The following is a 144,179-nucleotide window of genomic DNA, read 5'->3' on the forward strand; positions in this document are numbered from 1 at the left end:
CATACAGCACATAGTAAATGCAATAAACATCACCTCAGACAGACTCTTAACATATTGATGGCTACATGCTTTTCTTTCTGTTTTCTTTAACCAAAAAACATTTTTTTAAATTAGAAGACACATAATGATAGAAACTTGTGATTTCCTTTTTGTCAGAGCTGCTATTATAAATATAAATCACACCTTTTAGGTTCAGTAATGTCTTATGATGTATGTTAGGAGTATGTTGTATGTTCGTTTGCATTAAATAAATGATTATGATTTAAATGTTTAAACGAGATATTCTGATTCATAAAATGTAAATCTTAAACAGCTACAAAATTGATCAAGATTTAAGTCACTGACTAACAGGGATCAACTGAGTAATATACTGCGTCGTTATTATTTTATAACTAGTGGAATAAACAGTTCCTGGAAATGCTCTTAGAGTTTTGGACTAGACTGTAGTTCTTTGTCATCCGAGTGCTTTAACTAGTCCAGCGACGCCTCATTACAGCTCAGACTTGGACCCCGGGTCTTGCCTTCCGGGAGAGCCACTTCACAACTCTGTAAGTGAAAAAAAAAACACGCACACACACACACACAACAAACACTTCCTAGGGCACTTTAGAGCCCGGAGAATTAACTCACCGCTCTATTTATAGGCCTGCATTACACACCAAGTGCAAATTAGGTTACTCAGTTGTATACACAAAGCAATAGCCCAGGGGTCTTAGCTCCTTCCAAACACACTGAACAAAACTCTTACTGAACTTAATGCATGCTGCTTATCATCAAGGGTGGGATTAGACCAGGATTTGGCCAGCTCTGGATATGTATATATCATAGTTTTATTACTTGTTGCATGCCTGAGAAAATACACAATCAGCCCAAATGCATACCAAGGAAAAAAAAAAAAAAAAAAAACAGCGCTGTCATATTGGGTTGTGAGGCCACAGCAGTATACAGCACTCCCGTCTGAAAAGCCCCAACATCTGAAACCATTTAATTAGCTCTCCCCGAATCATGCCCTCCGCTCCAAAGAGGCATTAAATAGCTCAAATGAGGAGTTTGTTGTGGTGCGTCTGGAACAGGTTTGGTTTGCCTCTCCTCATCAGCTGTTTGCGGCCTTAACCCAAAACGCTGCCCGAAAAGCAGGAACTCTCCAAATAGGATTTGAAGCCTTTTAGAAATAATTGTATAAACAACCAGTCACCAGGTTAGAGGGATTATGGCATCTGAGACGTACTATAGGGTTTCTTCGGGAAAAGGTAACATTCTATAAAGTGAACCTGAAAGCCAAGAAACACTGGCTGACTGAAAACCATACTGAGCGGGAAACAGAATTTTTAAAAAATAAGCACATTTGCGCATTACGAATTGGTTCCAATTTGCCAAGAGGACTAAACTGTGCAGATAGTTTTAATAGGCCTTTACCTCAGACATGTCATATTTCTCCTAATTCCATCACTCAGAGTGGCACCACACATTGATCGTGACAGATTTGGATACACGTCAACTTGTATGTTTCCTTAACCTACATACCAACCGAACATGCTCTCGTGCAATTGTGGCTACGACAAATCAACGCAGACACGCTAGCCCAGCGCTCTTTATGTACACTAAGCAAAAACTGGGCTTTAATAGTACTGTAACGCAATACACTGGCTTGTTTTTCTTTCCCCTCCAGATAATGCACGTGTTGCGTTGGGTTCGTTTCGCACACCGCCAGCGCAGGCGATGTGAATATGTATCCACGTCTAGACTGAAAATAGACTTTCCAAATCGAACCCAGGTTCGCAATCCGTGAGTGTGTTTTCATAAAGGAACGAAAAAAAACACGCAAAGCCGACTTAAACAGCAGATTATCATCGGGTAGTGAAAGATCCCTGGTATTTTGTCGCTGATTTTGGTATTAAAACCTCGGCTTCAAAGTGCCTCATTACGCTAAGTCCCGATTTCATGGTCACAGCTGTGTTGTATTACCAATCACAGCGTCGCTGCGCACAAAGGCAGCTGTGGATCCTCAGGAAGGACCGCGAGGGATGTAGAGGTTTATCTTCCACATATCCATGTCAATGCAGCGTCGCACAAATGTGCCATGCTCTGCAAAGGCGCCAAGGCTCCAGGCCTGCCGTTTGTAGGCACAGCTCCATAAAGGGAGAAAAAAAAAGATAAGAGTTTTTTTTTTTTGTCTTTCTTTTTCATTTTCACTGTTGGGAAAAAACACTACAAAGCGCAGGATGGAAATAAAGGAGTTTCAGTTGTTTCCAATAGATGTCGAGGTCAGGCTCAGTCTCGTGGCGAGAATATGATACACCAGAGGCCGAAACGTAAAATTATCAATTCCTAATTCAAACAGACACTCAAATTGCTGGGGCTTAAAACCTGAAATGCAAAATTATTTGATTCTATCCCTCTTTTAATAATGCCTGTCTGATGGCCCAATCAAGCTCCCCATTTCGGCTTGAGTTACTCACCAGTAAGTATATAATAAGACGACGAAATAATTGCCTTTTTGAAGACAAAAATGTCTAATCACCCATTGTGGTCAAAGTGGAAGGCTGTACAGGGGGTTTGGATTACGATATATTTTTATCTAATCAGAGTGGTTGGGTTTTCTCTGTTACATCTCCGAGTCGAGCACGGGGACATGGCTAAACACAAACGCAGTGGAATGAAACCGATCATGCATCACTGATGGTGCAAATTTCTATAAGGAAAAAAATCATTTCTGTGCTGAGGACGTTCCGACAGGCACCGAGGGTCAAATCCCTGGGCATGAATCTCCACTAACTATCCAAAGCATTCGAAAGAGAGGCTTCACTACTGATGCCATTCCCTAAGATTATATATATATTTGTTTTTTTACTTCCCTCTTTGAAAGAAAGAAAGATTCAGTTATAGACACTAGTCTAAGAAAACTAGTCTTTTTGCACTATTAAACAAATCCTTGATTATTTAATGATTTTATTTAGCTTTAATAAGTAGATTAAGTCTTTTTTTCTATTCTTCTACTTTCCAGAGAAATGTAATGATTTTAGTGATTTTGCTAACTAGGCTGACTAGTTTTTCTTTCTTTTTTTCTGGGGTGAAAATAATCAGCCTAAAGTTAAAATGTAAGATGCTGCATGAAACCTTTATCATACCTGATATTTATTTTTACAGTTTGACCAGCAAACCAATCCCTATTAATAATTCAATAGCATTTTCCATGGATAGCTTAGTTGCTAGTTCAACCTAAAGATGGTCAGCAAGTTTTGGTGGGATTTTAAAAGCTTTTTGTTACTGGATTTAATCTCAGAATGTGAAGAGGTAGAAAGTGGTTTTACACGAGGGTGATCTGTGGTCGTTAAATGTTCATCTCCAGTCACTTTTCATGTTAATACTTTCATCAAACTCATCGCACTCATCATCTCAGATTGCAAAGCATCCAATGCAGATTCTCTTATTCATTTACCTTAAAAAGTTCTTGGTTTTTAATTTTTTAGGAGATAACAGTATAACATTATTTCTCTTTTACGTTTAAGATCATTTCACCAGAAATATTTCACTATAAAAGATATTTAATGTGTTTCAGGGTAAAGGTTTTGGTTACGGTTCCAGTATATAACCACACTCTGATGATAAAGAAAAATAAATCCACATTTTTCTCATCTTCCTCTAGTTACGTCTGGAGCACATGGACCACCATATCGAGTGAGAGCACTTAATTTTTCTTCTTTTATCAATGAGGAAAAATGTTCCGGTGTCTATTGTTAAAACCATTAATGTCATTCAATCCAAAAATGCATTTTTGTGAGATACCAGTTCTTTTTTTTTTTTTTTAACAAGAGCCATGTGCAAGCATTTATTTCTCAAGGACATGCTGTGAGCTTGTGTATGTGAGAATGGGAGATAGTGTCGTGGGACACAAAGGTGTGAGAACAGCTACAAGACACTTACAAGCCGTCTGGGTGGACCTGTCCATCCGAGGAGGTTCACAGGGACATGAACACTGGACAGAAGCGCTGGGGTTATGACCGCAGGATCGGGCCGTGGCTGCGCAACATCACCTCTCGACAAACTCAGTGTTTCTGCTTATGCTCTGGGGCCCAAACATACTAGAGTAATTACCTTCAGATGATAAGGAATGTTCTCTGTATTACTACTACTGGCCTCGGAGCTGGTGTTCAGTATTAACCTTCGACAATTCACGCAGAACTAATGACACCTGTTGTAACGTTTATTTTTTTATTTTGATATTTTTAATATATTAAGAACAGCTGAATTGTGTAAAATCTTAATTTGAAAATCAAGCACACTTTTATAATCTATATATTTTTTAATCTCAAACATCTCAATCAGAGAAAAATCCTGTAATTTAGCCAGTTCCTTACCTGTGCAGTGGTGGTCAAAAGTATTGAACAGATAAAATAATGACATTCAAGATAATAAGAATAATTTGTTATTTAATGCAATGAAATTGCTATACAGCAATCTGTATTTAGTATGAAGTCCTTTATTCTTCAAAACATGCTGAATCCGACTGGGCATAGAATCAAAAATACATCTGCAGTACTCTGGTGTCACTCGCTCAGTCCGTGTCTGCCCGCTCGCTTCCTGTCACAGACGTTTGCAGTTCACTTGAGAATTCCCTTTTAGCCCGTTTGTGTGCAAAGATGGACACACCGGCTTCAGAAAAGGAAAAAGTCCCACCACATCCATTATCTAAATCAGCTGGTTCTAATTAGCACAACTCTTCAGCCAGATCGGCTGAACTAATTAGTGACATCACCTGTTTTTTGCACAGAGAGAGCGAGCTATAATACATGGCACATGCAGTGTAAATACTTTTGGCCACCGCTGTACTTCCAGGTTGACACTGCTCAATCTGAAATGTATCAAGTTGGTATTTCTTCCTATTCAGTGTTGTAAAAACAGCAGAAATAATTTAAACGATTCAATATATGTTCATAAAAAATGAATTCAAATAAACAGATTCCTTGTTTTCCCATTTTTATTTGCGGCACCATTGTTGTCGCTGATTTTCCTAGAAATGCAAGCGATTCTCATTTCAAGATGGCCGGCTTGACTGTTTTCAGCTCTGATGTTTTGTCCATAAAATAAATAAATAAATAAAATTGATGAGAAACCACAAGAAAAACAATAATAATAATTTTAGGATGATGTTTTATTTTGACTTATCTGAAGGCTATAAGCTTCCCCTTTCATCTTAGCTAGATTAACCTCATGGCGACAGAAAACAAAAACTTTAAACACCAAGCATGGCCTGGTTGTTTGACTACATTCGACGTGAACTGTTTTTTTCTTCTTCTTCTTCTTCTTCAATTTGTTCTTGTCATTCAAGCATGTCCAGCATAGGGCTGGTGTTATTTCTTACATTTTCAGCAAAGCAAAACAAGAACGAAAGCATTTACGTATGAGAGAAAATGGTTTTGCAAAACATAAAACCCATTTGAAGCAAATGAGGAAGACATGACTGTTCGACTAGGCCGGTCTCATTATCTGCGCCTGAAAACAGTGGGAGCTATTTAGTGCCACCACTCAAGACTAAACCAATGTTATTGCAAATGGAAATAAGCACAGGGACCCAAAACGATTCTTTTAATTATTTCTGCATCTCCGCGCCGCGAGCCGACCCGCTGTTTGGCGAAGCCCCCTGCCCAAACCTCATTTCAATATTCCTGTATTTGCCGGAGCGCTTCATAAGCGTGGGGGAACAGGAGACGGGGAGAGCTCAAGACTATCAGTGATGGCAAATCAAACGTACTCGAGAGCTCATTGAAAGGCCTGAACGCAGGTAATTACCACCAGATAAGACCTCCTGCCTCATTCTCATTACTAATAACCGCACACACTGAGGGGTTGACTCTTTAGGGATTTGACACATGAAAATATTCATATTCCATTTCTGCATCCTTTAATAATCACAAAATAAAGGATTATATCTACATCCACGTTCATTACTGGTATAATGCTTGAATGTATTACCGTAGAAATCCAACGACCCTCAGCGATGCGTGATTAAAACTGTAGCAAACGCAACACTACACAATACACAAACACAATGTGTTGCGCGTCAGCCCCCCCAAAAAATGTATCCCAGCCTGGAACACTACACAAACAGAGCTCGGGGGATGCTTGTGCTCTTGCCCTCTCAAATCCCTCAGTGCATAATGAGATGAATCTATTAGCATAAGCCAATTGCTCCTTAATGGAGTGGTAAAGAAGGCAATAGCACATTAGGCAGTTAACAACCGACTTCCTAATTGTACAAGTGAAAAGATAGTAGGATTAAGTGTGTGTTTATCCCCAGCGATCCATTAACACTTTCTCCCGAGAGAATTGAACCCCAGTGTGGCTGACCTTTCACATTTAAAGCAGGCCCCAGGCTTAAAGCAGCTCCGACTACACACATTACAATGAGCGGACGTGTATTTGCTGGATGCTGTTAAAACACCTCGGTACAATGTTTCACTAACGCATGCATAATCTGCATTCTCCTACTGAGCAGCTCAGCTGTTAAAACTTCTTCATTAGAGAATGTTAAAGAAAGATGCGAGTTGACATCTGTTGTTAAACCTGAAATGCTCTGGGACTGGATTATAAATGGATCGTAAGTGGATAAAAGCGTCTGGTAAAATTGATCAACGACAAGGTGGCAACTCTACTCGTCTAACTACTGCTTAGTCTCCTACATCGCAAGACAAACCAGGGACACAAATTAAAAATAAAAAAAAGAGAGAAAGAGGGAAAAAAAGAAAGATTAATTTTGACTTTAGACTTTTAACTTACAAAATGTAGAACTTGTACTAACTTTTAACTAAAAATCGTAGAAAGCAACCACAAAGAAGTACAGAAACACATACAGGTTTCCTCTTATTAAATTACTCAGGGGGTATTATTTAATAAACTTTCATATGTTCTGATTTTATCATAAAGTCCAAAGATTAAAACTGACATATAAATCAGAACTTTAAGTAAATAAAGTTAAGTAACTACACCTAATAGATAAAAAACTAACTTTAAGTATGTTGAAGTACATTTAAGCAAATAAGTACATTTAACTATTTAAGTGATTTAAAATAAATATATTTGCTTAAACTTACTTAAGTTTCAATAAATACCTTTTAGTAAGTTAATATATCTATATTTAAGTAAATGAATTAGTTTATGTAACAACAAAAGTAAGTTTAGGTCATTTTATGTTAAGTTTAAGTAAGTATAAATAAGATTCAGCTAAGTGAAATGAGGTAAATTTAAGTATATTACATTTATAATATACTTTTTTTAGTAAATAGATTTAAGTAAGCATAAGTATTTTGGGGCAATTTTAAGTTAGTACATGTAAGTAAGTAGGTTCATGGAAGTATAAATGACCTATTAAGTTATTTGTACTTTTTTTTTTTTAACAGAAATAAATACATTATTAAGCAAATAAATTACAGAGTTTAATAAGTAAATAGTTTTAGGTAAGCAAAAGTAAGTTTAAGTTTAGGTAATATAATCTTTTTAGGTAACTATAAGCAAGCCTATGTTAGCCACATTTATGTAAGTATTTTAAAGTAAATATGTATATTTAAGTAATTTACCTTAAACAAAAAAAACTTTAAATACAATTTTTTTAGGAATATAATTTGTTGAGCAATCATTATAGAATCATTATAAATAAGACAATTGTTTCTATAAATCTGAAAGCTGGAAACGTCCTAACATCACACCTGGCCATTCCACCACGCATCTCTTTTAGAGAGCGAAGTTTCTAAAAAGCTTTGCCTCTACCCACCTGAAGTGTCTTGTTTACACTTGTTCTTTTTTTGTTTTTGCTGTTTATCTTAATGAATAAGGCTGATAGATTTAGTTATCTAATGGCACATCAAGTCCTCATAATAATTTTCAACTTCTATTAATTTTTAAGGAAAGACCATTTAAATACACTCATTGTTCAGTTAAAGCAATTTGTTCAGACTTGTATATTTAATTATACTTATATTAATTAAGGTTGTTTAGTATTGGCACTCTCAGCCATTCAGACATAACAGGCTTATACAGAGAAAAAAAAGGGAAAAAAATTGCACACACTAAGATTTCATTCATTCACCTTTATCTTTCATTATGATTCTGAAAAATTATTTCTGGTCATTCAGTCCATTCAGGTCGTCAGCTGATTTCATTTTATTGCCACATAGCGTTGATCTAGCGTTGCTAGACCTGAGCAACTGATCAACCCCAGATCATAACACTGTCACACAGAGGCTTGTGGACACTATGCATGATGGGTGCACCGTTTCATGTGTTTCCCTTCTTACCCTGACACGTCCATCATTTTGGAATAGGATCAATCTGGGCTCATTAGACCACATGACCTTTTATAATCGCTCCAAAGTCCAATCTTTATGCTTAATAACAATTTCTGATGAGTCTCACCAACAGGTGATTTTCTTATGGACACACAGATGTTTAGTCCCAATCCTTAGAGTTCTCATTACATTGTGTGTGTGTTTGGAAACACTCTTACTTTCTTACATATAATATTATTAGATACAAATGTATAAAGCTATAGTGTTTACTGTTGATTTGCAATTTCACCAAGTGTGATCTTATGATGATGTTTTTTCGACCACATTTCTTTCACAAAGGTGACAGTTCAGCTCTATCTTTCCAGGCTTTGGTAATCTGTTAAAGGGTTCTTAATCCAGTTCCGGTCATTTTAAATCTGGTTAGTTGTGTTTTTTTTTTGTTTTTTTTTTTGCTTGATGCAGCCCAGTAATTCAATCATTCTGAAATGGTGACTGTTTTTATTTGGGCAGACGGTGTATTTCATGATATTTCTGGTGTGCTACTGCCACACTTTGTCAAACAGGCAAGGGTAAAATCCAGTGTGCTAGTGCTTCCCAAACTTTAATGACGTTTTAATAAGTAAATAATGCAGCATTTCTGGAGAACGACAACTGAGTTTAATGGGAACGGGGGAAAAAAATTATATATATATATATACTCACTTGACAGGCAAAAAAAATGAGAATTGTCAGTGCTCTGGGCACTAAACTAATCGAGCAAAGCTGCAACGATGACCGCAGAAGCCACACTGCCTCAGGAGAATGTGTTTTGCAAAGAACCACAACCCTGAAGGGGGGTGAAAAAAGAAAAAAGAAAAAAGCCTGACTGATAGACTGGCAGCAGGTCTGATTGCTGATTCAGACGTGTACATGCTATGGAAGCGCGCACGCGCGATCGCTATCTTCCCCTACGTGCAGAGGTTATTCCCCGGCCTGCCCTTAAACACAGGGTGCACGGAGCTGGATCCAATTACGCATGAGGAAGCCCAGACACACTCCACACAGCTTGAAGGCCCATCAGTAAGCCTGAGCATTAATAACCCATTCCTGATCTGGCCATTGTAATGGGCTGCCTGCGACACAGCGTAATCCTCCTGCGAAGGGGGAAAAAAGGAGAGAAACAAATGAGGAGAAGAGCGACAGCAAAGAAACAAAATGCCTGCGCTAGGCATCATTTCGGTCGTCGGCTAACCTCGAAGAAAACAAGATGCCGCGGAGGTCGACGAGGGCGATTTGCGCGAGCGCTGATTGAGATGTGGTTTATTCAGAGGTAGAGGTCAGGGAAAGGGAGGAGAGGGGGGAAGAAAAAGAGGTTTTGGCAAAGCGATGCAAGTGGAAAACAACGAGCCCCTGCTGCATATTTATTTGTCATCTCTTTGTTTTTACAGCGCAAAGGATAAATGGCTCAAATGACGCGGGGCGAGCCTGCACATTGTCAACACAGGTAATAAGTCACTGCTGCCCTCCCATTCCCACACTTGAGGCCGGAGCAGCGTGCCGGCCTCCGTTTGGCGTTCCATATATATTTTTATCATATACACACACACTTTCCTCTCAGCAGCCTGATATTTCCTCATGCGCCCTCCTCACCCTACCCAAAGATTATCTAAGGATCTAAGTGGACTCGTCCCAGATGAGCTTCCCTCTTTCCCCGAACACTCCATCAATACGTTCGTGTTATTTTTAAGACATGATTTGTAAAAGAACTTTACTTCGCTCTGGAACCCGAACGCACAGCTCTTCCTCCCGTACTCTTCTGTAAAACACATCTTCAACACGTCTGTCAGCACTCCACCCTTCTCTCGCAAATCACCGCAGTGCCACATATTAACCTGCGCACACACCCCTGCGCCGACCTCCTGATCCATCACGGGGAAACGACAGATTTCTAACATTGCTGCCTAAATTTGAAAAGTAAATCACAAGCCAAAACCAGCAGTTTTCTCAAACGGTAAATTTTACATAATGACCATTTTTAAGGTTGCATCAATCAGTAGCTTTTTTTTTTTTTTTTTTTTTAATTCCCCCGCTCTTGTGTTAGCGCCAGAGTGCTTGCACAGCTGACATGAGGTCATTTCTCACCTCACGAGTCTGTGCACGCCGCCCTCGTCTTCCACCTCTTGGCAAAAAGCCGGGCAGAGCCACACAGAGTGCGCATGCACCAAATTGGATACACACAAAACCGTAAAACTGCCTTCCGAGTGCGAGGGTAAGAGTACAAACACACAGCTTGTATGCACTGCTATACAAAGCTGTGTGAAAATGCGATTAAAAACATGGTTTGTGGTTGCTGAGAGAGTTTAAACTGTAGGACCCGGAGCGCTCGTTAAAAGCGTACGAGCTAGCGTTCTGCCTCGGTTAGAAAAACATTGAGGTCATCGATGTACGCTCACTCGCCCACCCAAAAGCTCCCTTAAAACCTGACCTTTGACCCCGAGCCACCATGACGCGGGCCATTACGATCTCTTGTACAATAAATTTGATATCAAACTGCAATACGTCAGTTCTTGGTGATATATTATAACATACAATCATGTTTTATTGAATATGAAAGATGATTGCGTATTTAGACCACGCCAAGCATAGTGTGGCGCAACAATTTTCCAAAGTATCAACAGGGAAGGCTTTGGGGTCAACAAGATAACAAAAACAAACAAAAAAAAAAAAAAAACACCTTCCTCCGTGAGAACAAACTGTTGCAAGTTTTATTTCCATCCAACCACGAACACAAGTGCCTAGGAGTTACTAGAAATTAGACTAAAACTGGGATCTTTAATCAGATGAGCTTTTCAGGAACAAGTACTTCAAGTGGTTTGGAGAGAGATATTGGGGGGGAGGGGGGGGGTTGGTTATTAATCAAATCCCTGCTGTTTGGGATCGTTCAGATTCTGTGTAAATCCCTTGGAAGCTTGACCATGACATACAAGGAAAATCATTTTCTCCTTCATTCATCATCAGGATTGCAGTGAGTCTGAGAAACACACCCTGGATGGCACACCACTACATCACACTCACTCAATCACCCTCTCACTCACTCACTCTCACTTAGGGGTAATTTGGTCGATGGAGGAAATTGGAGGACTCAGAGGAAACCCATACAAACATCAGAACATAGCAACCTGGTATGAGGATCAATCTGTACATGGAAGTCCTGACAAGGGGTTCGAATGAGTCATGGTTGGTTCCTCTAGTCACCTTGTAATGATACAAAAATAGTTAAGAGAGAAAGTTTTATGTCAGGCTTATCACAGTCACCTGGCTGAACACCTGAGGAGGTGAACTCGCAAGAGAACACGTTGTTCAGGAACGTCTGCATTATGGAGTCGTCTGAGATTCCTCGCACTCATGAAGCTCATTATGCAACTGATTGACAGGGGGTAGACATTTAACCATAATGTATTTCAGTAAGGGTGCCAATAATTTTAGAGTTGATTTAAAGATGCACAAAACAAACGTACAAAAGAAAAAATCCAGGATTTAACCAGTGTTTTTCAAATACAATAAAACTTTTTTTTTTTAATAGAAACAAACAAGAGCCGAGAAATGGACGACCATACCATAACTTTATTGTAGATACATTTAACTACAATTATTTGGGGAGGGGGGAACAGGTAAAATAAAGAGTATTAAAGGTGTTTGTGATCCATAAGGTGCAGATCGTAAACCACTGCAGCACTTTTACAGTATGAATAAGAATTCGTTCATGTCCCTCGAAACAGCGCTGCAGCTGCGCGATGGCCCTCGGGAACTCCTCGAGATGAAAACGCTGCCCGTCTCGAGCGCTGCGTTCCCACCAGTAACCCCGTTCCCGGGGAGGAAAAAAATTCACATAAAAATTCTGGAACCAGCTCGATGCTGATACGAGTGCATTTGATTATTAGTTTTTTGTTTTTCGGTCAGAACACAACTAAGGGGAACAAAAAAAAAAAAAAAAAGAGCAAAATGTTAAAATACTGAAAATGTACACAACTGCTTGATCAAGCCCTTTACAAAAAAAAAAAAAAAAGTATGAATTTCGGGGCTGCAAAATGATTACATAACAGGTATATAAACCAAATAAAGGGGGGGGGGGCGCTCTTTACTGACATGCACTAACTTCAACTGGAACTACGATATGTTAAATATAATCTAACTAATGAGGGGGAGGGGCTAAACATAATTAACACAAGACATGCCTGTCTGAGAAACCCATCGATTTACAATTGAATATTGACAATATCAACATTAAGGCAGGACATGAAGGTATACACAGGACATACATTTTGCCCCAGATTGTAGAGATCAACAATTGTTTTTTTTTTTTTTTCTACAGTGTAATTCTCTGATGACGTCCTGCAGGCACGGTGTATGTTGTATCTTTCTGATCATTTATTATTACTCTTTTTTTTAAATACAATTGTAAAATACCAACATTGGAACAGCAGCAAAGGCCAAAACCACAATTCTTTTTTTTTTTTTATGTAACGGTATAATCATATATACATTTTTTTCTTTCTGACATGAGGTAAAATATGGCGCCCAAGTGCAATGCTCATTTGTGCTACATGTACGAAGAAAAAAGAAAAAGAAACAAACAAAAAAAAAGAACAAACCTTTGAGCCAGGAAGAGAAACAAAAAAACGCATTCTGCAATACGACGGAGGACTACCTGACGCCGAAACCCCCTTCCAATAGCGAAGGAAGTAAAGCGGTTGTTTTACACGGCGGTGACGTTGTTCTCTAAGCTTTAGCTCGAGTGCTTAATCGTTTGATGACGTAGATGAAAAAGAGTGGGTGTGGCACCGTATAAACCATTTCACATTGTGTACAGAAGAGCTTCACGAACATCTGATATTTAGATAGAAGAAATATGTTGAAAAGCTGGATGCAAAAGAAAAGTTAGATACACAGCAGAATAGTTTGGTGTAAAAAAATAAATAAAAATTGCTTCCTGTCTACTCTGAAAAAGAAAATAGATGGGGTCAAGTAGCCAAGATAAATGTAGTGCGCTGAAGTTACGAGTTTCTGTTTTATGCATGTAGCTAATGCACAGCAAATACCTGCCTCAAACCACGCCCACTTCATCTGACTGGCTGATGAGTTTCGATCGACTATAAGCGAAAACGTTAAAGCTGTACCGTGTCTTCCTGAAGGATCTGACTTTTTTTTTTAACCGACTGTGAATATTACTTTCTCAAATCAACACGTCATACTTTTTTCAGTTAAAGAGTTATATTAAATCCTGTGGAATGTTTGATAAATTACTTAGCACCGGTCATCTCTTAAGTTATAGCTGCTTGAGACGTTTTCCTCAGCTGCCTCTCATTGCCTCATTCATGAAGATACTGAGAAGACATTACACAAGAGGAAAAAAAAACAAAAAACAACCTTAGATATAATTACCAATTCCTTCCACAGTAACCACCTTACGATTAGACTTTTTATTATTATTATCCATACATATGTGGGCGGTTATAATAGGGACGGGAATCACCAGGTACCTCACGAAACAATCTCACGATACCGAGGTGGCGATTCGGTTTGTATCGCGATTGGCACAATAAAAAACAAAAAAAGTGTCTGTGATTTGATATCACATTTTTCCTCCCTTCAGATTTTGTCACAATTCTAAACAAACATACCAACCACACGGGACGCTGTACTGTGCGAATAGTTTGGAGTGCACCACCTACAGGATGTTAGTGGAACTACTTCATTTCATCACTTCACACACAAACGTATATAAATGTAAAATTTTATATATTTTTTTTAATCAGTGTGCCAATACATGAATTGTCGCACAAAGCAATCATAAATGATTTAGTTTATAAATCAAAAAATTTGTTTTTAATCTTTCAGGACAATGTTCAGCCAATGTGAACTAAAATTCGACAGCGCTGCACTAAATTTTACTCCTAAGACACCACATGCATCTTGGCTGCTTGATTTTCCATTTGTCAGGAAAATGGCCTCAGTTTTTTTTTTATATAATTTATTTATTTTTTTACCCAAACTATTTCTTCCTTCCGGGCCGGCCACTCAATCCAGATCGAACGCAGAAGATCGAACCGAGGCGAGGCGTGCAGGGTCGCTGAACTCTTGCTCAGATTGCACTCGGAGGAGTGTTAGTCAGGGTGAGGCCAGGCAGTGATGCTGATATGCGCGTCTGCTGGGGGTAAAAACACGCTGATAACACATGGCACCTGTTCGCTACAATTAGCCGAAGATATCGTGATATATAATACAGATGGTACTTGGGTATGTTATAAAGACAAAAGGCACCATTTTGGGGCATTGTATCAGGGGGGGAAAAAAAGGAAAAAAATCAATAATTTGAATGGGAATGGAGTCTAGTGCAAATTGTAGTGTGTGTGTGTGTGTGTGTGTGTGTGTGTACAAGAATCCCCGTGTGTAAGGTGCACAAAAGAGTACATAAGCAAATAGAACCACCTTGCTTCCTACGTCTGAAAGATTACAGCTTTTAAAAAAAAAAAAAAAATTAAACAAATAACATTGCTATCATTTTTAAAACTAAATCACACAGGGTGTTTGTGAGGTAGCGTCACCTGCGAGATTTCACTTCAGGAACGATTCCAGCCGTGCTGCAAAAAAAAAAAAGAAAAGGAAAAAGAAAAAAAAAGAAAAGAAAAACAGCAGAGCGGGAGGTACCAACCAGGAATCACAGCGATCCTCTTCACTCAGTCAGGTAGTTAAGACATGTCTTCATGCGACATGAAAATGAACCCAAAAAAAAAAAAAACACAATGCAAGGACTGATTAAAGCCTAATCAGCTCAATTTCTGGCGTTTGCATGATCACCACCACTGAGATAATCCCTCTAATCATGTTTTAAAAATGCGCAAATGAAAGTTGACATGGCGGTAAGAAAAAAAAAAAAACAGGAAGGAGAAAAGGAAGAGAAACATGGCTTGTACGTGTTAAGCAAACGGAGTGCAATCTGTTGATTTCCACAAGTGTTAAGCAAACCCTTTCGAATGGTTTTGATTAAAAAGGTGCTCCACACAGAGGCACTGAGCTGAAGCTTATGTAGAGAGAGGGGGAAAAAAAACATCTCTCGTGTTTGTTTTTTTTTCTCATTTTGTGGTAAATTAATGAGAGAAAATAAAAGCTGAAGGGTTTTTTTTTTTTGTGCGGAGAACGTCCCAGCTTTTCTGCCCCAAAATTTCAAGTGGAAATGATGATGATGGTGATGTAGCTGACCTCTAGAACTTGACTGCTGGCAAAAACAGGATGAGCAAACCCACGATTTAGGGCAAATAAAGAGGTATTATAGTTACAGTGCAAAAAAAGATGAGAAATTCAAGCTTGATAATAATAATAACAACAACAACAATAATAAAAATAAAACAGCACCAAAAAAAAAAAAGGAAAAAAAAAAAGAAAAAGAAAATGCATGCAATTAACTGAGGTATTCGAGTAAAAATGCCTATTAATATGAAGACAAAACACGTGAGACGACGAGCATTTAACTAAAGGCTGGGGTTTGTGTTTTTCCCCCCCCCACGTCTCGAGGTGAGTGAAATCACGGAGTTCACTTCCGACACAGCGTTGCATCACTACTGACTTTGGTGAGGTGAATGAATATGATCACAACATCGGTATGTAAAAGGTGCTGTGTGTCTTACAGAAGTATCCGATCTGTTTTTTTTAATAATTTTTTTTAAACTTTCTTTTTAATACAAAATCTGCAGCATATTTTTTCCCGAGTGATATGTCGTTTTTTTTTTTGTGTGTGTGTCCTAATATTAAAATTAAAAAGCAGTCGATGTACAGAAGTTTAAATCCTCGCCACAATCATCTAACTTGACCACAAAAAAAATCAAAAAGTTCCTGGTATCAAAGAGAGAGGTTCCTGAAACCCCGAAACCGGACACAGTAATAAACACTTGTTATTGTTCTCTGTATATAATGGTTTATATAACGGTGGCTCTGTGTAATAGAACCCTTCTACACTGCTGTGAGAAAAACGTGCGCTGTGATCGTGACGAAAAAGGTCAGACACGCCGATGCTGCAAAGTGTATAGATTACTAATTAGCGATCTGAACATGCAAGCTTGTTTGCTTCTAACGTGTTTGTTTAAAAAAAAAAAAAAAAAAAGAAAGGAAAAAAAAAAGGCTGATTTCCTGTAAGTGGGAATGTTAAAGGTGGGTCTATTCTTTCTAAAACGGTTCGATCCGTGAACTCTGTGCTGATCCGAAGAAATGTTCGCGACGGAAGGAAATAAGTGCAAGAGCAAGGGACACGCCACTCTCTCTCCATCTTTCGTGTGTGCTCTCCATCATTTTACAGAAACTGGCGCTAGTGCACAGACTGAGGAGTTTAGCGTTTTTTTCTCTTCTTCGTTCTTTTCATTAAAAATGTACAGCTTTCGTTTGAATTATAAACAGTCGAACACTACTCCGAAGCGTGAGCTGATGTGCGCGCTACAGACAAGGCAGGGAATTAAAGATGATAATTATAACAACACAAAATAAAGAGAAAAGAGCAGACACCTGACCTTTAACACTTGCAGAGTAAAAAGCAGTCCTGTGATCGAACAGCTTAAAGGAAAATTAAACGGTAAAGATTGTGTTTGCGCAAAAGGGAAGAGGGAAAAAAAAAAAAAAAAAAAAGGAACCGATGAATTCAGTCTAAAGCCTCTGAGTACGTCGATGGTTATTTGTCTCAGTCGAGGACACAGAATGAAGACGACCCGTGGAGAGGCTTCGGTGTGTCGCAGAGGGCCGGGGGTGTGTGTACGGTTGTCTGTGTGTGTATATATATCTATATGTGTGTAAGCTCAGCTGTTCTGGACCTGAGGTTGATTGGCTTTGAGGCTGCGCAGGGCGCGCCGTGCCGCTGCCGATTTAGCGATGCGATAGCTCCGACCGACTCCTTTGAACTTTCCTTTTCCCACCACCTCCACGGTCACACGAACCTTCCCGTCATACGTCCTCTCGGCGGGACTGAAAGAGAGAGGAAAAAAAAAAAAAAAAAAAAAGAGGGCGCGCACACACACAGACACACACACACAGGGATAAGTCACCTATTGCGATATGCCACTCTACCCACCATGAGCAGACATCCCATCCCTGTACACACTACAACTAACTTAACACCCCCACAATACTGTGCAAAAATCTCGACCAGTCTAATTTTCTCATTTCGTTTAAAGAGCTGAATTTTCTCGTTTTCTCACTCTTTTTTTATTACAGTTTCTGTACCGAAGCATTTTAGACACTCTATTGAGTCTCAACACTTCTTCCTATTGCAATCTTAGGGTTTTTTTTTTTTTTTTTTTATTTATACATATTTTTTACACCCATTTTCCTAATTTTTAGTGGGGGCAAAGCTACTTTGCGATAATGACCAGTGTTAAAAATGCTTATACGAACTGAACTGTTTTGTTAAGCCACACTGACCCGTGAATCTTGCAAGCATTAAAATTCAGCAGATACATATTAAACTTTCAACGGAATTTTTATGAACCATTATAATATAAAGTTATAGATAGAATGTAAGGGATTTAAAAGGCAGTAAAATAAATTAAACAAATGAAAAAAATAAATAAATAAATAAGTAAATAAAGAACAAGATTTGGCCAGAAGAACAAAAACAACAAGATTTTGCATGTTTGCTAGAATTTGTAAAAGTTTTTCTGGTTTCATCTTGCTGAACAAGTTCTTTAAAGTTTGTTCTGGTAGAAATCGTTAGTGCTACACTGCTGACATTTTGAAACTTCTGAGTGGTTGAAAGAGACGAGAGGGGAAATGAGGCCGCTGCTGAGGTTGTTACATAAACAAGTCATTTGTCAATTGTACCTTTAGGTATTTTGCAGCTTGTTGTTAAAAAAAAACAACAACAAAAAAAAAAACATTGGTTCTATTTAATCTAAATCATTAATTTTTTATATGAAGAAATGAGGAGGGGGTTAAGACTTTTGCACAGTACTGTATACCCTAACATTTAACTGCCGCATTAAACTAAATTCTACAACTGACCTCAACACCTTACACACGACCTACCCCAAACAACCGACCCCCTATCACATTAAACCCCAAACAACCGACACATCCCTAAATCAAACCTCACGCTGCAACCCCAAACAAAACACCACACACACACACACTACTACTACTAATATTACTGAACACAAAAACATAATCTAATACACTTTATCAGAGCCACACCTGAACTTGGCCGTCTCGGGTTCCATCTCCAGTAACTCTCGCACGGGTGAGCGAGGGACGTTGGCGGAGAATTTCTCTGTAAAAAAATAAATAAATAAAATTCAGACCCAAACAAAAGCCCAACATTTCAATATAACATCTCATCACACGGACAAATCAGTACATTTGCAAGATAACTATGTTTAAAGCCCTCGCCACATGAGCTGACGAACAATCAAGCTGTACAGAATGCAGACGTGATTCGACGACTGTACGCGTCTCGTCCTCACCTATCAGCGGCCTCATCATTGGATAATACACTTGCCAAACGGTCTCGAGTGACATCTTGCTATCCATGTAAATTGCCCCGGCTAGTGATTCGAAGATGTCCCCCATTGCTTTAGGGACCTCAATATCCTCCTCTTTCTCCTCGTCTTCCTCGGATCGGCGAAGCTGAAAGAGAGAAAAGTGATTTTTTTTCCCCCCATTTCATGGCAGCGTTTTTCCCTCACAGGAGCAGAACCACATACACCCGTACATCAGACCCATTTTAAATTAACTGAACCCAACAAATAGATGGAAACATTATACGTAGTGAAATAGCTTGTATATTTCTAGAAGGTACGGTCCGTTTTTGTTTTTTTACATTTTCTACTCAATAAATAAGCACTCGGGTCCAAAATTGGTCATACACATCAGAAGGGCAAAACACGATCTGTCCTCAATTACGTTTAACATCGGACTTGACAAAAGCCTCATCTGTCGTGCACCGGAGCCGAATGGGAGACGATGCGACTCGGGAACGTAATTAAAGGCGACATCACTTATTTTAACGAATTCGCTTCTCCTCGTACTGTATTCAGCGCTGTCCCTCGGGCATAAAACGCTTTCCGGCGAAGCAGGGCTATGATCAGGGCCAAGATAACCATTTCCAAGTAAATTCAAACCAAGTGCATTTTCCGCAAAAAAAACTAAAAAAAGTAATAAATAAATAGTAATAAAAAAGAAAAACAAATAAAGTTTATCATGCAGGCTCTCGAAGGAAAATAATTTATTAATAGCTGCTGTGTGGAAATAATGTATACACTGTGCGCTTAAGGAAAAACGTTAAATAAATATTTTTTTAAAATAATAATAAAAGTAAAACACCTCAGGAGTAGCACATAGTATTTTATATAGTTTAAGAAACAATGTTTAAGACACGGGCATGCTAATTAGTGCTCTACTCTAAACACTTGGGTGATGTTCTTTAAAACATACAAAAAAAAAAACCCAAATATTAATAGTAATAATACACACACATACACACTATATATAATTAGTTGATACCTCATTGACGCCTTTATTTAATTTCAAAATCACCTTCTTTGCAAAAAATAAAAGTTGGATTACTTTCATTATATACTAAAGACCAAAATGTTTGAACAGAACACCGCTAAATATAACTAAATAATGACTCACTTACAAGAAGACTAAAATCTTTTTACTTTGTTATATACATTTAAAAAATAAATTAATTAATTAATTAAACTAACGTGACCAACCGGACGATGGATTTAGGGCTGCAACAACTAATCGATAATTATCGATAATGAAATTCTTTGTCAACGAATGCCATTATCGATTAGTTGGGCTGCTTACGCCACTAAGGAGCGCGACCACAAGATGCACAAATACACAAAGATACACACAGATACACAGCCGCTCGCGCAATGGAGGTTACACAGAAGCGTCTGCCGGAAAAACCGTGATTATATATACATAAATTATATATATATATATATATATATATATATATCAAAATTAAAGATCATTAAACTCTATATGTGGCTTTTGCATTTTTAAAAGTTTATTTTTATATTATTATATAAACAATACCCTGATTTATGTTTTTTTAAATAATTATAAGCAAAACATCAAATTGAAAGTTTTATCCGATTAATCGAAAAAATAATCGCCCAACTAATCGATTATCAAAATAATCCTTAGTTGCAGCCCTAGATGGATTTGACTCCCAGAAGGAGGCTCGGGTTTTTGCTCTCAGTAAGCACAAGGTGAATTACTTTACGGCACGTAGAGGAAACTACAAGTGATACAACATTAACGTCTAAGGAGAGAAGGTGCGCGAGATTTGCACAAGCAATGGTTATATTATTGTAACATCCACACACTCAAAATCTTTACTAACCTCGGAGTCCATTCCTTGCATTTCGTTCTTCTCCAGCTGAAATTGCACAAAATCGTCGATGACGTGGAACAGCTCGGGCGAGACGGCTTTAAAGTACTTGTGGTAGTCGTATTTGACGGCGAGTGAAGCGAATATGGTGTTGTTGACGAGCGCGGAGCGCAGGTCAGTCAGGACGCCGGGAGAGTGCTGCCGCGGGTCTTCGTAAAGGTGCTTCGTTATGAGGTAGTCTAGAATCGCGTCACCTAGGAACTCCAGCCGCTGGTAACAATCTGCGGAGTGAATGACGAAACCGGAGAGCGTGACTTCACATGAAGAGTTGAGAATAATAGTTAGAGATATGTTATATAGTAATGTATGTTAAAAATGATTAATATGATAATATTCCTTCCAGACCCAAATCAAATTCTTTAAAGCAAAATGAAAAAAGGTTAATCAGTTGGATTTTTTCTTGTTTATTATTAATTTTTCTTCCACTCGCCTGTGATGGTGTTATAATGATACGAGGCGTGAGTGAAGGCCTGCAGGAGGTAGGCCTTGTTTTTGAACACGTAGTTGATTTTCTTCTCAAAGTTCTCAAAACCCGAGATCAAATGGTCAAGAGTGCGCTGGGCGTCCGGGTGCTCGAACATGCAGCGTGCCGGTATCTGTAACCACCCGTACTCGTCTTCTGCATCGCTTTCGCCGCCCTTGTTGTCCCCGCCGCTGCCGCAGTCTCCGCCATCCACCTTCCTCTTGCTCTTCTTCTTCACAGGCAGCACCTTGAGGCCGAGCGAGCAGAGGAACATCTGAGCTGCTCTCTCGCCGCAGCTGGTCAGGTAGCAGCCGAGCAGGGCCTCCACGCAGTCGGCGATGCTCTTGTCTGCGATGCACTGCTCCGTGTGCAGGTCGTACGAGATGCACTGCTTGGCCGTTTGAGCGCCGCAGCTCTCCTCGGCCGGGTTCCAGAAGCCGACTACGAACTCGTCCTCTTCGGCCGCCTTGCTCGGGTCGAGGTAGCACATGGCGTCCCAGGAACTGTAGTCGAAGTCGTCGTGGCCGCCGTCCGACGCGAACATGGCCTTCTTGGGCGCTTTCCAGTCGCAGCTGGGTTCGGGAGGAAAGACGCCGAGGGGGAACTTCTTCCCGAAGGCGCCAGAGCCGATTAGCATGGTGTCGATGAACTTGATGTGCTCGTGGTAGTACTCCAAGTCGTCCTCGACGTTCACCTCGTCCTTGGGCTCCTTCCACATCAGGTCCTCGTCGTCGTCTACGTCGTCCTCGTCGTCGTCAAAGTCGTCCTTGGTGGCCTTTCCGTTGGCCATGTCGTCTTTTGCCTAAAAATGGATTTTAAGGAAAAACAAACAAGAATTAAAAGGGTGGGGGGTTGGGGGTGATTTCTGGAAGAAAGTCTCCGTGTGGAATATCCCTTCTGAACGGGCCAACGAGTCTGAAAACGAGCACTCGACAACAACATTCACAGAGAGAGGGATTTGCGATGATTACAGTTAGCGTTTTTTTGGGGTTTAAAAACGCCGTATTAAAATGAACCCAGGAGGGCTTTAAACGTACAGGCAGAGAGCCTCGCTGTCCCAAATCCATGAGTCATTGGCTCGAACGCAATCCAATAGCTGACACGCATCCTGAATATCATCTTTACAGCATTAGTACACCATAAAAGTTGACCATGTGGGAAAGATTCTGATGAATATTCATTAAAATGTTAACAGCCCTGACATCTAATATTGTAATAATACGGAGAGTTGACGCTGAGAATGAGTCAGCTTCAGGCGAAACCAGCATAATCTTAGCCGACACATGAACAGCCTAAACCACACGGAGCGACCCAAAACACACAAGCCGGCTCCAAAACGCCCACTCGAAAGCGTGGGTGAATGTTTGACATTTTCCTACTGATTTCTGATGAATGCGTTTTTCTTCCTTTTCAGTCTTTTTTTTTTTTTTCCTCTTCAAGGCATGCTGATTAATAACACATGTTCAAAACCCAACTATAGCATGAAATACATGCTTAAAACTAACAGCTTCATCATGATTTGATCACGTTCTTTTAAAACAATAATAAATCATTCATTAATTCCAGGTCTTCCTATTTAAATCCGGCCACATTATGTACTTACAAAGAAATTTATCGAGCGCTCGGCTCGACTTCCGCTCATGCACCAGACCGCCAGGCGTCTTTAACTGGCTCTAATAAAGATACGTGTTAAATTGTGTGTTAAACGTCTCAGTAAGGCTGCCTGATCTACGGCGCGGAGGAGGAGGAGGAAATAAAATCCGCTCCTCTGGAACGTGCCGGACAGGATGGACGCGGCGCCCCCTGGCGGTGGACTTGGGGAGCTCCGCTTCGGTAAACAAAGCCAAGATGTTCTCAATAGCCTAAAGCCGGACCCATGAAACCAGCTGGGTAATTGCGCATGAAGATGCATGTTGATACGGAGTCAAGCGAAGCTCGCAGCGTAAAATAAACATCGGTGAGAGCTGTGGGAGACCGACCTCATCCGAGTCCCACTTGTCAGTGGTGCTCTTGTCCTGGTTCACTACGTAGCCCGGGGGGAGCCAGTTCACCGGCGGATCGAAGATAGACACCACCATGCGACTGGGCAGACCCTTCTTCTTCCCCAGGCGGTACAGGTTACAGTTACTGACCTGTGGGAAGGGAAAAAAAATAAACATGTTTATACTGTATATAAAACTAGAAAGCAAAAAAGGACTTTTTCGAAATTAAACACGCTGCTTTGTAATTTAGTCACAGCTGGAGCTACATCAGCATTCTACAGAACTTATTTAAAATAATAATAATTAAATAAATTTAAAAAATTATATAGTGATCAGTGTTTCCCACACAGAGTATATTTGTTTTTTTACTTCAGTGCTCCACCACATATTTTCTATAATAAACATCTTTTTATCTGCACATTAAAAGGATGCTAACTAACTTATCCTTTAAACCTCAACTTTTGCATCTTGGAGAAAGTTGGATGTCAAGATGATTTCATTTCCATGAAAAACTCTTTGCTAATATTTTAAACTTTTTAGTAAATAACAAATCGCAAATTTCCAAAAGTTATCTTATCCTTGAATCAAAAATCAGGTTTCCCATTTAACATTAAACTGTTTAAAAATAACTAAATAAATAAATTAATAAATAATAAAGAAATTATACAAAGCTGAGCCGATTAAACCACTTGGACGTCAAACGATCATGACCAGGATCCTACCTTCTTGCTCCTCATGTAGGAAAGCCGCCCCTCGTGGGCGTCGGGATAAGTGCAGAACAGGTAGGTGGTGATGGCGTGTTTAAGGAAGGAGTCGCCCAGCATCTCCAAACGCTCTAGATTAAACCCGTCACTGGCGTTGGAGAGGGTTAGGGCCTGCAGGATGAGACCTGGGTTCGGGCCGAGAGCTTTCACACAGTCCCCGGGTAGAGCTACGGTCTCGGGTGCTGAAGACGGCGGCGATGATGACGACGACGGCGGTGGTGGTGCTGTTGAAGGTGCTTCGGTGCTGGTTGGCGTTCCACAGGCGAGCCAACGCTCTGAGGTAGGTTGCTTCACACGTCCATCGTGAAAATCTGATTTCTCGTCTAGGTTACATTCATGGCCGTCCTGGGGCTCGCCGCTCGGAACTGAGGTAGTGGTTTGTGTCGATACGTCACTCGCTGGCTGGCAGTTTAGGCAAACGTTGCTGAGGTTCCTGGAGCGTTCATACGCGCTCCTGGGTTCTTCAGAGAGCTGGGCTCGGTGTGCGCACGTCTCTAGCTTTATATCTGGTGCATTGCAGTTCTCCTGCGAGACGGTGCCCTGTCTGGGTGAGCCGAGGTCCTCCTGGGCAGTGTGATCAGCGGGCTTACAGTGATCTTCATCACCATCGTCCTCGTCTTCGTCATCGTCCTCATCTTCTGTGCAGGTGCTGGGACAGGAAATAAACGACTTGCTGTCGATGGATTTCTTCCATCCAAAGTCTAAGTTGGAATACCTGAGAAACACGAGCGAAATTATTCATAATCAATTTACTCATCCCACCTTCAGCTTATATCTACACCAGATTAATCACATCGTTGATATTAGAAAATATATTAAATTCACAGGTTAAATAGAAAAAAGAAATAAATAACATTAGTAGAGAGTCCCATAAGCTTTATTATTATTTCTACATAATGAATTAATCTTTTCTTTTACTTATAACATTATAATTTTGTCTCGTTGTTTTGTGATTAACGTTTGTGTTAATAGCAGATGTTAGGGAAGTAACAAGTAACATTTTAAGTACATTTTGCTAAAATGAACGAAATGACTAAAAAAAAAAAAAAAAAAAGGATTTATTAATTTTGCTGATTAAAAATGAACGAAGATCCGAGTCGATAAAATGGTCTGAACGTCTCATCATTAGTTCTCACAGACAGATGCGTCTTCTGCAAGTTGGCAACAAGTTATCGATTTAGTTATTTTTTAATTTATTGATTAAAAAATTATTTTAGGATCAGGTGGTCCACTTGCCGAATATACACAGGAATGACTGCAGTGGGCTTCGAACCTCCTCGGCCGGGATCGTCATTCACAGGCGGATTCACAAACCCACTTTGACACATTCATTCACCAGAAGTTTCATCACAAGTCCCAGTTTGACTTGAACACTCCTCGTAGTTTTCCCATCATTACCAATGATGCGTGCTTTAATTTAACCAGACACAGGACTGGAACGAATTCTCTCCCGCACTTACACATGACAGTAGTGAGAACCTCAACCATTTCTTTGAACATAAAAAAATCTGCAAATATTCTAAGTGAGTTTGTAGCTGCTTGCGAAAACTTTTACACACAATTGATTCTAGTGCAAAGAAGAGTGGAAGTGGATTATCAACTCATGTTGGTAATACCAGAGTGGTTCTGATCTCGACAGACGTCGGACTGACCTGAATCCAGGCGGCAGACTCTGAGCCCCGACTCCGGCGTCGATGGCCGTCTGAGCCCGAAGTTCCTCGGCTGTCAGGAGGCAGTGCAGCCTGTAAAGGATGCTGGGAAGGCACACGGCTTTTCTCCACAGAGAAGCAGGAATTGGGTGAATGGCACATAGTTCAGGAACTAAAATCTAAAAAAAAAAAAAAAAAAAAGTTAACAGGTAAAGTGTGTGTTACTCATTAACAGTACTGACATGTATAAACAAGCAGCTCCAACCATGTTCGAATTAATACCTGTTTGTTTTGCAGACTCTCCCACTTGGCCTTCCTCTTCTCGGCACTGCTCAGAGGAAGCGCTTTGCCTTTTTGATTTAGGTGCCGAGGGGTTAAAAGGTTCAGCCTGAGAAACACAAAGAGCAGCACAAACCCTCTTTAAAAGGGTTCCACAACGATAAAAGAAAAATAAATCTTCCCCTGGGTGTGATGTCTCACCTGGACGATGTGTGGTCCACGTCTAAAAGTGGCTGGTTGACGTTGGACAGGTCCAGGTTGTACTTGGTTTTGTAGTACTCGGCAAACGTCTCGTATTCTGGGGAGGGGAATTTACTGAGCGGTGTGAGGTCCGTGTATACGTCAGCTACGTAGAAACGATGCGGCTGGTCGAAATTACGATACCTAAGAAAGAAATTTTTTTTTAGGGGGTAGAAAATATATATACAGTGAAACCTTAGATTGCAAGTAACGTGGTTTGCGAGCGTTCCTCAAGACGAGCAAAGATTTTTAATAAATTTTGACTTAAACAAACAAGTCTTGGTTTATGAGTACCGAGTAGCATGCATCACGCATCGTGATCACAACTAACTCAACGGTTTTTCTTTCTCTTGTGCTGCAGAATTGTGGGTAATCGCCCCCCTGCTTGGTCTTTCACTGGTATAATCAACATCTGTGCATGCATGTACTGTTTACTATGACACTGTGACAACAATTTTATTTTGTATCTGTTTGCGTGTGTACAGCGCACGTGTAAAGCAAAAGCAAGCCTAATTAGAGAGGTTAAAGATCCATTTTCTTTCTCTGTATCAGCCTCCTTTGTGTCTGTGTTCTCAATAGCCTAAAGCCGGACCCATGAATGCGAGCGCGTCATTGGACACCATCCAATATAATATAATATTAAAAGCAATTAAAAGATTCAGTTTTAACAAGTACGATACGGCTAAACCGATTTATTTTTTCCTAACAATTAAGGAGGTTTGGCCCCATCAGTCTCAGAAAAGGAGGCGTGGTTTGTTCAACATGCGTCAGTGCAATAGGTATGGCCAGTGTGTCGGCTACTCTCAGAAAAAGAGGTGTGCCCTTTGTCTAGCATATCTAATTTAAATAAATAAATGAATAAACCGCCTACTGGTGTTTTTAGTGTTTTCTTTTCCCACAAAAGTGTATTACGTTTCATCATCTTTTTGTCTACCTTGGAATGATGACAGCGTCCTGGTAATCCTCCAGTCTGAAAGTAAATGGGTTCTGCTTCGTGTACTGGGTATTCGGAATGCCAATTCGAGCTTCGGATTTCTCAATATCCTCCATGAACTTGAAGTCCATATCCAAAGCGCTGGAATCCCCAACTGGAAAAAAGGGTTTTAATTCAGACAAAGAAGAAGTAAGAAAAAAAAATCCTGGATTAATAACCACTTATCAAATCCTCCCTTACTCCCAAGTTCACATTCCTAACGTTAAAAAAAAGAGGGGGAAAAAAAGGCAATTATTATTATTTTTTTTTTAATGGTGTGGAGAGGAAGTGCACTCACCCACGTTGAGAGGTAGAACGCAATAGGCTGAGTCGGCCTCGGTGGGCCTGAACTCGAGTGCAGGTTTCTCCAGGCGGAGGATGTGAGAGAAGATGTACTGGTGCAGGCGAGTGATGAGCTCCAGCTGGGATGAGCTCAGTGTGAAGCCAGACTTCAGCAGTTCTATGGAGATGGTCACTTCACCGGAGCGGGTATACACAGGGAAATGTGGTATCTGGAGTGTACGGGAAATTAATAAAAAGTTAGAAAGTGTTAATCTGTGGAATGAGAGAAGCTAGACAATCACTTCACAAAAAATAAGTTGACTTGGGGTTTAACATCTGTACGAGTGTATTACACTCTACTGTGCGTTTACATACATTTGGAGCTACAGTATGTTTGCACCTTACGAACAATGGACCTTTGGATATATATTTGCATATTAACAAAATTCACTGTTTACATTCATTCAGATGCTTATATATAATATATTTACATGGTTTATGTATTTATTACAAGCATAATAAATACTATTACAAATACTAATATATACTAATATATAAATATTACCTGTTTTATATTGCATGGACTGCTTTATTACTATTATTTTTTTACACAAACTTTCCATATGGCATTGATGATGTAAACACATGATGAGAGAGAAGAGAAACGATATTTCAATTTCTTTGTATGTCTGCACATATGGTGTTGTTAAACAAAAAACCTTAAACCTTGAGTGTTTTACTGGAACTGCACCACTATAGCAACGATCCTGGGCATTTCATTTTATTTACATCTCTAAACTTCGAAACTCAAGATGACCAGTTATTTTGAGGAAACAAAAAAAAAAAAGTGGACATACGCGAGGTATTGGTTTTGCTGTGAGGATGCCGAAGCATCTGGTGGTGTCCTCAGGAGGGTACAGCTTTCTCCGGCGGAAGTTGAGCTCATCGGGAAGAGGAGTTGTGAGAACCATGCCGATCACGTATAGGTAGTAAGACTGCTCTGGCACAGGGTAACTGCCTCGCAGGCATTCTGGGATCTAAACACACAAAACTAAATACTTAAACGCATTTCTGGGCTTTAAAGACATCCTTTCTAAGCCCAAATTCGAAAAGGTAACATAAAGCAGGCACTTGGATCATGGGTTTTAGAAAACTAAAAAAAAAAAAAAAAAGAAAAAAAATCATCTAGAAGAAGAGAAAATTTTTAACATCAATTTCACGTTTTTTTTGTCTACTCACGGCTTTGGGGTAGCACTGCCTTCTCTTAGTGGAGCCCGGCCTGCCTGGAACACTGGTTTCCTCTTCATCATGCAAGTCCAGCTCCTCTTCATATTTCACCGTCTCCTTCCCCACCGGCATTAAGTGATCATCCAGCTCGCCTGAAGCCAGACAGAGAGAGAGAGACAGAGGATCAGCAAACAAAGCCTCTAACTCACCAGCTGAAGAAAGATGGTAGAAATATGTGCGTACCTATTTTGTGAAGTTTCTCGCAACACATAAGTGCAACAGCTTTCTCTGCAAGCCTCGCGCAGGGCATCGGGGGTCCCTACAACAAAACAGATAAATCATGAGCACTCGGAGTTTCATTTAGCTGATATTGCTATTTAAAATCAAATAAACTGCAGCGTCAAATATTTTTAGGGCCCAAGCACTGTAACATCAGCCTTATGTCGTCCTAGTGTGTGACGGGCTTCAAACACTATGACATCAACATCTTTGATGTGCCGAAACAGGGTTAATAACTGTGTATGTGCGACATTATATTGAGCTACATCATAGAGTGATGCTTTTTTCCAGCATTTGCGGCTTTTTGGAGGTCTAGACATAAAATTAACCCTATTCTAAAATTATGACTTAATTATATTGCTATGTTCCCTCTAAATGCATGTGCTTACTGTGCCTATTGTCTTTCTGGCGTGCTCGGGTGGCAATGGCGCAGGGTGCTTGGGTCCGCTCATCGCTACTCGCAACTATATTTAAAATTTGGAGCCGGTTCTCACAGCCACCACTGCAGCTCAAAACTAATGACCACATATGAATCATTTAACCTTTCACCCAGGTGGTACGTGACATTTTACCAAAATATCCCAGCTATTTCTTGAACATAAAAACAAGAAGAGAAAAACCCAATGAACATGAGTTCATTGTTCGCAACATGTATAAAAAAAATTAATAAAAAAAAACAGAGCTAAATAAAAATGACTCATTATAATTCTACATTAAATAATAGTTGACAAATAATTAAAAACAACCAATACTTACAGTAATAGGCTCTCTGAGGGGTGAGTTTATCGGTAGAAAGAGTGTGGACTGGTACACACCCGTTTTCACCTCTGCAGTCTTACACTTGGGTGCCAGGTGTGTGAAAGGGTCACTAGGAAGCCTTGCACAGTATCTGCACCAAAAAAAAAAAAAAAACTTTTATCCAAGTGCGTTCAAATGTATGCGTTATAATTTAGTTCTGTAGATTTTGTGTATGGTGTAGGCACTTTAGGATCAACATCCCGGGTGGGAACGTTTCCGCCGTACTGACCGGTTGACGTGGCCGATCGCTGTGTTGATGGTGACTCTTGGGCCTCCGTCATCAGAACGCAACGAGTACGGAGGGAGAATATTGTCATCGTCCATTATGGACTCCACCTCGTACTCGTTACACTCGGCCGACTTGGAACACTTGTTCCTGAGAATCTGAAGACCAAACAAAAATACATCAATCACTAAAATCTTTTTAAAACACACAAAGTAATGCATCTTGTCTAAACTGCTGACCTTCTCGATGGCCTTGTAGGTTTTGAGGTCCTCTTCGAACGCTTTGGTGCGCTCGCTGTCGGCCAACATGATGTAATTGGAGACAGGAGCTCGCGCCCGGCCTTTGGATTGCACGTAAGACCGATACTCCGTGGGCAAGTCGAACCGGACCACCAGGTTGCACTTTGGGATGTCCACGCCTTCCTCTACGATGCTGGTGGCGATTAGCAAGTTGGTCTCGTGTGCCCGAAATTTCCTCAAGACCTAAATGAAAGCAGGAGGAGATCCCTAAGTTCGGCTGACTAAGCAAAGAAATCAAAGTAATACGAGGTTTAAGGCTCACTCACTTCCTCTTGTTTTCTGAATTCCACTTCCATCTGCTTGTTGCGCGGCTGGTTCTTGCCGATGCTGTGGCCAGTAATGAAGTTGCTGCTAATGTAGGCCAGCTCTAGATCCTGTTTCCCTGCCTCTTTTATGAGCCTGTGTTTCATAATAAAATCCATTAAAGAAAATATGGTACAGTCTGTCCAGACTTACGAACAGTTCAGTTCGGGTAGCATGCTCGTAAGTCGGATTTGTTCTCAAGTCTGACAAAGTGAGTCTTATACACTTTTGACACAAATATACGATGTAAAGCATACCAATATGCTTTATGTGTAAACTGTATATATAAATAAGCATATTGGTATGCTTTACATCATATATTCGTGTCAAAAGTGTATATAAAATATATTTTTTATTATTATTATTTTTTTAAATCATACAAACACATACCTATTTAAAACGACCGCCGTGTAACGCCTTTCAACGAAGATGATTCCGCAGAGAATGTTGGTGAATGGCGAGGGGAAGTTGGCCTCTGGCTTTTCCTTCACCTCGACCTCCTCGTCCTCGTCTTCGTCCTCGGAGTCGCTCCATGACACGTAGTTGTCCTGATTGCGGTTGTTGTACCACTCGACACTCTCGAACTGCTGCCTCTCGAAGGGTTTGTATTCGTGCAGGATCTCCAGCAGCTTGATCACTTTGGGAGTAACAAACTTGAGGTCGAGTGACGCCGGGGAGAAGTGCTCCTCGCAGAGAGCGTGCAGTTTTCTCAGGATAGTGTCGGCAAAGAGCAGGAACTTGCGGTTCAGCTCCGCCTGCTCGTGCTTGATGTACTTCTGCAGCTCGCGCACCATGATGCCGGCTGCTTTGTCTGCACACCAGGGCCCGAGGACGGTCAAAACAGCCCTGCAGTCGGTTAAAACCTACAGGAGCAAAGGAGAACAGGAAGTCAAGAGATGCCAAAGAACAGGAGTCAAGAGATGCTGTCTGGAGCAAACAAGTTTTAAACTACAAAAATCTGAAAATTAATGGAAAAACAATGTTGGGTTTTAATATTACCATAAAATGTAGAAACATTAATAAATATTACAGATACAATAAAACTTTTTTTGTTACCTTATCTTAATTTTTGAGCATAATTCTTTCCGGAAGCGAGCTCTTCATCTAAAGCACTCGTATATTAAAGCGAATTAAAAGAATCACTGCCATCTGTTGGCTCACTGAAATTTGTTTTCTTTTTGTGTGACTTTAACAGAAACGTCTCTAATGCTCACACTTGCTTATGCCTAATTTTGAGGATTTCGCGGAAATGTGACGTTGCGTTGTCGCTAAACGGATTCATCTCCCACACGGCAACGACCTTTTTAACCTTTTTTTTTTCTACGGAGGCCGTTGTTGAAGTACTCCCAGACCAAGTCACTCACAATCCAATGTTTTACTGATAATTTGAACCAATCTGGCCAAAAATATTATTTTTGATAACGTCATTCAACCAATCAAAGGCAAAAGAGAGGGTAGGATAATCTAAAACGAGAAAGAGAACCTGTTTGGAGATGTAGGTGGGGTCTCGGTCCTCGCGATGTGCAGATAAGTTGTAGTCGTTGAGGAAAAGAAGAGCGTCGTCCAGCTCATTTATGAGCCTCTCAGACAGGCCACTGTTGTCCTGGTAAGGGCCGCAGTCCAGCACGACCTCTCTGGGCTGGGTCGCGTACCTGAGAGATCAACAATAAGGCAAAGACATCAAAAGACTTATCAAACAGGGCTGCTTTTATTTGTTATACACTGAAACAACTTTAAATGCATGTTCTATCTACCAGATTATCAATGTACATCAGGATGATAGAACGGAAAAAGCCACGCGAGAAAAATCGCACCTGTCTAGGACGACGAGATCGGTGGCGGTTTCGGCGTTGCTCTTGAGGATCTTCTCCAAGTTCTGGATCTTCTCCTCCAGATCAGACGGGTCGCATTTGCCATTCAGAATGGAAGCAGTCAAACCTAGGATACGTGGGCAGCCTGGACTGTCCTCACATTTCTAAAAAAAAAAAAAAAAAAAAAAAAGTGTGCAAAGAAAATCAGTGGAAAACTCATCAGCAGTCAAGTGAAGACATTATCATATTATAATAATACATAAACTCAATACTACATTCAAAATTCATACACTTTTATACTCCTGCCAATCAACTACAACCAATTCATTCTTATCGAACCATCTCTCCAGCACAAGATCTTATTACACATTCACTCATTTCTCTCTGTGTATGACAGGGAAACTTAAAACCACGCAATTTTACCTTCATTATGTCCCGGTAGGGATGGTCCGTGATTGCGAGGTGGCACTCGTCGAAAATGACCAGGTTGATCTGTGATAGTGGCAAGACCCCGTACTTCAGCACGTGCAGGAAGATGTTGCACGTCATAACGAGCACCTGCGATAGAACCAAGAGATGTAAATGATGGTGTGCGTGAAAAAAAAATTACAATGTGACAAACGGTGGACGGATCAGGTCCGCTTACGGATTCAAGAAACTCATTAAATGTTTTAAAGTGGCTGAAAACTTTTCCTCAGGTCAAGTCGAGCTGGCTAAGCTTAAATTTAGAAAAAAAAAAAGAAAAAAACCCTCATTAAATAACCGTAGCACTCGCAGAGTGGTCTCCGCATCAGACGTCTTCGGTTGGATTGTTAACGAACTTTATCTTTCTGCAGTCTTGTAAATGAAATGAGTTCATGATTTGTCACCAAAAAAACAATTAGAAATAGTGCTTTTCTTCAATTTGTACATAACTAGAGCAAACAGTAAGATTTATCTTATATTTTTTTGTTTGTCAAATCGCCTGGAGCTACATCACACTAGGTAAAGGAATAACAATGACCCAAACTCGTCCCACCTGATTTTCCTTTATCTCTTCGCTCCAGGTGTCCTCTGTCCATGATGCAGAGTTTTCTATGTATTCCCCGACCCGAAGATCCGAATGGGTTCTCACAGTGGAGGCTTGCTGAACCACAGATGAAGCTAGAAAGAGAGAAGAGAAAGGGAAAAAAAAAATTCAGAAATTAATTTTATGACAGAGCATGGACAGCATCCAAATACTCATTTAAAGGACATTTTCACATTAGGCACGAGTTATTGGTACCGTGCCGAAAAACGATTGCCCCGCCCCACAGGGGCATTGTAGGTCAGAGATAGAAGATTGGAGATTTCAGAGGTGACATACTGCATTGATGATGTCGCGTCTAAACAGTGATCTAAAAAGATTTATAATTTCTTACATTTCCAATTTAATCCAGGCCCGAGCGTGCAAGCCCGAGACCACCTCTTCAAGACTTGGGCACGGGTTACCGAGGCTGAAACGTTTGTGTTCTCAATGATCAAAACAAACCAGGCTTTTGGGGTCAGGTGTACTAGGAAATGATCCCAGGCCCTAATGTGAAAACACCCAAAACTGTTCTCTAGTGCGCATATGTCAGTGTACATGGGGAGTAGAGTCGTGAATCAGAGCTAGACTGTAAATTTAATTTGATTCAATTTTGCGGTGTTGCTATTTCGATTCGATTCAATTTAAGAGCTTTAATGTTTACTGTCTGATTTGTCACAATCTTATCCTATTTTTGTTTAGTCAAGTTTTAGTCGACTAAAAGTCTGGACCATTTTAGTCTAGTTTTAGTCAATGAAAGCTTAACATTTTAGCAATAAGATTGTTATTAATTAATCCTACAGCCAATCTAGTCTAGCCAAAATCATTTCTTAAGGTTTTCAACAAAATAATCATCTTAACACGTAAAATGCATCTTTTCATCTGATGTTTTCGGCCAATTAGATTTATTTTTAACCATCACCACAACGGCTGCCTGTCCATATTTTTTTAAACTACAAAACAATAGGAGCAGTATGGACAATACTGTGTTTTGAAACCTATATAATTTACACACTGTTGTAGGGATACTGTAGCTCCTATGGGTCACAATTATTTGCAAACCTATTAGCTTAATGTGTTTGAGAATGGTTTAACTATAAAATAAAATGCATCACAACATAGTTATGTTAACATGTGGTAACATAATTACCACAAAGAGGCTGTAAAACTGGGTCATTTTTATGGTATGCCTTGAGGTATGCACTTCAGGTTTGTGGTATTTTTCCCAGCGATGTTGTGCCCCACTGTTTCCCTCTGATATTACTACACATCTGCGGTCCATTATGAAGCAAATGGGCCCAAATATTGACTCTTCTCTTTCGCCAGAGTAATACTGCTAAGTCATGACGAAGAGTTAAAGATGACTGAGCTTGTGACATCCCCTCACCTGGGAAACGCAGCAGCTCGCGCCATAATGAATGAACATCGTATCGAATAGGATTATAAATAGGGATGCACCGAAATGAAAATTCTGGGCCGAAAACGAAACCGAAATTTTTGGATGCACTTGGCCGAAAACCGATACCGAAACCGAAAATGGCTTCATTAAAAAACATGTTTAAAACAAAAATTTTCTTTTTGTTTGTATTAAAAAAATGTTGCATATTGCAACTTTGCTGTCCTCATCTGAAGCTTTGAAGTGCTTCCAAACCGCCGACATACTCCGTGTTTGATGCGTAATGACAGCGCGAACGAGACGAGAGGATGGGAGAGGCGTGGCGACAATTTCGGCTTTTATTTTCGGCGCTTTCTTACGTTTCGGCCGAAACCGATAATGCAAAATTTCGGTGCATCCCTAATTATAAATAAAGACAGATGTTTTATTAGTTTAAATTTTTTTAAACCATATTTTAGTCTCATCTTTTCTCAAACAATATTGCATGCTGATTTCGTTACTGTCGCTGTTCATTGATACCCGTGCCCTCTCATCATCATCTTGTCTTAGTCACAGGAAAAAAGGTCGTCAATGATTATATTTTCCGTCATTATTTTTACTGACGAAATCGACACTAAAACTAAAGAAAAGTATAATCTTGCAAAATGACAATTCTGAGTGGAACATGGAAGCTGTTTGTATTTTTTTTAAAAGCCTTGGTATATTTTATGGTAAATTTAGAACATTTTTAGGGCTGCAACAACTAATCAATAAAATCGATAATTATCGATAATGAAATTCGTTGTCAACGAATGCCGTTATCGATTAGTTGGGCTGCTCACGTCACTGAGGCGCGCGACCACAAGATGCACAAATACACACAGATACACAGCCGCTCGCGCAATGGAGGTTACAGGAGCGTCTGCAGGAAAAAGCGCGCGCCCCGAGTCCTCCAAAGTTTGATAGCAGTTCACATTAAACGCCTCTAAGAAGACGGTAACCTGCACGCTATGTAAGATCGAGCTTTCATGGCATGTCATGGACGAGCACTTAAAAAGAAAGCATGTTTTTGTTACGGATGGCGAAACGTCAGCAGGGTCGGTAAAAACAGTATCTTTATCGTGTAAAAGTTGTATAGTTTAAGTGCTTTCGTTTAAACTGTTTGCTAACTTCGGGACAGTCGCGCTAGATCTGTTCATGTGCTACTCGCTAGCATCACATTGCGCAATCACCTCATGATCAATAGTGATTAGTTAAATGGCGCTACTTTAGATTAGCTTAAATTACACGGTGCGAATAACAGTAGAATATTACATTTAGTGATTGTTGTGGTTTTCAGCGAACGCAAATAACAGTATATTTATGACTATTAGCTTTTTGCATTTCTAAAGTTTTTTTTTAGTCCACTACAATGTTAACTTGTAATTAACTGTGGTTTTACTTATGCATACATCATTTTATTATACAAAATTACATTATTTCAGCTGTTTATATCTTAACAACTGAATATATCAGTGTATTTTTTAAACTATATATATATATATAGTATATATTTATACTGTATATATTATATACTACATTTCATTTAAAGTTTAAAATGTCAAAATTAAAGATTATTAAACTCTATATGTGGCTTTTGCATTTTTAAAAGTTTCTTTTTATACATAAATAATACCCTGATTTACGTTTTTAAAATAGTTATAAGCAAAATATCAAATTAAAGAAGTGGTTAGGTTTTATCCGATTAATCGATTAATCGAAAACATAATCGCCCAAATAATCAATTGTTAAAATAATCGTTAGTTGCAGCCCTAAACATTTTACGATTATTAAGCTAAAACTTGTCGATTCATTTAATCGAAACAACTAACAGAACATCGATTACACGACAAAACCCATTTCGAAAATGGGTTAAACCAGCTAGTTAGCACCACCTGCAAGGAAAACATCCAAGTCTAAGATTATGATATCTTGATTAACAACACGTTCCTACAGTTCCTTCAACACGGCGGGTTCCCGTGATACCTGTATTGACGAGGAAAACGGTCCTCCTCCCATCCTCCTGTCGGATTTGGTGGGAGAGCTCTTTAATAAGGAGTACTGCGATAAACGTCTTCCCTGAGCCTGTGTTTAAGCAGACTATAGTGTTGTGTTCGAGAGCTGCTTCGAGAAGTTCAACCTGAAGTGTAGAAGAAAAAAAAAAAAGAAAGAAACAGGAAACAGATGATCAGCAGCTTAAAAAAAACAGGTCAGTGAGTTATGGATGCGATTCCTGGTCCTAAAAATACACTGTCTTGCCTGATATTTTCTTGGGGTGTATATGTTGTCGTGGATAGCTTCCTGCTGCCACGGCAGGCCGAAGAAAGGCCCCATGGGAGAGGAGGCAGGGGTCACCAGCTGCAGTCCTGCCATGCTGAGACTCCAATCATCCAGTGTTTATCTCATTTCGTCCCGCACGAAAGCTCACTGCACGAGGACAAAACAAGAGATGAATTCTTTTAGATAAAAAGGGTTCGCTTTGTTCCGTTTTTAGGTACAGAAATACATTTACATACGCACGAACCAACGATGCGACAGAAGCTCGGTCTTATGATTTGGTCGAGCGGAAACCTAACGCTCGAGAAAGTAATGTAGTAAAACGTTTCAGCCATTTCTACAGGAGTTCACACAGTAAGGCGTGATGGACTTCAGCGTTATCGCCTTCACTGAGGCATCAAAGAATTAGATTAAACCTCAGTGTTTGGCTCTACTGCAGTGTCCAAGATGGCTGCTGGTCATAAAGATGTACGGAGAAGAAACACAAGTCAGACTTGAAAAAAAAAATAATAATAATCACCAAAATAAATATTAAATTTGCTGAACCATTTCTTTAAAAAGCTTTCCTCCGCCCCTTGTATGTGTGTGTGTGTGTTGTAAGTGGACTCACAGAGTGTGTGATCGGCACGGCGCTGTGGATCCGATCAGCACTTATTCTGGGCTTCATCATCACCATCAGCACTCCTCACTTATCTCGGCCACGCCCACACAGAATCTACCACATAAAAAAAAAAATACATGGCATCATTTCAAATCAGACCGGTTAAAGAAACCGGTTTACCTTTTAAAAACAAAAAACAAAAAAAGCTCAATTAAAAAAATGTGCTAATAGTGAAATGTTAAGAAGGAGTCTCCAGTTTTAATTTCGCTTTGTAACAGCCTGCCACACCAAAGTCTTCAATCTTTTGCTCGAACGTTTCTCTTGATGAGTTCGACTGTCATATGTTTAAAATACCTTCATTAATCTGTGTTTTATGAAACCACAAAAACACACACTGTCCTCACAAAGCTCTCACACACAGCATGAGATTATATCTTTCCAAAATTCAGGGGAAAAAAAAGAAAGAAAGAAACCTCTAACAGAATATGATAATGAACATGTCCATGGCAGGAAAAGTAAGGAATCTGGATCTGGCGTGTCGAGCTGTTTCGGCGCTGCGATATCAAGAGCCGTCGGCGTTCCCCCAGAACACAGCTGTAAAACATCACGGCTCATGGCGCGGGGCCTTTGACTCGGCTCGCGGCACATTTGCTCCTGGTTAGGTGCCGTGCTCGCTCTGCGTGTTGGACTGCCGTGAATTTGACTCGGATGTGTGAGCTGGTCGCTTCCAGCAAATTTAAGAAAATGCCGATGCATGCGCTTTTTTTCCATTTAAGGACACGACACGGGCTGCTCTTAAGAAGTATAGAAAGACAGACAGACAGACAGACATGCACTCTGACACTTAGTGCTGTGTTCATCCAGCTGCAGTAAAGCATGCGGGGAAATTGTGCCAATATTAATAGAGAATATGTAACTGATCAAGCTGTGGATTTCATTAACAACAAGGAAAAAAACACCTTTGAACAGAAAAATTAACACCAACATTAAGAAAAGAGAGAGAGAGATGGAGGGTAAGAGACCCAGGTAAGTAGGGAGGAATAAAGGAGGAGAGACGCAGAGAAAAAGGTAAAGCGCAAGACAGAGATTCACCAAGAGACAGAAACAGACGGAGACAAGACATCAAGGAACCGAGAGAGAAATAAATGCACAGAGAATGACTAAGAAGAATAGAAAGAGACGTTAAAAAAGGAGAATAAACAGAGACACAGATTGAAAGAGACTTCAAGAAAGAGATGCACAGAGAAACACAAGGAGGAGAAAAGAGACACAGAGAACACAGACAAGTAATTGAGAGGCGGGTGCACAGGAATAAAAAGGAAAGAATAGAAAGAAACATTGAGAAAAGAGAACAGAGTGCAAGACAGAGAGCGAAAAAGAGAAAGAGAGACAAAAAAGAATAGATTTCAACAGAGGTAAAGAGAGAGACGTCAAGAAAAAAAGAATAGAGAGACAAACAGAGAAATTAAGAAAGACAAAAAGAGAGAGAGAGACACAGAGAGAGAGAGAGACAAATAAACACATTGAGAAAAAGAAGAGAGTTGCACAAAGGCAGAGGGAAACATTAAGGAAAGATTAAAAAAGATGGAAACCAAGAAAGAGAGAGAGAGAGAGAGAGAGAGAGAGATGTAGAGTAAATGACTTTATTAAATGCAACTTTAGAAAGAAAAATGAAGATGTAAGGAAGAGGCAGAGTTTGTTGTTGCTGGTTACCTGCGCAAAAAAAATACTATTTATGAATGATTTCTTTTCCGATGGGAAAAATCTCCCAGCGCCGTTTCAGATTAGACAGAGTTCCAGCCAGCAGTGCCTGAGGAACGCACTTTAAATACATACGCTTTCCTCACCTCAAACACACACGAGACCAGAGAGACGCTGACGGATTATTGGAAATATAACGGCTGGTGTCTTTAGTGTGGCTTAAAAACCGACATGACCAGGCTTCGAAAAGCCTGTGATTTTTCAGTCCGTGCTCTCGTGGGCGAGTAGTAAAGGTTGTGCACGGTTCACACACCCTACAATCAGAGACACCGTGGCTTGACGCCTAAAAACCCGGGCCAAGAATATTTACTTGCCACTTGGAAAAAGGGGGAATAAAGAGTGAAAAGAAAAAAAAAAGAAAGAAAAAAAATGCCCCAAAGGCACGCCATCACTCAGAAAGCAAAAGGGCCCCCTTCTGCAGAACCGAACCCGCGTGTTACATGCCTTCATCGATATTTCATCCCTGCTTACATTACTGTCACTTTAATTTGAAGGCAGCAACACATCCATTTTGGAAGGAATAACATTTGTCGAGCACATGTGGCGCACAGGCGCGGGCCGCGATAATACGCCGCTTTAATCTCGACTGGAGGAACGTGAGGCCTAGATGATTAGCCGTTTAGACGTCACGGGGGTCGCCGCTGAAATCATCACCTCTCCACATGCTTTTTTTTTTTCGCTTGTTAAGTTGGGTTTTGCGCAGAATACACAACGGCGGGTCACGGCACCGATCACTCTTATAAGCACAGAGAGAGAGTGAGAGAGAGCAAGTCATTAGTACATACATCATTTCTAATACAAGCGTTTATACCATGGCACTGTTGATTAACTTGCTCGTACTAATACGATGTTATTTCCAACAGTTTTCCAGTGTTTATGCTTTATAACACACTGAGTCACAATAAAGTCTTCAGGAGAGCGAGACTGAGCTTTCCTGATGAGCTGCATCATTATTATGTCTTCAATACTCATCGTACTGCAGAGATGAAAGTGCACCCCCGATCGTCACACCCTCTCTAAATTGCTACTTGGACCAATCTCGTCACACTCACACAGTGTAAAAACACAAAACACTTAATTCACCAATGGCACTCGGGTGACGTGTGAGGAGGAGGCAGAGCTAAACAAACCAGTCATAGTTTACTTGGTGGACCAGAAGCAGTGTCCCGAAACTTTTGTGACAATCTTGTGCACAGATTTTATTTTTGTCCATTCAGGTCTCACTCACATGCGCATAAACTATCTCCACTCTATCCTTCGTGCAATCGATAACCCAATGCTGTCATCGCATTTCTGACTGTCCTGAGAATGTGGATAAGAACCATGATTTTAATAAAAAAAATTTATGGGGGGGGGGTCACAATTCGCATTTTAGCAAGGCTCATTTAGCCTTAACCCCCACCACACACAAATTTAGAAGCACAACGTTGTACAGAATGCCTGCGCATGGTGCTGGATTTAGACTCTGTGCACAAATGGACCCCACTCTACACCTTAGGGATGACCCAGAACTTGAGCCTGTTTACCTAAAACCAGTGTGTGACCTTAGTAATTACCTGTAGCTTGGGGACGGGGAAATAAATAAATAAAAATACAACAGGCACGCTCCAAAAAAAAATCTAGCAGAAATCCTTTCCAGAGAAGTGGAACTTTTATTATAACAGGAAAATTAGAGATTAAATCTGCAATGAGACATTCTGGGCATGAAGGTCAGGTGTTTATATAAAAAAAAATTAAAAAGGCCTTTTAGTCTTTCCTGCATGGGATGGATGAATCATATAATAAACAAATAATAAAGGGGAATGATAAGGGGAATGAAAAACCAGACTTGTACGATATCAGAATGCACAGGTGCTGATTCGGTTTGTATTACGTGCGTTTTAACGCTAAACTATTAAGAACAATGTAATTTACTCATTTTGTAACAAATATTAAAGTAAATTTAGCTAAATTTCCATTAAAGATATAATACTGTATAATTTTTAAAGAACACAAAGCAACCGTAGAGACAAAAAGCAGCTGGGGGGGGGGTGTAAATTATTACTGTATTTACATATGTAGTACTTATACCAAAGAAAACCACAGCACATAGCAAAGAAAATGCATGAATTACAGTTGAAATTCAGGTACGGTAACATAGGGGTAACATCTGTATTTTTCATTCTAGCACTGCAGGATCCAGCAGTACAGTACTGTACAGTACACAAGTTTACCTTTAATTTTTTTTTATTATTATTAAGGGTAATGTATTAAGCTATAAGATTTATAGGCATTCAAACCACATCTAAAATCCTTGTTTTTCCAAATTCGCCGGTGCCCTAGAAAGGTAACCTTGCAAATTTCAGTGGTCGACTGCATCACGATTTTATAAATATGCTGATTGGACAGTAAACTTTTTTCAGATATTGGTATAATTCTAAACAAACGCAAACAATTTGCCGCAACGCATAGGCAGGTGGCACGGTGCTGTAGTGGTTAGTATTGTGCCACTCCAGGATCGCGGGTTCGATTTTCGCCTCGGGGTTTGCGCATGTGGAGTTTGCATGTTTTCCCTGTGGCTTGGTGGGTTTCCTCAGGGTGATCCGGTTTCCTCCTACACTCTAAAGATTAACTCAATTGGTGTTCCCAAATTGTCTGTTTTGTGTGTGTGAGCGCGTGCGCATCCACTGTGATGTATTAGCACCCGGTCCAGGTATAAAACATAAATGGAGAGAATAAATTAAATTTAAAAAAGGATGCTATAGTATAAATAGTTTAGAGCACCACTTGCAGGATTATAGAGGAACTCCAACATTTACCAATTCAAATGCAAACACACAGTACATGTTGTTAGTCTTTCGGCTGCTCCTGTCAAGAGGTCGCCACGGCGGACCATCTGACCTGCGCACCGAACTTGGCACAGGTTTTACGCCGGATGCCCTTCCTGACGCAACCCTCCCATTTTTATCCCTGGGCCTTCCGCTTGGCCGGCAAGAAAACCTATCACTGAAAACCTATCATTGCCCCAAATGTAAACCTACATAAATATTTTTTAAAAATAGCAATTTTGACGTCAACTTAGAAAAGACATACAAATCGCAATACATCCCTAAATCGATTTTTCCAACTAATCTTGTATAGCTTATAATTTCCAAAGAATTTCATTTTGAGCAGAAAACCTCTGACACTGGAGACTCCTTCCAGAAAATAACAACAACTTTCCTGGTTAAATTAACCTCCATCACCATCCACCTTACCCTATAATACTGCAATTACTCCACGTTTTCTTTAACACTTTACACACCTTCAACAGATGATAAAACAGGAAATCAACACAACCTTCAGCACAACAGCTGCAGCTGAATCGCCTCAAGTTTAGGCCTCAGTTCGACCTCAGCTCTGGCTGTACTCCGAACAGCGCTGTGCTGCAAGCCTAGTGCGCTACGTAGGGCGCTGACGTCACCACTTTAAACCATAGGAAGTACACTAACGCAAGGGGGCGAGCTCTGTTTGGGCCTTAACCACCTAATGGTGTGCGGGGGCAATTAATAAGCACGCTGAGAGAAACGCAAACGTGTGCGAGTTATTCTGGAAGTGCACTGAACAGTGGTAAAAATATACATAAGTATCCTGGAAACAATTTTAGATTTAATTTTAGGTATCAATATTCATTTAGTTGGTTAGCGTTGCAGGCTAAGAGGCTAACTAAAAACAGAAACGTTATGAGAATATTATCATTATAACTCAGGTTACCCATTAACACTTATCATTTGCATTGAGGACCGGAAATAAGCCTCATTTTTGTGGCTTAATCACGTAAACGAAATATTTGAACATATAAAACGACGGCTAATCCAACAGCGGATGGTGACTGTGCTAAGATAGTTATGCTAGGCTAAGCTAGCGTGCTGAAATGTCACAGCGCTGGCCTGTTAAGCTAACTGGCTACAGTTTTTAAATTCAGTTTTTAACTTCTGCATGAAAGGAAGTGTTTCAAACACTTGGGAATAGGAGAAAATCTCACCTATGCTGTGTATTCTGTGGCTTTAGTGCTGTTCAGTGAATGAGTTACTCCTGCTCTGACTCCATTCCCTCCTGTTACTGCTAATACAGTTACACGCGCGCGCGCGCACACACACGTGCACGCGGGCGGCCGCGCGCCATACGCCAGCGCGCGCACTCACGCAAAAAAAAAACAACAATCAAATTAAACCTAAAAAGCACAGGACACTGGATATCAAACTCTATTATTATATTTAAACCAGATAGATAGATAGATAGATAGATAGATAGATAGATTTATGGATAGACAGACAGACAGAAAGATAGATAGATAGATAGATAGATAGATTTATGGATAGATAGATAGATAGATAGATAGATAGATTTATGGATGGATAGATAGATAGACAGACAGACAGATAGACAGATGTTTTATATAGATGTATATAATACTTATATATAGTAATTACTGTACATCGAAGTAAGGTAAGGTATGACACACACACACACACACACACATACAGTACTTGGAGAAACACACTCATGAAGGCCTACGCAACTCACAAAAAATGTAAGGAAGGTCTTCCTTGGCTGCCCTACATTAAAAACAGGTAACTGTATCTCACTGTAAAAACAAATAAAACAAAAAACGATTTCTTATATTTAAAAAAAAATGGCTTAAGATCAAGAACGCATGAGCCTGTAATTCACTTATTGACCACTTGGTGTCAGTGTATACAACAAATTCTCCTCCTGTTACACAACTCAGGCTTCTTCTAACATGGATTCCATTTTTTTTATCAGCTAAGGCCAACATTAACAGTAGAACTGATTTAGCCTTTAATATCAAATATTTAAATGTGTGCAGTAATATTAGGCTAATAAATCAATTTGTTTATTCATTTTCTATACCACTTGTCCTGGAAAGCCTGGAGACCTCGAGCACTAAACAAGGGTACATCCTAGACAGGGCGCACACACACACACACACACACACACTATGGGCAATTTGGGAACACCAATCTGCATGTCTTGGACTGTGGGATGAGTATCTGGAGGACAGGGAGAACATGCAAACTCCACACACATACACACACACAGAGCCGAGGTGGGAATCAAACCCTGGACCCTTGCTAATTAATACAATAGATAAACGGAGGATTGTGATTCCCAACCTCTGCTTTATCATACAGTATATTTAGACTATCTGAGTGTTCTAGACAAAGTATGAAAAAGAGGTTTGCTAGGCTTTATGCAGGTTTTATTAATGGGGATTAATGGGGAATAATCCTACATAGAGGTTGAGTTCAAACTGAAGTGCTGCCAGAAAAGCATTAACTTTTCAGCTATTTACTCAGATTGAATTGTCCCTCGTTTGGTCATTCATTCATTCATGTAGCCTGTTTAGGGTTGTCGGATCAAGAGTCTGTCCCAGGAAGATCATTCACACCTGCTGGCAATTTAGCACCGTCAATACAATGACAGGAATGTTTTTGGGAGGGTGGAGGAAACCGGAGAACCCTGATGAAACCTACATATGGACACAAGATGAATGTTTAAAATCACAGTTCCTACAGAACCACAAACCCTTGAGCTGAACATTATTCACAGGAAGAAACAGACAGTAGGAGACAGGTGTTTTTTTTAAGAGGCGCGTAATTTATTTGCACAAGGATCTCCAAATACAAAAGTGAAGTACCGATTTTACCAGATAGCTTTTACAAAACTTAAAACTTGTTTCGCAACCACAAAACCCTCATGCAGAGATCATCGAAGCGGGCCTTTCACGACTTCCAGAAATGTCTTACAGGGATAGAAGACGCACAGTAATTTCCACAAGGTCGCCTCTGCTCAAATTTCACACACACACACACACACACACACAGTGCTAGCAATCGGAGTTCTGTAAAGCGATACAAATCCGTGAAACTTCATCAAAGTCTATGGACTTACAGCATTAAGGAAATGATTATCTCTAACTTATCTACACATATAAAGGGAAAAAAATACAAACGCAACATATCAACAGGAATAAAAGCACTTCCTTTGAAATGGCTTATATAATACCAAATACATACAGACCTCACGTAATAATCGAAACTGAGCAGAGAAGACGTGATCGATGTGCTGTAAAATATACACAGAAATATCGAATACTTCATTATAAAGAGAACAGCGAATCCATCACACTTTTTTTCGGCCCCTCTGAGCGGCAAACTAAAGTCTTTGGCGGATTCTTTTTTGGCGCTTCGTGTTCAACTTGACACCGCCGAAGCTTATTCAGAGACTTGTGGGTTAAAAGTCGTGGATTCTGTAAAAGTGCATTTTAAATTGAAATTTCACTAGGCTGTACCACACTCAAGAGGACGTCATTATTATAGGTTAATTCAAATCCCCTCAGCATTTAGGCACACGTTGATGATTATTTTATAATTTATTTTTCAAAAATATATTGTTGTTTTTGGTGTATGCTCATAAGTTTACACACCCTGGCAGTGAAATATGGCGCTTTCTTTAAAGAAAAATATGATCAATCATCCAGAAATACATTTTAAAGCATGATTTAAGGAGAGTGTTGAGGTGAGCCCTTTTTTTTTTAGTTCAAATGATTATTGTAATAAATTAAAGATTTAAAATTTAAATCGTCTTTAATATTTGTGCTGATAGTATACACACAAGCTGAAACACAAAGATTTAATAAGTTATTAAGTGTAAGAGTTTTCACGCCTCTGGCTGGTCTGAGTGTACAAAATTAGTGTCTCTGTGTATACAGTAAATGAGTTTTTGAGCTAAAAATAAATAAATTACATTTAAAAAAGCACATTTCAATCACTGAGCACGAAGCCATGGGGAAGGCAAAACAAGGGCCAAAAGACCGTAAAACCCATAAAACCATTTAAATGGTCTGGAAAGTTCCTTATTCAGCTTTTACAATCGAATTTAACTCACAAAGTCCTGAAGTGCAGTCATGTGACAATCTGTGAACTGGTATACATGTGACACAAATAGCTAATTATTATATATATGATTGGAATATTCCTTTTTGAAACTAAAAATAAGTTCCATCCTATTTAATAATTTTACCGATTTAATAAGGTCTCATATTTTATAATTTGACTTATTAAATATGATTTATATATATATATATTTTAAATATAAATATGGCATTAAATTTCTTAAACAAATTGATGTTAAATAAATTAAGAAAATATGTTTGTTTGTTTTTTGCATATCCCATTTGGGAAGCTGGGGCCAGAGCGCAGGGTCAGCCAGGAGACTGGAGCAGGTGGGGTTAAGGGCCGTGCTCAAGTGCTCAACAGGGGCAGCCTTGGTAGTGCTTGAACCCTGACCTTCTGATCACTATCCCATAGCCTTAACTATTTGAGCTAACAATTTCATGTGGCAGCTTTCAAAATATCTTCCAAACACATGGTTTGTTTGGTCTGTGTTACATCATCCATACTTTCCCTTAAACTGGTCTGGGTTCTTAGGGGTTAAAGAAAAAGTAGAACTGATATTTAAAAAAAAGGATTTCCAGTTTTAGCCCCATAGACAAGAAAATTATTCGGGATGCAAAGGAAAAATGGTCAATCTTAGCTGAAATACAGGCTTGTCTGAATTAAAACTTGGTGTCACTTTTCCCAAATGCACAATAAGGAGTTAGTTAAACCAAGACAGGCTGCATGGTCAAGTTGGCAGTAAAAAAGTAGTTAAAAACAGCCCCCTGACATTACCCAGAGCCTGACAGTTTCTGGCACAAAGTCATTACAAGTGAAAAGACCAAAATTGGAACTTTTTGGCCACAATTCATAAACGATATGTTTAGAGACGAATCAACAAAGACTATGATAAGACGTCCACCATAACTATTGTGAAACATGGAGGTTAAAAATAAAGGGTCTCATCAACCTATTATCACAAAAGACACCAAGGCATTGTTGATGCTAAGGGGGCAGTACTGAGAACTATGGCTATGCAAATGTTTAGCAAGGACCACCAAATTATTTTCTTTAACGTTTTGTTTAAGGGCTGCTTTATTCCTTGATGTTTTATAGTTATAGAATTTAAATCTTATTAAAAATGATTGTATTTGGTCTGATAACCACAGTTCCTTTAAAAATTGGGACACAACTTGAAAAAATTTCTGCCAGGGTGTGTAAATTTATGAGCAGAACTGTATAATATAATATATATTTATATATCATCTTAAAACCTGAAATCATATGTGACATTTTCATCTTGTTAGTTCATAACAAAAATTCCTCCCTGAAATATTCGTGACTTTTTTTTGTGCCGCTCTGCAAAAAAAAAAAAAAGAAAATGTTTCCGGCTTTGTAATCGCAAGATTAATGGGATTTTTGTTTTTATTACAATCATTTTTGCAGTTGAAGCCACAATCCTGTCTGTTCATTAGGTGATTTGTTAAACGAGGGTGTTTCCTTCAAATTAATTCCAAAATAAATTCCATTAGCAGTTCTTATAAAGAGCCAGACTTTAATTCAAAAGTAAAAAAAAAAAAAAAAAAAATACACAAAACATTAAAAAAACAAAAAACAAATACAGTCTGATTGCAGGTTGTGTATCAAATAACTCCTTACTGGCGATATCAATTCAGTTACGAGATTAAAATAAAATAAGTGCACAAAATGTCAAACAGCAGAAGCGTTACCATACGGAAGGCCAAAACTGCAATAATAATTATTTACTTTTAATAATATTAATTCTCTTGTTAAAATATTGACTTGATAAAGCATTCGTGTCCATAAGATGCAGTGTCTAGGCTGTAAACCTGGCAACCTGTCGACCAAATAAAACCAACCTTCAACAGTAAACACACCCTTTCGATGAGTCCATGCGTGGGCGTTTAAAACGTACAGATATGGCAACGTGCTGTCAGTTCTCCGAAAACATTCATTCGCAATACGTGAGCTGTGGAAGAAAGCAAGCAGAAGCCTGCGTTAGTTAATCTGATCCCGCGTTCTCATTCGTCCAGGTTGAGCAGGAAGCGGGAAATCGTCCGTATGTCCATGTGAGGCAGGACGAGCAGGCAGTAGAGGAGGAGCCACATGAGGAGCAGGAAGTCGACTTCGGAGAGCCCCGGGTGGTTCGGACGCTGCGGAGTCCGTGCAGCACTGCACACCTTCTTATTACACATCACACACCTGCAGGTTCAGACAGAACATAGTTACACAGGATTACTCTAAACAAAGGGCGTGTCTCAGCGAAGGAGGTGTGGCCTCTGATCCTGTTAGGGAACGAGGTTCGAGCGGTGTCTATATGAATCTCAGTGGCCTTGGGTCCTGTCAGTCTAAGTAAAGGAGGTCGTGACCTTTCACCCTGTACATAAGTGGCAGTGAAGGAGGCTGGGCCTCACTCTGTATTTCAGGCACAATAACGCAGGCGTGGTCTCTGTAAATCAAAAAAAAAAAAGGTGTGGCCTCTGTGTTTCATTCACAGTAAAGGGGGCGGTCCTGATTTTTTTTCCAGTCACAGAAAAGAAGGCGTGGCCCCTGTAAACCAAAAAATATGACACGTGAACTCTATTTAATTCATAGTGTAGGGGCGGGGCTTATGTTTTTCATTTACGCTAAAGGGGGTGTGGTCTCTATTTCATTTATTGTAAAGGGGCGGGAATTAAGTTTTCCAGTTAAAATGAAGGAGGTGTGGCCTCTGTATTTCATTCACAGTAAATGTATTTTATTCATGATAAAGGGGCGGGATTAAGTTTTATAGTAAAGGAGGTGTGGCCTTTATATTTCAGTCATAGTAAAGAAAAAGTGCTCTCTGTAAATCAAGGAATAAGAGGTGGGGCCTCTGTATTTCATTTACGGTAAAGGGGGCAGGCCTTATATTTTTCAGTAAAGGAGGTGGAGACTCTCTTGACTACACTCACAGTAAAGGAGGCGTGGCCTCTGCATATTACACTCACAGTAAAGGAGGTGGAGCCTCTCTGTATTACATTCACAATAAAAGAGGCGTGGCCTCTGTGTTTAATTTACAGTAAAGGAGGCAGGGTTTCTGTATGTCAGTCATAGTAAAGGAGGCGGAGCCTCTCTGTATTTCATTTACAACAAAGAAGGCGTGGCCTCTGTAAATTATACACCTGGTAAAGGAGGTGGAGCCTCTCTGTATTACATTCACAATAAAGGAGGCGGAGCCTCTGTGTTTAATTTACAGTAAAGGAGTGCTCATTATTCTCAGCGAAGGGGCGTGGTCTCTGCCGGTCAGTCCCAGTGACAGGGGTTCGGCTTTTGTGTCAGTCCTAATAAAGGAGGCGTGGTCTCTGAGTTTATCCGTCTCAGTAACAGCCTCCCTCAAAAGCCTTTAGTCTTCTTCTAAGATTTACGAAGCAGAGAAAGCGCTATAGGTGTGTGTGATAGAATCTTTTTCACACTCATCAGACTCACACCGACAGGAAAACATGCCAGAGTGATAGAATGATTAGAGAGTAATTAGTGCGACTCCTGTTACAGGAACAGACTTGTTCACGCAGCCGGGTTTAGAGAAACGCCCCGAGCTTGACTCAGCTGTCTGGAACAGCTGCTCTGTCCGGGAGCTGATTTGCATCGATTTTGCCTGCGCTGGGTGGAGTAATGTTTCGTGGTCGAGCATTCAGATTTCTGCATTACGCTACACGACAAGTGAGAAACGTTCACAGTACCTTTCATCTGTGTGATTTGCCGTGATGGGTGCGGGGGTTTCTCCGTTTTCTCTGGGCTGCTGAAAGAGAAAGGACAGATTTACGACAGGATGAAACATCAGGGATGCGTACAGGAAATAATCAATGTTTTATAGACAATTTAAACCCTGGTTAGAATCGAGCCCTGGTGCGATTCTTTTTCGCAGTGGTTCTTGGGTCAGGTAAACACTCATGAATCATACTCGGGTGTGGCCCAAGACATCCGGCCCGAGAGCGAATGAACAACACGGTCTCAGCGTCCACTTCTATATGATCTCTATATCTATACGAGTCTAAACGAGAATGAATCGACTCATGCATGAATTCAACCTGGCATGCTGTGTGTTTTTTTTTTGTAGATGTGCGCCAAAGGACAGAACTGTAGATATACAGAATATAATAAACAACAACAACAACAAAAACAGAAAAATATGACATCATAAACTAGCTCTATGCTGTGCGTATGAGTCGCGTCACGCAGTCGGTTCACGTTCCTCTTTTCACTTACTTACAAAACCACACGGAAACAGTAAAAAACACACCAAGGTTCCATTAAAATAAAGTAAATATTGTAAAAGGACCCACAAACACTTACAATCTCAGGATTGAATTTAATTCCCTTCACGTCCACCACTTCTGGTACTATTACTACCGGTGGCTGGTTTTCATCTTCAGTGCTTTGCTCTCTGGCAGCTTCTTCCTTGTTTGAATGACTGAAAAAAAAAAAAAAAAAACATAACGCACCTTTCTCATGACCTTGCGATCACACTCAATTCATCAACAGTTCAAAAAAGCTCCATTTAAACACCAACATGTCCGACTTAAGAGTGTCTAGAGAACCAGGACGACCTTCAAGTTCTTTATCTAAAAAGGAAATCTTCAGCTAAACATCATTAAAGTACATTTAAGGTCAGTTAAAGCTGTGCAGGTTTTCCCTTCACTCGGACAAGGCTCTAAGAATAGCTCAGCACCTCAGCGTGTCCGAGTTGTCTTCTCTGGCAGAGGTGGAGACTTCGTTCTCTGGTTCCTCTCTCCTTTTCCGTTCTTCTCGGTTGTTCCGCTCGATCTCTGCGTCCAGGTCCGTTTCTACCAAGCCCCATTCTCCTGGGTGCGAAACCCAAAGGCTGAACGGACTCTGTCCCGGAGACTCCACAACCCCGTAATCTACCTGCAACGGCGTATAAATGCGCGGATTATTATTTTTGCCTACATACTATTGACAAAAAAGAAATAAACAAGACGGGCGGTTATTTATTCTGCGTACACTTAGTTTACCCGACTGATTATTCAACTCTCAATCCACCGGAGTCTCAATCCACCAACAAGAGCTGTTCAAAATTAACGAATAATGCGAAATAATTTATATTTATATATAAAGAAAATCATACTTTTACAACAATAAATCAACAGCATGTTAAGAGTTTAAGCAATTTTTACGATAACGTCATCCGTTCCAGTTAAAGAAAGCTTTATGTGTGTTACCTGCATGTACATACCCAAGAATATAAAACTGGTCTCCAGAATTCATGTTCATAGAGAAAAAAAAAAACATAAATGGAAAGGCTTTAAGCTAATGGACTAGAATTTTATTTATTTATTTATTTATTTTTTAAAATAAGGCATAAAACACCTGCAGGGAGCGCTGTCGTTCATCGTGCCACCAGATTACTTTGTTACCAACATATCAGATTGTTTTAAAGACCCAAGGCTGGAATCGAACCCTGGATGTGCGAGGCCACAGTGCTGATCACTACGCCACTAAATAAACATTTCTTTATTAAATACGTACAGCTCATAAATAAAATGTGACTTTAACAGCCACATTTCTTTTTTAAACCGCTCTTGGTAGTGGCCTCAGACCTTGTAACCCTACTACACCAGCTTTAGAATCTAAATAAGAGGAATCATTTTAGAACCGAAATAAGATTCTAGTACTAATTGAAAGAATCCTCCAAAATGCAAAGAACTAATTAATTTACTGAAGGAAAAAAAGCTTAGCTCAGGAACTTAGCATTTAATCAGTGTGTATACTGTATGTGTGGGGTGTACAGTATGTGTGTGTCAGACAATCATGCAGTGAAATTGATTTGATTTCCTCCATGCTGAGAAACATCCTCCTAGGTCCAGTGAGATACTACAAAGGTAGCTTAACATCAAGTAACTCAACGAACCCATATCCAGCGAGGTTACAGCCTTCCATAAACATCAGATAAGGTCATTATCGCCGCTACTATTTCCTGATAATCCAGTGTGCATATGACCCTAAGTACGTACGGTAATCACCTTTTCCTGCGCACTGTCAGAGTCAGTGAGCGCAGGCTGCGAGGGCGCGGGCTGCAGAGGGGTCACGCTGAGCGACAGCCGGAGCTCCGCACGGCACCTCTCCGCCCGCTCCGCATCCAGAAACTTGGTCTGCTCCCAAGCGGCATGTCCTTCATTTTCATCCTCGTACGGCTGGTCTACTGTGCCGGGAGTCGGAGGACTGAAGGATTGCTCTTCTTCTTCTTCGCAAGACTGAGCAGCGGGATTTGGCTCGTCCATGATCTCGGATGTGGAGACGTCAGGTACGAGGGCATTACTCTGAGAAGTCGGAGACACCAGATTTGACGTGTCGCTCTCAATCAGTGCGTCATCTTTAGCCTTAGTGTCACTGATATTTTGCAGATTGTCAGATGAGGCGTCGCCTTGCTTAACATTCTCGTCTTCGCACTCGTCCTCGATGGTCCCATTTTGAGGAACAAGTTCAGTCTCAGGAAGACTCTGGGTCACATCCAGCTCTTCGTCTGACTTGCTTTGAGCCATGACATCGTCCTGAACAAGGCTTAAATCATCCTGACTTGGTTCTTCACCACTGGTGATATTCTCACCATTTTCCTCAAATGTCTTCACAGGACTGAATTCTGGCTTCTCTTCATCAACTTTAGGAAAGTTTGTGTCCACCAGACTGTCGGTTCCCTGTGGAATGGATTCACTCATATCTTTCAGCACTGGCTCTTTAGTTTGGCTTGAATCCTCAGCTCCAGACTCAGTGTGATCTACTTTCTCTTGGATCTCTGCCTCAGTGTCCGCTTCTCCAGGCTGGCTGATGTTTGTGAGGATCTGAGAAGGATCAATTTCAGTACCGATCTGATCTGCTTGATCTTCTGGCTTTGCACTGTCCTGCTCTGGTTCTACAACTTTAGTCTTTCTAAAATGGTGATTTTCCTCCGCAGCAACATCTTCCATTCCACCGCTTAACACAGTAGGCATCAGATTTTCCTCCATTTCGTCAACAAATGGTTCTTCACGCAGTTCCGTGCCAAGTTCGTCAAGGTCCTCTTCACTTCCTGAAATGGAAATCCTTTCATACTGAACAACAGGCCACTCTTGGTCATCCTCAAAAATGCACGCTGGATCTGATTCGGTAGCGGCTTTCGGGACATCTTCAGTGGCGGAAGGTTTAAGACTTTCTTCGAGATTTTTAGCCAGGTTCTCAGATTCTTTTTTATCCTCAGCAACGAGTTGACTAGAGCTAACGGGTACCGAACTCTTATTCGCATCATCTGGTTGAGTTGTGGAGACCTCCTTCTGATCTGGATAGTACCCAGAGTCACAGTCGCCATAGAAAGGATCAGAAGTTGTAGGATTATCTAGATTCGTCTCGGGACACGGTGGCTGGCTATTTGAGATTTTCAAGATGTCCTCACAGGGTACGTCACTCGCAGATTCTTCTTCCTTAAGATCTAAAATGTATCTATAAGCATCCTCTTCTTCAGACAGCAATGCAGATCTAGCCTCTAAGCTAAGCGAGAAGTTTCCTTCATCAATGAACAACTCTGAATCTACCTGATCTTGCAGACCTCTTTCTGATTCCATTGGAGAACCGAGAGAGGTCAGATCGCCTGCTGAGGTGGAATCTCTCAGGGAGTCGTTGCTGCAAGACTGTGGAAGCTCACTAGGCGTCTCGGGCCAAGATTCTGGAAAATCCATAGCCGAGTCGATCAGAGACGGCTGAGGGGAGCTCAAAGAAGAAGAAGCATCTTTGTTTAGGTCCAGTGGACGACTCAGGGGGCGATTTTCAGTCGTACTGGGGCTTGAAGCCACCGAGGAATCTTCGCTGTCCCAAGGTCGGTCATTTACTGTTCGGAGTGGTACAGGAGACCGTTTTTGTTCTTGTTCTTTAACTACTGAGGAGATAAAAATCTTGGGCGGAGGCTGAACCCAGTCCCTCTTCACTAAACCAGACTTTTCTCTCTTCCTTTGAAATCCATTCTTAACTGGCGGCTCTGTCATCCGCGCACTGACCTTATTCCTCTCCAGGATATCCAAAGGATCATCCTTCAGGAAACAGCAATCGGACAGCACATAAATCACATCTTAAACGTGGTACTTCATATTAATAATCTGACGAATGACATTCAAGGGATCTTACCTCCTCGATACCTGGGAAGTGCTCCAGAAACTGGGACACGTAGGTCATTATGGACTGTTGGTCAGGACGATTCAGCATTACATCTGAGGAGACATGTTTCGATTTACTACAGAATTTAGTTGTTTTTACTGTTACAGGCACTTTCAAACGTAAGCCTTAAATAAGCCATAATTGAAAATCACGCCAGAGCATTTAGCGATGCTGTGATACCTTCAGGCTCCAGAAGTCGCGGGATGCCCAGGCTGTAATGCGCCGTCCTGAAAGCCTCTTCGATGTTCTCTCTGGGCGATCTAAGCAAAGCTCTCCTCATGTCCACCAGACTGGGGTCAATGGACTTGATCACGGCAAGAAAAGCCAGACCACTTGTCCAGCTCTTGCCAAAATCCTGAACTGCCACACCAAATCTATTTTTTTAACAATTATAAGCAGTGAGGTTTGGAATACACACAACCTTTGATTGCACCTTGTTATACCGTACTTAGGAACACTTACTTCCTGGTACGTCTCTGGACCCAGTGCAAAAGAGTCTTTATGGCTTTTCCATGATCTCTGGCGATGACAGAGGGCTTCTTGTCATCCGAAGGTGTGCTGGACTGAGACATGTCCGAGTCCGAGCTGGTTGGGATGGACGACAGGCTGGAAGAGGATGGGAACTGGTTCCTTATGTTTCCTGTAAGCTCCTTTATCTGTGGAAAAAAACATATTATTTCAAACATTGCAACTGAAGAATTTTCTTTTGCTCTTATTATTATTTTTATTGTGCCATGAATAGTGTCCTTTTGACTGTCTTTTATTTTCGCTATCGGTCTCATAGAACACAAAGTGAAACACAATATATTCCTCTCCAGGATATCCAAAGGATCAGTCTAAGCCAGATATATCCAGAGACAGACGAGCGTATGATATTTTTACCTGGAAAAACAGGATGATGTTCCAGATAAGCCCGAGCACAATGGACGAATTGCCATCAGCGATGTCTGTAGCATCAATGCTGACTAGCTTCACCTGCACAAGATACGTGACTCATCAAACACAGTCGTGCAGCCACAGTGTTTCTATAACAAGTTTATTTTGTTTGCTTTTTCTGGAATGCTTCATTTCTCCTTACTCATGACCTTACACCGCTCAATACTTACATTTCTTTCCTCCAGGAATGCCAACACCCTGGCAATGTTATTGAGTCTAAAAATGCGATGCGCGGACGGTTTGAATTCATGCAGCTGGAAAAAAAGAAATCAATAAATCAATAAAATCATAAATAGAAGGGAATCCGATTTTTAGCAAAGCCTTGTGAGTTTATTAAAGGATGTTAAATGTATTTACTATTAGTGGCATTAAATCACGTAAACCATTTAAGCATATCTCAGTGTATTCTCGCTATGGATGAAGTAATACGCAAATATGTTTTTTTAAACAGTTTTTCTCACCAGCCTGCATCCTGACAGCTCCTCCAGCAACGCCATGAGAATCCGCCCATCTCGGATGTCCCGGAAAAGATCATGCACCATCATAGGAGGATTACACTACAGGAAGGAAAGAGGACACATGATTCTCACTAACTTTTCTTAAGCTTCTGATATTTTTTACATGATGTAAATTCCATATGTAAGTATTGCATAGTCACATTTATATACTCTCACATGACACAAAGCACAAAATCAATATAAAAAAAAAAACTGATTATAGAAATCGTAGCCCATTATTTTTTGCTCCAGTTCAGTTGATGTTTTTATGATGATCAGCACTCATATGATCCACCACAAAAGAGCTGAGGTCTAGACTTTAAGGCATGGAATTGAAGAAAGGTGTACCATCTTTCCCCCTCAACTAAAGACATTGATGTCAATGGTGACACGTGATGTCCCAACCACCAACAAGTCTATTTCTTCTTTTTACAAATCGTTATCCCTTAACAACCCCTAAAAATACTATAAGGTAAATTTAGAAATTTGTCCTTGCTGTGACCTCGTCCTTGTCTGGTTTAAATTCAAAATCTAAGTTATTATTTTTACTTGATGCAGGCCACAAATTTTATTTTATCTTATTTTGCCAGGTGGTATGTCTATGGGACTTTCAAGCATAATACTACAAGTATTACTTTACAGTTTACCAAATATGGTTATTGGGTTGCAATGCAAAGTCCTACATACTGTACAGTAGCATCATAGCTACAGTGAGCTTATAAATAAACACTGGGCATAATGCAGGAATACCCGATGGACACCAACTCATCACAAGGGTAAATATGGCACCCCCTTATGGCCTTCATGGCATGGAGAGAAACTTTCCAGAACTGTAGGCAGTGGATGGTGATCGAGAGACAAAATAATGTGTGATTCTTAATTACTGTGTCGTCGTCGAGCCAAGCTCTCGGCCACACAAAAGCGAGTCATTGTCCTGCAAAACAAAGGACTCATCACTCGATGCTTTCCGTCAGTGCCAAGCAGGCCGTGAATGGCAGCCTTCTCGTCACCGAGCTGTCTGAAACTCTACAAGCCCAACAGTCGATCGACAGACAGGACAAAGGGACCGGGTTTTAACGAGAAGTCACACGGTTACCCGGAGTGAGCAAAGTGTAATGCAAATATGCCGGAAGAATGAAAGAAAAAGGGATGTAGAAATAGAGGGGGAGGAAAAAAAAAAAAGAGCAAAAACTTTCACCAATCTCCTAATGCATCATTAATGTCAATTCCATTTTGTTCATTTATAATTCATGGCAAGGGAAGAGACATGTGCACGTCCTGTTATAGAGTGTCACTGCAGTAGTCGTGTGCCTCGCTCGGTAAGAGAACAACGGCCTACATCTCCTTTACACGGCCTGATTTTGCATCCCGAGGGCCAGTGTTAAATTTAAACACAAACTTTATCATATCATCACTTGCCCCTTTTTTAGTTTCTCCTTGACGGCAAAGGATTTCATCCAAGTCTTAAAGACAATCCTTATGGTTGTAATCATGTTAGTTTGTTCCATTATTTATGAGAGTGCGTGCATGTGTGTGTCTGAAAATGGCGGAACTTTATGATTGGTTAATGCCAGACTTTTATCAAACCCCTCGAATTAAAGCTGAAAGTCTTTCAAATAATTTCAAATTAATTGTGGTAATATAGAGAGACCAAAAACAATTTGCTTTGTTCCAGAATTTATGGGACTGACTGTATGATGGATTGAAAACATAACACAAGCTAGCCAGCTGGCTAGGAACATCACTGTACTATAGCGCTAGTCAGGTTAGCTTACTGTAGGTTAACAATGCTAGCTGTAACTAGTTAGCTTAGCTAGCAATGGCATTATTTAACCGACATTAAAGTACCTCAAGAAAGAAAAAGTAAAGTACTTCAACATGGAGCTAAACATAGCTATTTTGTTCAGTAGCAAGCTGGCTAACATTAACATTTTATGTAGTTATGTATATTAACATAGCGAAATGCTACATACAGTAGTTATGTAGCTAAACATTTAGTTTTTTCACATTCACACTGAGAAACCATGCTAGGATTTCTTGCTAATGAATAAACTAGCACAAACCTTCTCCAGATGCAAATTCATCCATCTTGTAAAGGTCCGCTTCTGAACAACTTCCCTCTCAACTGCAGGAAAGAACAAAGAAAAACTTTTTTTTTTTTTTTTTTTGCAAACACAAAGAATGAAAAACAGACTAAGAATGACCACACAGATGATTTTATTTAGAAAGCCATTAATAATATACTGTAGAATCTTAAGGAAACATGAGGTCGTCCTTTCTAGCACAATTAGCATGCGCTTTACGGCCTGCTTTTGTAATTTTTCACTTAATGCTTTGTGTTGCTAAGAATGCTCTAATCACTGTAGCGGTTAGCACACTGTGGCAAGCGTTTGCGAGAGGGTCGCGCACAGAGGGCCAAGTTCATATCCTTCTGTGTATTCGGCATCAACCTGACAGAAAAGATGAAACCGAAACCCGACAGTGAAGGTCAGACAAACCGGGGCACGTTAAACATCCTGCCGTTGGCACCGTCCACTCCGTCGTCTTCTTAATAGACTCAAGTTTTGTCACCCTCTGCTATTGAGGCTCCTCATTAGCATTCAGACCATGTAAATAAATAACTCAACAGGACACGGACCCGTCCTCGTGGGAGCGCATACTTCAGCCCGGGGCTGCCTTCATTTATTATTCCGCTCAGCAGAGAGAAGGAAAAAAAGAAAACCCTAAAGAGGCTCCATTCGCTGAGATCAATACGCGTTGTGCAAATGACATGATGAAATAATGACCTAGCGGACGAGCGGGGAGACGAGCAGGGTAACGGCCATGCACACACCAAGTCAGAAAATACACAACAGCACACATTCATCAGGCCGCACACACATGAATCTGTGTGAAAACTTTCAAAGTTGCAAAGTTCAATGAAAAGTAAAGAACAACATGCTGCCCAAAATAACATTTATTCACATAATTCATCACATAACCTCGTACACCAGTACAGTATATCTAAATACACACCCCTATCTAGTGCTGCTAATATCCTGAACTGCATCTACGTTAATTCTTTTCCACCTGTTTTTCCTTTCTTTACCCATCCCAAGGCCAATGGAGGTTGTGCCAGCGCCAGTAGGCAGAGGCAAACCCTGAGAATCTTGTGGCATCCAGAGACGGACCAGCTCCAGCTGGATTCTGCTTCATGATGATTTGGATCTACACATGCTGCTCCTGAGCTCCCGGTGATCCAGACCCCGCATTTGTCCTCTGCACCTGCTGACCCATTCCTGTGCTAAACTGGACTCTGTGATAACTTGGACAACTTTTGTTATACTGAACGTCCAGCAGCCTAACACATGATGTAGTTATATAATTTTTGTTGTCCGTTATCACCCAAATATGGATGGGTTCCCTGATGAGTCTGGTTCCTCTTCCTATTGCCATCTTAGGGAGTTTTTTTTTTTTGTCATCATCGCCCTCAGCTTGCTCATCAGGGACAATCTCACAATCTCATTATTATCTAAACACATTTTTTCTCACTCATACACACTTCCATAAATTTTCTTTTCATTTTGTGAAGCTGCTTTGAAGCAATGTCTTTTGTTAAAAGCGCTATATAAATAAAATTGAATTGAATGGTTCCGTCAACGTGCCGGAACATCGTGGAACAGATGTTAACATTAGCTGTTTCTGTGGCAGACATTTACAGGATTGGGTTGCCAGCTCGACGCCTGATTGTATCTGAGTACTTGAGGGTGAACGACCTTGCTTAAGGGTCCAACAGTGGCGACCTGTTGGCATCGATTATACTCAAATACTAATTAGATATATTGAATGTTATAAATTTAATTATAAAACACATTTAAGCTAGAAATCTAAAAAAAAAAAAAAAAAGGGATACAATATTAGGATAAAATCCTGAATTTGAGAAATAATAACTTGCAAAAACATTTTAGCAGAACTGATTAATGTATTAAACAAGTAGTCATATATTAGCAACGCTAGTTCATTTTTAAATACTTTATAGATGCTATAACTTGTATAACTTTAAAACATTAAATTTAACAACAAATTATTGATGAAAACGCTGAAAATTTCTTAACCAATAGAACACATTAACAATGAACAATATATTCATTGTAAAGTATTAATGGTAACAAGACACAGTTTGTTTTCTTGGTTTAAGTTTTATTCAAACCTATCTAGCAGCACAACCCCAACGAATTAGTTGGGTGAGATATGAACTAATGAAGCCTAAATAGTGTAAACCACAAAATGTTAAAAATCCATAAATAAATAAAAAAAGAAATCAGGCTGCAATAAATCACCAAAATTGCTATCTTGTGGCGTAGAAGTTAATAGGTGCGCTACTGAGAAATATTACTCAAGACAAACATTATCATTGGACGCATTTTAATAAGTTGAAATCTTAAAAGGAATTTATTGATTAATAATTACCCAGTAACATCCCTACTAGAAATTCATTTAAAAAACAATATGACACAATATGTTTTACTCAAGAAATGGGTATTTATGCCAAATTGCCATAATATAAGAGCAATAAAATACTTGTGATGTGGTTTTTCCTTTTAGAAAAAAATTTGGGAAAATAAATTTCAGGGTTAGCAACAGTAACTCTGCTTCATGTCAGTTTGTATCAAACCATCCACTGTTGATTCATTTTCTAGACCAGCATGTCCCCATGTGTTTTATTTGTTTACTTATGGGGTCAACTTGAAATTAATCAAGTGAAGACATCGTTTTTATTTTAAGACAACTGGACAAAAAGGTTGTGATTAGTTAATAAGTGCTTGGTCCCTGGCACTGGTCATAAGTTTACACTTGGAGAACCAATGCAAATTAAAATCCTAACCAATTTACCCAAGTGTGTCTTAATCCTTGCTATAAAGTAACTAACAGTGATGCGTTAAAATGTATTGTATTTGTTTGTCCCTATTCAGTCGTGTCAGTCCCTCATCCAGGCGGGAGATAAGCAAGAAATGTTAGCTAACTAGCTAGAAATTTAAGAAATTTTCAAATGCCCCTGAATGTACTTGTTGTATATGAATTCATTCCAGCATTTGCAAAATGAACACCGGTCTCCGTGTCACGACCTAAACGCAGTAACAGTACGCAAGCTTTCGTAACACACCTAAATCCAGTCCATTCATCATGACCGCCGGAGATCTGTGATGATTTGCAAGATTAGACTAACAAAACCTACACCCTCGCGGGCTCAGCTCGGTACGGCTCCACCCCTGAGGCAGTCAATGCACCATGGCGACGGCGTACAAAGCTCTCGACAACCATCTGAACCAGAGATTCTGAACCATTTGATAACGAACAAAACGGCAGGCTCGGGTTACAAAGACTTGTTTAATTTAAAATTCGCTGGAATCAAATGGTCTGACGCGTACATGCTAACGTGGTGGCTTTCCTGCTCCCTGAATGTTCCAAGCGATTTTCACAGAGTCATAAAAAATGCAAATAGAAAACATGCAAATTTTTAAGAGGGGGGTTATCCCATTTTACTGAAGCAGATACAAAAAAACGAGGAAAATTTCACAGCAAAGGAACCAGTAATGAAAAGTGATATTTAGAGCAGATGGTATGACAGATAGAACAGTATGGACGGTGTATTGTACAGTAGATGCGCTGACGTTTCGGCCACTGTCTTATTGATTCATTTGCTATAGGGACATACAGTATGTTTTTACGCGTTTTCTACCTTATACTCGTATATTACACATATACACCAACTCTGAAAGTTACCTAAAAATCACCAAGACAACGGGTAGAAAGACGACGTCTGGAAACCGATAGCCGATTATCAATGTGTTAAAGTATCTGACAGAAGAGATTGCGGTCCTACATTGTTTGTTTTAATGGTTCCTTTTAGGTTGCAAAATTGTAGTCAAGTGCGCTAAACCTTCTTATTCGTTTATCAAAGTCATGTCTGGATAATATTTTACCTCAGACGTTTTTTTTTTCACCCCAGACGCTGTTCCAGATCAATCAGCTCCCTAAAATTTCTCCTCTGCTTCTTCAAGTGCTGTTTCAGCAGCACCAATAACTCCTCAAGCTGCCCCAAGGACATCCTGAAATAGGTCCAGGAGCAACACCATAGTACATCTTCAACTCCTGCACCAAGTTTTTAAAACTTTCCCTGTTCTCGTCATGTTCTCGTCACCCTTCTCACTCCAAATGTTCTTTTTTCAATGTTTTATTCAGGAAAATCCTCTCAACGTCATTGTTGCTATTTTTGTTGCGGGACTTTTAGAACCCGTACTCACACAGTCGCGTCACTTTTCATCTGAATATCTGTGGTGCTTTTAATACGCCTGTGGTGCTTTTTTCAGTTTATTCAGTCATTCCTGGTGTGTGAAGATGTTTAATCAGAGACGCAAGCCAGAAGCTTAACGTGATGCTACCACCATCATGCTTCACTGATGGGTTTCTGCCAATCATAACATTTTGATCATATTGAACCACTCAAGATTTTTTCTGTTGTTCTTCCCGCCGTCCACTACTGTATGTCTCAACATGTAGATTTGGAAAAATCTAAAGGTTTTGTACAAAGCCCTGATTTGTGAAGTGTGCAGACGAAAGGTGTGGAACTTGATTGTGTGATGGGGTTTCCAAGAACTGGTCTACTGTATGTATGCTGAGATCGCATGACACTTAATTTTCATATATAACATATATATGACATGAATATACTACCGTATTTAAGGGCAGTGGTGGCTTAGGTTTGCTGATCACGGGGTTGGGTGTTTGTACTGCTGAGCCCTTACTATTTACATTTATATATTTTTTTTGTCATTTGTAATATTTATCCTTATCTTTATCCATTAAATATTTTTTTTTATCTCATTATACATCTGAGCAGTTGAGGGTTAAGGTCCTTGCTCAAGGTAAGTAGCACATGTATATATACAGTATATAAAACTTTTATTTTTCTTGGGCTTTTTCCTTTCTCTAGGTCTTTACATTGGGTAATTTTATCCAACAGTTTATCCACACTTTTTACGCCCACCAGGAGTGGTTGTGGTGGTGGGATTCGATCCTAGGACCTTCCACTTGGTACGCCAAAACTTTAGCCAATGTGCTCCCCCCCTTTCTTATGTAGAATAACTTAAATTTCTGCCTTATTATATGCCTGAGCAGATGAGGGTTAAGGGTTTGAACTTGGGATCTTCTGATCAGCAGTCCAATGCTTTATCTACAGTACTAAGCTACCCCTGCCCCTAACCCTAAGCCTATCCCTACCCCTTAACCCTATACCCATATATAATTCTGAGCCACTGGAAAGGCATCCTCAATGCCAGTCCCAAGACTGGAGAAATGGAGGGCAAGAAGAGCAGAAAACGTGTGCATGAACCTGAGGATCAAATGACCCAATGTTATGACCTAAAGAAAAGGAAAAGCCCAAGGGAAAAAGTGTTCTATATACTGTATGTACACACATGTGGTACCTATCTTGCTCTGAAACAACAGATCTGATGATAAGCTGGTCCTTTAAGAAAAATAAAGCCTTTCTTTATAGTTGGCACTCAAGAGAAAGACACTTCATCCCATCTTTAGGAAAGAGGGAAAAAAAACGCTCCAGTTGCAGGGTCATAGCACAGACCCGGCTGCTCTCGGGCGTTCAGAAAGAGGACGAGGAAGATAAATTAAGTGCGTACAAATGTGTGTCAGTGCGAGAGCAAAAGAAAGAGACAAAGACTGATTCCACACAGTGTCTCATGAGCTAGTTTAGAGTACACGGTGTAAGGACAAAAAAGAAAATTGTCTAAACGTTTTCTTATCCAGTTTCCTTGTTTATTCTCTTAAACCAGGCTGCTCCTGATTTAAGATATAAAAAAAGACAAATGTGACATGTCCACTGTGAAAACCAAACAACAGTGATTATCGGTGCGCTGATGGCTACGGTGTCTCCTGTGAGCAGTATTAGTTTAAGGAAATACCACATTAAAACATAATTCATTTTGATAAGCCGTGTATGGAGCGGAGTCTGGAAAGAAAAAAAAAAAAGCTTAATTGCATTCTGATCATATCACACACACAGCTCGAGATGAAGGAAGGGAGTCACTCCTACAGTCTGGAAAACGAAATATCGAATAATAATCAGCTGGTGGTGAAACGGCTCAGTGATCCCTGATTGCGGATGACGGCAGCGCAGCAACAGCTCCGGGTTTATTTTCCCCTTAAACCTGCAATAACCGACCAACTGTTAGTGCATGCTCATCATCACGCAGTTCATGATTTATATCCTGATGCCGTCACTCTTAGCTATTATCAAACCAGAAAATGCTGAGTCATCGCGTGTGGCTGTGATACCAGCTAGCAAGCAGTAATGCTAGTGCGATTTTCACCATCTGTGCCAACGTGGGTGCCAGCGGTGTTGGGGGAGGCGAGTAGTCGTCTACGACTGACTCAGATTTGATGCTTGTCTTCCGTCAATCACAGCTTGGGATGAATAATAAAAGCTTGACCTTTCGTTATTCTCCGCCATGACAAAAAACGTCAATGTTTAATAATAACAACATTGGACAGAATACTGTGATACAAAATCTCTGTGTGATTTCCCTCCCATAATTTCCAGTCGCACACTCAACGTTCATTCGATCACCTTTAGCTCTGATTACACCCCACACCTCCAGTATCTAGTTCATGTGTGAAAATGATCCCTCGTGCTCCCAGAGCCGCTCTTTCACAATCTGAATCCTGGAACATGTCGATCAGGAAAGAAAAACCCCATAGATATGATAACTGGGTCATTCAGTACATTCAGGCCGCCTGAGTCTAGACCTGAGCAACTGATCGACCCCAGATCATAACACTGTCTCCAGAGGCTTGTACGGTGGACACTATGCATGATCGCATCGTGCGCTTCCCTTCGTACCCGGACACGACCATCACTCTGGAATAGACTCGATCTGGACTCATCAGACCACATGCCCTTTTGCTACCTACAGTAGGAAACTGAAGCCTTTCTTCCCCCTGGTGTGTCTCAATAACAAGTGGTTTTCTTATGGCGACACAGTTGTCCATGTTTACAGCTCTGGTTTATACTGTTGATGTTTTAACCATGCAACAGTGTTTAAATGATCTCCATTTCTCCCACAAAGTTGACGGTTTAGCTCTATCCGTCCAGGTTTTAATAATGTCCTGAAGGGTTCTGAACCCACGTCCATGAACTTCAAATCGAAGTTTTCTTTGCTTGATGCCTACTGTGCTAACTCTTTAACTGTTTATGTATTATAGAATTAAGCAAACCTGACTCTTAGCCTTCGTGTTGTTGAGTTGAGTTCCTCTTGGGTAAGACAACCTGTTTACACGCAGACGGGTCGTCCCGCCAGCGTCTGATTACCCTGATGTAATTGTTGTGTGTTTATGTACTTGTCCTTCTTGTTGCAAAATCTCACTACGCTTCCTGCTCCGGTGTTTCCTGGTTTTGATCCTCGTGTTTGTTTTTATGTTCAGCTTATAAAAAAATCTAATTTTATGCTGATTTTTGACTCCAACTATAAACTCTGAGAATAATTTTTTGGGATTATAAAGAAACAAGTTAGGTTGTTCGCTTGTAGTGGCTGGGTTTTATGCATTTGGTGTTTTATATGTGTAACCACATTATTTTTATCTTACACTGTGGATTTGTGTGTGCGTGTGTGTGTGTGTGTGTGTGTGTGTGTCCTAGTGGTACTTTATATTAAACATCAATTCGTCACCTAGTTACATTTAAGATATATACACCATGATTTAAACATTTGATGTATATTAGTATGATTTGTTTTTAATAAAGACACAAAGAAAAATTGGGGAGAAAAAGGAAAAGAAAATGAAGCCACACCCATTTGCACTCACTCTAGCTTTGTTCTCTTGAGACTCCAGAAATTAGTCTAGTAATAATACCCAGCACTCAGGCAGACAGAGAGATCACGGTGTTCAACTGTGAAGTACAAGCTCTTAAAAATAAAAGATCATCAATTAAGTTGCCTTTACAGCCTGTTTGGTCGTAAGAAGAAAAGCTGGTTTACGGCTTTAAAGGAAGTGCAGAGCGAAGAACAAACGGAGGGAGGGAAAAACACTCCAGCATCGCCTTATTCAGCATTCACGCACGTTTCTCCCGGGCGGTGGGAACACCTGCATCTGATAAAACTGCTCCGCGATGTCCTCGCGTGACTGAAAACCCGAGAAGAACGCCGACCTCGGCCCCTCTTACTCTCATCTCACCGACTGTACAGGTTCACAAATAGATGACTCGGACATTTTAACACACACGTCAGGATGAGCTCGTGCACCAGAAAGGCTTCTTATGTTGATATGTACTGTAGCTACTCCATCGTGAGCAGCTGTCTACCTCCAAAAGTTTTGGCACCCCTCATGGAAATGCAGAAAAACAAAATGTTCAAAAAAAAGTTTACCAGAAACAATAAGTTTGAGCACAAAGATGAACGTTACATAATTTTATTCTTTTCTTTTTTTTTTAACAACACACCTGCCGTGCCGAGTATAACAGCCCTGAGTCTGTTCTTGTAATGTCTTTGTTCACTCCTCCATGCAAAACATCTGAAGGGCTTTTATAATTCTTCAGACCGTAAGAGTCTGAGTCACTGCAAAACATTACCTGTTCAGTTTCTTTAACCAGTTCTGACTTGGTTTGGTTTTTCATATCGGTTAAAGCTCCGTTCATGGCCCAGTCGGTTCCTCCGGGCAGGTTATGCACATTTTACAGGACTAAACCTCTCTGCATCTTTCTGCACACTACACAGTGATGGACACTCATGCACAGTTGCACATTGATGCACTTTTGCACAGATTATGGACATTTATGGACCATGGACATCTACACACACATGCATATTTACACACTTGCTTTAATTAAATTTCATATATATATTTTTTGATTTTTTTTATATTTTGTTTTATTGATTTCTTGTTAACTGTTTTTACATTTTAAGGTCACGGGCGGTCGTTTAAGCATTTCACTGCATATCGTACTGTGTATGACTGTGTATGACTGTGTATGACTGTGTATGTGACAAATAAATTTGAAATTTGAAAATTTGAGGTTTGGGGCTAGAATATCAATCCTTACAAGATCCCCTGATCCACCAGCCTCGAAAAACAGCTTCGAAGCATCAAAGATCGACACGGTAAAGTACGATATTGTGCTGAATCAGCTGGTTTTTATCAGATTTTTTAATCAACAGCTTTCTCTTTCTCGCTTGTCCCTACAACCTTAACAGATAATGAAATTGCATGAATGGCATTAATTTAATTTGTGCAACATGATATTTATACCCCATGGAAACAGAACCCGGGTCACAGACAACATTAGAATTGAAACCAAGTTTTAACCAACATCTTAGAGAAAATCTTATTATATTACAAAGTTGCTCTAATGAGAACGAGGTTTTCTTGTGAACACGTAGTGAAGTAGAACACTTTAAATTACTGTCGATACACACAATTTAGTTTTTTTTCTCCTCAGGGTGCCAATACTTTAGACGATACAGTTCCAAATTATATTTTCTGACACTAAAGTCACAGCAGAGCCACATTAGAGCTTCTGCGCTGCCGAAACTCGATGGTTTCCAGCAGGCTGTAGTGCGGTGTACGAGTTACATCGTTACGTTAAAATAAAATGTTAAAGCGCAACAGAAGAGAGATCCGTCTGTGAATGTTTGAGTGAATTGATGCCTGGATCAGTGCGGAGGCGGATGTTAAAGATAAACCGGCGGAGGGGGAGCACGAGCGGAGAAACAGTCTCGCTCACACACACACACACACACACACACACACACACACTCACACACACAGGGCTTATATAAGAGCTTGGCTGCAGAGGTTTTCATATGCATATCCACATCCGTGTGCAGTCGTAAGCACCAGATATGCAGATGACACTCCCACTTTCACAGACACTAGGAATTTCTCATGTCTGTCCACTTGAGGAGGAGGATGATGATGATGAAGTTACACAAAGCAGATTACATCAGGGCTCAGATATAAAAGGATTTCAGACTAATTGTACTACTGCTATAGAAATCAAAACCGACCTTTTTGTATGTTAGCTTATGTCAGTGGTCAGATAGAGCTAAGTGAAATGATTTATTAATTTATTTATTTATTGTTTGGAAAATTTTCTGGGATGTCACGAATGCTGCATTCAATCCCGATGTTGCAACCCGTAAATCCCCACCTTCAACCAACACATGCTGAAGAAGCCGCACCCCTAACTTCCAAATTCCAACTAGGAAGCGTAGACCACGGCTGAGCAGAGCATTAGGCACAAACACAACATCACATCTGCACTGTACAGTATTCGCTTTAAATTAATCACCGTGAACAAAATATCTTTGCTTGTCAGGTCTCGAAAATTGACTATACAGTTCTTAGAAAACATATGCATCACTTATTGCATTCTTGATGACAAAAAACAAACATGAAGTCATACGAGCTTTAAAAAAAAGTTTATTTTAACCTACAAATTAAGTCCTGACAGTCGTGAGCCAGAGGGTGGAAGAAGCCAATCGCCGAAGACATGCCAAGATTTGTCCCTTTTGTAATCCAAAGAAACGAAGAATCCGATCGATGTTTCCCCCAAGCAAACTTCGCTTAAAAATACCTGGACTTGTCGTCTCATGAGCAGAAGAATGAAGGTGTGAAAGTGATTGACATTTACAGAAGACTTCAAGAACAGTACGGTGATGAGACTCTTAGAGGCAGGAAAACATTCGAACAGTGCGAACGTTGTAAAGAAGGCTGAATAACGAGGCCACTTCAGCCGTTCCCGAGAATATTCAGCGGCTTGAGCGTCTGATCCTTGAAAATCGACGGATAACTTGCGCTAACTTGTGGAAGAGACGCATCTGTCAGTTGGAGCAACTCTTTACCAACACCACAGGAACGCTCCAAGCCATTTCTAAGTTTTTCTACATTTCCGTGTTTGAGCCATCAAAGGAGTTCCTGGGAGGCCGGCGTTTCAGACGTTAAGCAGGCAGTCTGGTGTACTGAAAAAAACTTTCTACTTTGATGGTATCCAAGCACTAGTGAAGCACTGGGATAAGTAAGGATTATATAGACAAATAAAGAGAGAGTTTTTATTCTCGTAACTGTGTTCTGTTGTTATTCTGCACAATCGAAAGTCCCAGTTTTATTAAATGCATTTTGATCTTGTTCCATGTTAAAGTCGAACCATCGTAAATCGGGGAGAGTAAGCAGGCCGTCTGGTCTTTTCTCAATACAAGGAAACGTCTTATATTTCTCATCCACTGTAATCAACAACACATGAATAAAACAGTAGACGGAGACTGCGCTGCCAAATCTAGATTAGTGCGGTAAAATTCCAAGTAATGGATAAGGAATTAAACACTCGGGGGCTTGCTGTTACAGGAAATAATCCATGACGGAATGCCTGTGAAGATCCCCAGTCATCCAGGAGGGGTTATCTGGAAGTTGAGTCATGTCAACTGGACTTCTTTCTTGTTAGGTCAAAACGTTTCACTACTCGTCCAAGTAGCTTCTGCAGTCTGAGGGAAGTTGGTACGATTCCACATAATTGTATCATCCAGGGCCGAGGATCCTCCCTGCCTGAAAAGGCTCGTTAGATGAGCGATGGAGAAGGTGGAAAACCATAGCGGAGTGGATAATAGTTGATTATTTTCCCATATCTTTGGACTGTGGGAGAAAACCAGAGTACGCAGAGGAAACCGACCACAGACATACCAGAGATGAGATTCGAACCCCCAACCCTGGAGGTGCAAGACGATAGTGCTAACCACTAAGCCACCGTGTTGCCACTTATTATCTGTTTATAGCCATTTCTAGTGTTCTGGTAAGCCTTTCCCAAGCTCAAGCCTGTCTTCTTAGTTGTGACATAATGTGATTGGTGAAAGTAAATTTTATTGGTAAATATAGAGACACAAACAGCTGAGTCAAGTCTATGGTATAGCGTGAGACAGCTCGTATAGCTGCACTGTACTCAGGACACTGGCGTCCAACATTTGACTTAACGTCTTCATCATCTACTTGAATATCGGGCCAAATATTGCTAGAAAACCTTGAGCGAGAGAAGATGATATTGGTTTTCACGAGCTACAGTAACAATGAAACCTGGCGTTTGCCTCTTACAGTATGTTTAAGATTGAAAACCAGTAAATCACCAACCAGTGACACCAACCAACGAATCTAAAGCATTAGAAATATCTAAACTGGCACGATGTTTAAGCAATACAACAGCAACAGCTTTCTTTATATTCAACAGATTCTCCAGTAATGATGTCGAGCACGGCGAGGAATCGAAATGATAAAGTGCAACGAGCACCGGAGCAGCTCTGGGGGATTTACATTGCGTCTCAGCAGGAAGAGCAATTAAGCAGCGTTCTCCGGAGACGACCGCGGGCTCCCTAGAAGCAGTGGATTAGACAAAAGATTATTTTCCACAATGGGCTAATAGTGTGTTGATCCTGTCTAAACAACATGGATGACTCAACATTTCTGCAGTCTGGCAGCAGTTTCCCAATGTTTAAACAGACACGGCACGCTTCAGGACGAAAGGGAAGGGAAATCGACTTTGCTTGGCGTCGAGTGGACACTGGAGTGGGAGGAGTGAAGCACAGCACAGTATTGATGGAGTGAAAAAAGGAGAGTGGAGGGAAGAGGGTGGATGCCGTCGTCCAAGTCCAGAGACTCTCCAACAATGCAGCCTACATCTACTACAAGGTGGCTTTTGATAAACTCCCCCCGTTATGCATTACGGCATTCTGAATAAGACGGTTTGTTTTGTTTGTTTGTTTTTTTGGTTTTTGTGTGTTTATGTCTTAATCAGGGACCGAATGTCCCCACAAGGACGTGAATATTTGACGTTTTATCACATCCCCAGGCCTTACCATGAAAAAAACATTTTACTTAAAAAAAAAGAAACAGCAAAAAGCTGTGTGTGTCAGCAGGCTAATTTTATATCGTTGTGGGGACCACAAGTCCCCACTAGGAAAGCAATATTTGATGCAATATTTTTTTTTTATTGGACACACAAACACACACGTTTAGTTTTTTTTGTTTGTTTTAAATAGGAGCTGCAGGTTTGTTTTTGTTTGTTTTTTTTTACTAAGAAAAACACATTTTCCTTGTCGGGATAAACCAAAAGTGTCCACAAGAAAAAAAAAAACAGTTTTTTGTTGTATTTAAAAAAAAAAGGAAGAGGAAGAAAAAAAAAAAGAGAGAGACCTGCAGACTTGGTGTGTCTTGGGAAAATGTTTGTAAATCTTGGTGGGTTTCCCAAGAAAAGAAAAATCCAAATGTTTTGTCCTTACAGGGACTATTAGCTGGTCCCCACAAACATGTTTTGTTAATTTATTTATTTATTTTTAACTGCAGGTTTTATAAACAAACAAAAGATTTGCAGCTGGAGGGGGGAATGTGTTTCATATCATCGTGGGGACCAAATGTCCCCACAAGAACTGAAATATCTATCAATGACCTAATAAAGCAGGACGGGGGGGAGCGAATAAAAAAAAAAGCTGTTTGATGTTTTATATCTTGGTAGTAAGAGAAAATGTCCCCACGAAGATAGCAATGTCAGAGATTAATGGGTCCTTCTGGGGACCTTAATCCCAAGTCCCCACAATGTCAAATCTGCTTAAAAAAGAACACCTAAAAAGCCCAAAAGCTTACTTTTGGTAAATGATGTTATGGTTATGCTTAGCTTGAGGTGTAATGTAGCATCAACAATTATGCCAAGTGAATGTCCTTACACAGGTTTTTCCATCACACTTCATATTAAAACTCATTCAGTTTGACAATTTGCTGTCGAGAAACAGTCCGGTGTGACAGAGCCTCTCTGTTCCGCTGCTCTCGGCACACACTGGCTCTTTTTCAGCACGTCCAAACACTTGAGCAGATGTCCGACCCTTAAACATGAAAAGCTGCCATCTTCATGTCTGGGTCTCGTAACAGACAGACACTCTTTATATCCACTCTGCCTTCGGAGAAAAAAAAAAAACTAAACCCAACAACCTTAAAATCAACAGTGTGACATTTAGCAGAACAAAGTGAAATTCAGAGCCTGCTGGACGATCTGGGATGATGGATGACCTTTTTCCGTCAGATAGGATTTCCCCTTTTCTACCTACACCTTCACTAGGCTTAAGAGTTTTGTTATACATTTGTAGCCAGGATTTTGGACCTTTACGTCATTTTGGATGCAGTCACGGAAGTCGAGGTGATTAATGCTACGATCCTGGAAGATTCCAAGCCTTCCAGAGGATGTGAACAGGAAAATACCGCAAGTTTCAAATCCAAATCCAGCAGACTGTGAAATGTGCAAGGAAATACGAAGGCAGCGTAGGAGTTGAGGCAATCATCTCGCAGCGAATGCGAGGCACTACAATTCCATCTGTTCTTGAGATAAGCAGTGGTGAAATTCTGACAGTGATTGAGGAGGAGGTTGCAATTTCAATTAGATCTCATGCCAGCGATCCGCCGCTCCACACACACACACACACACGCTGAACGACTGGGGTGACACGGAAGACAAATGAAACGCCGCAGTATTGTATAATGACGTTTGTATTGGTTTGGGGAATTTCAATTTATTGACTTGTTGGTTAGCGGGTTTTCGCACATTCCAGCATCACATCTGGGTCAGTTTTCGATTCAAAGTTGGTTCGCAACCACAGAGTTGGTGGACAGTCCTGAAAAACGTCCCACTTATTCCTCTTTAGAATATCAGCTCTGTTAACTTCCAGGTTTTAGGGTTGAATCCCAAATATTACCGGATTACCGTTCGGAAGGTCCCAGGTTCAAACCCCATGACCACCAGGTTACCACCGTTGGGCCTTCGAGCATGGCTCTTAACCCTCAACTGCTCAGATGTATAATGAGACAAAAACAGGCAAGGGTGTCTGCCAAATGCCTAAATGTACAATCTCTTGTTTTAGACACCAAGTAGTGCCCTTGATCAGGGGTTAGAGAGGGATTTGGGATTCAGCCTTGTGTTAGAAGCTTGTTAGCTTTGCAGCTCGTGTTAGCGTGAACAGAACAACACGGGCGATTTGGAGAGTCTTAGAAGAGATCACTAAGGAGACAAAGTGTTGTTTAAGATGACATAATGTTATCATTTAGCTGAAAAGTGCCTCTGTGACTGGGGTGGAGTCTGGGTTTTAAGACAAAACAAAAAAAAAACTAAACAAAAACACCTTTTTTCTTTTTTTTTTTTATATATTGACCTTGGCTTCAACTAGGCAATTAGTATTCCTTGCCTTAAAAAAATCTAATCGTCCCTATTGTGACCTCATATTGTATAAGAAGAGCCCTGCCCTTACACGCCCTGGAGGGGCGTGGCTCAGCTGTAGTTCACTACCCGAGACACTGAAAAGGCAGGTTTTAAAGAGGAGTGAAATAAAGGACGTGTTTCAGCTGGAACATTAACAGACACTTTGAGAGAACTTATGACTATATAACATTAGTAGCAAAATATGGGACCTTTAAAGTTGAAAAGTATTGGCTCTATAACTAAGCTAATTGAGCTAAAAAAACAATAATAAATCGCCATTTGTGTTGAGCGGACATAGAGACGTATAGTCTGGCATAAATATCGTGGCATAAAATGAGAGAACTTGGAGGAAGAAACTCTGGTGTGAAAAACGTTTAAAATCTCAAGAGCTGCTGCGAGTGCTGCTGAGTCACTCCGTCTAAAAGCCAGCGTCTAGACGGCGCACAAGACTCATGGGGCGATTACGAATACTGCAGCAGCCATGATGAAGCGTAAACAAAACACGATAAGTGACAGAAAGCAATCCTTATCTCATTTCGGAGACGGTTTCGTTTCACGCGAGCCTGAGCCGGACTCCTGAGACAAGCAGGACAGAACATTTCATCCTGACGCGGAGGATTCCTAACGTTTCTACTCCAGAGCCGCTACGAGTGTTAACCTCTAAACCACCAGCGACCATTAATCAGCGTTTCACCTCCTGGACTGTTAATGATCGAGTTGCCCTCGACCTGCTTTAATGTCCTCTCCGTAATGAAAGCATCGACGGGAAAACCTTTAATGAAGATCCGCTCGGAAGACCCAGATAAAGGGACGGGGGTTTTATAAAAAAGTGCCTTAAAAATCGTCACATCAGTAAGCGCACAATCTGAGAAACAGGGAGATACGGAGTGGAAGATGGAGGACAGAAAAACAAACAGTCCAAAGACAGAAATGTTTTTTTTTTCCCTCTTATCTTTGTTTTGTAAGATAAACCGAGATCGGACAAGCCAGCTCTTGCATTAAGGACAGCTCATCTGTTTAACTCTCACATTTAAGATCCTTATCGACAAACCCACACACACAGATTCATTTTTCAGATTGTCTCACCATGTTACATGATATACTCTGGCTGTCCAGTTTAATAGAAACACCTGAACACTCGTATGGCTGCAGAGCAACGCAGACACAGCTGGAGCTTTTGATGCCTAGTGCCACAGCTCGACACACACACACACACACACACACACACACACACACACACATGCAAAGCGTGAAGTCTGAATCCCAACCACCTCTCAATGTGTGGGAACATACACGCTGCGCTGGGACTCCACAGCTCTAAAGCAGAGGCCGATGCTCTTTCAGCGAACAGTGTTGGTTACACAATCTGCTCCGAGGCATCGCGGCGCTCTGCAGCGCTTCATCCGACGTCTAGTTTCCTCCTTCACTGTGTGTGTGTGTGTGTTTATGAACGGTCGGTGTTGTATCTCCATGGAGACTAAATTCCAGCGAACAGACCTCGGACATGGAGTCACTGCAACCTGAGACGATACGAACTCAACGTCATGCTGAAAAAAAAGTTCAGAATGTACTGACTGTCATGCATCACAGGAACGCAAGAAAGAAGGCGTGCACCAGCCTGCGTGATGATCGATTACACGTCTCACAAATAATAATCTAACCAGCTAGGCCGGTGCAAAATTGTGTGCTTCCAAGTCAGACGGTTTGGCCCTGGATTAAAAACGATACCTTTGGAACAGTGGTAAAGTGCTCGCCCCATCATCCAAAGATCGCAAGTTTGAATCCCGGGTGATGTTCTCCAAAGAAACCTGATTGGTCGAGCTCTATCACGACTCTACAGCCAATCACAAGCGTCTGTGAGCTCACACAAGCAGAAGTAAGGGATAGCGCCGTCCTCCGAGTGTGTCACACCGCCGCCAACGGTAGATTCGCAGTTCGAAAAGATGGTTGCGTCACGTGGCTCAAAGGAAACACGTGATGGGCTACGACCTCCCTGACTTGTAGTTGTAGCCGTGATGTGCGAGTGCCCTAATGACCGGTGGGAACTGGCTATGACTAAATTAGAGAGAAAATCAGGAAAACTCCTCCCACAAAAAAATATATACACATCACTTTTAGCTGATGTTCTATAATGCAGTGTTTGACTCAAATAACTATGAAAAAAAACACACAAAAATCTGAATTTCCACTTAGGTTCAGTAATTAATCGCTAACGACTGAGGCGTCCGTATTTGTTTCCCTCCACTTTGTAACTCTGTCACATAAATCAGGTCACGCCAAGCTCGTGTTCTGACTTCTCACGTTGGACATGATGTAACACAGACCGATCCGCCCTAACTATTTAAATTAAAGCCACCTAGGTTCCCAATGTGCCACTAGAACAGCTCTGACCCCCGGGGGCATGACTCCACGAGCCCTCTGAAGGTGTGCTGCGGTGTCTGGCACCAGGAGGTTAGCAGCAGATCCTTTAAGTGCCGTAAATTGCGGGGTGCGGCCTCCGTGGATCAGACCTGTTTGTCCAGTACATTCCATGGATGATTGGTCGGATTGAGATCGGGTGAGTTTGGAGGACGGATCGATAACCTCGTCGTCTGCTGGTTCCTGTACGCGGCAGGCCGTGATGCACTGGGTGTTCTGGTACCTTTCTATCGCGGCCAGCATTAACAGTTTCGTGCTATATCGGATTTGGATCGGGCTTGGGTGAGCGTTATCCTTTCACCAATGGCCTGGTATAGTAGATGATGTTAATTTGTTCACCTGGCAATAGTGTTAGTTTTATTGGTGTATAGCAAGTTGGGTAAGTGAACTAATCCAGATGAAAGTAAATAATGAGAAGAAAATCTCACTGCAGATAAAAGTACTGTCATCAGCACACACTTAATTTGACCTTTTTCATCATGGTCTCATGATATCTCGTCATGAAATCAACGAGTAATTTAATTCTTTCCAAATCAAATTTGCTCAGAGGAACTCTGGGAGACATGTGATGTTTATTCCTTCCAAAAAAGGAAACTTAATAGACTGGTTCTGCCGTCATGCCTTCTTCCAAAAGAGACAGACTTTATCTTGGTGAAACAACTCTCCTACCGTCGAACGAGATCTTAAACCTGGTCACGTATCATAAGCACACGTCAGACTGTCGCACAAAGCAAAATCTCCTCGACTTTACACGTTAGAGAGAGAGTGTCGGTTTTATTCAATTCCACAGAGGTCACCTCCACACCGAGCGTGTTAATGAAACACACGAGACAGAGCGAGCGAAGCTCATGAGACAAGGACGAGCCATTTATTCTTAGATTTGTTTACGCACGGCCTGTGTGAGAGCTCTGAAGGCCAGACGGAGGAAAGCCGGAGCAGACGCGCAGCTCTACTCTAAAACCCCTCTGTGATCCGTTTCCACCTGCGGAAACTTTCCCCTTATATCACAGGAAATGATGTCAGGAAAAAAAATCTTATTACTTTTGCTCTGTAGCAGGGTTGTGTGGTTGTATGAAATACACTTGAATATAAAAACATATATAAAAGCACTGAAGAGAGCAGGACATAATGCACGGGATGTTAGAACGTTTAGATCATTACATTATAAAAATGATATAAGTGTGGGCTGTGGAATATGTAGCGTGTGGGTTGAGTATAATGAGACTATCCTCGTTCATCCATCACTGGCTGACATGTTGCTATGGTTACCGTACAAAAGACAGGAGTGATGTTTCACCTGCTGAGTTATAAGCTGCAACTGTTCATGTTGATAAACGGAGAGAGGGACGAGGAGTCGGACGAGGAGTCGTTTAGGTGAGCAGACGAGTCATTTAGGAATTAAGGAGTTGTTTAGAAGTGTCAAGGTAAAGATCAAGGAGTTGTTTACAAACATAAGTGTAACATTTGAAACTTAGAAGTTGAGGAGTTTACAAACAAATCATTTGAGGAGTTGTTTACAGACGCAAGGGCATCATTTGAGCTGTTATTTATGACTGTACATGTATCAGCTATTAGTCACGACTCACGAGTCATTTGCAGATGAGAGTGTTTTATTTGGGGAATCTTTTACAGACGTAGAGTCGTTAAGGAATCATTTACTAACCCAAGTATGGTTTGAGGGGTTGTTCACGACTCTACAGGTATCAGATGACAGTGTATACAACAATTATTTATAACCATAAATGAATCATTTGAGGAGTCAGTTACAAGGGTACATGAATCATTTAAGGAGTTGCTTACGAATACATACTGTATGTATCACCTGAGGAGTCGTTTATAAATGTCGGAATAGTCTATAGCTGTATGCGCATCGTTTGAGGAGTGATTTATGTGTCATTTACCAACGTATGTGTATCATTTGAGGATTAAGTCTAAGTTTGTGTCGGTGGATCATCTGACTTGTTGATAAATGAAAGTGAAACACTTACATTGAGAACGTTCCCAGCCTGTCAGCGTATTATTTAATGTGTAGTTTACAAACGTCCGCCGTGTTTGAGAGTTCTCAGTGAAAAAGAAATATAATCTAAACGTTTGTTTTTTTTTGTTTTTTTATATATAAACACAAATGTTGTTGTATGTACGCGTGTAATTCGAGTCATTTAATGACTAAGCGAGACCCTTTGTCCTGTAGTTTGCAGGTCTGGGTTTAGAAAATATAACAGCACCTCGCAGCTCCAACGTACACAAGCGTCAACATACATGTGAGTCGATACCATATTCTTATTTGTATTGCGATTCTCTATCATGATTTTATTAATTATCCTGATTCTGCATTAATAAAAAAAAATAATAATTTTTCACAATTCCAAGATAACTTATATAAGCAAATGATTCAAACTGTCCTAAACTATCAAGAACTGTCTACAAACTGTTACAATTTTTCTACCAACTGTTACAAACTACCTACAATATCTCATGATTCACTAAGAACTGTCAAGACTTGCCAAGAACTGCTAACTTCTCACCTGTTAACAGCGACCTGGATACCCTTGTTTTGGATCCACGTGACTACATAAACAACTCAGAAGAAGAAGAAGTTGTTTAATGGCGGTTGACATCCAATAAGCTGAATTACCGTCATCTATAGGCGTCACTCGCCCTCAAAACAGGAAGGTGTCACTCTTCCTAACAAAAAACCATTAACTGCTTAATTTCCTGATCTCAACTTCCTACAGAAGCTATTTATTATGACATAATAAACATCAACATGAAGCAGCATGCAATTTTAGTTCTCTCTAATACACATATTAGTTTAGTGTGAAAGGTTGGATTTAGCCATTTTTTAAGAAATCTGCTCCTCATTCTATAAGAGAGGTTTTTGCGAGTAATATAGTCATGATAACTTAGATACAAATCTAATTAACTAGTGTTAATTAGATTTGTATCGCAATTTTATAAGTACCACGATTTTATAAATATCCTATATAGACGATTAACACCGTCAATTTCCCCCTTAGGGGTCCAGAGTTTCCATGTTCTCCCTGTGCTTGATGAGTTTCCTCCAGGTACTCTGGTTTCCTCCCACAGTCATAGACACGTTCCCCCGTAATGTGTCAATGAGTGTGTGTGACCTGGAATGGGTCGCTGATCCAGGCCCCCTGCGACCTTGTTCACAGGACAGAGCGGTATAGACGATGAGTGATCAAGTTTAAAGAGCACCACCTGTGGAATATAGTGAAACTGCCACAAATTACCACCTTAAATGCAAATATATATGAATTAAAATTTTATTTTTATATATACATGCATTGCCACACTGCTATACTGTACATTACCAAATCGAATCTGTTTTTTTTTTCTCCTCATCTCAATAACACACTGTTCTGTTCTTTTGTGTTTCTGAAACACAAAGTTCTGAACTCTGATTAGCTTTCAGACAAACTCGTATTCAATTCTAAACAATTTGCTCGCACCACACAGGGCACTGTGCTGCCTGGCAACTTTAGAGAGCACCACCTGTAGGATAATTGAGGAACTGCAACATATGACCACCTCAAAATGCAAACACATAATTTTTTACAAAATCCATTGTATAACAATACATGTTTCATTTATATATGTTCGAATTGAATTACGATACATCACCGAATCAAATCGATTTTTTTCCACTTTATCTCTATGACACACCAAACTGTTCTGAACTCTGAATCACTTTCAGACAAACTCGTATGTACGAGTAAACAATTTGCTCATACCATACAGGGCACTGTGCTGTACACCGACATGTGCACCACCTAGGATGATAGAGGAACCGTGACATCTGACCATCTTACAATGCAAACATAAAAATATTAAAATGTATTTTCATAAAATCGTTACGGTAAATTTTTTTGCCACAAAAAAAAAACTCGCAATACATCACTGAATCGAATAGTTTTTTAACCCTCATTCTCCTCCTCATCTCTAAAATACCCAGCACTGGTCTGAACTCTGAATGACTTTCAGACAAACTCATACAATCACATTCAGCTCTCCTAACCGGCCTGTCATATCGAGTTCGTTGTGATGTCGGTATCGCGGTACCGATCATATCGCGCAGCCCCGCGTGGAAACACTGCAGGATTTTTTTTTTTTTTTTTTTTAGGCGATTCACTGCGTCTGAGCTGCTGAGAAACAGTTTTGTTTGCATGACTCACAGCTGGAGACGGGTTTGCATACGGCACAAACAGCACGCAGGAGAGAATTCACTTCGCAACAATGTTTCCCTTTTCGCGCAACTTTGAAGTTGGCGCGTGATTTCCGCTCGTTAGCGCAGATCAATCAGAATGATGATGAGGATGATGATGTTAATGATGATGGAATTCTGCACACCTACCTTGGAGGTTCTGCACTCGGATGTCGCTGATCTGCCCGATCAGTTCCTCCCTCTCGAACCAGTCGGTCCACTCCTGGCCGGCCATGATGGCAGATCAGCTCCTCTCTGCACCTGGTGCGGAAAACTCTTCCCCCTTTAGAACACTCCTCGGAGCCGCACGGAGCCCATGCGTGCAGCTGCGGGGGTAAAATCCTCCAGTCTAGAGGGAAGGGGCAGATCCTCCTGCTCCTGGTTCTGTTTCTGCTCCCGGCTCACGCATGATCATGATGAGGAGGAGGAGGAGGAGGATGATGATGATGAAGGTGCACTGAGTTTCCTGCAGCAGCACGTCCACCTCTCTCTCACTCTCTCCCTCTCTCTGGAGTGAAATGGAGTGCAGTGGTAGCAGCAGCACCTGGGTCAGATTTCCCTTCACTCTCAGTGCACGCCTACCACCCCAGGGTTGCCAGAGCACAAGGATCAGGGTTGCCAAATTGACATTTAATCCTCTTCCAATACACCAGACACAAGCACTTCCCCAAACCTGCACTGACATTAATTGTACCCAGATACAAAAAGTCCACTATTAGTTTTATACTGTGTATAGCCGATTGTATAAGTATTGGACTTGAGCTCTTGTTCACATGTTGGGGACGTACTGTACGTAGTTCACTATGGAGTCCGTCCCCCTTTTGCAGCTACAGTATAACCACTCTTTTTCCACTCTTCTTGGAAGGCTGTCCACAAGTTTTTGGGGTGTTTCTGTGGGATTTCGTGCCTATTCAGTCTGTAGAGCTTTTATGTGATCAGGCACTGATGTTGGACGAGAAGGCCTGGCTCGCAATCTCTATTTCAGTTCATCATTAAAAGTACTGGATGGGGTCAAGGTCAGGGCTCTGTGTTAGGGCCAGTCAAGTTCTTCCACACTGAACTCATCAAACCATGTCTTTATAGTGGTCGCCAGGACAGTGGTGGCTCAGTTGGTTAAGGCTCTCGGTTACTGATATTAATAAAATAAATAATTTAATCTGATTTGTGCACTGGGGTTCAAGTCTTGTTGCAATAGAAAAGGGCCTTCCCCAAACTGTTGCCACAAAGTTGGAAGCATAGCAATGTCTTGGTATGCTGAAGCATTAAGATTAAAACACCTTAATTGAATAATTAACAGGTTTGTCCATAAAGTGTATATCTTGTGTACCTAAAGTGTCTCTATTACCGCTTTATCCTGTATACAGGGTTACAGGAGACTTAGGGCACGAGGCAGTGTACACCCAATTCATCGCAGGGCACATACACTCACACACTCATTCACACACTCACACACTCAGTCAAACACTTCAGGCAGTTTTTTTAACCTAATCTGTATGTCTTTGAATTGTGGGGGGAAGCAAGAGCAAAGATTAAACCCATCCAAGCCTGGGGAGAACATGCAAACTCCATGCACACGGACCCAAAAAAGAAATTAAACCCAGGCCCTGGAAGTGCAAGGTGACAGTGCTAACCACAAAGTCACTGTGCCACCATATTCCTATAACAAATTTTTGGGAAGTGTATTATAGTACATGTGTATATAGTGTATATAAGGGGTGTTTAAAGTTTATTCCAAATTTGTAAAACCATGATGTTATTATTACTTTATTATTATCAGCTTATATAACTGATGGTATAATTTTTTGTCCAAAAAGTCACTAAGCCATTTTCTTTAAAAAAAAAAATAAAAATCCACAAAGAGCATGTTAAATCCTAGCAAATATATATATATATTTTTTTTTTTTTTGCACATCAAGGAAGTTTCATAATGTTTCCCGAAAGGCATACTTAGACTTGTGATTATTATAATATTTGATAAACTTGTTTGACACAGAGATGCATGCAAAGAGGACAAACTCTTTTTTAACCCCAAAGTAGAATTTACACAGGACAGCAGTCCGAACAATGTAGATTGTGTGTGTGTGTGATTTTAGACACTTTTATTTTTAAATAAAAAAAATTTTCCATTACTTTCAGTTTCATGTAATGCCGCAGGTCTTGCAAATGTAAAAAAATAAAAAAATTAAAAAAAACTATTTCATCTTTAATGAGAGTTAGAAATCATAATTTGTTAAACTGTGATTATGAAAAATGGCTGGTTTATTTATTAAACCCATAATAGGCATCACAATGGTGAAGTGGATAGCACTGTCACCTTGCACTTCCAGGGTCAAGTGTTCTCATGGCTGTGTGTGTGGAGTTTGCATGTTCTTCCCATGCTTGGTTGGTTTCCTCTGGGTTCTCTGGTTTCCACCCACAGTCCACAGACATGCAGATTATGTGAAATGGTTTTCCCAAATTGCACATAGTGTGTGTGTGTGTGTCCTGCATGAATTGCCACCCTGTCCAGGTGGGCCCTGGGATAGACTAGCTAACAAGCAACAAGTATTATTTGTATCAAGAATTCACATAACTAAGCATTACTAAATTAAAAACAAAGTAGTACATTTATAAACAATACATTATATAAAGTACTAATATGATACATATATAATTTATCTTAACCCTGTATTAATTTTTAAATAAATCTAACTGTAATCAAAACTACACAACATGGCAACCCTGCAAACTGCAGTGTCCCTTGGGAATTACAAAAACTCTGAATACCTTGTGGACCTGTTTTGTAATGTTGCCAGATTGGCTACAATTCTTCTTGCTTAAGATATTTTTAACCATACTGGGATGGGAAAGAAATGGCATTTTTCCATAAGAGGAATTTTGAACAACCAGATGCCAAGAGGATTTTTTTTTTTTTTCCCCCTGACATTTAAATGGGTTTATTTAGTTCAGATGTCTACAATCCTTTCTTGCTATTTCAGGAACTTTGCTTCGTCATGGATTGTTGTTATTTTTGTTTCTTCCTTTTCTGGTGGGAAGTAGACAAATGCATTGGGTTAAAATAATAAATAAATCTTTGATTAGAATTAAGTTGAATTCCTGACTGAACATCTAAAATAAGAAGAAAAGTACTTAAAAATAACCCGCATTACTGTTGTTCAGCACAGTAATGTTTGGTGCTGGAAGCTAACTGTTTTGTTAGCGTTGTTCTGAAACGTGCAGCTAGCAAGTACACATTTAGTGAGTTTCACTATGACTATAAATAAATAAATAAGCATAAAAAGTCAATCATCTGTCTACATCATCATCTAAATGACTTCTAAATCCCATTTATGTATCAAAACTTTGGGCTTACTTATATGGGCGTGATGCAAAGCTAGCCAAACTATGATGCCATAATAATAATATATATATATAGACACTTAATATTGAGGTGAAGGGTAAAAGCGTATTCATTTCCCTTGTCCCAGCTGCAATCAATCATAATATAACCGCTTGTCATAATACAATCTGCCTGTCACTCATATCTTATTGCCATGATCCCAATATTATTTCACTAATAAGGATTGCTAGAGGCAGCTAAAAAAACGCTCTCCATTTTGCTTTAGGAGGTGCGATCCATTTAGGGAATGTAAGCTTTATGTTGCAGAGAGGCCACGACCTCAGAATAAAACATTAACTCAAGCCTGTAATTGTTTTGGCCAGTCGGTTTCACAAGACCCCTGCAGTCCACATTCATGAGGCGTGTAAAGGTGTAGTTTCTGTTGTGCTTATTCGTGATGACTGAGCGCTCAAGAATGCATGCTGTTTTATATGCACCTCTATTAAATTTTAAACCAGGACCGGACTTGCCAAATTCAATTCGATCCGAAAACCCTGGATGTTATATTTGCTATATTTTAGATTTAATATCATTAAATCTAACAGATCCGATTACAGGACTTCTTGAGACATCCAGCCTCTTCCTGAATTAGATGCACTTTGATCATCTTCAACCTTTAACACAGATTTTTAGTAAAACATAGTCACATGAGTCAACAGGTTCACATAACTGTGTTTTTGTTTAATTGTGTTCACACAGACATACTGAAGCCAGGCATGATGTAATCAGATGAAAAAACACAATAAATATGTCAGTAAGTATGGAATAAAATGTTATGATATGCTATGTATCACATTCACACTCAGGTTTAAAATATTCGATCATACACCTGTCATCATCCAGATGATTTTGATCTCAGATGTGGAGTACAATCTGAATTTATATAACGCTCAATGCACCATGAGAAACACCATGAGCAACAAGAAGTGCAAAGGAATGTGGAACATACAGTATATTTTTGTCTTGTATCACACAGGCTGCTTAAAGACCTACAGCAGCATAAAAAGGGACCTATATTGCAAATTTCACATTTTAGTCATTTTTAGACTTCCAGATAGGCTAGGCTAGCAGATATCAGCTAACCCCTAACTGCTAAAGGCTAACTTAGCTGTGTTTAAATTTTATATCGTTAAATATTGATATCATTATGAATAAATGCTCTTGCATATATTTTTTGCCTTTTGTTTTTAGAAACATGGGGTAAAAGCCGGGAAACTTGCAAAATGCTTGATGATTTCCAGTCCCTGTGATCTGATTGGCTAGAAAAATGTACTTCCTCAAAGGACGGTTCATTTAAAGCTACGAATACTAAAACAGCACATTTGGAAAATGAGTGAAACAGAAAGAAATTTGTCAGAATGTATAATCTGTGTTGTATTTCTACTAAAGGACTAAGACACATTTTAGAGACTTTGCCAGAAAGGGGTACAATATGTGACCTTTAAAGAAGCTACTGGAATAGCTGGCAAGGTCAGGTCATTCCTACATGCTATAGGGAAGCGTCTCCTCAGTTGGGAATATAGCAGCCTATTTTGGGACAAAACTTTCAAGCTTCTGTTAGACAGCTGAAGAAATACAACGGATGTTTAAGTTAAACAGGGAAATTGACATTTACGAAAGACTTCAAACCTAAGTACGGTGATGAGAATCTTAGCCACAGTAAAACATTTCAATGGTGCAAATGTCTTAAAGAGAGACAAGGTGACTCGGAGCCCCCTAGTGAAACTAGTGAAACACTGGGATAAGTGCATAAGTGTAGTAGGGGATTATATGGAGAAATAAAGGGAGGTTTTACTCTCAGAACTGCATGATTAAAACTCCCAGTATATAAAACTCTTATAAGTTTAGATCTTTCAAAACCTCTAGTCATTTTGACCCTCTTGGTTTTCCGCATTCCTTATATGGGCATTGCTTCCTGTCTCTGTAATTATCCGCACTTTGAACCTGTTTTTGTTTTATAGTTTGTAAGAGGAGTGATGGTTTTTATACCAAAAGAATAAAACGGACCTGCCGTACTGTAATTCTAAACCTTGCCTCGTTTAACTAGCTATCTAGAGTAAACACAGCATCGTTAAAACGCTCACTGAAATGATCCAGTATTCCCAATCACCAGCTTCAGATAACATTCACTTAAATCCCTGATTGTACGTTTCAGCCCGACTTCCTGGTTCGTGACTATATATTCGCCTTCAGTCTCGACTCGGCTACAACCTGGGATTATTTATGAAACTGAAATAAAGCTTTCACGCGGATGGATGTCTACTGCTCTCCTGAGTACACCATGTTATAGCTTTCACACTGAAGTGATAAAACTGAGCTGCTCTATTTTTATTCAGTGATAAAGCCATACTGTCACAACACAGCAGAGGGTTTATTTCTGATATATTCTTGATCCTGGTTGGTCAGATTAGGATTATTACAGCATCTCTGACAGTTTATTTATTTTTTTACAAGGCTCAGGTTTTTATTAATTTACTTGTCCTAACACATTTATCGTTTCCGTAGTAACAACTATGTAGAGCTGTATTCTGTACAGACACCTATATTTTACATTTTATAAAACAATACCACTGCTTCATCACACCATCACTTCGTTGATTATTATCCTATTCTTACATTACTGTTATTTTTGCATTATAGCATAATTATTTGATCAGCACCTTGTTCAATCGTAAGCCAGAGTTGATTTTGCTGTGGAGGGACTGAAAATCCTGCTCTGATAGACACAAAACTGGCAGCTTACTAGCAAGGACCATCTGTCCACTGTGAAGTCGTGTGGGTTAGTGGAAAAATGTCACCATGGGACTGGGAGAACCTGTGTGCGTATGAACACATGATCCACCGTCACTCTGTTATCTCCGAGCATTCACAAATCTGAGCACTTCCTCACTGTTCACCTCATTAGGGACACACCTGCATTTATATCTATTTATCTAATCAACCAATCATCTGGCATCATCAAAAATCAATCAATCATTTAGGCAAACACTCCTATCCAGAGCGACTTACTTTTTTTTAATTATATTTTTTACATCTGAGCAGTTGAGGGTTAAGGGCCGCGCTCAAGGGCCCAATAGTGGCAACTTGGTGGTTGTGGGATTTGAACCTGTGATTTTCCGAACCGTAGTCCAATGCCAATCAATCAATTAATCAATCAATCAATCATCTTATAGAAACGGACGCTGCTATTGTGGTCCATCTACTTCTTGACTTGTTCTTCTTTCTGAGATGCTTTTCTGCTTATCACGGTTGTGAAGACTGTCTGCTTGACCACTCATACCGGTCTGATTGTATCTGTCTGGGTGTTCCTTTTAAAATGGCCATTTGGTCCATCCAGTTATCTTTTAGATTTTTTTTATTCATTTATTTATTACCTGTGCATTTATCCTAAGTTGGGACTCAAACCCTCAACCCTGGAGGTGTGACCACGGTGGTCTTATGAGGACTAACACCACCGTGCTGCATGAGGTCTTAGTCCTCATATTTATGTTCCACAGCCGAATTCTGCCTTTCCATCATCTTGTTAAGAAGGCTTGCTAACGGCCTTTGAAGAGCTTAGTTTTGGAAAGCTATAATTTAGGGAGAATTTAGTCAAAACTAAGAAATGATGTTTACTCTCTCTGACTGTAATCCTGTAACAGTCGAGTGTATTGTTTTTTTTTATATTATTCAGCATATTACTAATAAAAAATGTATTAATAATTAAAATTTTAAGTCTTAACAAAAGGATTAAGGACCCAGAAGTGGCTTCTCTGGTGTGATCCAATAGAAGAAATAAAGAAAAGATTTTACATAATTTCATTTTCTTATAATTGTACATGACAGTTTTCCTGGACTCCACTCGACCTCTGAAGGTGTATATGCGTGTGTGTGGTATCTGGCACCAAGCCGTCAGGAGCAAATCCTTTAAGTCCTGAGTTAAGTCGTGAGGTCGGGCCTCCATGGATCAGATTTGTTTTTCCAGCACATTCCAAAGACACTAGAAAGGATTGAGATCTGGGGAATTCTGAAGGCCTGGTGAACACCTTGGACATTTTGTCATTTTTCCTAAACCGTTGTGTGCAGTGTTGAACATCGTGTCCATGAAGGTGTGTAACAATGTTTAAGTGGGTGTGGTTCATGCCACATGATGGGCAGGACCAAAGGTATCAAAGCAGAAGATCATAAGAGCATTGCACTGCTTCCTGTGCTGCAGGCTCCTCCAGAGGTTCTTCCACTGCTCCTTGGTCCAGGTCCTCATGCTAACGCTCTCAGTCAAATGAACCTCTGTAAGAGTTGCCAACACGATGCCATCGCTATATCTTGCGCCTTCATATAAAAATCACAATATACACCATGCACTACCGCACTATTTATTCTCATCTCAAATGATCAAGCTGCAGGTTTCATTTTGTCACATTTCCGGACGTCCTGATGTCTTATTTAAGCACCCAGTCCTCCAAATCTACAGTAGCAGAGGATGGAACTGCAAATAAACCCAGTCATGAATTTAAGCTTGTGAGATTTATCTCTCGGGTGATGCTGTGTGACAGACGAGTCGTGGCATAATTAATTATTTACTTATACAGGCAAAATGCTGACTCGTCAGTTTCTAGAAAATGAGAGTGTATGATGTACTGGTGTTCAACAAAGTGTGTGTTAGTAGAAGTCTCTGTTATTCATAGGCGTCCTGACTTGATTGAATGATTAATTTCATACCAGTCATTCAATTAAATAAATTTTGTTACTGTTTTTTATTTATCACAGTTTATCTGCAAGTGCAGAACTCAGTGTAGAAAAGAAGTTCTAATGGATTAGGATTTCTTTTGTGTGTGTGTGTGTGTATGTGTGTGTGTGTGTATACCAAATAGGCAGCATGATGTCGTAGTGGTTAGCACTGTCGCCTCACACCTTCAGGGTCAAGGGTTCGATTTCCACCTTAGGGTCCGTGCTTGGAGGGTTTCCTCTGGGTTCTCCAGTTTCCTCCCACAGTCTAATAACATGGACATTATGCTTATTGGCGTTCCTTATTGCCCCTAGTGCGTTAAAGCATGTGTGAATGTTGACCACCATAGTCGTAAAAATGGGAATGAATTCGATGGTCCCTAGCTGGACCACAGAAGTTCCTAGATGGATGGTGCGATGGATGACCAAAATAGTATTATTTGATTTTTTTTTTTTTTTGTGAATAGATTTAGGTTTCAAGGAATTGTTTGTGGATTTGCTTAATGCTCCTGGAGTGATAAATTTGATCAAATTTCCGATTTCCAAATGATAATGTTAAAAGAATTGAATTACAAAAGTGACCGTCCTACTTTAACATGCTCAAGCAAATCAAACACTTTAAAAAGCTGGGATCAGAAATGTAACCAAGTGCATTTTGACTCCTTCATACTGTAATTGTAAAACGATTCTTTGCTGGAGAATCATATGACGCTTCTGAAGTGGTTAAAAGAATCAAACTTTTCAAAGGAAAGAAATGAGTTGGAATAACTCACATGGTTCTTTAATGAGCGCAAACAAAATGATACACAGTATCAGCAAGCTTCTTGATCAAAGCACGTAAAATGTTATGTAATAATCAGAAGAATCAGTGAATCAAACCAAATTCATTGACCAAATGTATTCATTTTCTCACCAGTCGATTCACTCCGAATCTTCGCACATCTTTGCCTCTTGCCAGCGATTCAGGAGTGACGAATTAAATAAAAGGAAAATAAAAGAGAATGGATCAAATCAGGGAAGTGATAATCAGTACTTCCTCTTTTAAAGAGGTTACATAAAATGTTTTACACCCACACACACACACACTTCTTGACTGACATAAACACAAGATGAAAGGTCTTTTAATCATCAGTCATATACAAAAAGGCAGATATGATATAAAATGATATAAAATATTATCAAAGCTTCTGGGGTTTTGTTGCAGAACCATGCAGTGTGGGATAATTTGATTATTTATATCAGATACACATGAGCACCAGACGGACCTTAGCCAAATGACCAGAAGATACCATACGCTTTCTTTCTAAGAAACATCGTGCAAAATTATTGACCCTCCCATTTACTGTACACCACGTCATCGTTTGTCCCCTTTCGAGGTACATGAGTCACGTCCCGTGGCCCGGGCATGCAAACGGCATGCAAAGCCAGGAACACCATTACCAGAAAGTTTCAGGAAGGAAGTGCAAGGCTGAGACCTTGACCAAACCAGAGGCAGTGATGAAAGGGGATTAGTGACTGATGATAAAGGACAGATTATGGAATTTGAGGATTATAATCTGTAAACCGCATGGAACAGAGAGAACGTTCCGCATTGCCTTTTTCATGCTTTATCCTGGGTTTACTTTGCAAAATATATTTTTTTATTTTTAGTGTTTTTTTAGCAAAGATAGAGACATAAACCAGAGTAAAATCTTATTAGTGAAATAAAATATTTAGTGATTTAAAGATTTTTGAAAAAGTTTGCAAAATGTAACAATTTAAAAACCATTAGGATAATAATCTCTGCCCTTTATGTTTATTCTTATGGAGTGAAATATACTGTAACGGAAAATTCCACTCATATCATCAGTGTTTATTTATTTACTTTTTTAAGCAGACAATGAATTGATTTTAAATATTAAAATCCATTTATTATTATTAGAAATAGTATTATTATTATTACTACATTTTTGTACCGCCTTCACCAGACAAGTCCATAATAACTGTTACTTGCCGTTGCTATAGAAACGACAACATATTTAAAGAGAAACATGTTGAAATAAACATTAAAGTCAAAAGTCCCACTTCCTAAAAATTAATAAACATCTTCTGACCAATCAGATTAAAGAATGAAACAGTAGTGCGGTTTATAGGGACAAGAGAGGAACAAGATCACACAGATGCCACGCCCACTTTACACACCCGAGTCCTGAGTGAGGAGGAAGAAAGTATTTTATTTATTTTTTTTGCGAGATACGTGTGTTTGTGTGTGTGAGTGTGTGAGTGTGAACCAGTAATTGAGCAGGAATACTGTTCAATGAATTAGAGCACTGTGAGTTACCTACACCAGTGCAGGTCAGGGTGAGTCGGAGTACCAAATAGAGCAGGGATCAAACACACACACACACACACACACCTAGAAGGCAAACAATCACCCAGCAAAGGTTTACAAATTGACTTTGAAACAGAAACAATGATTAACTAATAGGACAGGAAAACACTGATGTTTTTCAGTAGCCATGTGTGTGTGTGTGTGTGTGTGTGTGTGTGCGTGTACCGTGACACATATCAGGTCTAGATTGGACCCAGTTTTTCCTCAGCAGTGTCCTAAATTAAACTAAGCCCACTGTGCACCAGATACCTGACGCCCTTCATGTGGGGGGTACGTTGGCCATTTATGGGCAACTTACCGTGCAAAAAATTCTATAGACTTAACAATGAGACAAATATTGACTGATTCTAGCGCAAAGCAAGAATTTTGTAGAAATATCAAATTTACCACATTTAAAGAGGTTTGCAAGCTGTGTCAGGACATACCCCTCATGAGGGTCTAAGTCGTACCCCTGGGGCGCAAGAGCTGCTCAAATTTGGCCCCATTGACATATAATGGTGAAGGTTCTCCCCCAAACAGGAAGTGCCCACAGTTTGATTTCCTGCTACGGTAACTTCCATAGGAACTTTTAAACTGGATGTCATACAGTCATGAGGTCGGCTTATTTGAGGCCTGAGTAAGCATCACTCACATTTTCTTTAGGAACTGTATTTCTCTGGTTGTAAATATTATTTACTGCACATGGAGGCTAGTTAAGCACAATTAGGGTTTTTGATTTTTTTTTTTTTGATAATTGTAAAATGCAGCAATTTTTTGCAAAGAAACCTTAAACAGCCTTAAAAAGACTATTGTTAAAGACGTATTGTTGAACGATTTGATAACGTTCCAGTACCTTGAGTGACTTTTTTTTTTCCATAAAAAACAACCCCAGTTTATAAATAACCACGATCGTGAAGTGTTCTGGGTTTCTGTAAGACTATCAGATGTGCACGACTTGCTAAACAAGTTAAATGACGTTCTTGCAGTTTGTTCATCTCCGACAATGTTTGGATCAGATCCTGATAAAACACACAGGAATTTCCCTTTAAGCTGAAACCCACATGGCGCGCTGCCACGACGCAGAAACACGAAAAACAATGCATTACTGTACCGTCTCTTTCTGTGTTAGAGTACAGACAAGACTTTCTCTTTTTCTTACTGTTCTTCTATCTGGCGTTTCTCCAGCACGGCTCTCATTCATGTTTAACGCTGAGCTGTGGCACTAGTGTTTATGGGCGGAGACGCCATCGCTCTCCTAACCTGCGTTACTGTTTCTAGTCACATTAGTTACTAGGACTAAATGGAAGCTGATTATTTTACAATTACAGGAAGTCCTGCGATAGATCAGTTTAATGCTGTGGAGTGATGCATCAAACAAGTTAGCTCCTGTTATCACTGTCACTCTTTCACCAACTTGTCGTCCTATTTCTCCCTCACTGTGATGAAGACGTTCCCACTGAAGTCCTTTACAAATGTTAAATAAACATCGCCTTACAGGAAGCATAATCTCTATAATAGATTAATATCCAGAACAGGAATCAGATTGCAGTTTATTATATATTATATAATATATAACTATAAACAGAATACACTGTAATGACATGGGTGGAATGTAAGGTCACACCCAAATTATTGGCCAAATGTAAAGTGACCAGATACTTTTGGCCAATCAACTTGTACCATAACACAGTCACTGCTATAACAAAAAAAAAAAACGAATCATATATAGTTATATATACAGATAACCATATTGAACTATAAGTCTTATCAGTTAAAACTATCACAGAGATGTTCGGTGCTGTCATGTGTCATATTGTCACCTGATCAATCTTTGCAGGTCAGCAGATTCGGTGGTATAAAACGGTATCAAATTGTTGAATAGAAATCTCATTAAACTGATGCTTTATGAATTAAACGTATCATAAAAACAAAAAAAAAAAATTGTATCAAAACAGATAATGATTCAAACACTAAATTATTGTCTTATTATTCAAAGTAGCATCATAGAGGATTTAATGTTTTCAAACAGCTGAATGACCTGATGAATCTAAATTCTATCAAGTAATTTCCTCATGATATAGAATGGCATCACAAAAGAGTCAGTCGTGTAATTATTTAAATATTGAATCGTTGCCTTATGAATGAAAAACTATTTGAGTAGATTCAGCGTTTTTAACAAACATCAAGTTGTTGCTTTCTGAAATAAAATAATACTAAATCAATGGCTCCTCGATCAAAATCATACGATAAACATGATTCAACTATTGATTAAAATATCAAATAAGTATAAAATCATATAAAAGTATATTAAATAGTTTTATCAAATATTAAATCACTGTCTTATGGATTGAAATTGGAACGTACCACCAGATTCAGTGATTGCAAAAAACCTGAATTGTTTCTTTATTAATTAAAATGTTAAAATTTTTCAACAAAATATGATTCATGAATTCCTAAAGTATCAAATCATTGCTTTCTGAATGAAAATCGCATTGTATAATAGCAGAGTCAGTGATGTATTTAAATGTAAAACCTTATGTTTTGTAATATTCATCGAAATATAAATCATCAGTTTAGTCACACATCAAAGCGTTTTATCCAAAATCTGTTTAAAGACATCGCTCTGACACAAACAGCAGTCAGAAATAAACGGTGTGTGAAACCCAGTGCTAATAGCAGATAGCGCTGTAGTGTGACGAGAAAAAGCGCAGCTGCGTTGGGAATTATTAACCAAAAATACGCACAGGAAATTAGATTTGGTCCTTCTGGAATAAGAAAGTGTGACAGAGTAACGACCCACTCGGTACAATGCATATATGTTGCGTTTTTATTGCCATGGACAAAATAGAAAAATATTGATTAAATACAGTATATCAGCTCTAAGCAAGTTATACATTTCAAAATATCGTAGGAAAATAAGACGAACCGTATTATCTTTATTATATAGCATACATATTTTTTTTTATAACTTAGCACACATTGAAAGCCTCTGTACCAAAATAAAAATCCCAAAATAATTTGCATAATGAAGTCAATTTTGAAAATATTTTCTTCTTCTGATTTTTTTTTTTTTGCACAGTGTTAGAAATGAGTACAGTATTCAGCGTCTGTAGTTCCTTTATACACGACATCCGTATAGAACACTTAAAGGGATTATTAATAAAAAAAATAAAAAAAAAGCGGTACATGAACAAGCAAAACTTCTACATTTCAGTTTTATAACACGTTGTAGCTGAGTAAGTGCAGTCGATTGTACTGAGGTTTTGGTTACACGAGGATCAAGTATTAGGTTTAAGTTTGAGGTTTTAATTAATTAACGCATTATTATTATTATTAAGTCATCCAAAACAACAGTAAAGTTCAAACAAATGTATGAGAAAAATCAGTGCAGGGCCTTTTCTGCATTTGTAAAGAGCAACACCAATGAAGAATATATATGTAAATTAAGACAAGATTTTGTCCCGGTTTTATTTGAACGCCCTTTCATATATACAAGCGATGTTTAAATAAAAAAAACAGGACAATCTTTCCCTAATTTTTGTTTAGCAGTATATATAAAACATGATACTAAGCTACAGCTTAATGTTACAACTTCGCTTTTGACGGATATAAAGCACCAAAAGAGCTTTTTATAAAAACAAACAAACAAAAATAAAACACTTTCTGACCAATCAGAATTGAGAATTCAACAGCACAGTATGTTGTGTGCGTTGAGAAAACATTGAGAAACGTTGAAAAACGTTCATCAGTGCTACTCTGCTACTCAGTTAATAAAAAAAAAACCTTCACTACACATGATACTACAAAAAGAAACAAGATCAGAGTTTCCCAATAACAGCTGATTTAACTGAATGTAAACATAATAATCCAAAGATTTTCTTTTCTATTCCCATGAATAAAAGATTTTCAGCAGCAGTAAAACGACAGGAATGGTCATTGGTGTCGCTCTTTAAGAAATACAGAAGACGTAAACCTTAAAACAAAACAGGGATTTATACCACGCTGAAGAAGGAGTGCTATTGCGTCATGAAATAACAGCCTATCGTGTTTCAGTATGCAAATACATGCTGGGCAACACTGGAAAAGGGGTGGAGCTTGGAGTGTTGTAAACGTTTACCTATTTAAAAAAACTATCTGGGAACTAAGTAACATTATTGACTGTATTAATAAAAATTAAATGATGTTAACGCTAGAATTATTAAAGTTTACAAAATAAATTATGAATTGAACTTAAATTGAGCTAAAATGCTAATTCTCTTACATTAAGTGTTTCTTCAAATCGTGATTAAAAATCCTGATTAGGAATTTTTTTTTATACTACAACTTGTCACTAGACGTTGATAATGTGCTGAAAAATAATATTGTAATATCGTAACTTAATTCCAGTTCAGTTCTAAATTTATCTTGTTGATATCCGCTAAAATGAGATGTCGATTTACGATGTCGATTTTATTTACTTAAGATAATTTTGTGAAATATAATATATGAAATTTTTTTTTTATTTTAATTTCCCAACATATCATGTGCTCCCGGGGCGCCATCGCTTTAGGTCAAAGTTATTTTGTAAATATGACATAAAATGTATGTTTAACTTCAGTACCATTAGATTTAAAAAACAGATGGATAAAAACAGAACCGTTGAAAAGTAAAAAAAAGAAAAAGATGAAACATTTCATCTTAAATGGATAAACACAAACACTTTTACAAATAAACTTTTATGATGATATAAAATTGAAACGTTTTGAGATATGCCCAGATTTGTTTAAAATAAAGATGGGGAAAATAATAATGCAGTTATGCTTTGTGATTCTTTGTTTGGGAATTCTTGTATTGACAAACTAACTCTAAAATCGAATTTTTAATTATTATTATTATTATTATTTTTTTTTTATATGTTCGCATTGAAGGTGGTAAAATGTAGGTGTTCCTCTACAGGTGGTGCACGCTAAACTATTCACACATTGGCAGGCAGCACAGCGTCCCAGGTGGGAGGAGCTTATTATTTGCTCAGTTTGTTTAAAATTGTAACAAAATCAAATTTTTTTTTAGATAGAATCGAAATATTTATAAAAGTAATTATATTAACAGGATCGCGATACATGTCAAATTGCCACCTGCCTATCTCTGGTGATTCCCATCCCTAATAAGCAGAAAACGCTCAGCCATAAGGACATTTGTGAAACGATTTAATTGAAAAATATTAAATGTTGCTGAAGTTTTTACTGCTTACTGGGAATTACTGGAGAATCATTAAAATAAAGATAAAGTCAGCTGAGAATTTGTGCTTGCCGCTGCCTGTAATTAGCTTCAGACTACACAACTGATATTACACCTGCTTTAAACTCTCCTTACTTCTGAAATTGTGAAAATACTACAAACATTTTTTGTCTTTTTTTTTTCCAGTCTATCGGCTGTGGACGTTTTAATTATTTATCAAATTTATTTTATATAGTAAATCACAAGCAGAGAAAATACATGAACAGGTGTCGGTTATAATGTCAGGTATTTACGTCATGTAAAATTTTGCCAAAAAAGATTACTGAATTCAGAAACTGTTTTTTTCAGAAAAGTTTTGGGTGACTTAATCATGTGTTTTCTTTGTTTGAAATATGACTTAAATAAAGTTTGTTTCAGGCAAAACAGATATTTAGATATTTAACACTGCTTTCAAATACAAAATCCACCTGAGCTTCCTACATTTCTCCTTTAAGAGCATACACATGCACACATGCATGCACGCACATTTGCAGGCTCTCGAACCATGCCCTTGTCGTTCTGCATAATACAAAACATATAATCCGAGTCAAACAGAACCGTTTTTATAATCTCTAAAACAGCTGCACTACCAATGGACCGTTATGACGGGATCCTAATAGAATAACTAACTTTGGTCCTGGTTGCTGTAGCAACACTCGGCCCGCTAGCAAGGAAAAATATATATGTGGAGATGAACTCTGAGGTCAAAAAAGAATCAGAGGACGTTGTAAGACAAGGACATTCTTGTCATACTAGGCTATTTTCACTCCATCAGCTGGACCCTTTAGAACCACTTAAAAAAAGTAACCCGGTGAATGTGTTAAAAACATATGTACATGCCATACCAAAGAAAATTTTTTACAGTTAGCATATCTAACGCAAAGCATGACCTCGTTGCCTTCCTAGAATCTAAATAAAGCCTTACAAGAACCTTATAGTGGTTAATTCCATGTGAGCTCACATTATAATAAATAATTCAAATAAATAATCTAAAAATGGGAATCTAGCACTAACTTGCTATTAAATAAGCTAGTTGGTGTATGAGTTAGCTACATTTTAGCTAATTTTGGTGTGAAATAATGTAAAAAACTAGCTATCTACTATTGTGAGACAAAATAATACATAACCTAATTAGATAAGTTTGATAGTTATAGCCAGCTTGATATTTGGTTTGGGTTTTGTTAAAGTGACATCCGCACTACGACCTGCATACACTGCTCACGAACAATCAACTAGCTAACTTGACAAGTCGTGTTTTTTCTAATATCGTTCTGCATTTTCTTGTACAGCTATAAAATAAAACAATTATTTAAAATTGTAAAATAAAAAAATGTACCTTGAATTTTAAATCAAAGCGCGTTATAAAAATTCTACATTAATACATTATATCTGGGTTGTTTATTCATTAATGTGAATAAACAACCCAGGTACAGTTGATGCTGATAAGTTGAAAATTCTAGATCGAGCAAAGATCTGTTTAAGTTGTACTTTCAGGTTAATGACAATTTTGAATGTAAAAAAAAAAAAAAGAAGAATTTTAGCTAAAATTCTTCGCTGCAAAAATTTAGCATTGGTGATAAAACTTTACATCATGATCCAATGTTAAATTTGAGGTGTGTAGCAAGGTTTTTGTAACTGATGCATAGCAAATGTTGATCTTTGGTTCTTCTGCTACTGATTTAATTTTTTTGTTTTTTAACCATGCAAAGTTTCTTTGTACCCAGTTGCCAAGTAAAGCAAGAGTTTTAGCATCGTAAATGTCTGTACGTATGTAAGTACTTGTACATGTAAAGTAACATATATAACTTGTTTTTAATACTGTTTTTAACAATCCTTACTGACTTCCACTTGTCATTTCCGACTAAGGAATTCTTAGATGCCAGGTTACATTTAGTTCTGTTACTGTAAAAGCTTAAGTAAAATTAGTTAGCTGACCCCTTGGTGGGTCAAACAATCAAATTAACAAGGACGTAGACTTGCTGGGAAATTAGTACGATTTGATACAATTTTAATTCCAGATACGACTGGTTAGAAGTGTAAACCATGGTAATATAACATACTTTGTTATTGTAAACTAAACTCAGCCGGCAAACTTGTGGAATGAATTTTTTATTTTTTACTTGTTACTAAGGTAAAGCTTCTATTTTAATTTGATTTGAATCCACACTTTGTTGCCTCCTTTTTGATATGACCAAATAATAATATCGATACCATCGATAAATCTACAAGATATTCCATGATTTGTCTCCTGCCGACATCATACTGATCTTAGGTTTTGTGATTTAGTAGTTCCATGTCCAACTTACTAAGTCTTGTTAAAAACAATATTAAAACACACACGCTAGCATTCTTACACAGCAAAGTGTATCGAGACGCTGAAAGAGAAATGTTTCTGCACTCTGAGAGATACTTAACTCCGCTGCCATAGTAATAAACCAGGACAGCACAACAGCTCGAGTCGTGAGGAACAGGTTGCCAGCATCAAAGCCAGCCTCCTACTCACTCTCTCACACACACACACACACATAACTTAGTTCTGTTGGGCCCAGCCGGGTGTGAAATATGACGCTACAGTCACTGATCTCCAATTCATGTAGCCTCTCCCCCCATTTAGGAAAACGAATAATTGAACACAACTGTATTATATAACAATAATAATAATAATAATAATAATAGTGATTATTACTCCAGTACATACAGTGTAAATTCCACACATAGTCCACACACAGAAGAGGCGCCTTTGAGTGGTAACATGCTCTCTTCAGTGTGTAGGTGTGTGTAGGTGTGTATTTAGCCAGATTGAGCTTGGAGTTGAAATAGCTCATGTTTAAATGTGGATAAATGTGTGTGTGTGTGTGTGTGTTTGATGGTGAGCTGTGAGCATCCCGTAGAAGTGTGTGTGTGATTAGGTGCGCAGAGGTCCAGTCTGCATGGTGCGACTGTGTGCAGGTGTGTTTGTACATGTGTATGGGTGTACATATGTGTTATAGAGTGTATATCTATGCGTGTGTGATTGATTAGCTGTGTCTGTTTATATAGAACCGTGTGTGTGCGCGATTGCGTATAGTTAAGTGTGTGCAGGCTTGTGATTATAGATGCGTATAGATGACGTTCGTGTAACTGCATTTGTATGTGTATAGTTATGTGCGTGCATGCACGTGTAGCTATGCAAATGTATGTGTGTGCGCAGATGTGCATATGTAGACGCTTATTGATTGTGCGTGCATGGCTGTATATACACGTGTGTGCGTTTAGGTGGGCGGAGGGCCGTGGTAGCGCAGCATGACGTTGAAAGAGCGGGCGAAGTTGTTGGACAGCGAGCAGCTCGTCCCCTCGTCCATCATGGGCAGCAGGAAGGCGAAGAGCAGCAGAGCGAGAAGCAGCAGCTGCAGAGGGAGAGCCACGCGACACACACGGTACAGGAACCCACAGCAGCTCTCCTGCTAAAAACAAACAAACACACACAACACACAGACACACACACGCTTATATAAGTGATCTGGGATTGTCAACTTTTACGTTTGAACCTTCATGACATCTCTGTACATGCAGTATGTGTGTGACAAAACAAAGCCACGCCCCTTCTGCTGACAGGGTTCGAGCCGCTGCTCGCTCTAATAAACTTCCCGATCGAAGAAAGTCACCACTAAACACGACGCTGACTCACTCTGCCGTGACTCACGAGTCGGAAACAAACGAATGCAAATGTAAACTCCCACTGCAGGAGTGTAGAGAGGAAATAAAGCAGCGCGTTTAAATCATGTCCTGAACTGCTTTTGAATGATGGAAGTGAAAAAACACCCACACCTGCTAACAGCAGGGCAAAGCAGCGCTGCCTCTGATCCCCCCTCCCCTCCCCTCCATGTACCGCCTATGCACAGGATCAGAGGAGCGCTGTGTGTGTGTGTGTGTGTGTCTCGGAGTGGGAGAATCAGAGACAAAGCCAGATAGAGTGTGAGTGGGAGAGACAGAAAGTGTAGACGAGAGGAGAAAGTCTTTTCCTCTTCAGCCCTAGTAAAACTTCTAATCGGAGAGATCGCTGTAATTACAGTTCGTCTGTCTCTGCCTTCGACTGAGACTCGCAAAAACACCAAGCCAGAGGTGCGCAAGCTCTCAGCTCAGTCTTAAACGGGAGAACATGTTAGGCTCATGCGCTTGATGCTGCTTAGTTCAGTGTGACGTCATGGGACACGGTGCAAAATTTCACTCATGATCAGAACAGGAGGAGGTTTAAGCCTGATGAATGTGCAAACAGGCCACGCCCACTTCCCATACGCTGGTTGCAAATAAGGCCATATCTATCTCCATCGCTAGGGAGAACAGGAATAGAAGCCACACCCCCTTCAACAAGCCTGACAGACACTGAGGCCGCATCATCTTTTACATATATGACAAGCCAAAAGAACACACCTCCTTCAGTATAATTGACAGATACAGGGGCCACACTCCTGCTTCATTATGATTGACAGTCCACTCCTTCGTTATGGGCATACAAACCACATCTCCTTCTACAGATACAACAGACTTCATTACGACTTCATTAGTAACAGAGGCCACACCTCCTTCATTATGACTATCAGGCACAGGGACACACCCTCCTTATATACGACTATCAGGCACATGGGCCACAGCTCCTTCATTACGACTGACAGGCACAGAGACACACCCTCCTTCATTACGACTATCAGGCACAGGGGACACGTCCTTCATCAGGACTGACGGGCACAGGGGCCACACCTCCTTCATTATGACAGACAGGCACCGGGGCCACCCATCCTTTATTACGACTGATAGGCACAGGAACCACATCTCCTTCTACAGATATGACAGGCTTTATTACGACGATAGGAACAGGGGCCCCACGTCCTTCTTTACAACTGACAGGCACAGGGGCCACACCGTCTTTATTATGACTGACAGGCACAGGGGCCACACACCTCCTTCATTATAACTTTTAGGCACAGGGGCCACACTTCCTTTATTATGACTGATGGGTACGGAGGCCACACCCCTTGTTCATTATGACTGACAGGCATGGGGGCCACACCCCTTGTTTATCATGACTGACAGGCACGGGGGCCACGTGCCTCTTTACCAGACTTAGGAAGACAAACACTATGTTTTTCAGGAACTCTTTCATTTGCACAGTGAAGACTAACAGGAACTCACTTTATATTTCTTCAGCAATAAACAGAGGTAATAAAGACCTAGGCGTGTGTCGCAGACTATCCCGCTGCATGTTTGCACCACTAATATTCCCACTAACTCCCTCTAAGATTAATGTGTGTGAAAGACCTGCTTGAAGGGAGTTCCCATGAAAACAGCCGTTATTTACACAGAGGGATAATGGCAGATGAGTGTGTAACGATGTGTCCTTAATAACACACCACAGGAGAATAAACTCCCTCAGGATCATGGCGTCATCATAAGACTACAAACACCAGCGTCATGACAAAGACCTTTCTACAGGGGCACGCCTCATTCACTGCGGCACAAGCAGTGTGAAATATTCCAACTTGTCGGAACGTTGCACCTTAATTACATTCAGAACAATCATTAACGGTTTACTTTTTATATTAGAATTAAGTCTGAAAAGGTTAAGGCGATTTCACAGACAGAGCAGGCAGCATCTTAAACATCGCCGTTGTTTTGATGTAGACAGACAAAACAATCACTGGGGCCGACACGCCCCAAGGCTGTGCTCCCTTCTACTGAGAAACGCTAAGGGTGTTCAAGTCAAACCAGGACTTCTGACTTTGCAGAATAACTGACCACAGTTATGAGAGTTTAAACTCCCTTTATTTCTCTCTATAATCTCCTGCTACACTAATGCACTTATCCCAGTGTTTCACTAGTGCTTGGACACCATCAAGGAAGAAAGTTCTCTCAGTTCGCCGTAGTCATGATTTGTTTGACTTGAACGGCTCTTGCATAAGCAACTTTAAGACATTAAGTGAACGAGAATTCCAGGAACTGCTTGTTCTAATAAACTTCCTAAATGAAACTGAACACTGAGTCACTTACGAGTGATCTCGCAGCACTAAGTGCTCTCATATAATGCTCGATCAGATTAGGACAATACAAAGAGAGATCTAACATCACGTCGATTTAGAATTGTTCTTCCTCCTCCAAGGTAATAAAGCCCTCTCTCTTGAAGTGTTCTATACAGTTTAGATGGATGGATGCATGATTTGGATCATATAACATGAGAAAAAACCAAACCAGTAACTTACGACAGAAGCCAGGGACGCGTGGCCACCCAAAAATGGTTAGGTACGAAGACCAGGCTGTATAATCAGAATCAGGCTTCTAGAAAGCGTAAGCCTTTAAACATCACGAGTTCAGTGACACTGGTTTCATAAGGGAGGTCAAAACTGGAACTGTGCAAAATACCACTTGTGTTCATGGCTGCACATGTAAACAACTAAAATGAGACGCCTCTACATTCGGTGATGTCATTCACTCACAGCACCTGCTTCTCCTCCAGGCCTGGTCTTCACAGAGACGCAGCAGATGGAAAGACGGAGGGGGAACGGAGCGCGAAACAAGGTGCAAATCCTAAAGAATTTATGAAACGAGCCAGAGAGCCGAGCGCGCTCCCTGCAGAGAGGCCACGTCTCTGATGTTTCATAAAACTCTCCACGTCCCACAGAGCCTGGAAATTAAATTTGGCTCGTCGATTGAAAGCGCTTGTTAGTCTGAGCCGAATTATCCGAGGTGTTTGCCGAGATATGAACTTTCACTAATGGCACGAGAAGCAGTTCGTACAAATAACAGGATCGAAAGGAATGAAAAATACTCGAGATCTTAATCGGTCAAGTTCCTGAAGCGATATTCCCGGATCTGCTTCCTCACGTTTAATGCCGGAGTCTCACTCTTGGTGCTCTAGTGCTTTGTCTCATGTGGATGCTGCAGACATGCTCACAAGATCTGCTGCTGAAATCACTAACACTGTCTTGTCCTTGTCCATCCTACAATGCTTATTTACACTCTCCTTAAACTAACCAAACCTCGAACGCTGTCCCCCTTTACCTTTCTACATCCAATATCCGAAATTCACAATTTGGGATTCCTAGTTTTTAAACGTGTTTTCAAACCAATTCCTCCTGAGGTACGGTTTTGATCCTTTTAAGTCATGCCAAAAATAAACAAACAAACAAACAAAAAAAATCATCAAACAAAACATCAGACTTCAGAACATCAGTTCTTGCTTCAGGTGTTCTTATACTACACTCCGTCCTTTCTGTTCAAACTTGTGTATGTCTTATGAGGTTTATTTAAATGGAAAAAAGGGAAAGCTGACTAGCTGGGTTCAGGTTGAAGGGGCGGAGCTAATGTGTCCACTACTTTTTTTTCCCAGACTGTCTTTGAAATCATACGATGTTTCCATGGCAAACTGCACATTAATTAGCATGTACTGTTATAGTTCCATTGTGATAAGCTTACCTTTATTATAACCAGATCAGGAATTATGGACATACTATATATGGTAATGTGAAAATTACATGGTATCAAGGACTTAAAAGGAATTCAAAGCTGTAATTACAAATTACAGAGCTGTTCGTCTGTAATCAGCTCTATATTGCTTGTTAATCACTATTAGAAAAGCTTTTACGAGCTGAGAGATTAAATCGGCTTTTTTACGATATGAAAAGTACATGCAGTAAAAGTAAAATAAATAAATAAATAAATAGGAGAGAAGTACCTTTCTGGAGCGAACAAGCTCCTCCTGCTGGCCTCCAACATCCTGCAAAACAGCATCGCAACAAACGCTTAGATCTCGGTTTGTTTGTTTGTTTTGTTATTTTTTTGCTACAAGGTCGCCTCCTTGTGGCTGGACTTCACTAACACATCACAGCGTTTACAATCTCAAAGTCTACAACTAATAATGTGAACACGTTAATAAAATAATAATTATATGATGTGAAAAGAACGACTAACCAGGATAAAAAATAAAATCTGTCTGTCTTTGTCGCAGTACCTTGCGTGTGACTGGCGCCTCATCACATTCCGCCTCTTTCAGTTTGGATTTATAAAGCATCCATCTGTAGCGAAGCTCCTCCAGGTCCGCATCCTCTGCGCCCGCGTCAGCGTGCCAGGAATTTAGGAGCTTCTGGAACAGATCCTGACCCCACGGTATGCCGGCACGCAGACCCTGCCCAGACAGCCACACACACGTTAGAGAAAGAAAATGCAATGTATGCAATCTTTTTTACTATTTAATAATTTATTTTAATAAAAGCGTCTTTATAATTATTTGCTCTCATGATAACAGAAGTGCACACTTTAATGTCATCTCCACAGTGTTTCTATGACAAATTACTTTCAGAAACCCTTTTGTTATGTGGTATTTACTTTTTTCTTTTTATTTCACACTTCTGTTTCCAATTTGTTCAGACCTGCAAATGAAACGAGCACAAATGTCTCTCTGCGAAGTGCCACGTCTAGTTAAAAAAAAAAAAAAAAAAACATGACTCGCTCCTGATGGAAATCCTTTTGAATCTCACAGCTTTTCAGATTTCTCTAAACTGCAAACCGAGGACTTGGGCTGAGATCTGAACGTCTGCTGTTTGATTTCGTGCCTTTTATTTTATTTCTTTTTAAAACCCTGATGCAGTCCTTTAAACTCAGGGCATCTAACGGCGCTTTTCGTTTTAGAAACGTCCTCCTGCTGAGAGACGTTCACGTACCAGACGCGAGACACCGGACCACTAGAGTCTGAGATCAAACAAAAGCGAGCAGGACATCAAGACTCAGAAGACGCCTGGCTTTTTCGAAAGTTATTCGGAGTGAACATCAAAGTCGGCTCGAGAAAGAGACAGAGAGAGAGATAGAGAGGATGCTGAGGAGAACCTTGAGTGTGTTCCGTCTTATCTTCAGCTCTTTGGTGCTCAGCGCTCTTTGGTTGTTTGTTATCTTTGCGAGTTTCTCGTTTTCTTTACGCAGCCACGCTTCGAACTCTCTCCTCCGGGATTTCCAATCTCCTCTCACCTGCGAGAAACAGAAACGCTGTTTAAAACTTTCCTGTGGATTTACAAAATATCCGAATGATAAATACAGAATTTCTGACCAGCATGACGTCTGTTGAGCCGCGAGCTCCAGTGTCTACAGGGAGTTTAAACGCAGACGGCTGTTTTGGTCCAATACCCGACGCGCCGATTGCATAGTGGCCTTCCCTCTGCAGACCATCCTCCAACCCAGATGTTTGCCCTTCGACCCAGACACGTGTTCTCCCTCCGTTCCCGGATTCTCCTCTCCGGACGGCTCCCGCTCCATAGCCGCGGCAGCGTCCTCCGTCTTTCTGCTCTGCGACACCCTGATATCTTCGCCCAGCCGATGCGCCTACGGAGTCCACTTCGTCTGTTCTGGATGCGGATATGGAACGTCCCCTCGCGTCCCCTCTCCAGACTCCCCGGACACCCTCAGGATACAGGATTCCACCTCCGGGACTGAACTCCATGTCTCCCGTTTGAGACGCGTCGTCGTGCTTGGTAACGGATTTCCCATGTCTGGGGAACGCCTCGAATCCTCCTGAACCTCTGAGCTCGGAAAGATGGGAGAGGTCGTCCTGGAATCCTGACTGGCTGTCTGGTCTGATCCAGACTGTAGATCCGTCGCTTTCCTCCAGGAAGTCGGGTGAATGAATCGTCTGCGAGTCTACCGAAGAATCGATTTCTCCATTTAGAAGTCTGAAGAAAGAGAGAGAGAGAGAGAGAGAGAGGGGAGAGAGAGACGTGTATAAGTGGAACACATTCTATGCTTTATTAAATCTACGCTATTACCCACAATCCCCAGCAGACAATTCTCACCTGTGCAGGTTCAGACTGAGCTCATCGAGAGCCATCCAGGACTCCCGTAGGCGCTGGAGCTGACACTGAATGGTGACTCGGCCCTCTTCAGAGGTTTTCAGAAGCACAACTTGACCCTGCGCTTCGGTCCTGTGCAGGTGCAGCTCCTTTTCTGGAAATTCGCCCAGCGCCTTCTGCAGGAGCCGGACAGAAACAAGATGCGACCTGAGCATGATGGGATTTCTGTTCAGGCCACATTATTTTTTAAAGACAACGTGCAAGCTAATCAGACCCTGGCATCCTGGTTCCGGTTTGCCACGCTCCACTCTCCGTCTGGTCCTCGGAAAGACTCGAGCGTCTGCCTCATGATCATCAGCCATTCCCCCATGTTCATTAGACTTTCGTGGTAAGACTCGTGCTCCAAAATACTCTTCTCGCTGTCATTCACTTTGATCTGATAAGACACATAAAACCCAGACCACTAAGTCTAGACCATTCATTTATCTGTCTTACTCTCTCTCTTGCACACGGTTTCTATATGATTATAATGGAACTGCAAAAATGGTTTAATTTCCTGACACTGGGAAAAAAATTGAACAACTAGACAGATGAAGCAGAAAGTGGGCGGGGCTTTATCACTGCAGCATATATTAATATCAAAGAATACAAAATTTAACTCCGTATACACATTTGCGTTTTTTTTTTTCCAGTTTGAGTCATTATTTATAGCTGCGTATTTAGATTTTAAAATATAGTGCTACTATCAAACATATTTAAAAAAAAATGCATAAAGGTTCGAAAGCTTTGCGTCTAAAACCCCCAGCACTTGGGTGTCTACACTTAAAATGTACTATTGCACATGATAGCAAAAAAAAAAAAAAAAACTCATAAGATGAATACTTAGCCACCCCTAGTGGCCATCTATGATGGATATAGTGGAACCTCGGATTGCGAGCATAATTCGCTCCGGAAGTGGGCTTGTATTCCAAAACACTCGTAAAACAAAATTTTCGCATAAGAAATAATGGAAACTTAAATTATCCGTTCTACAGCCGAAAAAAATAAATACATAAAAATAATTAATATAAAATATAAAGTAAAAATAAAACAAATTAACCTGCACTTTACCTTTCAAAAAAGTAAAAAATAAATCCTGGCAGATAAGTGTTTCCTTTTGCGCACGCAGGCGCTGTGTATGTGTGTGTTTGTGTGTGTATGTGTGAGGCTAGAGTAAGAGGAGACCTTTGCTTTCAGCCCCTCTTCAGCCTTCTCCCCCTTCTCATCTTACACATTAAAACTTTCTCCCCTCGTTTAAACACACACACATTAACCAACAGACTGTTTCGTCGCTTTATTTTAATGTTGCTCGCGACAGCATAACAGCACGTTAATTCATGCTTGTGTAATGATGAGATGGACAAACTGGTCGATGCCTGTTCTACTGAGAAACAAAACTGAGGCTCTATATCCTAGTTGACATCTCGCATTCGCGTTCACACACACCAGACTGAACTACCCACAATGCCTCTCCCGCACTGAACTACACTTCCATAAACAGTGGTCATAAATCAAGGTCTCTCTCCCGCTACACTGTTTTATCTAAAAATTTGCAATAAACATCGCTAATGACACTCGTGTGAGCGCAAACTAACAATCACTGCTGCAAAGTAAACCAAACAAACAAATGAACCAGCACCTTACCTCTGAAAAGAGTTCTTTCGGAAAGCAGAGTGTGTGTCTCTCGCCTTAATTTCTGTGTGCGTGTTTGTGAAGGGGGTTCACACAAACACACATAGCAACACAGTGACAAATGACGCACGGATGTTGATTATACCAGTAAGATAGGAGCACTAAGACCCAGCAGGGGAGATGATTCCGCAACACAAAAGAGAGAAACCGTTGTGTCAGTTGTGATCACGTGACGTTCCGGGTCAAAACAAGAAGCGCATGCATGAAACATGATACTCGGTACTCGTAAACCAAGACTTGCTCGTTTTTCAAGTCAAAATTTATTAAAAATCTTCGCTCGTATTGCGGAACACTCGTCCGCAAAACAAGGTTCCACTGTATTTACTTTTAAAAAATTCTGCTTGATTTTAATGCCTATGTTTCTTCAAACTGATAAACATTGATCGATTATAGTCTCCTGGATCTCAATATATAGACAAAAAAAAAAATTGCACATGATAGCTAAGAAAAAATTAAAATCTAGCTATCACATTTAAAATAAGAATACTTAGCACCCTCTAGTGGCCAACTATGCATGTTACATATACATAAAATTATATTTCTGCTTGATTATATTGCGCAAATTCTGTTCAAACTGATAAACCTGGATCGACTTTCAGTCACCTGGATCCCAACACATAGAGTAATAAAACAAACAAATAAACAAAAAAAAACCCTGTAATTATTCATACTTTGTACTGCAAGCTGTACCAACAAAACCAAAATTTGCCTCGATATCAAATCACCGACGTCCTCGGGGCTTTAATTAGTCTCATATTCGGCTCCCGCGCTTGCAGAACTTCGTGTGGACGGACACGGGAGCGGCTACTTTCACAGTCACTTTGTTCAATAAGTAAACATCTCGCAGAGCTTTAAAAAACCTCGGGCCAAAATAAGCGCGGTTTGATCGTGGTCTTCGTCTCTACTATCATCATCGTCATCAAAGCACAGCAGGAGGAATACGCGGCCTGCGCAGAATTACTTAAGGCTTGGAATTTTGAAGCGAAGAGTCACTTGAAAGAAAAAAAAAAGAACGAAAAAAGAGAAAAAGAATAAATCTGATCGTCGCCCGTAGTGGTGGAGAACCTCGAGACGAGTCTGCTTACCCGGATGGCTTTATTGAGCTGCTTCCAGTCGGAGTAGAGACGCTCGAACCTGGTCCTGTTAGCGGGGCTGGAGGACACGAGCGTCTCCAGAGCGGTCATGTGAGCCTCGCAGTCTTCCAGATCTTTCTTTATGACCTGTCGAGGGAACGCGGTGTGACGGTATAACGTGAGTTACGGCCCAAAAAAAACAAACAAACAAACAAAAAAAAAAGGTACAAGATTCTCTCATACATGTGATCCATGGTTATAATGCTACTTTCCTTATATGGTCACTGCTTCCTGTTGCTCCTACAAAAAGTTGTTACTTTAAAATAATCAGTTTAATCTTAATCTTAAACACGGTGCTCACTTTAAATTGGTAGGCTTGACTCTTCTTAGTCAGGAGGTCCGGCTGGAGTCCGTCTGCTGCGTGGAATCTCTCTTTTATAGACGCAAGCTTCTGGTGGATCGAGTCGTAAGCGTCGCCGAAGTTCTTTGTCGTTGATAATAATTCCTGAAAGTGAAGATATAATAAATAATAATTAAAAAAACATATATAACAGTATACACTGTGACTGTGTTTACTGTTTTGTTATTCCTGATTCTTATGCCCGACACGTTCTCATGAACCTCCACGACATCGCCGTCCCATAGGATGACTAATTTACACCACAACAATCCCCCCCCCCAACACCCCCCCGCTTGGCGCCGGCGGCCGAATTCGGATACCTGCAGGTGGGTTCTTCTCTGCAGAAGTTGGCTGTGAAGCTGCTCTCTCTTCCTCATGTCTGCGCTGAGCTCCTCCAGCAGGCTGCGGGCTTTCTCCTCGCCGAACACGGCGCTCAGCAGGTCGGCTTTCGCCTGCAGCAGACTGAGTCTCTCCTGCAGCTGCACGCTCTCCTTCAGCAGATTCTACACGAGAAGCGGAGGAAGGAGGAACGATCACACGAAACAATCAAAGAACGGAAAATGTACAGTACTGAACTCACGCATGCTCTGTCTCTACATGTTTAGGATCAACAAATCAGTATATGTGTGTGTGTGTTTGATCATGTGACCTTCGCTGAAAATGTTATCAGGCGTACGACATTTTATCACTGACGAGGTCAGAGAGCTGGACAGGCTGAGGGGTTAAAGCTCTGCTGCATAGCTCTCCTCAGACAGACATGAAGTGTGTGAGCTTAAAGCAGCTGCGACATCATGAGTTAAAACAATAAGAAGTGAAACCATGGACTTATGGATAAATCGAACACATTTGAAATACATTTTTTTTGTCCCGGTATATGCAAGATATGACTGTAAACATTTGTTTTTGATCATGTTTATACACTCTCCTGTCACTACTTAATGTTTACTGCTGTAACGTTGAAATTTCCCCATTGTGGAATGAACACAGGTTTATCTTATCTTTATTAGGTTTATATCATTGCACTGGTTTCACATTTTTTTTTTAAATAATTTTATATTTATACTATATTTTATATAATTTATTTAACAGTCTCCTTAGTCTATTTTTATTTTGTATTTTTTTTTTATATTTGCAGTCTGAAGTTTATTGCATTACATTTCACTACTGCTGTATTGAAATTCTTCAATCTCTTATATAAGAGGCACACTGGCCTGTGGCCACTAGGGGGCACCCAAGGAATATGAATGAAGCTGAAAAAGTTATAAACTTGATCATTATAATTATATAAATATTAATAATAATTTTGATATTATAGCTCTGTGCAAACAAATATCTTTAATCAGTTAATCATGTCAGACCATTCACCATTCGTTCATATTTCGAGCTAACTGTTTAAATTATTTCTGAAGCAATAAAATCGGTGCAGTAGTGTCACTACGACCCTATTGGCAGATCTGATCGCGTATCCAGTAATGTATTTGAGCACTGAAATGATGCGTTAATGCCTTTATATTTTTTGGTTATATTTTACAGTATCGTTCGAAAATCAAAACCAAAAATGTTTTCAGTTCAAGTTTTTTTTTTAAATATAACTTCGTTACTGAATCAGTACAAAAAATATTTCTGATTTCAAAACAAAAATTCAACATAAAAAAAAAAAAAGATATTCCTGACAAAAAAGCAGCCCGTTATACGAGTGACCACTTTTCAGACAAAAACACAAAAAAAGATGTTGATGGGTTTTGCGTGCAAAAAAAAAAGAAAAAGCAGTGCGATAGTGAAAGTCCTCAGAAGAACTCTGGTTGGTTTTGCAGGACCCTCAGGAAAACGTAGTCCTTATAAAACTGTAACACAAATTGTACTCGAGACTGAAGCGTCCTCAAAGAATCGGTACACAGAATAAACCAGAGATGAGGGAAAAAAATAATCGATTCAGTCATGAATCCTGATTCTCTTGTGCGATGATTTGTGTCTGGCCACAGCGACTCCACAATCGTTTTTTTTTTTTTAATAGAGACACACACTGCTCCATCAGCCAGTGACCAGAATTGCCTGGTTTTCAGCCGTGACCGATCAGCCTCGGACGCAATCTGCTGAGTGCATGAGCTTGTGAGTGCTGCGAAAGAACCGAGTTTCTATTGTGTTCCTGTGCGTTATCAAAAGTCACGCATGGTAAGACTTTTTGCCTTTTTCTCCAAACTCTGAATGAAGTCGTTTCGAAACGCACTCGCTACAACAGTCTCAAATGGGTCCTGAAAATCTTGTGCATTAAAAGCTGATCAAAAACGCCCTCGCTGAGTATGCTGCCCATGCAAGAACCCGTGATGTTTTCAGCTTCTAGGAATTGTGTACAGATCCCTCACGATATCTCTGTGCACTTACAATGCCATCAATAAAATGCACCTGTGTTCGTTGCCCATTACATATCCCTGCCCATACCAGAACCCCATGGGCCACTTGATCCACAACATTGACATCAGCAAACCGCTCACCCACACGATGCCACACACGCTGTCTGCCATCTGTCCTGAACAGTGAAAACCCGGACTCATCCGTGAACAGAATGTGCCAGACGGCATCAAACATGAGCATTTACCCGCTCGAGTCGGTTACGACGACGAACTGCAGTCAGGTCCAGACCCCGATATGGAGGACGAGCATGCAGATGAGCTTCCCTGAGACTGTTTCTGACAGTTTGTGCAGAAATTCTTTTGTTATGCAAACCGATTGTTGCCGCAGCAGTCCGGGTGGCTGGTCCCAGACGGTCTTAGAGGTGAACCTGCTGGATGTGGAGGTCCTGGGCTGGTGTGGTTACACGTGGCCTGCGGTTGTGAGGCCGGTTGGATGTACTGCCAAATTCTCTGAAACGCCTTTGGAGACGGCTTATGGTAGAGAAATGTACATTAATTTCACGAGCAACGGCTCTGGTAGACATTCCTGCAGTCAGCATAATAATAGCACGCTCCCTCAAAGGTTGCGACATCTGTGGCATTGTGCTCTGTGATCACACTGCACACTCAGAGTGGCCTTTTATTGTGGGTAGTCCAAGGCACACCTGTGCAATATTCATGCTGTGTAATCAGCACCTTGATATGCCACACCTGTAAGGTGTATTTAAGAGTAATGGGTCTTTTTTATATGTGGAAAATGTTACAGTTCAGCTCATGAAAAATGGGAGCAAAAATAAAAGTCTTGTGTTTATATTTTTGTACAGTGTAGATTGTAATGTTTAAATGCTTTATATATAAATAAAATCATGATACTTATTATACAGTCATAATAATAATAATCAAATCTGTGCCTGGGTATTGTGATAATATCGTATCGGGAGGTAACTAGTGATTCTCATCTCTACCAAACACTGACTTTTTTAAAATTTAATTCTGTTTATTGTACTGAGACTTTATTACGGTCGTCTCCCTTTTCATGACATCTTTAAACAACAGTACGCCAGACCGATTCTGGTGCTCAGGTGTAATTATGCGCGATCCAGAGTTTAATACTCGGATCCTTGGATGTAGCCGAAGAAAACTTTAAAAGCTCTACGGCACTAAAAGTCCGACACGGTCAGATCATCAGAAGGCTTTAGATACTTTACACAATAGCTTACCAAAAAAGAAAAAAAAAATGTATATATATATATATATATAAAAAGAAAAATGACCTGAACCCAGAAGCGAATGTGCTTATTTAAACCTGCGCGTCAGTGAAAGGGATCTCCGTCACCGTGTTACCTCGATGCTCTGCACCAGCACGGCGATGTTGTCGAAGTCGCTGACGTCGGCCGAGAACTCGAGAATCTGAGACGCTGTCTGATTCCACTTACTGAAGACGTGCAGGGGGTCCTGGAGGACCTGCTTCAGAAACGTCTCGCTCTCCGAGCAGAGCCGGAACGCGCGCCCTCTCACGCTGCGACACACACACACACACACATAGACCGAAGTGTCACAACAGTGGACAGCTAACACAAGACTATACAGATAAATATGAAGCACACTGAGGAGTTTATTTATTGCGAATGAGAATAAAAGTCTGGAGGACACAAGGTTACAGGAAAATAATTACCCGGTCATGCAGACTTGCTGCTCATCAGTAAAACGATATTCTACACTATAAATCATGTAAAGTTGCAGTAACAAAAAAAGGTTAGCAATAACTGAGGCATAAATCATTACCTTATCACTGAATACGACTGTGTGTGTGTGTGTGTGTGTGTAATTAGTATACTCCACGTTACACCGATCAGAGTGTTAAACATGTCTGTGTACACCTACGCCCAACACTCTTGGCTGCGTCCCAGGGATAAACGCCGAGCTGCGAATCATGCGGGTGTTTTGACAGGCACGTGTTCCGGCTGTGAGTTTTCTGTGTTGTGTGTTTGTGTGTGTGTTAGGAACAGTGTGAATCACAAGTCTAAGGTGTGAATTAGGGTTTTTGCGTATAGACGGTGAGTCATGTGTATACGTTACGGATCATGTGAAGACTTCCTGTATTTGGTACAGCGTGTTTGGGTTTAGTGTCCGCAGACAGACAGTGAATCGCGCGCACAGGCCGCGAATCGTGCATGCGGGTAGTGAATCGTCGCGCGGGTCAGATGTACAGCTACTGATTTGTGTGTACAGTTTGTGATTTGAGCGCGGAGCTACTGAATCATACAAACTGAATCAAAAATGATTTTTGAATCATGCTAATGATTTTTTGCATCATGAGTACAACTAACGAGTCTTTATGGGAGGTGAATCATGTGTAATAGAGCTTTGAATCATGTGTAGACTCTAAATTCATGTTAGTTTGATTTTTGGACATCGCGATTTCCGATTCCAATTGATCTTATAGCACTAATGTTTATTGTGTGATTGTTTCTTAGCGTTTTAAAGCATTAAAAACTACTAAAAGTATCTTACATGCATTGAAATGTTATGTAATGCTTCATGTTAATCTCCTACAAAGCAATAAACTCAAAACTACAAGAAGCAGCAATAAATGAAAGCTAAATTTATATTTTTAAGAATTTCTATTTTAGAGCATTTATCGTGTGAAAGTTTACCTAAACAATTTTAAATGAGTGAATCGATTCAGAATCGAAAACTGACCCATCAATTCAATTCACTGAAGCAAAAGATTTGATTGATATTAGCTCTGGTGTGTTTGGGTGGTAAACCGTGCCCCGCGTCACTCTCTGCTCACCTCTGGTACTCTTTCCCCGCGGCCAGGACTTCATCGGCGAGTTGTCGGGGATCGTGTGGGAAGGAATATAACTCCTTCAGCTGGGCTTTGAGCCGCTCGACCCGAGGTTCCTCGGCCAAGAGGAACGCCCTTACGCTCTGCAACATGAACACACACGCCTAATAAACAACACACACAGATATCAAGGACTTTTGCACAGTGTTGATGATCAGCTCATGGGAGTGAAAAGTTTTATGTCCTTATATTTTAGTGCGAATTGTGACGAGTTCAGAATCTATCAGGTCCACTGTGGCGTGTTGAGGTAGCAAGTTAAACATCGGGTAACGGTTAGCTAGTGCACTGCTAGTCTTTTAATCTAGCGTTATCTAATTAAGTACAGTGTTGTGAAAAACTATTTGAGTTTTGATTATTGGTCTCAATTAAATTATTGAGATCATCAAATAAATTTTAATATAACACAAAGATAACCCAAGTTTTAAATTGATTTCGATGTTAAAATTAATTAATTAATTAATTAAGTAATTAAAATGAAAGATTTAAGGTTTAGGAGTGGTCCAAGGTTTAAGTCCGAACTTAAATCTGATCGAGATCCTTAAACAGGCTGTTTATTCTAAAAAATTCTCATGGATTTAAAATACTCTACGGCATCTTATTGCGAGTTATCGCAATCGCTTAATGTCAGTCGTTGCCACCAACCAGTTATTAGGTTTTGGGGGGCAATTAATTTTTCACCCAGGGCCAGTTAAGTTTGGACAGTTTTTTTTCCCCTTAATAAATGACATCATCCTTTAAAATCTGCATTTTGTGTTTATTTGTGTTATCTTTATGTAACATTAAAATTTTAATTAAAGTTATTTTTGACAAGTTTGACAAAATCAATAAATAAATGAATAATTCAAATACATTTTCACGGCGCTGTACCTTATTTCTATTTACCGCCTTTTTAAAAATGTATTTCTCAGTCTCAGTGAAGGGGCGTGGCCTATGCGCCTCCACACCCGAAGCCATCAGGACTGCTGAAGGAGCCGCAGTCGCTCAAATTACAGTAAATATCTAGAGCTCATTTCAGTGGGAACTGGCTGCACGTTTTACCCAAACCCCCTGGTGAAATTCCACTCAGACAGGTGTGATTATCTGCTGCTCCCGGGGCAGGAATTCACCCGCGGGTGTTTTCACTACTATGTAATTATTGCTGCAGAAATATGCAAGTTATGCGCTAGTTGTGTGCGTCGTTTCCCTAAACAGCAGACGAGGGTTTAAACTCACCGTATAGGTCTTCCACTGAGCCACCACGTTCTCCTCGCTTCTTTCTCCGTCCTTGTTCTCCAGCTTCTGGCTCATTTCCCGCACGAGCGCCCGGAGCTGCTGGATGCCCTCGACCAGGTCCTCGCGCCGCGTGTGGTACTTTTTCCTCGCGTCCGCGGAGCCCTTCAGCTCGGCATGGATCTCCGGCAGAGCGCTCCGCAGCCTCTCCCACGCCAGCCGCAGCTCTTCCGTTTCCTCCGTGATGAGCTCGGCTCCCGCGGGTGATGTGTAGGCTTTCACGGTCTCGGCCTGGCTTTCGATTTGCAGCAGCGTCTCTTCTTCGCGCGCCACGCTGGCGTCCAGGTCCTGAACAGGACAAGAAATCAGTTCGCAAAATAAACCAAAGGATGTGCTGGAAACTGTGAACGCTTTCATGTATAAAAAAGCCTGCTTTTGAATTAAATAATAATAGTTAATCATATTAGTGCGCATTTTAACTGAACATAAAAACGTAACGAGCAGGACTGAGCCAGCTGTGACTCAGTTTTCTTTTGAAAAGTAAAAATGTGTGTTTGTTTGGTTTTCCCTCAGTAGATCAAAACAAACCCTCTCACCCTTTTTTTCCCTGCTTAAGTGGGTTGGAGTACTGTACCTGCAGGGCTTGTAGTCGATTCTCCGATTCGTCCTCTATCTCTGTGAAACGACTCGCTTCATCCGTTTTCAGCACCAACCACTCTTGGAAATCGCGGACGCTGCTTAGGTAGTGCTGGTGCTCTTCTGCGACCTTCTGCACCAGCGCTAGCCTCTCCTGCAAACCCAAAGAGAGAAGGTCACATGATTTCCAGAAATGAGGAAAATAAAACATTCAGATTTTATTTTGGTCGGATGTATAATCAAACTAATCTTTTTATTTCATTAAAACAAAAAGAATGTTGAAGAAAGCAATATAATAGAATCGGCTTTGTTTAATTTCGCTGGAACAAAACGATCCGCGAGCGTCTGAAACGTGTTCGGACGTGAGCAGACGAAAGAAAAGGGACAGTTGAAGGACGGGACCAGACTTAATCCTTTTTTCTAGCGTTCCAGAAAAAAAAATTCAATAGCTAACAAAAATGATTTGTGTACAGAAGGTGAGGAAGGACACGCATTTTCTCATTTTTATTTTAATGAGACAGAACCCCTCTCCCTGATCTCATGGAGACTTTCCTTCCTCCACTTTAACCGCGACTTGCTTATTTTTTCCACTCCGCCCGGTCTGAGAGTTACCTCGGCCCGGGTGCGGACGTTGTCGTACGCCTCCTGCAGTGCGTTCTGGGCGCTCTCGTCCACGCTGGGGTCCTGGGTGCGGTTATGGAGCGCGCCGGCCTCGTCCAGCAGGCGCTCCAGCAGCTGCTCCTGGCTCTTGATGTCGCTGCAGATGACTCGGTGATGCTCTATTTGCCACAGCTTCTCCCTCAGACCCAGCTGCAGCTCCAGCTGAGGCTCCACCACCCGCTGCACCTTCACCAGCCTTATACTGAAATCCTCGTGGGCTTTCAGGTACTCGCTCCAGTGCAGCCACACCCACTCGATACGGCTACAACGGAGAAAGAAACACACGAGGGCAGGTTAATAACCGGCCACTGAGAGCTACTGTATAAACCTCCTGAACTCACCATGGACTTCATCACGTACAGCTGGTGCTAAATATAAAAAAAACACGCAAAAATAACCTCTAGGTTTAACAGGGCATGGTGCGTTTTGGTACGCCTATTTAAAGGACAGGGCTTGAAGGATGATGTAAAGTATTTTCAGAACGGAGTAACCCGATTCTGAACATAAACAACTTCTGTAGGGACACCGACTTGACACTTGGACTTACTGTATTTGCTCACGTTTATTAAAGGGCACGTGTTATGCAAAATCTTTCCTTTTTAGTGATTTCTCAATATTCAGCTGTCTCTCCAGCGTGTGTGGGTCTGTAGGTGTGTGTGCATCAGTAAAATTCAATGCCATGCTTTTGTACTGAAAAATTTTTTTATTAGTTTTTTCACCCTATTGTGACATCATATAAGCAGATACCCTGGTGTTCAGTGGGAGGGTAATGATTAAAGATTGTGATTTATTAAAAAAAATAATTATGATAGCGCTGTGATAATCTTATTGACCAAAAGAAAAAAAAACAACGTTCCGAGCTCAAACAGCGTCCATGTTTTCCATTTACTTTGATAAGGATGTTTCATGAATTTTTAACGTGAAGTGAAAGGTCCACATCCGTACCTGTGGCAGTGGATGATATAGGTGCTCGTCTCATCCCACAAGGTCTTCAGCTCTTTAAGCGTGGCGTGCGTCTGGTTCTTCAGCTCCTCGTCTCCGTTCTTGAGCAGAGTGCCTGCGGACATCAGGACCAGCTCCATTTTCATCAAGCCCTCCTGCTCCGAATCGTGGATTTTCTTCAGGGTGAAACATGAGCACCATCATTACACAGTACACATCTATCCATCTATCTATCCTTTTTTTTAACATTCTCTTAATATGTATTAAAAACATGCAAAGAGTGGACACTGTGTCTCTGATACAGAATAAAGGATAAGCCTATAATCTGCTAATCAGGTTCTAGAGGAGTGAAGGAGGACTCGACGGTAGGCTGTGGTCACACGCTTGGGTTGGCGTAATGAAAGAAAATCATCTCCGTGACCTGTTTACACATCACGACATGCGAATTCAAGTGAGGTTAGTCGTGTTTCATGCAGAAGGGAAGCGTGTGAATCCTGCGATGCGGCCGTGTGGAGACAGTGTTATGAACTCGGGTTGTTTCAGTCGCTCAGGTCCAGACTCAGTAACGTTATGTGGCAATTAAATAAAGTCAGCTGACCACCTGAATGACCGGGTTATCATTATATCATATCTTTTTTTTTCTCTCTGACGTCATTCTCATAACCACAGACATTCTCTCAGATTTCCATAATTTTCTTTTGACTCTGTTACACTGCTTTGCAACAATAACCATTTGTTAAAAGCTTCATACAAATAAAGCAGGATTGAATTTAATATTCAAAGCCTCATATTGTGAAAGAGTGCTTGTGGGATCACAAGGAATCACTTTTACACACGAAATGGACACCATGTTGCACACCGTAATCAAAGCTAAAGACGACAAACTGGATATTACAGTATGTGACTTTTGTTTACTTAAACATCAGAAGAACGAGTTTCTATCTGTTAAAATTTTAGCATGGATAAGGACAGACCTTGTGAAGACGGTGCTTGGACTGCATGGATCGCCGCTCGTATCGAACGCTTTACTAGATTATTTTCCATCAAATCGAGAAAAAAAAAAAAGAATATTTCAGCTGCAGATTGCAATACAGTCCAAATTAGTTGGCTTTAGTTGGAAAAGTTGGAAGTCATATTGTTATATTAATTTATTTTATACTGGATTTGTTTTTAAGTTTGTGTCTAGCAAAAAAAAAAAAAAGAAATGTCCTTGCCCTTTCAATACTTTTGGAGAGGTACTATATACACTCCAAGATTTCACTGCCCGCCTTTAGCTTTGTTTACACAACACAATGTGGATCCAGTTCATGTGTGAAAATGATTCCTCGTGCTCCCAGAACCACACTCTCTACACTATCTTCACTGAGTCCTGGAATACGGCCGTGCCATCAGGGAAGAAGAAAAACTCCATAGATGTGATAACATGCTGATTCAGTACATTCAGGTGGTCAGCTGACTTCATTTTATTGCCACATAACATTGCTGAGTCTAGACCTGAGCGACCGAATCAACCCCAGATCATAACACTGTCTCCAAAGGCTTGTAAAGTGGACACTATGCATGATGGGTGCATCGCTTCATGTGCTTCCCTTTTTACCCTGACACGCCCATCACTCTGGAATAGTGTCAGTCTGGACTCATCAGGTCACATGACCTTCTTCCATCACTGCAAAGTTAACTCTTTAAGCTGTGTTTTTTCCTGATTGTCTTCACTAATAAGTGGTTTTCTTGTGGACACACAGCTGTTTAGTCCCAATCCTGTGAGTTCTCATCACATTGTAATGAGACTTTTACTCTTAAACATAGTTCTGATTTCTTCCGTCATGTTTTTTTTCCTTTACTAAGCATTTAAGCATGACCTTCATTCATGATTTCTTGTTTTTTTTTTTCTGACCACATTTCTTTCACAAAGCTGAAGGTTCAGTACAAGTTATATTAATGCACTGCCCTCCTGAAATGGCAAAGTTTTTTTTTTTTTTTGGCCCAGGTATTATTGATGTTCATTTATTGAGTTAAATTGAGTAAAATTGTGAGTCTTTAACTACTGTGTCCGTAACTAGTCTCAGTATCTTCTTCCTCGCCTGGGCGACAGGTTTTCATGTTGTTTAATCGGTGACCAGGAGTTATAAAATGACGTAGTAATTCCCTGCAGTTTACACACTTCCTGTTCTGTTGACTTTGGTGAGTCTGTAGACTTTTAAAACCGAAAGTGTGCCTGAATCTCGCTATGCTTTGGCTCCTAATAAAAACTGGTACTCTAAAAAAAAAAAAAAAAAAAGAAAGTAAGTAAGTGAGCACAGGAGTGCTGAAAAATATAATCTTATTTAAGTTAACTGTGTGAAAAATTGCTATAGTAAAACGTTAAAATGAGATTTCCCTTCAGGGGAAAAAAAACCCTAAAAAAACACCCATGTTCCTTACTAATCCTGTCTATAATTGCTCAAACATGCTCTCAGAACTCCAGCTGAGATCACGTATCATCATCATCATACCACATATAGACAAGAAGAGCTGTCATCTTTTTTTACGTCGTACCCTAAAATAACACCCACGTTCTCACTGTGTGTCTTGTACCGATGTGAGTAATATCCAGCAGTCGTGTTTCTGGTTGTTTTTGTGTTTCCATCCTCCTGCAACTATGAAACTGTTAAAGCTAAGCTCAGGGTCTCACCTCCGTCTCCCTGAGCCGAGCCTCCAGAGCGGCTCTGGGTCCTTCGGTGTTGTCGTTGAGCTTGAGTCTTTCCTGGACGGCCCGCATCCACGCCTGGGCGTCCTCCCATCTCTCCCTGAACTCATTCTGTTCCGGCTGGGTCATGGGCTTGACCGGCTCCTTCGCACACAACACGTACAATATTGCCGTTTTACTGTTAATGTTTTAAACATTAAAGCACAAAAATCGTATAATGCCTTCACATCTATTAACCCAGGAGTCTAACCGATTCATTTATAGGTTGGTTTGGATTTATTTTACCCTGCACAGATTAGAGCAAGCTAGCAGGATAATTCTACATTGCATAACTCACAAAAACACATTAAAAACAGTTCATGCTACTACTAAACACAAGAGAGAGAAAGAGAGCAAGAGAGAGAGAAAGAGAGGGAGAGAGAGGGAGAGAGAGAGATGCCCCTTTATTCTGTTGTGAGCAGTTGTGCTCTGTAATGAGAACGGGATGTTTAAAATGAAATCTGTTTCCTGAGTGAGTCACTTTCTCCCACCGCAAGCTCGCAGCGGTCCTCTCGAATACGGCGAAGAGGAGGAAGGAGGCGACAAAACTTCAATGCTCAGTTTAAAGCAACAATCCGGACATGAATGAACTTTTTTTTTCTTTTTAAGTGCGGAAAGGATGTTAAAAAAAAATTGACTGATCAAGGTCATTCAAACTCAACGTTAGACAATGGAAATTAATAGACGCTGGAAAAATGGTCACATGACTATAATGACATGATGTGTCTTTTTAGGTTAATCTCTTCATTCCGATCAATAATTTTTTCATGGTATCTTTTTATAAATTTTTTGTGTGGCAAAAGTAAGCGATACAAAAACTTTTATATTTATTGCTAAATTTCTCCGAGCACATATCTCGAAATATGCCGAATACATTGCAGAAATGTTTGATAATCGTGATAAGACAAAAAAAATATCTTAACCCTAATCTAAACACCGTCAATGTTGGCTTATTTTCTTACTAAATATATATTGAAACTTAATAATTACTTATATTGGAACTATAACTTGAAAATTCATTCACAGCATATAAGCTGCCTTCTGAGCCTTTGTCCATTTACAGGAAGTGAACTAACACCTCCCGACCAATCAGAACAGGGAATTCAACAGCACTGTGGTATAATGTTGTCTTACTGTAGTTTTAACTTAAAGTTTATGGTGCATTTAGTTTGATCAAGTTTAAGCTATTGAAGCTATATTAAGTTGAAGATGAAGGTATATTTAAGTTATATAATATTAAGTTCATGTTAAATAAATTTTTGAAATTTAAGTTATAGTAAAGTGCAGTAAATTTATACAGAGTTATATTAAGCTTAAATTAAGTTAGCTTACATTAGGTTCAGGTTTTAAGTATATTAAGCTAAAGATGTCCAGAACATACAAACTTCATGCACAAGGAGATGGGGCAAGATTCAAAACCGCCATCACTGGAGGTGTGGGGGTTACAGTACTAACCCCTTAGCCACCATGCTGTCAAATAATATTTTTATGGAAAATTATATTATGGAAAATGTATTTACCTTAAGTTTTATTAAGTTAAAGTTTAAGTTACATTAAGTTAAACTAAATCTTCTCAACTTTGGAAGTTATATAAGCTTAGGTTAGATTAAGTTAAAGTTTAAAATGCATTATTTGTAAGTCATATTAAGTTAAAGTTACAATATGTTTTAGTTATAATAATTTAAAGTTACATTAAGTTTTCCCAAGATTAGGTTATATAAAGTTATATGAAGTTATGTTATTTTAAGTTAAAGTTTGTTATGTTAAGGAAAGGTTATGTGTAAGATATAATAAGTTACATTTTAAGTTAGATTTTAGGTTTATTATGCATTATGTATAATTTTAAGTTATACAAAGTTATATTAAGTTAAAGTTAATCAAGTGTCCTTCATTTTTAGTTCAAACAATATTAAGCAATATTAAGTTTGGTTTTATTAAATGTAAGTTATATCAAGTCGAAGTTATACTACATTATATAAAATTTAAGTAAAATTATGGTATTGTGACAGCCACATAACCAACATTTTGTGCAATGTTTTCAAATTATTGTAGCACAGCTTAGGGCAAGAACTTAAAAACTCTTCAATCACCAGACAACAGCAATAAATAACGTCTCTTTCGCATGTGAAAGATTTGCTCGTTCCACCACTGGCAGTCTGCGATTCATATGCAAATATTCTGGACTCTGCTTTCATTTTGTAACCGACAAAAAGCTTTAAACAAAATAAACAAACAAAAAAACCACTGTAATATCCAGACATAAAATGATCGTATTATTATTATTACTTTTAGTAATGACAATGTAATCACACATTAATGGTAGTTTAAGTCTGTTATCCACCCACTTTATGGGGAAGTTACGTTTATAACGTTAGTCAATTGTTTTGTCTAAGTGCTAATGAAACACTTTGCTTACTCGCGTTAAGTTCATCCATTTTATGTCCCAAAATATGTCCTTACCCCCTCCCTCTGCGCTCGCCCTGTATATTCCTACACCACTGGGTGCACTGGAAACCCTTCGGCTGTGTTATCCACTACGTTGCTACAGCAACTTTGTTTCATTCCTACTGTGTTTATGAATGTATCGCACATAACTGCTATCGAATCAAATAAATATTGGCAGTGTAAGAGAGATTTCATGGAAAGTCTAAAATAAAAATGAAGAATAACACACTCCAGACTGCGCCGTTATAGGAAAATGGAAGAAAAGCATGGTGTGGTCGGACATTATCCTGTGTATATTTTTTTTAAATCTGGGCCTTTTGGAGTGATGTTTTGCTTATATCAAAGTGATAATAATTTTAAATTTATTAATAATCATGCTTTTTAAAGTTTACAGCTAGACTCAATGTGCGAGAGACAAGTCAGTTCCTGTTCTTACCTGCATTAAACAATAGCTGTATTTACAAAACCCTCTTCACCTGCTTCTCTCTTTCTCTCACAACCACAACTTTTTCAAAGAAACCTGAAAACCTAAAAGCCTCAACTCATCTGTCCTGAAATGTTTGCCATGCTGGGAAACTTTGATAGATACAAAGTTATACATGTTAAACCACATCAACAAATTCAAGGTTTTATTTTGTTAACAAACTACATTTTTTTACCTGTCTATTATTAGCCATGAATTATATATGATCCCTGTTGTTATACAAAATAGATTGATTTAATTTTCAAACTAGGCAGTAAAATTGTTTCATGGCACACACAATCGAATGGAGCGATACACACAGTGAAACATTCCAGTGCAGTTATAGGGGCAAATATAGCCACGCTTGACACTTAATGCTGATCAGATTAGTGGACCTAGACTTAACTGTTGAATAATTTTTACACTGCCTGTATTGGACTAGCTCAAACCGGTTGAAATAGTCTGGTAAGATAATTATTTTCAAACTTATCAGTTTGGTTGCGTATTACAGTATCATTCGATATGACTGAGGAGACAAGTGTGGAAAGTAAAGGAAAGTGTGGGGAAAGTAAACTGGTACCTTTCTGCTGGATTTAAGGAGTTTGGACTGAGGATACCAGTCAGGTGGAACATACAAGAGGTGTTTAAGTCAAACTGGGACTTGTTGGTATGCAAGCAGTAGTGAAACACTGGGTGTATTACAAGTGCATTAATGTAGCAAGGGATTATAGAGAGCTTTTTTACTCTCATCACTGTGTTATGTACAATCAAAGTCCCGGGTTTGACTTGAACGGTCTTAGCAGTTTCACTATTGGGTCAATGATACTATATAACTGTTATTATTTTAGATATCAACTAGCGAAGATACCTATCGTGATATGGTTAAGGAGTTTAAAGCAAATAATAACCTGCTAATCTTTAATGTAATCAGTGATATTATTATTTCCTTACGTTGTCCCTCCTTCGTCGTCAGGCAAATACACTCCCTGTTCGGTAATCGGAGAGTAAATCAGATGAGAAATGGAAAAGTAGATCGGATAAAGATTAAGTTTTGTCTTAAAACGACTCCAGCGTGTTAAAATTCACTTATATCACTTCAGCGCTGTTATTTCAGCCAAAGTGAAAATATGAACTAATCCCAGTAAAAATATTCAGTTTATCTTTTCAAATTAAAATCTATTGGTGCAGGTGTTTGTTTACATTAAGACAGTAGCGCATTAGGAGATTATTTTAAAGTAGATTATTAAATCCCACACATAACTGTTTATAACATCACTTTTACTCAACATTTAGATTCACTGATGGTGCAGGTTAAACCTCGGGCAGAGATCTAAGTACTGCATAAGTAAATACATTTGTTAATGTAAAAATATAATTGAAAGAGAGACAAAACCTGTCTTTTATTTCTATACTGTAGATAAGGAGAAATCCCAACTCACACCTCCTCTAATCTCAAACATTAAACACCAATGATGTAATTATCCTGAAATAACAGAGCAGGCTATAAATAATGGATATACAGTATAGCTTTACAGTGAATGAAGTTCAATGTTGTTAAATTATTTTTTCTTTATAAAAGGGCACAAATTATTTCTATCCAGTCCTGAGCAGATGTTTTGCATGGCAGTTAGAGGAGGATGATGATGATGATGATGAAGCACAATCATAACGAATCTCTGCTTCTATTCAACATCAGAGATTTACGCAAAACCATCTCCCTCATCGTCAAAATACAACAATTACACATTATACGTGTTAAATATACAGTATAATAAACATTACTGTAGGCTAGTGAGCTTTGTGTGCTGCTGTAAACTTTGTATGGAGGAGAAACACTAACACACACCACAGCACCATGTACACACACACAACACCTATAAATCTCCTCAATAATCCTCTCTCACACACCTAGATATCTCTAAACGAGTCGACTTACCGTTACTTGTGCATCTGACACGCAAAAAAACACGTACAAAAGTATAAAAGTTGTACAGAGTCAGCTAGCTAAAACAGCAGCAGCTACTGTGTGCGTGACTGCAGCTCGACTCTCTCTCCAACCGACCTGTGTCACTGACAATCAACTGCGCAGGCGCAGGCGCGCGCGAGTTCACGCATGCGCACAAAGTATTGCGCGTGTTTACAGGTTTACAGTACAATTGTCTTCCTGGTCGTAACTGATCACGAGGCTTAAACGTGTCCACTTTTAAACACGAAATTTTTGTTAAGTCTCATCCCAAAGTCCATTTTTTAATAGTTTATCGTTAAAATATGTAATTATGAAAACAAATTATAGGGAAAAAACACGCTATTGACATTACTACTAACAGTGGCTAAAATAGATTTTAAATCTTTTTAAAAATGTAATCATTATCTTTTCAAAGGTTTTAACATTTATATTATTATTTTTTTTTGTATTCTCAATACATTTACAATAAAATAATTTCAACCGATTTGAAGCTGATTCACATCTTAACTTAAATAAGACCTAGGGTTATTTATTTATTAATTTATTTATTAATTTATATATATATATATATATATATATATATATATATATATATAGCCCTTAAAGCTCAGAGCATTTTATTGGTAACACAAAATTGCTGTTTTTTTACTAGGCAGTATGATGAACTAATTTTTATTTACCTTTAACTAACTATACAAACATGACTGAGCAAAAAATTCAAAACTGGGCAAAGAAATAGCACAGATACACGTGATCATGTGTTTTTATGCTTGTTCTTGGTTGTTTTTTCAGTAGTGGTAAAATTTACATGTTGTAAAAGTAATAATAACTTTCGTTCTACCTAACCTAGGACGATACAAATACTACACAGAAAGCTCAAATACTACACAGTTTGATGTCTGAAGCCTCTGGCACTGGCAAGGCTTCCATATAAGAACAAATTCTTTTTTAAACATTATTAAATTGATACACTCATTTAAGGGTTTTAAAAAGCTAACATTCTTTACTCAATTTATATGTGTATAATGATATTTTACATTTTTTTATTTTAATTTGATTAATTGGCATTAGGTTTAAGTTATTATTTATAAGTGTAAATATCAATCCATCTGAATTAGGATTATTAAGGACCATCCAATCCACACACAACTTGGCACAGGCGTCCTGCTGCAACCCTCCAATTTTATCCCCCCTTGGGCTGGGGTGGGAATTGAACCAAGGCCTTCCACATTGGTGGGCAAGAAACCTACCACCAATACCCAGGTTTATATCTTTTAATTATAATTTATTACTCTACACACCTTAATGTGAATGTACAGTAATCAATTAATTTGAAATTGATTTGAAGTTGATTTGTATCTTATATTTCTCTAAAATATATTAAAAGAAAAGAGACATTAATAAGTTTTTTTCCCTATTTTTTTGTTAAGGATCTAACATTTTAGCTCTTGTTCTAAAAGAAGCATATAATTTAAATGTATTTAATGATATTTTAAAGGTTTTTTCTTTCAATTAGATTAAATTGACTGTCATTAGTTGGCATTTAAGTTGATATTATTAAAAGACCTAAATATTGGACCTACTAATTTTGGTTTAATCAAGTCAAAACACTAATATGAGGTGGTATTAAAAAGGTTCGAGACTAGTTTTGTAACTCACCAGCAAATGGTAGCACACACAGTCACCGACCTTTATAAGTCAGTGTGCCAAAAGACATCGTCCTGTGTACTGTACATTGGGAGCTGTGCAACTGGTGATATTCTGACCACGTGCGTTACCACATCTGCTGTTACATCATGGACACCATGTTAGAACAAAAAGCAAATGTGAAATTTCGTGTAAAACTGGGCAAATTAGCCACAGGGACAAATGACATGATTTGTCAAGTTTACGGTAAAGTCGTTTGAGGTGTTATGAGTGGCATGCACGCTTCAAGAGCAGAAATACATCACTTAAAGACAACAAAAGAAATTGAGTTCAAACCCTAAAAATGCTGAAAGCATGACAACAATGCATCCTATCACCGAGATCCTCTCACTCGTGAGTTTCTCGGCAAAAAAAATATCTTATTTCTGCACCAACCCTACTTACCAGATTTGGCTCCTGCAGACTTCACCCTCTTCCCGAAGTTCATGATCCAGCTCAAAGGGCATTGTTTTGACACGAGTGCCGAGATCCAGCATGAATTGCAAAAAGTGTTTGCGACGCTTCGAAAAAAAAACCTAGACCTACTTTCAGCTGTTGTAAAAAACATTTTAATATATAAAATTTAATATTGTACAATCTGATTTTGTAAAGCAGCAGGATAGATAAATTTTGAATGTGTGTGGTGTCTGTAGTCCCTTTACTATACACTGTTTAGCCGACAAAGTGCATTTGTGGTGCACAGAGTGGATGCGTATATCATTTAGAGCTTAAAATCATATTATCTCATTTGAACAAGCTTTGTACAGTGATCTCTAAGCTCACTGTAGATTATCTAGGTTTAAAAACAATCCACAAGACATCTTACTGTTTTACAACAGCGCTGCTGAATTCTTTATTCTGATTGGTCGGAGTTAAATTTCTTTAACAGGAGCAAAGTTATAGTTTTTTACTATAAAGAGGAAAAAAAAAGCAAAGAAAAAACAAGTTGCAATCATTTCCTTGTAATTTGAATTATTAATCTTAATTAATATTAATCTGAGACTGTAAACTATGGTTTGTTTTTTTTACTGTAAAGATTATTACCATAGCGCTTTGAGAACAATAAATGCATTTGTGCTTCTGGTACAGTAATGTATTTATTCAGCAGTACTGCAGTTTGCTTTCGCAGGAAGGGACGGGTTTATACTTGCAGCTTGTAATTTAACAGAATGTCAGAACAGACTGAGGAAATGGGGATAATAACCCAATTTCAAAGCCGCAAGTCAATATTTTTAATATCAGAAGATGTATTATTTTTATTATTTTTTCATTCGATTTGATCTTTCAATAAAAGACCCAGTCCATATCAAGATGATAAAACTTTGAATTGTTGAATCGATTTTCCAGCACTCGGGAATATTTTAGATCAACGCTTGACTGTTTTGTTTGGATTAAATGTACTGGAAACTGAAAGAGTAGAGAAGAAAAGGCATGAGGAGCTTTCCTTATTTTTTATTTCAAACACTCGAATAAGAAAAGTTGCAGAATGTCATAGAGATATATACACGTCGACACAACCGCTCAGCTCCGGCAGTGCACACATCTGTCTGCAGCGCCCTGTACCGTATACCTCATCCATTAGGCCTCGATTTGTATAATTAATACCACAGCAGGTAAGCAGACTCACAAAAATAAACTAATAACAATCCACCTCACATCCATGAACGAAACGCTTTACAGCTGGATCTCGAAATTGTCTACATCTCACACCTTTGCGTAAGTCATGTGTTATGTTTAATCAGAACTTATGTTTAATCGGAGGTCTTATTGTACTGTATTATTTTACATTGAAAAATGAAAGAACAAATTTTCTGTACAAAAAAAAAGAAATATAAATAGTTTAATATCTCAGTTCTTCCAAACAGCCTAGGATTTTATTTTGACACTACTGTTGTTGTTTTTTCATTTTCTTCTTTGGTATTTTTTAGTTTCTTTCCAAAATGAGTTAAGTCCAAAGGTCACATCGATATCTACAAAAGAAAATTCATTATATTCAGAAACGGGTTATAGACCTGCTTCTGATGAATAAAATTTCATCATGCCTGCAAGGTTGTGAAAATTGCTCTTAAAAATAATGAAATGCACAAGGGGCGTTCAAGTCAAACGGGGACTTGTGATGAAATTTCTGGTGAAAATAAGACTAAAAGCAACTAACATTTACAAAAGATTTCAAGCAGAGTACGATGATGCGATTCGGCTGCAAATGTTTTTAAAGACGGCTGTGCGTCCATGAACAGCGATTGATGCGGCTTATTTAATTGAATCTTTGGATCAGTTTTTTATTATACAGGTAAACATACTAGTTGAAAATGTACAAACTCTTATATAAATAAAAATATTCCAATATATCTTTAGCAGAAAACACAAAAAGCATGCAACTTCTTCAAATACTCATTTTTTTTTTAAAGAGTATCAGTTCTTCTTCTTTTTGACTTTATGGGCATTAGGGGCAATACTGCCACCTACTGGACTGGGGTGACATAGATTTGTATGAGACAATTTTTTAAAAACAATTACCAATGTAACAACATATAATTTCCGCATTTAATATATATTGTTTGTATTTTTTTAATACTTTAAAACCTGTAAGGAAAATACTCTGAAATAAATCAGACAGTAAACATTAGTGGTACTGAATTGAATTGGATCGAATCACGATGACCAAAAATCGGATTAAATCGACATACAGCTCTACTACTGCTACATGTACAGCTCACGTTAAATAAAATGCAAAATTTATTTAAAAAATACATTTTTAAAAATTAGTGCTTATGTTAGGTAATGCTGCTGATGAAGTTTCAGAGTCCTTGGATGTCTTACCTGACTTGCATTTTGTACAGAGACAATTATTAAGAAATGATTTAGTAATATCTGTATATTTTACATTGGCCTCAGAGTAAATAGGCCTCGATGCAGATCAAAGCTCATGGGGTGGAGTCGGACCTGATTTAACTCCTTCTACGTATATATGTAGAATCGAGCTAAAGGTCCAGGAGATGGAGACAACCTCATGTGTTTCAGTCTGGATGAGTTCAATTGTGTTTAACAGTGTGTTTATTATGAACAAGGGGTTTGGAGTGTAGGAGGGGATGGACCAGATCCAGCTCCACCACCTAGACATTTGGTTCTGCATCTACACAGCCAAAGCATGATATTAGAATAAACATGATATTAAATAAAATTAAGTAAAAGCAATGAGGTGAAGCTAAAGTACCCAAAAGAAACAAAAATACAGAAAGTTCAAAGTTCATTTCATTTATCTCGTTTACATTTTTAGAGTGTAATCTGACAAAGCTGCCAGTCATAAACGTCAACACACGAACAAAAAAGTCCAGATGTGGTCATGGAGTCTTCATGTCCCAGATACGTCTTCACATCAGCAATACACAGACCAGTATATGAGGTTGAAAAAGATGTAGGATCCTGGAAAGATCATGCGCGAGTACTTGTCGATGACATGCGTGTTCTGGACTATGCTGAAGTTGCGCAGGCCTTTCTTCTTGGTGGCCGCGGAGGCGTTGCTGACCGACAGGTGCACAACCATGTGCTCACGTTTCTCCATTTCCTGAGGCATCATGGGAGCGTCGGTGTAGCCGGCCAGGCTGTTGGTGTCGGCCTCGCTGCACGTCCCGTCCAGCATCATGGTCCTGGTGTGGGACAAGCCACACGTGCAGGACAACGACTGAGACAAGGAGGACACGGGGGTCAGAGACAAAGACAACCTCAATCAGGAGAGATGGTATTTTTACCACTTGAATAGTCGAGAGGGAGAGTAGTAGCAAGTGTTGTTACCTGTGCTCGGACTCGCTCTCGGAGTTTGCGCTCCCTCCTGTCCTGTACAGTGGAAAGATAGTTGACTGCCGCGTACTCGAGGACGGAGAGAAAAACGAACACAAAGCTGACCCACAGATAAATGTCCACAGCCTTGATGTAGGACACTCGGGGCATGGAGGCGTTCACACCGGTGATGATGGTGGACATAGTGAGCACCGTGGTGATACCTGCAGGGAGAATTAATGTACAGCCTGTAGCATTTACCCGAGTATACAGTACTCTACCATAAACAACCAAGTAAGTTATGATAAATAATCAAATAACAAATAGTAAATAGTATCTCTTACAATAAATAACTATGTACAATAATACACTGTACTGGAGTTAAATAAGGTAACCAATAATTAGTATAGTGTTTACTTCATAGTTTAGTTTACCAATAAATGTATTTATTTATTTATTTATTTATTGGTAAACTATACTATGAAGAAACCTTATGAATTATAATAGGGTTTTTACTATATATTAATTCTAATATATAATAACCATATATCTAAAATATGAACTAATACTGTATATATATATATAAAGTAGTTACCTACTGTACAGTAGTATAGTGTATTAAATATCATTCTTTTAGCCAGAGTAACTGGGTAATAATTCATAGCAGATACTTGAGAGTACACTTTAGGGTAATAAAGTGTTTACTGAGCAAACATGTATAGGAGTTACTAGATAGCACACATTAAGGTGAATAACCTGGCAATTAAAAAAATTAAATAATCTCTTTGAACTTTTGCCGTCTGGTCGGCGCTACAGAAACTCCAGGACAGGCAGGAACAGTTTGTTCCCCGAGGCAGTCTACGTCATGAACGGTTCAATGTTCCCCCACTGTGCAATAACAACATGTGCAATATTAATACTGTGCAATACCACTGATATTTATTGGATAATACACCATATCTTTGTTCATTGCTTGTTAATTGTATATTTTTGTGTATATGTGTGTATACGTGTGTGTAGGTGTGTGTGTGTGTGTGTATGTGTGTGTGTGTGTGTTTGTGCATGTTGTCGTCTCTGTCACCAAAACAAAAAAAACCTGCTTGTATGTGTAAACGTACATTAACACAATAAAACTCGTTCTGGTTCTGGTTCTGATAATTCAGAGTAAATACTAGTTAGTGTACTTTAGGATAAATCAATCAATCATAGTTGTTAAAAAAGAGTATACTGTACTTTTGAATAAATAACTAAGAAAAAATTAACAGCAGTTATTAAAGTATGTTCTTTAGGATAAATAACTGATTTATAATTTTATATTAGTCACTATAAAGTATACTGCACAAAAGGACCCTGATAGGTATAGTAATATACTGTAGGTATAAAATACTGAAAAGCACAGAGTTTGTAATGATACTGTACTGTAAATAACAGTAATTATTCATAAATGAAAGTAATAACTCGTAGTAGTTAATAAGCAGCTTTAAGATAAACAACTTAATGAGAATGTATTGTGGTTAGTATATGATAGTATAGTCTGAGATAAACAGTTGAGTAATAAATCATACTAGTTAGTAAACTGTATACACCAGATTAGACAACTAATACATCATTAACACAAGCTATTAAACAGGGTAATTTACTGTAGCATACACGAGTAAATAATAGTTTATAAGCTTTATTTAGTAGTTTACAGTCGTTTAAACAGCTGACTAATAATTTGCAGTTCTTAACAAACTTAAGATACAAATTTAAGACACATAAATAGAGTTATTGAATAGTATAATTAAGGATTAATAAGTATAAATATAAACCTGTTGAGACCTGAATGTCTTAATATGAAAGGGTTAAACTTTCTCCAAAATGAATATATATAAATATATATATAGTCAAGACCAAACAAATTATACACAGTTCTGAAAAAGAAAAACTTGTATTGCTATATTTTATAAGATAATATTTTTAATATTGTATTCATATAGTATTTTTTCATTTCCTGAATTGTGTATAAATTTGTAATGTATACATAAAGTATATGTCTGAAGATATCGATTAAGATCATTGTTGCATCTCTGTACACATCTCAGGAGCTTAGGCTCGGAACTTGGCGGTTAAATCATTTATGTCTATAAAGCTTCTAACGGCAGGCTTATTGTATAAAGTTTAACAAAATAAGCTGGAACTGAAACAATTTGAAAAGTTTTACCCAGGGAGACTCGGGCTGGCACGGCTCTGCGATCGATCCAGAACGAAACCCAGGACAGCATGACCATGAGCGTGGCTGGAAAATAGGTCTGCAGCAGGAAGAAGAAGATGTGACGCCGCAGGGTGAAGTTGATGTACAGCCGATTGTACCAGCCTGAGGAAAGACAGAGAGAGCAAACTGGATGTGAACTTAGATATCTTTGATCAGGGCGCTGTTGTTGGGCGTACCAGACGCTTGTCAGAGGTTTGAGAATCAACCCAGAAGAAAGGATCTTGTTGATGGCGGCGATCAGAGCGGAATGTTCAGACGGGTTTGGGGCGATGACTAAAATAATAATAATAGCTCTTTACAAAAGTGTCGAGCAGAAAAGCTTCTCGGAACGCAAGAAGAAGGAAGTGAGGTGAAACAGAGGACACGCTCAGAAAAACTAGACGACTAATGATTGGGAAGACATCATCCAGGAAGTAAACGATTAGGGGTAATGGGGCGTCTCACAGACCTGTGCTGCTGTAGAAAGCCAGGCGAGAGGTAGTGTGGAACTTCTGGATGAGGAACTGAGAGAGGGAGATCCTGTCGTCTGTGCTCAGAGACTCATCGCCGTTCTTCCAGTACAGCATCAGATCTTCATCCGTGTAAGCATCTGAGACAGAATAGGGGTTTATTGCAAAGCAACAACTATATCACAAATACTAGTTGATCATTAATTATAACTATTGTAAGTCCAATACAGCGTTTTCTTCTGATGTGAGAGCAGCAGGGATGATGAAAAGCAAGGCAGGGAGTGTATTAGAGTAATTGGGTCAGCACTAGCTCTTGGCTGTTGTGTGTTAAGAGTATATACAGCATATATATATATGTTTTGACTACGTGCATGTGGATTTTAACTCACAGCTCTCGAGCTCTAAAGAACAGGTCTGCGAGTCCAGAGGAAAGCGGCTGAAGTCCATGTTGCAGGCGGCGGTAACCGTCACCCTGAAACACACGGCACACACGAGCGCTCACAAACGTAGAGCCGAAAATAAACACGCAATTAAACCCAACAACCCCTGAACTGACATCGGATTGGAAGGACGCTGGTTTGTGTCGAAATCAGATTTGGTCCCTTTGGGATTCTATTGGGTTGTGATCAAATACATCACGAATCCTTGATCTTATCCACGGAGAGTCAGTGTGAGTTAAATCCAAGCCAAATTACAGAGAAAAGCCTGGTATCTGATGAACGATTGCAAGCCAACATGTTCAAGTTGTTTTTCAACTAGAGAATTTTGTTTTTAATTAACATTTTTATTAATTAAGTGAACAAACAAAGCAGGAAAATTGTCACATTATATACGCTGCCTGGGCGATAATAAATAAATAAATAAATAAATAAATAACAAATCACGGGGGTCAAATTATTGGTCTTCCTCTAGTACTGAAAACAATTAAAGAGATTTGAAATGACTGGGACTGGGTTAACAGCCGTCCAACACGTCACCTAAACCTGTAAGGACAGTGTCCACTGTCCAAGCCTCTGGAGTTGCATTGAATTGCACCGGATTTTAATCAAAGCTAAAGTGTATTAGCTTATTTTACTAAATTAATAAGTATACGTGTTATAATAAGTAATAATTAATAAGTCACATTTAGTATATACAGTATACAGTACAGTATATATTTACACTGTATGTGCCTGTGACTTAGTCCGCATGGAAATTAATTGCACACGCATAAGCCCGTTTTTTTTTTTATGTACAGCGCCATCTGTTGCATTTTGGAATTAAGTAAAATTTTGATGTGTTACATTGAAGTGCGCGGAATGAAGGTGTGAAATCACGTTTATTGAGTAGATTTCAATCACACACTCATAAGTGTAGCTTGAAAAATGTACAGCGCCATCTGTTGAATTTTAAGGTAAACTAATCATTTTTTAAAAGGCGATTTTTATGGTATAAGGGCGTTTTCCATTTAAATTTCAAAGCAGCATATTTGCCGTGGGCCGAATGTGATGAAACAAAGCCGGTGTTACCTCAAGCGCGGTCAAATACACCTACCTACCTGAAAACATCATTAAAATTCGTTCAGTAGTTTTTACGTGATTTAAATATTAAAATACATTTTTTTTAAAGAGATAATCAGATAACGTTTTTCTAACTTGTTTGTTTGTTTTACTAAATTCTGCACACAGTTTAATAAAAATGAGCACAAAAGCTGAAAACCCTGTGACAGCATGTTTTTTCTAATCCATTTACTCATTTTACTAAATTGAGACATACTGACAGTCTAAACAAACATCTCAAATGATTTCAAATTTGGCAAAAAACTAATAACTAATAAAAAAAAAAAGTTTTGATCATTTTGTGATTACAAAGTTTGAAACAGCTTAGGAACTTTTTGGTAATAAAAAAAAATAAAAATCCTTAAATAAAACAAACTTTATTTGACCTTCTTCAAAAAAGAAGTTTGAAATCAAGTTTGAAAGTTTTCATGGAAACACTCAGAAGAACACTTCTATATTCTTTTTTATACTGACTTTGAAAAGTATCATATATATATTTAAGGTATATCAACACACCCCGAGCAAGCTAATTGGCGTAAAGGATTGATACCAAGGGTCAGACTTAACGTAAAGGGAATGGAAAGACGGCTTATGTATTATTCATCGATTCCCGAGTCCTGTGTGTTTATTCCTTCTCTGTTCTCAAGGAGAAGTCGTTAGCGAGTCCACCTCGTATCAGGTTGTATAAATAAAGAAGGCCATCAGTACTGACGGTGTCCCTGCAGCAACTGGGGAGATATTTGACATTGAATTAGAATTTGCGCTGGCCCTTATGCATGCGAGTCGCTCTGCCCGGTTCCTCCCTCACGTCAAGAGACACAACATTAACATCACCGCAAGCGACTCGCTAATTTTAATGCATGCGGCATGAACAGAAAATATCACCAATCTGCCGTAGGGCATGCTTTGCCTTTTCACAGGCCACAAATATTCCTGAAACAAGTCCATGGGCTTTGGATGCATAATAGCGTTGGGTTGTGTAATGATGAGGAGACGACCTAAATGTCAGCATCAGTTCACAAATATATTTCTAATAAACTGTGAAAATCGTTACAGTAAATTAGATCTGCACTGTCGTAGATAATCGCTGTTTCTTACTGAAGTGTAAAGCAAATAAAACATCGGATAACAATAATAACACACGCACTGCGGATATTTTTTTTTATATTACAATGCACAGTATAATAACTTTTTTATTTAAAACAAGAGAACATATTTCACCCAAGGTCGAATTTTCCATCACTTTGTTCTCTGCAGAACAAAGTAAACACATCGAGATGTACATTTCTAAAAGGGTTCAGAAATTCAGGGTAAGCATTTCTATATTTTTTTTCCAGACATGGGGAAGACTTCAGGACAGAGGAATTTGTGCTTTGATGTTTTTTAATTATTGGACAAGCTGCGTTTTTTTTTTTTCCTGCAATAGTAAAAGAAAAACTCTTTCTAGCTGCTATAGGAGGAAATTGTATAGAGGAAAAAACTCGTAGCATCTCGTCCCTTTTTTTTTTTTTTAGTTCAATAGAATAAATTCAACATGCCTTATAACTGCGCTAGCAAGCCCCCCCACCCCCGCCTCTGTTTTGTTTGCTCCTACCTCAGACTGTAGAGAACATGGCCGTCGGGGAAAACTCTCAGCATGATGTTCTCAGTGGTGGTGTCGTGGATGAAAGATCTCTTGGAGTGCACGAAAAACACGTCGGGCACCCAGATCTTTTTCACCAAGCGTCCGTCGAAAGTCATACTTTTGTTCGTGGTGCTGGCGAAGGTCAGGCGCTCGTCCTTCCAGTAGTGTCTAAGGTATAAGGTCATGGTGAAGTCCTGCACAATGACAATCGGTTTGAGAGAATGTTAGAAATGTCAAATCCCAAACTAAGGGATCACGTTTGCAATCTAGTTTACAGCCCGAAATTCTGTCTGCATTGAGAAAAGTGGCCTCTTTAAATTCTTGCATAATTTACATACTAAATGTCATCAAAAGTCCACATTTACAACAAAAAACATACATTTGGTAATAATAGCAGGAAATCCACTAGTTATAATTTCATAATTTTAATAATAATTTCTAATTTCAGTGGTTAAAATAGGAATTGCAACAAGCACTAACAGAGTGCCACTGGGGCAGGTATGACGATGCCCCATGATTAATCTAAATGCATTTTCATTAGCCAACTGGACAAGTAACAGGATGGTTGCCAGAGTTGTGGTTTTTACACCAAATAGGGCATCTGCAGATGCCAAGTGTTTTGATCGAATCAGAAGTTAATACAATACAATAAAAAGTGCATTAAATTATCACTACGCATTTTAGTGCATTTTTAAACCATCTTAATTTATTGCTACATTTGATTCAATAATTTCAATAAAAATGTATTTAAACACTTGATCCTCTACATGCTACTCTAAATAACTATAAAGTACATCATCCACTTATTCTTCACCCCTGTTACATAACCAGAAACATTTCGCTTTTAGTGACCTGTAATTACACCCGGTTTAGAGATGGCACTTGGATGTCACACGGGATTCAAATGAAAGGGATTCTGATCCAAACAGGCGCTGTGTATCATTACATCTCTTGAATTCTTGCATCTGATCGGTCAGACGTTGTGATTAAATATCTGAAAGAGCAGCTCAGTCAGGGGTCTCCGGTTGTGATTCAAATGCCAGACACATGTTCCCAAAGAGCTGGCGTAAAAGAGACTCTAGTTTCCAACAAATTATAATAATTGATGCTGGCACTAGACACCAGGGACAATCAGATCAGATCTCTTACGTGCACTACCATAAATTCTGAGCTTGTTTGGGCGATAAATTATTTAAGGTAAGGTCTTGTGAAAGTTTACAAAGCCACGGTAATGGACGTTAAATATTCGTATTGGCAGGATAGAGTCTGTTGCACCAACTGTAAAAAGAAGTGCTAAAAATAAAGGGCTGGTGTTAGTCATAGCTCACATTTCTAATTAAACATGGTGTTTTCTGGCAGATGGTCTCACTCCTAATGAGTCCAATGGCATTTATATCTGACATATTCCATAAGGAATAACTTCCATGCATTAATATTTATGGTCTGCAAAATTTCCACAAATAACGTTTCCTTTTGTGCCATCATAAGGCTGTCGAAATAGGAATAAAAAAAGAAACGAAAAAAAATGATTTTTTTTTACTTTATTAGAACCATTTTTAAAGGTTTTCTTAGTTACAGACTAAAGCGCTACGCAGACCAAATAAAAAAATAAACTGCAACAAAAATTTTCACCGGTTTATCAAAATTAAATATTTTATAAATGCCCGAAGGCAAGAGCATCTGTTTATAGCAGAGGTCTTAGACCACATCTTGGACAATTTAACTCAAGACAAATCTGGCAACTTCAAAGACATGAAGTGCATACAAATGATGTAAATATCCTGAATGAGGTTCAAGGAAAAATAAAAGTACGCATGCACATAAACCTACTCTGAATTTGTGTAATTCACCATGCATCAATATTGCTTTTAGTCACTGACTCAATAAATAACACACACTGTTTATTAATGAAATGATAAATGCAGAACAATACCGTCTATATATACCTAAATATATCCTATGGAACTTACCCAGAGGTGGAAGGTCATTAAGTAGCTTAACTACCCTGGGCCAGGGGTAGCTCAGTGGTTAAGGCATTGGACTACGGTTCGGAAGATCCCAGGTTCAAACCCCACAACCACCAAGTTGCCACTGTTGGGCCCTTGAGCAAGGCCCTTAACCCTCAACTGCTCAGATGTATAATGAGATAAAAATGTAAGTCGCTCTGGATAAGAGCGTCTGCTAAATGCCTAAATGTAAATGTAAATTAAGGGTTCATTTGGGTTATGCCCCCCCCCCCCCCATACCTCCATATTATTAAAATATATACTTATTACTATTACTCCACTACATCGTACAGAGAATATCCGTACTTTTACTTCACTACATTTCTGTGTGGCTCCGCGTTACATAATCACAGTGGGATTTAGTATTTGAAGTGGGAATTATGCCCCCTGCTGACCGTTATGCATAATTGTGTGTCCTTTGTAGCACACTTACGTAACAAGAAAGAGATTTCAATATGACTTAAAAGCTACTGAGAGCTAATATAAGCTCAGTACTTTTTTAAATGTACTTTTACTCAAGTACACATGTAAATAGAGGACTTTTACTTGAGTAATATTCGACCTAATGAATCTCTACTTTTATTCATGTACAGCTTTGTCCACCACTGGACTTACCATATCTACTTCTGAAATACTGTCCAAGCTTTCAACCTGGACGTCGACGCCCACAGGAATAGCAGGACCTGCAGCAAAGAACAAACGCACGCGATCATACCAAAACGTGCACTCACTCAAGCGTTTCAGCTGACAACAGTGCCAATAGTTTTGCATAATATACAGTACATCAAAATGCGTGTTACCTAACAGCTCATTAACCCACAAACCATGTACATTGATGCAATCGATGGTTGTGGTCAGAAAAGTTCCGAACCCAGAACTGTGTTTGTAATTCTTGGGTCACTGGTACGAGGCGGGCGTCCTCCGAGCACCCGAGCGATATAATCATATTGCCTATTTTGTGCTGAAAAGAAGAATATGTCATCTCATACTGCACAATCCTGAGCCCTTTATATACACGATGTATATTAAAAAAATAGCAAAAATAAATAAATAAATTTTAAAAAATGCTTTGGATTTTTAAGGTAAATTTTACTATGATTTAAAGCGATAACCTGAGGTCACATTATATAAAAAACTATAATTAGATTACAAAAATGCAACAGGTCACTCTTTGTTTTGAAAAATGCAAAATAATCAGATTCCCGTGTAACAGTAACTCCAGCCCGCTCGTCTATTTTCTAATATCAGCACATCTCTTCAAGTACGGATTTATTCCTTGTGTCCTCCTAAATCAGAGCTTCTTCAGATCTCTTCCATCAGATCTTTGACATCAGAGGGATGTTGAGCAGCTGGAAGAGCAGCTTTGATATCTTTCTCTAATATCCACTCGGTAGGCCTTTTTCGTGGGATTAAGATAAAAGAAGAATCTGTTACCTAAAAGCTCAGACGAGTGATACAGGTTAACAAGCGAACACGCTCGCGAATGATGTGGGAACGCACCGACGACATAGTCAAGGATGCCTAGAGACGATAAGTTCAGCATATGAATGTGAAGGTGTGAGAAAGGAGAAGGAGAAGGAGAAGCAGTGGCGTTGGTACTCGGGACATTGTGGCAGTGTGTTTGAAAGCTCATTCACGCTGTAGAGCCGCATGTTCCCAAATCCAGAAAAGATCTGAAAATGGTTGGTTCTGGTCATAATTTGGCAAAGTAGCAAAACAACTGCATGAAAGTGTTATCTCGCCAAGCTAACAATAGCATCTTCAAGCTCATCCGAAAGCTACGGAGTCATGACGACGGACTCCGGGGCTATTTTAGGACTGGACAACAAAAACAAAACAAATTAAGCGTGATGTCTTTAAGGTTAGATTGAACAGCTCTAACTAACAGCTCAATTTATTTTCAAGCTGCTTTCATGTACTGTCAGGAAAATCATAATCAACCCTTATGTACAGTCCTCTTCAGGCTTGATAGCAGACGTGTCAGACTAACAGATTGTGAGTGAAATCAATAAGCGCAAACTAATCAACTTCCTGCTTTATGTCTGTCTTTGAAAGTGCCCCTGGCTGAATCTGGCCCACATCTCATGCCGGCTTACACGGACTTGTGCGCTCGTTCGAGTGGGAGGCCATGTGCTAACTGGCTAATGCCGCATGTGCTAGCGCACGTGGCCACACGGACAGCTAGCACAAAGCTCGATTTTTTTGCTACAGTTGAGCATTGCGTCCAGATAAGCGAACTCGACAGAGGGCTGCTTCGTGAATCTTTAACAAGGAAAAAACACTAAAGGTTCAAGATGACAGTCAGAACAGCTGCACGCTGCATGTCGGCGCTAGGGTTGACAACTGGCCCATACTGACACAGGACGCTCTTTGTTCAATCCAAAGAAGTGAAAGCTGTGGAAGAGTGATATAAGAGGTGATACTGTACTGTATATTTGAGACAGCACAGAATGAAACCCTTCCTCCTACAGTACCTTAGCCTGTCTGCACTTCTCGTTGTTTTTGCCCCTTTTCCAGTTCGGAACTGTGATAATATTTTCGCGCTCATTTGCACGCCATATTTTTTCAAATCGCCTTGAGGGTCAATTAACCTTGTTCTCGCCCTGACTCCAGTCCGAGAGCGAGGCGGGGGACCGACTTGGAAGGCCTCTCACTCAGAAGTACGAGGTGACGGAGAGGACATCAACTCACTGGAAGTCTGACTGCGGGAGGCAGAGAGGGGTAAAACGTGCACATCTAACTTTGTACAGCAATGCCATTAGTGAAAATCAATCCCAATACGAAATGCTACCGAATAAACCACGGTTCATTCATAACACTGTGAATATACGTGTATACACTGCCAGCCATAACATTATGACCACTTGACGGCTATTGAGTAGGTCGCCCCTTTTGGCACCAAAACGGTGATGCGCTGTGTGTTCTGACTTCTTTCTATCAGAGCCAGCATTAAACTTTTCATCAATTCGAGGTACTTCTATTGGATCGGACTACACGGGCCAGCCTTCACTTGCCCCATGTGCATCAGTGAGCCTTGGACACCCATGACATGCTTTTCTTCCATGGATCTGCAGTTTTTGAGTTGCTCTTATCCAGATGACTAGACATTACATTTTTGAGTTGCTCTGATCCAGACGTCTAGACATCACATTTTTGAGTTGCTCTGATCCAGACGTCTAGACATCCCTTGTAACAGTAGCTCCAGTTACAATAACTTGGTACAACGGCACCGCAAAGTATACTGTATTAGGCAGAAAGTGAACGTTTTGTTCTTGAAGTTGATGTGCTGGAAGCAGGAAAAATGGGCAAGCGTAAGGATTTCAGTTACCTTGATAAGGACCGAATTGTGATGGCTAGACGACTGGATCAGTGTAACTCCAAAACTGCAGCTCTTTGGGATGTTTCCAGTCTGTAGTGGTCAGGACATACCGAAAGTGATCAAAAGAAGATTAAAAAACGTTAAACTGGTGACAGCGTGATGGGTGGACAAGTCTCACTGACGCACATGGGGAGTGAAGGCTAGCCCGATCCAATAGAGTGCTACGGTAGTGTAGATCAAATTGCTGAAAAGGTTATTGATATTTCTGATAGAAAGGTGTCAGAACATACAGTGCATCACTGTTTTGGTGGACCTATTCAATATTAGTCAGATGGTCATGATGTTATGGATGATCCGTGTTATAGCTTTGATTTTTCTGTTTTGTGTGAAATCATTAAGAATGATATATACTGTAGGCCCTCTACACCCCCCCAAGGTGAGATGGTTTATTCTTGGCTCTTAATTGACTTGTAATGCCCTGATGCTCTTCGGATACAAAAATAAATAAATAAGAAAAGGTCACCGCCATTAGGTGGCCGGTTTAGAAAATAAAAAGAAAGAAAAAAGAAAATAAGAAACTGTTAAAAGATAAAGGAATGTAATCTGTTTATGTTTATTTTAATACATATGTAATAAAATAGGCAAATACAACACTTATGTTTGTTAACCTGGATTGGATATAAAGTCATATCCAGTGTTTCATGTTGTAACGTTAAGGCGAAGTTTTTTGTTTTTTATTTGTTTTTTTGCAGGAGGGGAGTTCGCCCAGGGCACCGAACACACCAGAGCCACAGCCCGAGGGGCAAATTCAGGTGGCACAGCACCAGAGCAAAAAATAAATAAATAAATTACAGCAGAAGTCATAATACAGAACAGAACCTATCGTGCAATCAGGCGAATCAGTCTGAAATTACTGATAGATTTACTGTAATTATCTTTACTACAAGACTTAATGTACGTAAACCAACTGAGCAGCAAATAACATTTTCTATATCATTTATAATAATCCTGTACATACTATATACAACAATAAATATCTTACAAGCACAAGCAGTATATTGATATTATATAATGAGAAAATGATATACAAAGGGTGTTCAAGTCAAACCGGGACTGATGATGACATTTTCTGGGAATGAAGGCATAAAAGAGATGAACATTTACAGCAAACCTCAAGCATAGAACGGTGATGAGTTTTAAATGACCATCCCGGCCCGAGGTGGTTCGGAGCCCACCGCAGCCGTTCTTATGAACATTCAGTGAGTGGAACACCAACACCACTTGCGCTGGGAGTTATTGCCACATTCCCCATGCAGTCCTGACCTCGCTCCATTAAAGGAATTCCTGGGAGGCCGGCGTTTCAGATGTAAAGCAGCCAGTCCAGTCATGGCTCAGGTGAAAATTTTCTACCTTGATGGTGTCCAAGTACAGTGAAACCTCGGATTGTGAGTAACACGGTTTGCGAGTGTTCTGCAAGATGAGCAAAGATTTTTAATACATTTTGACTTGGAAAACGAGCAAGACTTGGTTTACGAGGTTAATTTGTTTTATTTTTATTTAATATTTTGTGGTAATTATTTTTATGTATTTATTTTTTGGGGCTGTGGAATGAATAATTTGAGTTTTAATTATTTCTTATGGGAAAATTACATTTGGTTTTACGAGTGTTTATTAATACGAATTATGCTTGTAATCCAAGGTTCCACTGTACTAGTGAAATGCTGGGGTAAGTGAATTAGTGTAGCAGGGGATCATATAGAGAAATAAAGGGAGTTTATAACTCTGTTCTGTTGTTTTGCACAATCTAAAGTCCTGGTTCGACTTAAAGGCCCATCATATGTTAAACTGTTCTTTTGCACAGTCCAAAGGAAATTATTTCTGATAATCTGTTACATACAGTACATGCATGCATGTGTACAAATACACACAAATCCAGCATAATCTGTCTGGTAATGTACACTAATCCCACACACATGTAATCCATGACGGTATGAAATCCACACCGCTATAGCATGATCTTACACTCGCCATGTCCATGAAATGAAATAGACACTTTTTCTTTAAAGCCAAAGGATAATCCATGACCTTAAAACACCATTTGCGAGCTGAGTATAGAACATCCCTGCACTTTAGCCCTGAGCCTGTGACTTCTCACTTCGACCTGAGCTATTCGGATGAAAAGAAGCCTACGCCGCTAAAGCATTTAAGGGAAATTACAGAGTAAAGAAAAATTATATACGGTATTTCTCTGATCACACCCTGTTATCAAACCCTTCTGTGAATTCCCCAGCATGCTCAGCCGGTCACAGCGGCACACCAGCAACGGTCTCCAGGAGATCTGTGGATTCACTGGCAGGCTGAATTTTGGATGAATGTGTTCCAGGGTTTGGGCTATCTTAATCCTATTCTATGTGCCCCCCCCTGCAGAGGGTGAAGCTATTCTGCAAGGTATGTGCTGTCAGAGAGAATCACACACATACAAGCAAGGAACCCACTGCTGAGCCAAAGAAACATCAAAAAGACGGCTTCACTGTGTCAGAGTGAGAAACTGGATTATAAAGGTATCTATTTCTGTCAGAATCAAGAGAACTTTAGAAGAAGAAAAAAAAAAAAACCAACAACACACACACACACACGCACACCACTTTGATCCAGTAGGTGATGCGTGAAAACTTTGATACTGTTGTTTTAGAAACTCTAACAAATAAATAA

At 39.6% G+C, this 144,179-nt stretch overlaps 4 protein-coding genes across 8 annotated transcripts in view; all 4 read right to left on the reverse strand.

Moving 5' to 3' along the window:
• Positions 1-11,865: 11,865 nt before the first annotated feature.
• On the reverse strand, positions 11,866-43,497 carry dicer1 (dicer 1, ribonuclease type III). The gene is made up of 29 exons (XM_053509939.1): positions 43,383-43,497; positions 37,628-37,732; positions 37,000-37,167; positions 36,727-36,880; positions 33,300-33,424; positions 32,705-32,839; positions 32,285-32,445; positions 31,954-32,122; positions 30,861-31,333; positions 30,434-30,566; positions 30,108-30,350; positions 29,872-30,026; positions 29,601-29,733; positions 28,809-28,884; positions 28,578-28,717; positions 28,196-28,375; positions 27,355-27,568; positions 27,018-27,171; positions 26,045-26,227; positions 25,847-25,952; positions 25,568-25,743; positions 23,874-24,630; positions 23,149-23,301; positions 21,137-21,971; positions 20,659-20,927; positions 18,761-18,923; positions 18,492-18,567; positions 17,117-17,267; positions 11,866-14,466 (listed from the first exon to the last, which is right to left on the reverse strand). Exons 3-29 carry the CDS (start codon positions 37,111-37,113, stop codon positions 14,404-14,406), a joined length of 5,691 nt encoding a protein of 1,896 aa, XP_053365914.1. The 5' UTR covers positions 37,114-37,167; positions 37,628-37,732; positions 43,383-43,497; the 3' UTR covers positions 11,866-14,403.
• Positions 43,498-45,005: 1,508 nt separating this feature from the next.
• clmna (calmin a) lies at positions 45,006-80,332 on the reverse strand. 3 transcript variants are annotated; one of them, XM_053510225.1, is made up of 13 exons: positions 79,979-80,332; positions 57,977-58,038; positions 55,878-55,973; positions 55,587-55,670; positions 55,363-55,455; positions 54,943-55,136; positions 54,661-54,854; positions 54,451-54,533; positions 52,323-54,356; positions 51,011-51,207; positions 50,635-50,752; positions 50,022-50,080; positions 45,006-48,522 (listed from the first exon to the last, which is right to left on the reverse strand). In XM_053510225.1, the coding sequence occupies exons 1-13, from the start codon at positions 80,061-80,063 to the stop codon at positions 48,342-48,344; spliced, it is 3,480 nt and encodes a 1,159-aa protein (XP_053366200.1). In that variant the 5' UTR covers positions 80,064-80,332; the 3' UTR covers positions 45,006-48,341. The 3 variants fall into 3 exon arrangements, with proteins under 3 accessions (XP_053366200.1, XP_053366199.1, XP_053366198.1); XM_053510224.1 differs by having other exon boundaries at positions 50,022-50,077; positions 52,314-54,356; XM_053510223.1 differs by having other exon boundaries at positions 52,314-54,356.
• Positions 80,333-95,868: 15,536 nt separating this feature from the next.
• Positions 95,869-124,910, reverse strand: syne3 (spectrin repeat containing, nuclear envelope family member 3). Of its 3 annotated transcripts, XM_053509789.1 has the most exons (19): positions 124,785-124,910; positions 119,887-120,045; positions 117,219-117,391; positions 116,226-116,535; positions 115,612-115,767; positions 114,981-115,325; positions 113,715-113,851; positions 112,262-112,436; positions 108,848-109,030; positions 108,489-108,632; positions 108,140-108,274; positions 105,598-105,759; positions 105,327-105,499; positions 105,190-105,206; positions 104,588-105,093; positions 104,371-104,508; positions 103,499-103,672; positions 103,223-103,264; positions 95,869-98,960 (listed from the first exon to the last, which is right to left on the reverse strand). In XM_053509789.1, exons 2-19 carry the CDS (start codon positions 120,028-120,030, stop codon positions 98,769-98,771), a joined length of 3,306 nt encoding a protein of 1,101 aa, XP_053365764.1. In that variant the 5' UTR covers positions 120,031-120,045; positions 124,785-124,910; the 3' UTR covers positions 95,869-98,768. The 3 variants fall into 3 exon arrangements, with proteins under 3 accessions (XP_053365764.1, XP_053365763.1, XP_053365762.1); XM_053509788.1 differs by having other exon boundaries at positions 95,869-98,957; positions 104,588-105,206; XM_053509787.1 differs by having other exon boundaries at positions 104,588-105,206.
• Positions 124,911-129,854: 4,944 nt separating this feature from the next.
• Positions 129,855-144,179, reverse strand: part of gabrr2a (gamma-aminobutyric acid type A receptor subunit rho2a) — a 21,074-nt gene continuing 6,749 nt past the window's right edge. Inside the window, exons 3-9 of the mRNA XM_053509807.1 lie at positions 138,764-138,831; positions 136,113-136,336; positions 133,370-133,452; positions 132,980-133,120; positions 132,481-132,633; positions 130,293-130,501; positions 129,855-130,182 (exon numbers count right to left, since the gene is read on the reverse strand). Coding sequence (XP_053365782.1) covers positions 129,877-130,182; positions 130,293-130,501; positions 132,481-132,633; positions 132,980-133,120; positions 133,370-133,452; positions 136,113-136,336; positions 138,764-138,831 — 1,184 coding nt within the window. The 3' untranslated portion in view covers positions 129,855-129,876. The remainder of the gene's footprint in view (positions 130,183-130,292; positions 130,502-132,480; positions 132,634-132,979; positions 133,121-133,369; positions 133,453-136,112; positions 136,337-138,763; positions 138,832-144,179) is intronic.

Source organism: Clarias gariepinus, chromosome 13, assembly GCF_024256425.1.
Source record: "Clarias gariepinus isolate MV-2021 ecotype Netherlands chromosome 13, CGAR_prim_01v2, whole genome shotgun sequence".
Classification (NCBI taxonomy): Eukaryota; Metazoa; Chordata; class Actinopteri; order Siluriformes; family Clariidae; genus Clarias; species Clarias gariepinus.

Bases quoted from the DNA above. Each gene is read 5' to 3' on its own strand.
- dicer1 (XM_053509939.1), bottom strand. From the start codon at position 37,113: ATGGCAGGACTGCAGCTGGTGACCCCTGCCTCCTCTCCCATGGGGCCT. The intron at 36,881-36,999 runs GCAAGACAGTGT...TCTACACTTCAG, and splicing joins ACACCCCAAGAAAATATCAG to GTTGAACTTCTCGAAGCAGC. The intron at 25,953-26,044 runs GTGAGACATCAC...TGTGTTTCTCAG, and splicing joins GTGGACCACACATCGTCCAG to GCTGAACCTTTTAACCCCTC.
- clmna (XM_053510223.1), bottom strand. From the start codon at position 80,063: ATGGCCGGCCAGGAGTGGACCGACTGGTTCGAGAGGGAGGAACTGATC. The intron at 54,855-54,942 runs GTAAGTGTTCCT...TTAAAAAAATAG, and splicing joins GTCCAGAGACGTACCAGGAA to ATTTGGTGTGGCAGTTCAGG. The intron at 50,081-50,634 runs GTAAGTGTTTGT...TTTCTCTTTCAG, and splicing joins TTAAATTCAATCCTGAGATT to CAGCCCAGAGAAAACGGAGA.
- syne3 (XM_053509787.1), bottom strand. From the start codon at position 120,030: ATGACCCAGCCGGAACAGAATGAGTTCAGGGAGAGATGGGAGGACGCC. The intron at 117,392-119,886 runs GTGAGACCCTGA...TTCACCCTGAAG, and splicing joins CTCGGCTCAGGGAGACGGAG to AAAATCCACGATTCGGAGCA. The intron at 112,437-113,714 runs GTGAGCAGAGAG...TGTGTGTCGCAG, and splicing joins GCGGGGAAAGAGTACCAGAG to CGTGAGAGGGCGCGCGTTCC.